General features: G+C 41.3%; 5 protein-coding genes across 15 annotated transcripts in view; 4 read left to right on the top strand and 1 right to left on the bottom strand.

Annotated features, from left to right (window-relative positions):
• The window catches only part of arhgef2a (Rho guanine nucleotide exchange factor (GEF) 2a), a 39041-nt gene extending 27612 nt beyond the window's left edge, over positions 1-11429 (top strand). For 2 of the 3 annotated variants that reach the window (XM_080787800.1, XM_080787798.1), the window contains 8 exons: positions 810-998; positions 1410-1508; positions 2066-2115; positions 2800-2841; positions 4218-4268; positions 5440-5775; positions 6479-6635; positions 8847-11429. In XM_080787800.1, the coding sequence (XP_080643926.1) occupies positions 810-998; positions 1410-1508; positions 2066-2115; positions 2800-2841; positions 4218-4268; positions 5440-5775; positions 6479-6635; positions 8847-8917 (995 nt within the window). In that variant the 3' untranslated portion in view covers positions 8918-11429. The remainder of the gene's footprint in view (positions 1-809; positions 999-1409; positions 1509-2065; positions 2116-2799; positions 2842-4217; positions 4269-5439; positions 5776-6478; positions 6636-8846) is intronic. The other variant, XM_080787799.1, reaches the window with a different exon arrangement.
• Positions 11430-18779: 7350 nt separating this feature from the next.
• Positions 18780-53195, top strand: LOC308332149 (tropomyosin alpha-1 chain-like). 5 transcript variants are annotated; one of them, XM_080787810.1, is made up of 10 exons: positions 18780-19058; positions 22751-22876; positions 35492-35625; positions 36345-36462; positions 38051-38121; positions 41592-41667; positions 45019-45081; positions 45806-45875; positions 46204-46282; positions 47346-47774. In XM_080787810.1, the coding sequence occupies exons 1-10, from the start codon at positions 18945-18947 to the stop codon at positions 47347-47349; spliced, it is 855 nt and encodes a 284-aa protein (XP_080643936.1). In that variant the 5' UTR covers positions 18780-18944; the 3' UTR covers positions 47350-47774. The 5 variants fall into 5 exon arrangements, with proteins under 5 accessions (XP_080643936.1, XP_080643938.1, XP_080643937.1 ...); XM_080787812.1 differs by lacking the exon at positions 41592-41667 and adding an exon at positions 39497-39572; XM_080787811.1 differs by lacking the exons at positions 46204-46282; positions 47346-47774 and adding an exon at positions 51501-53195.
• Positions 53196-54600: 1405 nt separating this feature from the next.
• Positions 54601-75532, top strand: syt11a (synaptotagmin XIa). Its single transcript, XM_080786755.1, has 8 exons — positions 54601-54755; positions 61488-61653; positions 62056-62168; positions 63361-63558; positions 63970-64235; positions 65384-65611; positions 67880-68000; positions 70077-75532. Exons 1-8 carry the CDS (start codon positions 54713-54715, stop codon positions 70385-70387), a joined length of 1446 nt encoding a protein of 481 aa, XP_080642881.1. The 5' UTR covers positions 54601-54712; the 3' UTR covers positions 70388-75532.
• Positions 75533-77761: 2229 nt separating this feature from the next.
• Positions 77762-93590, top strand: rit1 (Ras-like without CAAX 1). Of its 3 annotated transcripts, XR_013965636.1 has the most exons (7): positions 77762-77909; positions 85573-85663; positions 89463-89519; positions 90493-90566; positions 91418-91609; positions 91942-93186; positions 93230-93590. XR_013965636.1 is itself a non-coding variant. In XM_080787400.1 (6 exons), exons 2-6 carry the CDS (start codon positions 85582-85584, stop codon positions 92170-92172), a joined length of 636 nt encoding a protein of 211 aa, XP_080643526.1. In that variant the 5' UTR covers positions 77762-77909; positions 85573-85581; the 3' UTR covers positions 92173-93590. The 3 variants fall into 3 exon arrangements, 2 of the variants coding, with proteins under 2 accessions (XP_080643526.1, XP_080643527.1); XM_080787400.1 differs by having other exon boundaries at positions 91942-93590; XM_080787401.1 differs by lacking the exon at positions 85573-85663 and having other exon boundaries at positions 91942-93590.
• A 9133-nt stretch (positions 93591-102723) lies between these two features.
• LOC308332309 (death-associated protein kinase 2) lies at positions 102724-134389 on the bottom strand. Of its 3 annotated transcripts, none has more exons than XM_080788138.1 (12): positions 134255-134389; positions 125647-125812; positions 124240-124461; positions 122072-122210; positions 120677-120806; positions 117115-117163; positions 116179-116205; positions 115035-115187; positions 110021-110066; positions 109101-109190; positions 106562-106645; positions 102724-105963 (listed from the first exon to the last, which is right to left on the bottom strand). In XM_080788138.1, exons 2-12 carry the CDS (start codon positions 125706-125708, stop codon positions 105883-105885), a joined length of 1083 nt encoding a protein of 360 aa, XP_080644264.1. In that variant the 5' UTR covers positions 125709-125812; positions 134255-134389; the 3' UTR covers positions 102724-105882. The 3 variants fall into 3 exon arrangements, with proteins under 3 accessions (XP_080644264.1, XP_080644262.1, XP_080644263.1); XM_080788136.1 differs by lacking the exon at positions 134255-134389 and adding an exon at positions 133775-133879; XM_080788137.1 differs by lacking the exon at positions 134255-134389 and adding an exon at positions 133783-133850.
• Between the last annotated feature and the right edge of the window lie 6043 nt (positions 134390-140432).

The following is a 140432-nucleotide window of genomic DNA, read 5'->3' as shown; positions in this document are numbered from 1 at the left end:
AATTTTGAGGTATTTGTACTTTACTTGAGTATTTACTAAGTAAATACTTTTGTATCTACTCCACTACATCTCAGAGGTAAATATTGTACTTTAGTTACTTTGATTTGATATGGATTACAAAATATACATTAACCACTTCAGCCCTATACAGTACATTTGAAAATAGCCGATAATCCGCCCACTCTTTTATTTTTGTCCTCCTGAAATGTACAACCTGAAGTGATATTGCCTTGTCTGTCCCTGTTTGAGTGTGGACTTGATGTCATATGTAGAAAAAGGACTATACAGAGACATTGGAGATGGTGCCACATGGAGGGGGGATGAGGGAGGGAAGAGGGGTGGAGAAAAAAAAGAAGAAATCTTGGGAACTGCTCTTGTGTCATATGTAAAAATGCTATATGTATTGTATTGCACTTTCCAAATAAAACAAATATGTTTAAAAAAAAAGAAAATAGCCGATATACAAACTCACATTGTAACGCATTGTGAGCTTGTAGACCTATAAGAAAAAACCTTTTCAAATGTTTTTTATAGGTTTATATTTGAAAACTTCATATGGGACATTCTGCATAATGAGTGGTTTTACTTTTGGTACATTTTGATGCCCATATTTGTACTTTCACTCAAGCACATTTCGAATTCCGGACTTTTACTTGTACGGGACTCGAACCCGCAATGGGCGGGCACTAGGCGTCTATAGGTGCCCGGACCGCTAGGCCAGCCCGGGCCAGTACCTCTGTACCTTTTGCACATTGTTAAAGTATTCAATCAATCAATCAATCTATCCCCCCATCCCCCTCTCTCTCTAGGTGACATCCAGCAGAAGGACAGAGAGGTATTGGAGCTGCTACAGGAGAGGGTCAACCTCTTCTCGGACCTGGTGGAGGTCACGGGGGGTCACGAGGTCACGCTGCCGCCCAACACTCGCAACCTGTTCAGGGCCGACACCCCCCAGGCCCCCCGCGCCGAGAGACTCCTACTGGACGCCATCGCAGAGGGTACGCACGCACGAGCACAGAGAAATTAACCACTTGAAATACAAGCTCTAGTCTTCTACACATTGTGAGTTTGTAGACTGGCTGTTTTCGGCAGAGATTTGGAGCCTTGGAGTAACCTGGTTTTGTCCAAAAGACTACTTAAATGTATGTTATACTGTAATGACTTGAATGACATTCAGAAAAAATAAAGATCGTCACAGTGAGAGCATAACTTATACTTTGTTAACTGGGTTACCCCAGGGGCCTATTTTACATCCTTTACTTTTACTTTTTTTTTCTCTCAACACCAAATGCCTTCAGCTACATTTTAAGTAAACACAAACAATACAATACAGTCACAAAAATGTGCCGAGTCTGTAGAAGTATTCACTGAACTGTCTCATTCAAGTGTCTATCTGGTGGGTTGTTCAGTTGACAGGTTGAGTAATCTACTGCTAGGATCCAACCTGGAGATCCCTCTGCCCTGCACCGCCAACAGCAACCTCAACCACATGGGGGCGCTCGCGATCAGTGAGTTCACTTCCACTGTTTTTGGACCCCAGAATATTTCATGTGAAGCCTCCTTACAATTACAATTTAGGCATTTGATTTCATGGACCTCCAAAACTCTGAGAGTGTACAAAGTTGTACACTCAGAGTTTCACACCTGTAAGGGACCATTTGAAACGCCCTCAAGGGAACATGGGGGTCCCTGGACCACACTTTGAGACCCACTGGTGTAGCAGAGCTACTGGTGTTTCCAGTGAGCCAACATGCACAATATCAGCACCCTGATTCTGTTTGACCAGAATGGAACAGGGCATCAATTAGTATCATCATCAACACGTGTGTGTGTGTGTGTGTGTGTGTGTGTGTGTGTGTGTGTGTGTGTGTGTGTGTGTGTGTGTGTGTGTGTGTGTGTGTGTGTGTGTGTGTGTGTGTGTGTGTGTGTGTGTGTGTGTGTGTGTGTGTGTGTGTGTGTGTGTGTGTGTGTGTGTGTGTGTGTGTGTGTGTGTGTGTGTGTGTGTGTGTGTGTGTGTGTGTGTGTGTGTGTGTGTGTGTGTGTGTGTGTGCGCCTGTGCATACAGATGGTCAGGAGGTGTTGGTCAACGGAACACACGTGTCCCCGGCAGTGAAGGTGAGCCTTTTATACACATGACGTTTTCTGACATATATTAGTCATTATTTCATCACACCTCATACTGTTAACTACTTAAGATGTTGATATTCATTTTGTATTCATCCTTATGACCCCAAATCACACCTTGGAAAGCATGAGTGTCTATTTCAAAGTGTTTTTTGACTGGGGGGTCATATTTTAACAGGAGGAATTGCCTGTCATAATTTGACCCCCCTGTATTAGGATGTATTAGGATGTTGATATTCATTAATCAGCCAACACTCCCCACTGACAGGTAGTCCCCCCCCCCCCCCCCAGAGAGGATGATATAGGGCCATGTGTGTCTATTTCAAACAAAGTGTTTTTTGACTGGGGCGTCATATTTTGACAGGAGGAATTGCCTGTCATAATTAGTTGTCATTCATCAGCCAACACTCCCCACTGACAGGTAGTACCCCTCCCCACTGACAGGTAATTACCCCCCCAAGGGCATGTGAACTCAAACCCACAATTCAACATGTGTGTTGAAGTACTGCAGTGGGGTTTGGAGATAACTCACATCAGTGGTCAGAGGTGGGCCAGAAAAGTCTGTATTAGGGCGGTTCCTTCCCGACAGAAGAGATATTGTCATTCTAACAGTTCTGTACAAGCAGTATTCTCCCATAAGAAGTGCAGTCTTTCTGATGGTTATAAACATTGTTGTTGCAGGACCACAGCGGTAGTCGAGACAAGACCCCCAGTGAGGTACAGTGATTCATGCTTGTACACATATACACATTATGTAGCATGTACACATGTACATGCTGTCAACTCTTAACATATACCCATTGGAAAAGTGCACATTAGGCAAATACTGTATAATGGTAATGTAAAAATAATTATACCACACTGCATTACAGAGTAAAGAGCCTTTCACAGCAAGCACGATAACTATAAATATTTAATTGTAATGTGACTTGTGAATAATATCACTATAGTATGTTTACGAATTATAAGGAGGATACAGAATGGTGCAGTAGGTTACCTGAGCCATCTAGTCTACTATCTAGCGTTATACCATCTATTCTATCTTCTCTTCTCCGTAAACAATTTTAAAGGGTGAGTGAGTGAGACCAAGATGTCCTTCTATTGGCTTTCAGTGTTGATGTCATTCATGAAATCACTGACAGTGATCCAAACGATATCATTCGCCATTATCGTCGTCGATATAGTTGTGGTGTGGACGATTTTTAAAGATGGAGTGCCACCATTTTTTTCCACCCTAAAACATGATCATCAGGTATTATTACAATATAAGGGGGAAGAACTTTTTCCAAAAAGTGTACAGTATTTGTTAAAATCATGCTTTTATGTGGACACGCCCACCAGTTCATTAAGTATGCCTGGTTTGCCTGGTGGGTGGTGATCCACCTGAACTGAAGCCGCACCCACAGCTGTAGTTGTATGATAAAGGGGGAGGGGTTAGGGGAGGGGCTGATAGTGTGATGTCACTATATTACTGTTTATTTCATTGGCCCGTTTGACTGTCAAGGGTTCAGCCTCCAGGAAGAAACCCTAAATACAAAGATAATACACCATTGCACATAAAAACAACTCCAGGGTGTCTAATGAAGTACGGTCACCTCATAGACACATGAAAAACTGGAAAAATAAAAAAATTGTGGCACTCCATCTTTAAAGGGCCACAGTTGTTCTTTCCGTGAATGTCTCTTTAGACCTAGAAATACAGACACAATGTGGCTTGATGTATTATGGAGACTCCATAAATACAGACACAATGTGGCTTGATGTATTATGGAGACTCCATAAATACAGACACAATGTGGCTTGATGTATTATGGAGACTCCATAAATACAGACACAATGTGGCTTGATGTATTATGGAGACTCCATAAATACAGACACAATGTGGCTTGATGTATTATGGAGACTCCATAAATACAGACACAATGTGGCTTGATGTATTATGGAGACTCCATAAATACAGACACAATGTGGCTTGATGTATTATGGAGACTCCATATTTTAACAATTCGTTTTTAACAATTAAAGAAAGTATTTTAAAGCATGAGCAATTCATGCATTTTGAATAAACTAATATAAAATAATCTGTGTTGCAGGAGATCAGCCAGAGGCTGATGAATGTCAGCGCTCATCTCCATGCGCTCCAGGTTTGTGGCTTTCATCATCATCACATTTCATGACATATATACTGTACAGGAAGTATTGCTATTGACTAGACCTACAGCATACTGTACCTTCCAATGAAATCAATCATACCCCATACAGTACATATGACAGCGAGGTTTTATTACAATGGTCTGTTCAGTGATTTTGCGAACTGACTGTATTGTCGTGAACTGCTAATCTGACTGTGACTGTGATATGGTGTAACCTAGTGTCAAGCAAGGACCTCCCCCCTACACCCCTAGGTGGGGATGATTATGTGTACAGTATGTCTAAAAGAGGGACCTACTGTACACTACAGTACACAGTATCACTTTTTAATCTGCTCTGGGGAAGGCTGAGGCCAAAACGCGTAAGCGTTCTCAATAAATGAGGAATTGCATCTGAGCTAATCTTGCATAATTTATTATTGTGTGCCGCGCTCTCCATTTTGATGCGATTTGCTTTAAAGGACAATTCCGGATTAACAATTTCCGTACCTTAATCTGATGTTATTATATCCAATAACGAGTGTTAAAAAATGACATAATTCCAAACAGAGCCCACCTCGGTGCTGGGTCATGCGCTAAATCGCTTATTTTGATCGTTCTGAGAAAAAACTAAAACAAAACTACACTGTCTGTCTTTCATAATGTCCACATACGATGCACAGTGTTTTGTCCCAAAGGGGCTTCTGTAAACATGCAAACGAGCCTATGACTGGGCTCTGTTTGGAGCTGTGTCATTTTTCACCTGTTCCACTCGTTATTAATGTAAAACGATGGTTAATCCGGAATTGTCCTTTAATTAACCCATTTTGGTGGCGGGAACCCCTTTTGGTGTTTTAAGTGTAATGTTGTACTTTAGTTATTGAAAAATAGCAGATCTACAAGCTCGAGCTTGTAGGTCTGCTATTTTTGAAAAAGCGTGAAAATGTAGTGCAAATACTTGAATACCGGTATATATTCTTTCAACGCTTTTAACTCAAATCTTTCAGATGGGGGTCGGCGGCCAATTACATATAATCTTGGGGGTCCTTGACATGAAAATGTTTGAGAACCACTGACATAGAAACATGGTTTTTAAAAAAAAAAGACATTTGTAGAATCGTTCCCTGGTCTAAATGGGTTAAGGTTTTATTATTTCCCTCCTATCATCATCTCCTGTGTGCTCCAGGGTGTGGTCATCAAGCAGGACTCCATCGTAGAGTTGTGCCTGCACCCGGAGGCCTCGGCCCAACCGCCCCCCAACCGCCTGAGGCGTTCTCTATCCCGCGACGCCACAGGGCCCCAGGGTTCCGAGCAACAGGGGCCCGGGTCCCCCATGGGCGAGCTTAATCTGCTCCAGAGGCAGCACAGCCTGCTGCAGGAGGAGCTGATGAGGCTCCGGGGGTCCGATGGCCGCCTGAAGGACAGCGAGAGGGCCCGCGCCCACCTGGAGAGGCAGGTCCGAGACATGAGAGCCAGCAGTGGCGGCGGCTCGGCCACGACGGCGGGGGAGCACTCCTCTGAGGTCAGAATGGCTTTTTGTAAATGAGTATCTGTTGGAACCAAATGTCACCAATCACCATTATGACATTTTACAGGACGATTCATTGGTGACACTAACAATTATGATTAACGATTTAATCTGTACATTTCTGTTTGCCTTTTAGGTTTGAAGATGCACAGGGCAGATATGCCAAATAACTTTAATATTCAAAGAAATGACTGACATTTAATAACACTGTCTATTACATGTACTTCATTCATGTCTAAAAGACAATGACAATGATATTATACTGTATGTCATGTCATTGCCAAATCTGGATTCTGGATGAAATCAGGATACATTTTGTGTGATTATGAATAGCAAAAGAGTAGCCTCAGTACCACTACCCAGGCTTTCATTTTCTAAATTGAAAGCCTGTGGGAACGCATTGGCCGATCTGGTCTAGAAGTGGGAGTCAACCTTTCTGGGTGGGCGTCGCTCCAAATGATGTGACGTAGCGCTGCACTAGGGGGAGAGGAGGGGCCGGGGCTGACAGACAGATCTGTGAGATCCAATCAGGGCGTGTGCAAATCTCAGTCGCGACCCACCCCTCTAGACCAGAAACACTTCACTACTTCACTACAGCTCAGGCTAGCAAAGGAGTGAATTCGAAAATCTACAGTTCTGATGCAGATTTAATCGTTAAGAAAAACTGTCCTGTTTGTTTGTATGTTTGTCGTTGCAGAGAAATGAACTTGGCCATGGCACCGACTCGCAATTGGCCAGCCAGGATTCCATCGACCAATCAGAAGATGGCCTCCAGGACTGCAGCGACGGCGAGGTGGACATGACATCAGACGAGGACGACGGGAAAGAGTCCCCACGCTCTGAGAGTCCCAGAGGTATGCGCACACACACACACACACACACACACACACACACACACACACACACACACACTTGTACTTTCTACTTCACTTCTTACTGCACATCAAGATACCAAATCAGTACTGCTATATACAATAGGGATTATGATGCACTTCGTATCACCCCAACAATGGACGGTCCCCTCCTCCTCCTGAGACCCTCTCTGTCCAGCTAAACCCAGTCTGACCCATCCACACTTCTGTGATGGTTCTGTATATTATGGGATGTGTTGATGTGGGTTTCAGTGCAGTCCCGCCTCTCTCAACCAAAGGAAGAAAATAACAGTAAATAACATGAAGAATCTCAAACTCTTCTTAGTGAGGAATGAAAGACGTACCCCCCCCCCCCCCCCCCCCCACACACACACACACACACACACACCTGCTTATATAAGGCATTGACATTTGCCATGAGGCACACAATGTCTCGTGTGTGTGTGTGTGTGTGTGTGTGTGTGTGTGTGTGTGTGTGTGTGTGTGTGTGTGTGTGTGTGTGTGTGTGTGTGTGTGTGTGTGTGTGTGCGTGTGCGTGTGCGTGTGCGTGTGCGTGTGCGCGTGCGAGAGAGAGAGAGAGAGAATGAGTGCCCTCTATCAGATGTGTGGGTGGAAAAGTCTTTCCGTTTTTCCTGTGTTACACTCATCTATCTTGTTATCTCTATCTCTCTCTCTCTCTCCACTATGCAAATGGTTTCACAGAATCATTCTAGATGTAAACTATGTACAGTATATCAGGTTGAAGGGACAATACAGTATTGCAATTGAGACATTGTTCCTCATCCATCAAACAAAATAAGAAAAATGAAATGTGTTATTTCTTCATAAACAGTGTAATCCGGCCTAAAGGTTTAGAATAGATAGAGCCTCTAATACTGCCTCCCCCTGGCCAGCTGGGGCACCTGACGGAGGGGAAAGGAACTGGTTGGAACAACGTGTTCCTTCCACGCGTTACGTCCAACCGGGGAAACTCCCCCCTGTCATGTGTAAAGAAGCAGCTTGGACTCCTCATGCATTAAAGGAAGCATGAGATCATGCTCTCCCCAGGTTTGCAGAGAGAGTGTAGAGCCCAGAATTACATTAGACAATTGACACTTGGTGAAAACATTGGGTTACAAAAATTGTGGGATAAAGATTTAGGGGAAAAAAAGAAAAAAGATCCACACCTTAGATCTACAGATTTACACCAGCAATTCCCAGCCTGTGGGCTCATGTGTTGTGAGCTTGTAGGTCCGCTATTTCCAGCAATGGAATTTGAGTAGTTTGGTTACAAACTATGATAAATTGTTATGTCACTCCTTAGTTTTCATTGATTGATTGAATACTTTTATTTGTGTGTATGGCCCTTTCTGAAACCAGTCCCTTTACTTGAAGTGCTCTCCCACGTCAGGAAGTGCCCCTCCAGCTGAAACAAGTTCCCTTGATTAGGGTGCTGGGTATAAAAAACTGAAATACACTCGCCCTCCTTGTGCAGAAACAGGAAACAGACACCATTCGTTGCCATGGTTACCATCATGCAATTGTGTTACCTGTTATTTTGTTTGTACAGTTATATTGCATTGCATCGTGTATGTTTGTGTGACATGTGGATTTCATTAATATGGACATTTAAAAGGAAATACAGCGTGACTGTCAAAAAGGACATATGGTGTTTATAAATAATGTGTTAAAAGTTGCTTTGTTTGTGTGGTTTCATTTATAGTTTTTCACAGTGGGGTAATTAAAGAGCCCTTGTGAACATCAGTTGGAGAGTTGTCTATCCTGCATCAGATGATGATTGTTTAGGAGCAGTTTATTTATCATTTATTTGTGGTGGTACTTACATTTGTAGGTCGCGTTTTCCATTCGGACAGAGAGCAGGGCTGCACAAGGCAATCGAGTCTAGATCGGCACAGACTCGCTCTTGAGGGCTTTATAAGCCACTTCCACTCAAGGCTGCTTGGTTTCGGACGACACTTAATATGGCGCAGCCTCGCGTGAACGCGCATATCGAGGGCAAGTGTGTAGGGCGAGTGGCGAGGAGCTGATTTCAGAAAGGGGGTATGTGCGTGCATATGTGCGTGCATGTGTCCCCAAACCTTTTCTGTTTTTCACTGCCCAATCTAAATAAAGCATACCGGTACATATTTTAGAACGAGGTAAATTGAAGTTGCAGAAATGAATAACATTTTAATTACTGTCTCTTGTTTCCAGATCTTCAAGATATTCCAGAGGAGAGTGAAAACGGAGCTGAACAACGCCAGGCTACCGTGTCACACTGCTAGTATGTCCCTCCTCGAAACAAAGACTCCCCACAATGGTTCCTACAGAAGACAAAGAGCTGCAGCATACTTCAAATGATCTAGAATATGCTTTTGTCTTTGGCAGGTCAATAACAATAAAACGACATTGTTGAGTCTAACGAAACCCTGCCCCAAGCTGAGAAATGCCTTGGCTTTGTTTGTAGTATGCTGCAGTGTCAACTTCTACATTTCAAAGACCCTCCCATAACCCTGAGAGTGTACAAATGGAACCAAATTTGGTTCTATTTGCAACACTCTCAGAGTGTTACAAACTCTGAGGGTCCCTGGACCCCACTTTAAGAACCACTGAACTAGGCTTAACTGTTTGTTTTGAAACAATGACTTCGGAACTAGTACTTTTAACCTTTCTGCACGTATAGAATGATTATTTCTGTGGCTTATGGCAGTCTGAATGTTTTGACTCGTGGCGATGTGTGGCCTTAACTTCAGCTTCAGTGTGGATTATCTGGATTCATAGGACTTCCGTTTCGTCGTAATCGTTGCACCAATGAGCTGTCCCCCTGTCTGTGGGTGACAGGAAGGGGAGGAGTTATGCAAAAGAGAGGTAAAAACACAAAGAGCAGCCTGGTAGCGGAACCTTAGCTACCTGTGTCTTAATGACCTGCAAATGCATTTTGTACCAAGACTTGGACCAATGTGGAAGACTGGAGTTTGTAACAAAGGTTTTGGAAATGCTGCGTAAGTGCGTATATTTTGCAGCATGTGCACACACACACACACACACACACACACACACACACACACACACACACACACACACACACACATAATAGGTATTTAGATACTTGAACGTCTGATATTTCAGTAAATTAGGATTATCCAAACCTTTTTAATGTTCATTGTGTAAATGATTTATATTTATTTTGTATTTTATTTAAGCACATAGAAAAACATGTATTCTCTTCTCTATGTATGCTGAGCATTTATCTACGTAAACCGCAATCAAACATTATCAGCAATAGGTCAATATACAGTACACTTAGATCAAATATATGTGAGGACTTCAAATATTATTTGAGTTGTACATAGAATGAAAGACATTTTACTTAGTAGAAGACATTTTAGAAGAAACAATTCTTCAAAAATAAGGCAATTCTTGAATTGTATATTCTAGATGGGAACAAAATGGTGAAGTTCTAATTTCAAACACAGATGGCAGTATTTAAATCCATTTGTCTGAAATGTGTGCAACTCATAATTTATGCTGGTGTCAAGATATTATTTCAAACAAATGACCTGTGACGGCAGTTGAATGACAACTAGCATATAGAAACTTCATTTTGATGAAGTTGTGATATTAGTTTGAAGAGATTATTTAATCTCTTAGCTGTTCTTGATTTGTGATGCATTATCAATTCAGTTCAACTGAATTAATTTGAGACCAAGCTATATTATCAGTCCAATGTATGCAAGTAAACACTGAACCTTGAACCAAACAAATGTTTTACTTGGTGACATGATGCAGTATGTTGCAAACTTGTTTACATTAGCTAAATGCTAACAATGACATTGAAAACATGTAGACAATGAAACAAGATAACAATTCAGCTGCATGGCAATAATGCATTAGTATAATAAAGTTAAAAAAAGCATTCAATAATGTGTTGTTCAAAGAGACCAAAGAGAAGGATTTGTTACAATCATGTCCTCTTTGCTACTAAAATATGTCACATCACTGGAAACACTGCCATGATTTCAGGGACCTTGAATATACTTAGGATTTTTTATTGTTTAATACATCCTAAAATGTTGGATCGTGGATTATTCAGATCTGGAAGGCCTGAAACATGACTAAATACTAAATTACTCGTACACAGTAAAATACTCAATTTAGTTGTGTACACTTTGTCAATGTGACCGAGTGTAAATAGAACCAAATGGACCCATACACTCTTGGAGTTAAATTAACACTACGGTTTAACTGTGTATGAGGCTGGCACGCATAACACATACAAGGTCAATAATTCACTTTACAGTTTATTCATGTTTTTGATCTTGAAAGGATACTTTTTAGTTTGTTTTGGAGCTTTAGAAATCACAAGATGCCATTTTGTATTTCCCAAATATATAAATGATGTGTCTTCTAATGATATGCATTTCTTCCTGCCGGTATTTTGTACTTTATTTTTCATTGTTTGTTGAATATGTACGTAAGTATGTACTGTATGTATAGTATACCAATCACTAAGGAGATCAAAGGTAACTGTCTGGAACTGGTTAGCGCCCTCTGGAGGTGATACTAGAAAGTAAATGTTTATAAAGTATCTTCTAGTCTTCAACTGCTATGAAGTCAAGTATTAAGTTCTTAGTCCGAAATGACTATTACTGAATTTACAAAGTATGTTTTCTTTTGTTTTTAAGGTGTTACTGTTTTATAACAAGACAGTATGGGACAAATAAGAGTGGTATGTGGCTCCCCCTAGTGAGACACAAAGGTATTGCTGGCAGGGGGGGAGGGGAGTGAAATAGAAAATTACCCTAAATAAATAATCTTTTCAATACTGTGCCATGTTATTTTATTTTATTCCTCAATATAGAATTGCCTTATTTCTTACAATATAACTGTATTTGGATGCAACTAACCTTATTTCTTACATCCATCCATCCAATTTCAACCGCTTATTCAGAATCGGGTTCCAACAGTTCCAACAGAGAGCCCAACTTAGCCACTTCCTCCTGAGGGATTCCGAGGCATTCCAAGGCCAGTGTGGAGATATACAACCCCCCCCATCCCCCATCGGATCCTCAAGGTCAGGTCGGGGGGCATCCTTATACTATAGATGCCCGAACCGCCTAAGTTTGTGTACCAGCATTGCTTGGCTTGGACCTGCTTCAACATCTGTATATAGGCAGCATTGAAAAGCTAGTCAAAGCTGGACTGTCATCCCTTCTCTCTCTCTCTCTGTCTGTCTGTCTGCCCCAGTCTATATTTCTCTTCGTAGTGTACATTAAATCAGTGTTTCTCCACACCTACAGGCTCCAGAACCATACTGAGCTCGGTATGACAACTGACAGAATTCTCACCTACTGAGACATCTTGTGTGGTAAAGGACACTTACAGACAAGACTGTTCCCCTGACCGAGGCGAGGATGTTGACATATAGACATAACGTCAGCTGTCTGATAGAAGAGAGTACTGAGACATGAAACCAAGGGCAGAGAGACGAGGGAAGACCAGGGAGTCGGATTTTAACTCGGGCCGACAAGGAGATCACTGGCTGAGCCGCCAGGCCTGGATGGACTTAACTGTCTCCTTCTGATGTCCTGTTGACAGACAGACAGACAGGACCTGAGGAATGCGCTGATACCAGCACAGCCATCAAGTCTTGGATCAATGCCAGGCTAAAGTCGGTGAGGAATTAACCACTGTGCCCTGTTTAATTTGTTGTACGACGAACAAGCTCATAACGTGTCACCATGTGATGGGTTTTCACTATATTCAAACATTTGTTTGAAGGAGTTTATTTTTTATAGCATTTAGACACCTGACCAGGTTGGAAGTGTTTAACAGGACAATTATATAACAGATCATTACACAGAATTAGAAAACAACAACGCAAGGCCGTCGTTTAAAGTGATTCTAGACTAGAACAGGTTGTAGGCACTCCACTTTGCATCATGTCTATAAACCACATGTATGGTTTTATCCTTTGTTAGGTCACTCCTGCCCAGTGCCCACACACTGTCTGATTAAGTGTTGTGTTGTATTTCATTTACCACATGATTAAATGCTAAAGAATGTCGGCCAAGGTGAGTGTGACGGACCCTCCAATGTCCACCCCTACGGTACCGTATCTCTAGACACACTGCATGACAATGGTGTCTCACTGCGTTCCCTGGTAACGGCCTTTTGGTCAGTCGGTCACACATGACATCTGTGGCAGAAGTATTCCCCTAATATCAAAGGTTTACACAGGTATAAAGAAGAGGGTACAAATACATTTTTGCACAAGTTCCCAACATTTGCAGGACTACCTTTCAGGAAAGGAAGAAGAATAGTGGTGGTTATGTGGATACTGTAAGATATTAAGATATGTGGATACTGGATAATTATACATACATAGAATGCATGGCTAGAAGCCAGACAATGGCGACTCATAACAGATAGATGAAGTTAAAATAACACTGTAGCCAACACATGGGGGGGGGGGAGGAACCTGAAAGGCTGCAGTTTGTTTGATTTATGTTGGAGTGGCTGGCTCGCTGTAACTACAAGCGAAAGTGTTGAAAGCGAACCTCCACCCCCTTGCTCGTGAATGGAACACAATCATGTCATTCACACAATCATCCCCAAATTGGAATCACATGTTGATGAGCCTTAGCTGGGCCTCTATTGACCAATGACCAACAGTATTATTTATGAACTCTGAGTAAATAAATAAATAATTCGCCCACTGCCAGCGATTTCTTTCTGTTTTCCATACATTTTAAATAGTATACTAGTTTATCTCCAGTACAATCCTCCAATCATTGCTACAGGGATGTTTTCTCGCATTGTGAGCTTGTCGATCTGCTATTTTCAAATAGCTGAAATGTATATAGGGTTGAAGTGTTAAGGTTCGTGTATATTTTCTAAGTAACTAGATACTAAAGTTTTCAAATAATTGTAGTGGAGTAAAAGTAAAAGTATTGGAAATTGGAAATACTCAAGTAAAGTACAAATACCTCAAATTACTCAAGTAAATGTACTTAGTTAATTTACACCACTGCATGTGGGCTTTGTATAATTGGATGCAACGGTCGTCAATGAGTTAACCTCATGTCTGGAAGAACAAGACACTTGACACTTGAAGTTGTATGACTATTAGAAATATATTGTTAAGCTCTTTTTATTTTTCTAGATATAGCTACTGTATATGGGCACTTTATTTTATATTTTGCGAAAACGTCCATAGACTTTCTAACCAGCGTTCGTTTACAAACATTCAAACATTCTGATCTGGTCTATAGAGCCCCGCAGCTTCTATACTTCTATACTTTTTGCTTACTTTACTCTTCTTGGACGTACTGTGCTTTCTTTCCGGAATTCTACGGCCTAATGCTGAGGCCGTCCCCTATTCTAATCCGGAGGACAATGTCAGCCAAGAGAGGTGTATTAATATCACTGGTGGGGCGGTGTGGGGTACATAACTGGCATAGTGACTTACAGTGTGTGGACCTGGGGGCTCCACTGTCCCCCGGCCTCTGTCACTAGGCCACCAGGCCCATTATGGACAGCTAGGTCACCGTTGGCAGGGCCAGGTGACGAGGCTTGTGAAAGGAAGGCCAGGCCTTGGGTTACACAGATCAACATTCCTCCCTTCTTTGTGTGTGTGTGTGCGTGTGTGTGTTTCTCTCTCCATTGCTATGGCTGTTTATGAAAAGCAATTGCCTGAGGTAGGCTTTAGCTATCAAATACTGGCTCAAGCCCAGTGAAATATCATTCTTATGACAAAGAAAAAGACTAAGATAATCCTTTATTTGCTATCCCAGACTACAATCACTTTGTGCTGATTTATTTCCATTGCATGGACATTTACCTGATTATGGCAATGGTTCTCAAAGTGGGGGTCCCCAGCAAAATAATTGGTAGATAGGAACCAAATGGACTCATACTGAAGATTGTACGTGTAGTTTAGTATCCCAGAGATACAAATGGTATGAAAATGAATCACACCTGTGTGAAGTGAGGGGCGCTCTATGATCATGCATCATACATCACATTCCGTGCTCAACCACTCAAATCACAAATGTCATTCCGGCCAATCACTTTTGGCGTCTTCACTTTTCTGCCCCCACTTTTATCTTCAATATGTACTTTGCCCAGCCAATCAAATCATCGCTATGGGGTGATCAGCCAATCACAAGCCAATGTTTGTGTTTACAAACCCGGAAAGCTGAGCATAGGAGCTTAGAGCATAGCGCCCCTCAAAAAAAAGGTTCACAATCATTGGTCTAAGGCACATAATAAATGTACACATGACTACCTTTGCTTGAAATCTCACAACTAACTCTTTGTTTGACCTCTGCAGCTTGGTGTTGACGCACTTGACCTTCGACCTAACGTTAACAGCTATGCTGCTATGCTAACCTTTCCAGGTGTCAGTGTTTTAACACAGTCTTCCGAGTCTCCAGCTATCAACTTTACAGTGAAATGGAAGCGTGTGTGAAGATCTCAACAGCCACACCCACCCCTTCCCCGAACGGACAGCTGTCGTTGAATTGCATAGTCAACTGTTCATGTAATTATGCCTGTCAATTTACAACAAATTATTTATAACACAATATTCACCTCGGTGTAATGTACTCAGGTTATGTCCTCAGTGGGTTGGTCAAATGGACTCAAAATATTTTACTATAAGTATAACTCCATTCTAATTGGATTGCGTCGCAAGAACACATTTAGAGGGTCTTTTGTTTCCTCTGTTAGTTAAAAAAATACCTCTCTGTTCAACCTTCAACTAACGCTCAGTTCACAAAAACATCTTCTCCCCTGTATACCTCTGAAGTCTGCTTCTAAATTTACTACATGGAGGGGTGATATAGGGCAGATATATGGCCCCTACTCCTCGACGTGCAACATAAACGGGACACCCTAGCCTTTTTCAAGGATTTCCATTTGCATAGGTGTTAGGCCACACAGACCCAGATTTGATACCTCTGGGAACCCAACCAACCTACTCTGTAAAATCCAGAGTTCTCTCAGCTTTGAGAGTGTACAAATGGCCCCTTTTTAGAACTCTCTCAGACAGACTCACACTCATACACCAGCTCAGGTATTTGACTATAGAGAAGGAAACACTGGCACTTCTGTTTGAATTACAACATGTTGAGTTGTATGTGCATTGTTTTTCTATCCAGGAAGTGTAGAATTCTAATCTTATCATGAATGGTTCTGAGAATCAGAATGTGTTCCCTCTCTGACGTTTTGTTGTTGTTGATTTACTGCACAATAGAACATGTATATATATGCATAATATGATAGTTCTCTTCCACGGGAAAGTTTACAGAGCTGTGCACGGTGAGGTAAGAAATCCTCACCCTTTATATTACATGTAATTTGAGTTTTTAACGTGTTTTTAATTTATTTGTTGTGTAGCCATGTGGGGCATGATGTGGGGCATGTGTTCTACATGTCTGTTCTTTTTTCCTCCCCTCTGTTTTTGCCTTCTGTCTGTCTCTCACCTACAGGTCTAGCTCATTCAATCAGTTAATAAACAGTCAACTCCGCCTCTCTCCACTGGTTGGTCCTCCAGTCATTGGTCCACCAATCCTCTCCAGCCTTTCCCTTATATTTAAATCAACTGTGTACCACTACCTGCCCCTTCTTTTTCTTCTGCCATGTTTACACCATGCAGACAGTTCCCCAAGACAGTTTTGTGATTTATTTGGTTGACTCATCATAGTCTTATACAGTACAGTTTAGTTTTGTTTGATAAGCCATCTGTTATTACAGGAAAGGGTAGATTTGTTCTAGGGAACCCTTCACCAGTTGTGTTTGTGAATGAAGCCACACAAACCATAACATGCAAAAAATATACACTGACTGCTCACTACTTGTGTTCAACTACTGTACAGTCTGTGCCTTATTTGATCAAATGTAAGAACACTAGGCCATCGTAGGAACAATGTTCGTAACTCAAGAAATCATGTCAATTTTCAGCAACAACCCAACTTTTATATTTCTTCTCAAGTGTCACTTTTCATTTCTACTTCACCAGAGATGTCATGCTTTCATGTTTTGTGTCACTGCCAACATGAGCAACATGAGCAGGTGTGATGATGAGCCACCCCGTCAATCCATCTCCCAGCGGTCTAAAGAGGTATGTCCTTGCTGATAGAGAAAATGTGCCACTACAAACTACCTACTTACTTCAAATGCTTGCCATGCTGTACCGTACGATACTGTAATTGTAATATACTGTACTGCCATACTGTTACAATACCTGCTGGCCACCATAGCTGAATGGTTAGAGCGGCTGCCTGGGAAGGAAAACAAGGTCATAGGTTTGATTCCACGCCTCAGAAATGTGTCAAGTATCAAACTGGGGACCTAACTGTAATTATTATTATTACTGGACTGTACAATGCTGTACCACAGTGGTGCCCAAACTGGGGGTCCCCAAATGATTTTCAGGGGTTCCCCAGATGATTAGCTTAATGTGCAACATTGTTTTCTCACTCAACACAACAGTACCAGTCCAACATACAATATGTTATAGGGTATACTATACACATTTCTAAAGATACAATTTAATGACTTTAAGATCTTTTTAATAGCAAATCTGCCAAATTGTCAAGTATTACAGTACATGAGAGAAAAACAAAACATTGTAGGTCCCCAGTTCAAATATGATCATTTTGGGGGGTCGCGGCCTGAAAGGTTTGAGAACCATTGCTGTACCATACAGTACTGTACCATACAATAGCACACAGTACAGAGTACAGTATTGTGTATAGGTACAGTATTAAGTCTACTGTGTCATTTGAGTCCAGTGTGTCAAGACAGGAATAGAAACGGCCGGCGTATTTTATGATGGCTTTAATTGTCATTGTCTCTGTACTTCCTGTCACCTGCCTCTCTTTTGTCTCTGCCCTCTCTTGTTCGGCTCGGCCAATCGGGCTGCCCGCTGCAGAGAACAAGACACTCACGACAGGAAGCAGAGAGAACTGACATTACATTACATTAAAGGACCTTCTAGCCATTAGCAGAGATATTGCCCTTTTTGAGCGGTGCCTCAGCTCCATTACGCAGCTATGTGTGTCCCTACGGTATGTGTACAGTACGTGTCTGTCCAAGCATGGAAAGCTGCAACAAGTTAACAATGTCATTTCTCGACCGTTTCGGACGCGGGAAGGCTCGCCGGAACTGGGCCGCCCCCCTGGGTGCGTTCCTGGGGGTCTGGATGTTCCGGGGACCCCCCCACATGGTAACTCTGTCATTTCTCTACCGTTTCAGACGTGGGAAGGCTCGTCGGAACCTGGCCGGCCCCCTGGGCACGTTCCTGGGGGTCTGGATGTTCAGAGGACCCCCGACACGGTAACGGTCGAAGATATTTTCCAAACATAATCAAAGTACAGTACAGAGCACAATACAGTAACTATAAAATAAATGTATAGTTGCACCGCTCAGTTCACACAGGTGTGAAGTGTTGGATACATGAGTGTATGCAGTGCGTGTACCTTATAGTTGGTGTGGTGTGGAAATACACTGTATATAAGACATCAAATTGCATTGTATTACTCGAATACAGCCATTCAAGTTAATGCATCGACGTGTCATTGCGCCTGGAAAAAATAATACCTTATAAGAGATGCATTCATAATTAGCATTTTTACTTTCATGACTGAGTTTTAATTAACACCGACTGAAATTCTGTACCATTGTCAAGATTGTGGCCAATGTTGACAATTGTTTCTTCCTGCTGTTATGACCCTGTTGGTCATATGTGCACCTGCACACTGCATTCACTTATGATGACTTAAGTGCAGGACTCTACTCAATTTATAAACAATTTTCAAAGATTGAAACAAAATTGTGAAAATATAAATTTTCAATCGGGCTAATCGGGCTAATTAATTCAAAATGCAAGATTTGTAAGTTTGGCTCCCGTGGGTCCGTTCCAAGAATATTGTAAAAATATTAAATAAATAAAATAATACAAATTGTCAAAACATTTAAATACGTACAGTAGCCTGAATGTACTTAGTTACTGTCCACCACTGATGGTCACTGGCCAGGGGGGGATAGAAGACGAGGGGCTTTAGAGTGGGAGTGTCCCTGCCCCCTCCCTCCTCTGTCATATAAATGCTCTCCCTCTGTCATTGTTGGAGTTTGGTCTCTCCTCTGCTCCCCTTTCACTCTCCTCCTCTCCCTCTCCAAGGTCCTGGGGGTCGCCAGTGCTCTCCTCATCTCTCCTGCCTCTTTCGCTCGCTTCTCTACCTCTTACTTTGGTTTTTCTCGGTTTACGCTTTTTGACTCAGCCGAAGACCCCCCAAAACATCAACCATGGAGGCCATCAAGAAGAAGATGCTTATGCTGAAGCTGGACAAGGAGAACGCTCTGGACCAGGCGGAGCAGGCCGAAACGGACAAGAAAGGGGCCGAGGAGAGGAGCAAGCAGGTGGGCCTGGGTGTCTGGGATCAGGGTCTCCTTCTACCTCAATCTGAGTTTGCCTTACAAAGCTCTTTAAGAATGCATAGGTTCTGGTTCTGGTCAACAGGTACCTGGACATGGATCCACACAGCAGTATCTCTGAGAGTACACGCAGAGTCTTCAGTTCAATGATCTGTAGAGGCTCTCGGTTTATTAGGACTTAAAGTTAAACGACCGCCATCGAGCTGTGGATTGCCTTAAAGGAGCACTTTGCCCATTTTCAAGCTCACCTTTGTATAATTGGTTCTCACTAATGAGCATTATAAGTTGACACCATATCTCCAGTGGTTAGCAGTGCGGGGTGACAAAGCTGTCGTGCTGACTTTGGATTTTTTAATACTGGTACTCAATCAAATTCATTTTTTTAATGACCACCCATGGGTAGGCACATATTAAAACAGAGAACACAGAGCATCTAGACAAAAATGGTGCCATCCTAGTGAGCATTTCTGAAGTCCTGTATATGGAAATGAAGTTGAAAAAGGTCAAATGTTCTTTAACTAACGCAATTTACAAGTATAATTTGTAAACTTATCCTGCTACCGGTATACTGAATTTGTTTCAAAACATGAAACAAAAGAAAGTATATGCATTTCTTTCAGTCTCTCTAAATTGTCGAAGGTCCTGTGCAATACCATTTAAATCAATGGAGGACCAATATTAACCTTTTGGCATTTAAAAGGCACCCTTTCACACTTTCAATTGTTTCAGTGCGAAGAAGACACATAAAAGTGTTCAATTGTCAAGGGCTAGGCTGCACCTGTCTCTCCCAATTCAGTCCAGGACATTTCAGAAACCTATTATAGTGTCACTGACAATGGTCTGGATGAATGCTAGTTTCAAGAATAGGACCGTCTGCGCCAACTGCCCGTCCCAAAGGTCTCGAGGTCAAACGAACCGCATACCCATGGCTGTGTGGTTGATGAGACTATAGTAGCAGCTAGTGTCTTACTGCTATTTGCATTCCAAAGCCAGGACAGTCTAGCATTCAAGGCTACGGCCAAGTTCATACTTTCTGTCGCTTGCCAAAAATAGCCAGTCCACACGCTGTGTTGGACATTATTTTAAACGTTTTTCCTGTAATATTGTTACTTTCCCAAGTAACTACCGTAATAGAGTAACTTAATGCCAAAAACAGGCATTATATTACAGTTTTAATCTAAGTATAACTTTGAGTTACTAAGTTACGATGAATCTTGTTTGTTTTTGACAGAGGCTATATTTAGCCTGTAATGTATACTCCATAGTAGGAGATTACCATGCATTATCACATGCATGAAAAGAACAGCTCAGATGGCAACATTCGTTTAAATGTTAGCTTGTAGCTCTCCGAAAATGAAGACATACAGTGTACATTACTGTCATTACATGACTGGTAGCAAAAGTAATATATATTGTACTTGTACCGGTAGTTACTCTTACTCTTGATATTAAGTAATACATAATGTAAATATCATTACTTCTTAAAGGTGTAATAACATCTTACTCATGCTGAGTAACTTGCCCATCACTGTCTTCTGCTCACAACGCGTCATATTGTGAATGTGGCTGTGAATAGCTGTGGCTATTTTGGCACAACAGACTTCCGTCTTAAACGGAATATAAAATTGGTAGAAGGTCTGTTGGGGTGATGTATCGCTGATCTCCCTTGAGACAGGAGATTGTCCACACATGGTATATTATTTATAAAATCTGGGCCATTATTCCAAGCATGACTGCCCTGTAAGCGTTGATTGACAGAAGCATTCACACATATTGCATTAACCTTCAAGTAAACCATTATACTATAAATTTAGAACCGCTGTTTCCTTCCTGTTTGTTTTGGGCAGGGGCCATGTTCACACTTGTCAGTCACTCTGGATGAGAGCTTCTGCTATGCCTAAATTGTAAATGTGTATTGTAAATCGTGCTGACCAGCTAATACATGAGGTGTCGAGATTCTAAATGTACATAATGATACGGTACACACGTGTTAACATGTGTGGTGAAATGTTGAATCTGGCCTTGGCCCAACTGAAAATTAGATACAACGCGTAACTCACGATTCAAACTACAAACTAGATGCTCAATCCTTATCAAATTTCAAAGTTCTGTCCTTGCCTTCTTCATTCCAATCCATACCGAACCAGCAGCAGTAACAGGAACTGACGATAGGCTACAATGACTTTTCCGGCTAATAGTCAAGTAGACACGCTGTACACAGATTGCTGTGATGGAAGTACTTGAGCTCTGGCCACTGCGATGCTAGTTGAGCTCACTAAGTAATCAAAGGCTTATCAAAAGTCACAGTATGTTAGCATGGGCGCTGTGTATAACCGCAGTCCCAGGTTTCCAGAAGGTGGTATACTTGTTTCCTTACCCGTTTCATTTCCCCATACAATTATACACAGCCTATAGCCCTATACTATAGCATACTACTTGGAGGAACACTACAAATCAAGTAGACAAAATTAAAATAATTATGGGATTAGATGAAAATGACATGGTTTCAAGATAGATGAAGCAATAAAGGCCTGAAGTCATAATTTATAGAGCAGACCGTGTAATTAGAAAACTAAATTAAATCATATTAAAAACAACGAGTAACGTGTAGCAGCATCAGAGACTTGCTATTAATTGATTTTGGCTTTAAGGTTTGAATGACCCGGAATACAAAAGCATTATAGTAATGACCTGACGAAGATGTTATAGTTACAAAAATGTTGTCTCTTTTACTTGCACCCTGCCAAATTAAGGCTTTAACTGTCCGAGTCTGCCTTCCTTTTGACCATATACCAAGTCCTGTTCCTGAGATGCAGCGGACCAGCTTCAAATTGGCTTGAGGCGCATTGGAACCCCCTAGTGCATATAGTAATCTTCACGAGGTATTTCTATCATGGTGGTGTCTAACAGGATGACAAGGCCAGAAGGCCTCCCTGAAGCTAGACTTGGAAATGGGTAAAAAAGCTCACCTTTTTGCACATAAGAAACAAAGAAATTCCAGCCCGGACGCCAGAGAAATCATTGGCATTGCATTGTATTCTTCTGGCAAGTCAGCTGCTGACAGCGCTCCTGTCTGAATGTGAGAGTACATTTGAAGAAGCATAGGCTACAATTAAAATGCCATTTCACTTGGGGATTGGCTTGCAAGTTAGGTTAAAGGTTAAAATGTTAAAGTCCTACATACATCACTCATTGTCACATACAGTACATTGCTGTATGTGAGATTTGTTATCCACATTTGACCCATCTCTTGGAGCGGTGAGCCGCAGCCGTGCCGCGCGCCGGAATCATTTGTAGTTGATCTAACCCCCGAATCCAACCCTTGATGCTGAGTGCCAAGCAGGGAGACATTGGGTTCCATTTTTACAGTCTTTGGTATGACCCTGCCGGGCATCGAACCCCAACCTCCCAGTTTCAGGGCAGACACTCTAACTTCAAGGCCACTGAGCTGGTTTCGTTTCATAAGAAACTATAGCGAATTAACTCAGACAGTTCACACACACAAAGTTGTGTTTCCAAGTTGTTATACGAGAGACCACTTCCATTATGATGAACCTCGACCTTTTGAAATGGATTCTAAAACAACCTGGTTACAAATTAAAACCAAACCAACTCCCTCGTCAAACAGATGTATAGTGCACGGTCTCTGATATGTTGTGACCTTCCTCTCTGTCTAGCATGAAGATGAGCTGCTGCAGATGCAGAAGAAGCTAAAGGGCACAGAGGATGAGCTGGACAAATACTCTGAGGCCCTGAAGGACGCTCAGGAGAAGCTGGAGGTGGCCGACAAGAAAGCCGCTGACGTGAGTCCTACATCCTACCGAGAAATTTATTTCAGTCATTTGTACGGCCTGCATGGCTCTAGCCTTCTAGTTCGTATGACTGTGTGTCGGAAGAGGTTTGGTGCTGTTCAGTCGATCAGTGGCAAATTTCTTGTGCACACTGCCATGGCTATGTTCTAAATATCTAACTTTCATTTCATATTGGGAGATCAAAGGGGACACTTGGTCTCACTGAGATGTTTTATCAATGAATAAGTATAATGTACAGTCTATGACTAGTGAAATGAGTGAATATGTGCTTGAATCTGAATCTGTATCCTATGAATGGACATACAGGTATACGAGTGATTGGACAGTGTAGTGTCACCCAGCCCTGAAGAAGGGGGTATTAATATGAATTTGCATTTGCAGTCTATCAGTAAATTATGATGTATTTACCTTAATGTTGTTACATAATGTATGTTACATAATGCAGCACTTGGGGCTGAAGAGAATTCTGCCAGGAGCACTTTTTTGTGGTGATGTGGAAAAAACGTCTAACATTGTAACCATGACAACTGACTACAGCTCAGCTGGTGCTAATTTTGGATCCCTTCTGGTTACCTAGTGACACATATGTATGGGATGAAATCCTTATTTATTTATTTTTGCTCATTTTTCCCCTTTGCAGTTTAGAAAATCTCCATGAGATACAGCATGGTAGAGATTACATTCTCATCCCCATTAGATACAGCATGGTAGAGATTACATTCTCATCAGTCATTGGAAGTTGAGTGAATTATTCTTAGGTCTAAGTTCAAAAGGTTTGGAACTCTGTCCCATTTACATGAAACTTGCTATAGACAGAACTTTTTGAAAATCACATCTCCTCTTAAACTGTAGGTTGAATCACTAGAAAATTAAATATAGAGAGATACAAGGTTGCTAATGCTGACTGACAGCAATGATATCAAATTGTAGACCTTGAAATAAAATAAAGTTGAGAATAGAAACATATTAGAGGGGAAAGCCACCCTTGTCAACATATATAAACTTAACGTAAACTCAGTATGCAGGCACTCATGTTATGAGACACACTTATCATAACAGGCCTCTGCAACAACAGCATCAAAAACTCCATTCTGATTCCATAGATGTCTGTGCGTTTAGTCTGCATGGACCAGCTGTCGAGGGGCTTCACAGCCCCTATTTTAGTCCCGACGTCAGCCAGCCTGGCATTGAGCTCACCGTGGTCCCAGCCCATGTTAGGGACCAAGATCGCTCTCCTCTCATCATAGTGACAGCTTTGTCTCTCTATCGTCAGATGCTTGACTTGTAGCCTACTCATAGCTGTGATGTCGCACATATAAAACTAAATCAGGTTTTAATCCACCGTCTGCAGTGAGGAAAGGTAGAATCTGAACAAGCTTCATTGTCATATCACAGGTTTATATCGTTTGTAGTTTCCAGACCAGTATATGTGGACGCTGAATAGAGATGGAATGAAGAAAAGTTTTGAAACAGGATAGCAACAGGTCAGATATTACAAAGTTCCTAGGGTGAAGAAAAATGAATATAGGCTACAATCCAATACAGTATAATGTAGTTCTATTAAAAACATACTTCCAACACAAATACAAACGTTTCATTATCAGTATCGGGGTGATAAAGATGAGACATTATATTTTCTTCAAATATTCACAGGATGGCATTGTTTTTTCTTTTTGAATCCTGCAAGACTATCATAACTAAGTATAAATAAACTGTATAATAATACTTTATGTTAGCTGCTAAAGCAATGACTGAGTAGACCAGTCATTTTACTGTGCTGCTATTTCCTTTGGGTAATTGGAAATCTTCCCAAGTCAATACAAAATAATTCATGCCAGCCTCTCCATATAGGAGACACACCTGTTGCCATAATTGTGGCTGTGTATAAGTATCATGTACAGGACATATTGATAACGGGACGCCGTTACAGTATTACAATTGTTGTTACTTTACAAAAAAAGTAATAATGTTGCAATATCATTACCTTTAAAGCAATAATGTGACTTGTCATGAGATAGGTAGATGTGGCATTTTAGACCATTTTGGAAGATGTTTGAACATGCCCAAAATAGGGGAAAAAGTTGAAAGTGGTTCAAAATCAGGACACATGCTGCACACACACACACACACAGCGGTGTCATAGTGGCTCACACGCGGATAAACATTCCGAGGGTTGAATCCCACTTACAGTATGTCCTGAGCTGCCATTCCTCTCTTAACTGAAAATTATCACTTCCAAATGTTGCTGTGTAGACCACATACATGTAGGCTACTTTAAGGACGGACAGACAGACAGAGTTCATGACCCAAAAGAGAGCAATTGGAATATAAATAATTTCTGTTTTTCATGTAGGAAACGAAAAAAGAGAATATCTACACACGACCCATAAAAATTGGTCCGCGACCCAAACATTGGTCCGACCCGCTGTTTTAGGAAACCCTAATCCTAACATTATCTGGGTGTCTGTCAAATGCAAGGGTCCAGGGCCACTCAAGGTTTTTAGAAGGGGTACAAGGCCTGTCTCCTAAAAAACCTAAACTACACAGTTACGGGGGTAAACAAACACTCAGCGTTATGTGGGTCCTTGAGAGTAAAACGTCTGAGATCCACTGATCTAATTTATCTAAATCAGACATTTTGTTTTCCCACTGGAAAGCCCCGGGGGTCTTGTCAATCCCCAGCACTGAGACGGGAATAGTATAATTTGTACTGGGCTGGTCTTTCTAAGCCTGGAGTCTCCAATTCAACACAGAGTTCCAAGAGAATGACTCTTGGAAATGGATACAGACTCATTCATTATCATGGATCAGAAACTCTAGCTAATCTTACATGTTCTCCTCTCAAGTCTCCCTCACTTGATATCCTTCTCTGTAAGTGTCCAAGCAGCTATTTAGCATCATTAGTCACCATCAGTGGACCCCCTTTTAGAACTAGTTGAGATACAAGAGGGGGAAAGAGTACTGTCTTTCTGAGAGGCACCCCTCAAATTCATGGCTTTCTGAAATTACGTCATAGGCCAGCCAAGTCTATGAACTTTTAATGTTTGTCAGAGCCTAATTATAAATTTCCCGTCCCAGCAAAAGTCTACAGAATTTAATGTTTGTTGAGGGTAAATTATGATGTAATTTGTGCTAGCCAAGTCTATGGACTTTAATGTTTGTTTAGGGTGATGAGTGACAACGTAAGACGTCATCTGCCTGATATACTGTAAATAATGCCCACGCTGCGCCACATGTGTGATTTTTATCCAAGTAAAAGTAGCAATACTTAATTTTACTTGCATAAAAGTATCAATATATAACTATACTTACAGTACTACATTGAAGTATTCAAATATTTCAAAATTGCTTATAGATCAGCTATCATTGAATAGAATTTCAAGAATGTCAAGAAATTGCTCCCAACCTGTCACATCGCAACTTGTTGGAAGCTTGTAGATCTCCTATTTTTGAATAGCTAAAATTTGTTTTTAAACTGTTCCTAATTTTGCTAGGACCAAGGACCCCACTTTGAGAACCAGCTGGTCTGTGAAACTGTTAGAAGTTGCAGAATGGAGATATTGAACACTGAACGCCAATGTGTTTTAAAATCAAAAGGAAGAGTATACAGTCTTTTAATAAGACTAATAATAAAACGAATTACTAATTATCCTAAATTACTCTTTAAATAAACATGTTAAAATAGGCCTGTTTTTCAAAATGTTATCATTGGATTCAAAATTCATTTCCTAAACTGTCAAATGAAAAAGGATTGTTCGTAGCTCAGAGACGTGTCAGCTGTTGCTCTGCTGCCACCTGCTGTCAGCAGCCTGCCACTGCAGCCTGCAGTAGCCTTGATGTGTTTTAAGAAGCTTATTTGATATTTAGAATAATAATAAAACTATATATAAAATAAAGCCCCAGACCATTAGAATACTGTACCCCAAATATCTTACATTAAAATAAATATATAAACAATTAGATAATCTTCCTATTTTGCTGTGAGCCTTTTTGTTATTAGGCCTACAACAGGAATATTATTGTTACCTCAATGTAGACCGGTAACTATAGCCTATGGGCTATGACTGTATTGGTAGTAGGCTACATACTCTTCACAAAACGTTCGGAAACTTAACTTTGGTCGGGTATTAGGCCTATAGTTTTTATCGTTCGTTAGTCACCTTTGCAGTTTGCACTCGCCCACAGTAATAAAGAAAAGACTACACATATTGGTAATTTTTACACTTTATTAATAATTTTACACTCAGTGTTAGAGATCCATACGCAGCCACAACAGCTGGGCACCTCCTCCTCATACTGGTCACCAACCTAGACACATTTTGCTGCGGGATCCCATTCCTCAACCAGGATTTGTTAACATAAGCCATTATGTGCAACATGCTTTATGTTATGCTGGTCACTCTAGTCTAGCACGTACCCATTAACCCCATTATGTGGTCGTGTTGTGTCTCCAGTGGACTGTCTTCACCACTAGATGTCACCCTAAGACCATAAGAGAGTTGTACTGTACTGTATCCACGGGTTTCTGCTAGTACAAGCGGCACACAAAGTAGCCTAATTAAAATCAGCTGCAAGTAACATTAAAGTAATGAACACATTACCCGATCGACTATTGTCGACTGTTTTACTGTCGTACGACGACATACATAGGTCATATATGACAGCCATGACTTATTATCGATGGCAGCAGGAGGATTGCTCAATCCTTAGTAGGCCTACTATGGTCATTCTCCCTACCAACAACAACCCACATGAAGCCGGCTGCATCGTCATCATCATAATCATCATCATAAACTTGTTGGTTCTGTGGCGAGAACAATGAATCCAAAAGCATGGGTGTTAACTCCAGAGGAAATTCATGCAAAATAATAAATAAATAGGTCTACATTCATAATAATAATTTGTACAGTCTCGCAGAGTTACAGACCTGTAGGTTACTAAATCGTATAGAGATGATGAACGAAGTAATGCTACAGGGAAGATCCTAGATCAGCGCATTCCAATGCGTTGTCTCTGCCAACACTGGGTGGAGAGAGAGAGACAGAGAGAGAGAGAGAGAGAGAGAGAGAGAGAGGGAGAGAGACACACAGAGAGAGAGAGAGAGAGAGAGAGAGAGAGAGAGAGAGTCACAGAGATTAATTAATTCTGTTTCACTCGAATCATCCGGACACTCGCAGAGGAAACTGAACTGTTCTGTCGGAAGTCTCGGAACTGAACTTGCAGCTTTTGTTGCCACTTTTCGTTACATTTGTTACAGCTTCAACAAGCCGGCTACCGGCTGTGAAAACTTCACTTTATTCATTCTTCCGAACAACATTTTCCTCATCTTTTGCTTTGACAACCCGAAGAATCTATTCAATTTTTCTTCTTCTTCATCCTTTTGATCTGGGACAGAGACTCTCCTTCACACCCTCCTCCCCCGCTGTTCGCTGCTTGGGGCGTCGCTGCTTGAAACGTTATCGTCTACTTACTACTACAACTCCTCACACACACGCAAGCACGGGCCACGGCACGTACGCACGCACAGCTAGAAAACATGATGTCAGGAATCAACAGCATCGACTCCGTGAAGAGGAAGATTAAGGTTCTCCAGGAGCAGGCGGACGCGGCAGAGGACAGGGCTCAGGACCTCACCAGACTGCTGGAAGAGGAGAAGTCACACAGGGAACAGGTAGGACCCGTTCCCCATAACCCTGGTGGTTCTAAACATGTGTGGGTCGGGACTCCCATGGCCATGGGGCCGTCCCTAGCCCAAACATTTAGACTCTCCTCTACGAGAGTCTAAATGTTTGGTCTAGGGCCGTCCCCACCCCACATGCTATCAGATGACAGTTAAGTCAAGTGACAATGACTTTCCTAAAAAAAAAAAACGGTTTACTGAATCAAAAGTAATCAACAAACTATAAAACTGCATGGTCAATCACAGAGCCAGATATAGGCAATTATGGGCCCCCTAAATGCCCTGACTGCCCCATCAAACATGATGCAAAAATCCTGAATTTCAAGCACCACCAAAACCAACACGATTTAATCACCCAAAAAATACAATAAAAAGACTCTGATTACTCTGCACCTAGCCGACCAACTTGAATAATGCTCTGACCTGATTTGCCCGTCCCTCCTTCAAAGTAGTTAGGCCTACTGATATAGTTTTCTATGCATTTAACACACCCCAAAACTTTGGGTGATATGAAGCCAAGTCACCCCCCACAATTTCCTCCTGCCCCCTCTCATTGGGAGTGGTTAAATCTGGCCCTGGTCAAATATTGGCCAAATTGTCAAATAATAATAGAAATAAACATACATGATGCATCTATGGCCCTGACAGCTGCAGCTGGTAATGTAATGCCACTGTCTTGACACTTTTTCATGTCACTTCCATCCTCCTTCCATATCCTTCCATTGTAGGTCACATAGCATTGGACAGGATGTTTGCTCAGCATTTCTTTTCCTCTTTTTTTCCCGCCTCTGTATTCTTTTGACTTCCCAGATTTGGTTTTGTCCAAACAAAATTCACCTTTTTCCCAACACAGTTCAATTCAAGATTTGAGAGCTCACACATTGCATCATGAATTCATGATGTGACGTGAGCTTGAATATCAGCTATTTTATGATTGCCTATAAACCCTATAACCCGAGTGGAATAGTAAGAGAGTGGCGGAACTAGCGTTGACTCCCATTGTAACAATGGAATGCGGACATTCTATCTCAATGGGATAGTTACAATGTTTGGAACTATAGCCCATAGGCACCCGCTTTGTGGCGAGATCAAAGCGTGTCGCCACTCTCTTACTATTCCACTTGGCCCCTTAAACTCTGTTGACCGGCGTATAGCCGCCCTCCTCCAATTTTCCCTCTCCAGCGTCCAAATCTCTTCTATTAAAATAGCCAATCCAAGAGCTTGTAGATCGGCTATGTTGCGGGAGCTAGGTGGTCTAAGAAGTAGTTAAACAGTCCATATAGTTTAGAAACCCGTGTGTGTGTGTGTGTGTGTGTGTGTGTGTGTGTATAAATTACAAGCAGTCATGCATCCTCTCATTATGCAGCCTTGCATGACAATACAGATGTATCCAAGCGAGGGAGTTCCTGTGTAGAATTTAATCTTTTGGTATCGGAAGTTTGTCATCGTAACTCATTATTCATGCGTAATGTATTTGCACTCATGACTCAAGCAGCTGACAATACTGTACGAAGGGAAGCATAGAGCCCCGCCCTGAGTGCACGCACGCACAGGTCGCACGCAGGCACGCGCACGCACGCACCAAAGGTGTGTGCCTAAACCAAAATTATAGGAAACGCTGATGATGGTGAATTGGTCAGTGTCACCTCAACAAGATTTATGCTGTAGACTAGATTTTAAGAGGTCACATGAAGTAACATTTGATAGATGACATCTGGGGTGCTTGGTCACATACCCTTGTCATCCAGGACTTGGGGTGCTGAGCGAAAAGTAATGTGTTTGAGTTCACAATCATATATGTTTCAAAGTCGTATTGAAAGGTATTGATGCCTTCCATGTCTGCCGTACGGATGTCTGTCGTAGCAACAGGGTTGCGAAACCAGTCTTTTTTACTGACTTTACAGAATCTCCCTTTCAAAAACACTGACAATGTGATCTTCCTTGTTGCCTAGACACTGTTCAGACAGTGCTTCAGGTGTGAAATTCTGCACAGGCGGGCAAACCAATCATAGACTAGTTGGTGTCTGTGACGGACTGACTGACTGACTGACTGACTGACTGACTGACTGACTGACTTTAATTGTCTAAACACTAATATAACTCTCATCCTGCCGTGTTATTTCCAGACAATCTCACCACAGAAACATAATGCATCTCAATCACACACTGTATCCATGCAGCAGTGTGCAGATGTTATGAGTTCATTCAAATCAAAATGCACTATGATGTAACGGGACAGAACAATGCCAAACTTTCATAACTGAAAACAGATAGAATGGGCGCCGCTCATTTGGTCAGAGTTGAGATTTCCTTTCCAAAGAAATGTTGAATTCGTCCCATTTAACTTTAATAATCTATATGAATAAACTAACATTACATACTCTCATTCGAAACACGACCGCAATTACTTTTTTTCCTGTCATCTTTTTAGACAAAGTATTTGACTATACTCGTACTGTTTAGCATTCTCTGTTCTTATTACAAACATAACAGAACATTAGACTATCCACTTAAACCCTAGGCTACTTCGTTGACCGGAATCCCCCAGGGCTCTGTACTTGTACAATTAGCTGATCTACAAGCAATGCAATGTGACGCTTTGTGAGCTTGTATGTAGATCAGATAATTTCACCATATCTTCACCCCCTTTCATGTGGTTAATAACGTTTTAATTTCAGTTTGACACAGTGGCTTCAGCCTGGATGTTTTTGTTGCATTCCTTCCTGATGACAGAAAAATCCAAAAACGAAGCGATTACTTGATGAGTTGAAGAACGTATACTGTGGTCCAAGATTAACAACAGCAGAACTATATCAAAAATCACTGTATATCCAGTCGCATGCAACTTGTTTTTGTTGGCACCGGGCTCTGACTCTGGTGTGTTGTCCTCATAAAATAAAACAAACAATGACAAGCGAAGGGTCACGAGTGCATCAGTGCACACGCGTGCGTGTGTGCGTGCGTGCACTCAACTTGTGTTGAACCCCTCACACTTTTAAATGAATTCTGGGGATAGATAGATGGATGTATTTTTTCTCTCTCATTTCCCGAAAAGTAACGGTTTTGGACATACAAGCTTTCCACCCGACAGCCATGACATGCATTCTGTACATGAGCATGGTGACGTGAAAGACCTTGGGCCGCAAACATTTCAATCACCAGAAGTGATTTCATTTCCTGTCTGCAAAACCCCATCCCAGGTGTTTCTTCCTGTCGTTTATGAATCATTTAGTGATTCAGAGAGCCCTCAAATACAGTGGGAGTGGAAGAAGTACTCAGATTTATTTTAACTAATTACCGCAATATACTGTGAGAGAAATACTCTCTAAAAGTTCAAACTTGAGTCACAAAATATTTTGAAAATAGCAGACCTGCAAGCTCACAGGTTGTGACCATGTGACCATGTGCAGATCTGCTATTCAAACAGATGGAAGTGTAAAATAGGGCGTAATTGGTTTTGTAATAACAATAAACACTACAATCATTTGTAGTTACTGGTTACTTTCTAGATTAAAAAAGCACACTATTCACAGTATGTACTGGGTACAGATGTACCAAGTAGGCTTATTGAGAAATGGAAACACTCAGGTAAAGTACCTCAAAATTGTACTCGAGTAACAGCCCTTGAGTTAATGTACTTAGTTCCTTTCCACCCTGCCATGTACAGTGTAAAATGTTTCAGAGAGCCTTCATACAGTAGAGGCACAGTGACTTTACAAGCAGTGTCACAGTTTCCATCACACTGATCACAGTACAGTTCAGTGGTTCTCGCTCCACATCCATGTATGGCTGTGTACGGCTGCACTTCACTCTGCTGCTGGATAGCACTAGCTCGGCGGTAGGCAACCTTTACTATCAAAGGATAGTCAACAAATTAATAAAATGGTGCTGCAAAACCAAATTGAACCTAATATGGAGGTACTGTAAAACATCAGCTTTAGTAATGGGTCTACAAGAGTGTGCATGAATATGTGTAATAGGCTTCATTTAGTAATTTGTATTTTTTTAATACATTGCTCTGATACATTAATTATAATCTATTCACTCACTTTACGTGAAAAGCTCTCCACATTTGTTATATCCTGCATCCATTTGGAGGTGTACTCCACTTCATAAAGCACATCTAGAAGTTCAGAAAGTTCTCTACTCTACCCTGCCTATAATGTTTAACAATGACAACGTTCTGTTGACATCTTTCTGACAGCAGTCAGTTTGAGTAACATAGTTTTACTCTTGTGTACCTGTACACAAGATGTACTCTAACAACACAACCTTGAACATTGAACCAGGTCAGTCTAGTTTATAGCACTTCATGCTTTTCTCTGCATCCTCCTGGGTATCTAATTTAACAATTCTTAAGTTGGTCACGTGCCAAAAGCGGTGGACAGAAACTGGTCGACACGACATGCCCCAACACGGGCAGAAACAAGGCCTTTTAACCAGGCTACTTACACACACTACAACTCGCTTACAATTCGCAAACCTGGCAACACTGCCCTGTGTTCATGCTGTTGTCAGAGGCCCGCCCCCGGCTCACACGTCACTACTCTCTGTCTCTCCGCTCGCAATCGGCAGCCATCTTGCTTTTTATTTATATGGGCGAGTGGCAATTTAATGCAAATAAATTAATTATAGGTCCAGCAAGCAAATCATGATGGTCTGTAGGTCACAATCACATTCCGATTTTAGGTGTTGTGTTTTGTATGACATTTTGGCCAGTAGTTTTATATCTATCTCAGCTTTTGCCTGATAGCACACATGCTAACAGTGCTGATCACAACGTTAGCAGCATTTGATGACAGGTTGCCATAGCGATAGATAGCAACGTACAGTGTGCGCAGACCTAACGTGAGCTTCTGGGACAGAAACTTGCGTTTTCATGACAGCAGCAGCTGTTGCAGCCTCTGATAGCTACTGTGCTAAAGATGCTAAAGCAACACAAAAAAACATCCACTGTCCACACGCAAACCAAAACAAACCAGGGACCAGGGTTGCCACATATCGTGGATGTGAGAGTGAAACAAGCAACCAGGTCTATAAAAATGTTAATAGTCCAGTTCAAAGTAGGTAAATCAGAAATGGTCCGGAAATTAGTCTTAAAATAATCAATTATAGTGTTGACTGTCACACTTTGTTGTCTAATGTTGTTTCAGAGCAGTGGAACTCAAACATTTCCATGTCAAGGACTACCAATAGATAAACAAGTCCAAAGTAGCTTATAATGATCAGACTTGGCAACACTGTCTCTAGGTTGAACGTTCTACTTCACAAGCTCACACATATGAAATATGTTTTTTTGAATCTTCAAACTGAGACATATTTTATGATAATACTGTTAGCACAGTCATCATACTCCAAGAGCATACAAATGGAACCAAATGGACCCTGATTTTCCCAGAGAGCAAATGGTATCAAATGGGGGTCTGTGGCCTAATGCATTTCAAACTGGGGCTTCTTGGTATTATATTCTCTGCATATCTTATCAACTTGGGGTGAATATTTCACCACAATACTTTACTGAATATTTCACAAGAATATAACACAAGAGTCAAATGTACGGTCAAATGTAATCACAATATAGGCTACAGATGTAAATATTTATGACACAGTAAAATGTCGAAAATTAGTGCTATCCCCCCCACACACACACACACACACACGACAGGCAAGGCTGTTGTTTGCATCGTTAGCAGGCAGCAGCTACCTTGGCACTGCTCTCTGTGACTGTAGTTGTTTCACCATGTTTGCGTATTTATGAGAAATAAAAAACACTTTCTGTTATTATAATAATTTATAACCCATCCGTTACTACATGTGCAGGGCACACTACTGAGTTTAAAAACACAGCTGAAACATGAAGTGGAGTCTGTCAACTCTGTCAACGCCATTTCCTTCTTTCCATATTGCGCTGCAATGTAACTAGGATTCGCCGGCCAAAGGCCGGCGAAATTCTAGTTTCACACAAGGATAAACAGACTGAGGATCCAAGGTAATAGAATCTGATCTGAACCCGGACCCTTACGCATCTCTGGAGAGGGATAAGTGTCCAAAAATGTTGTTACATGCACTTTGCCTTCATGATTTCGAGGGATAAAACATTACCTCATAGATAGATATACACTTATAATGACAGTAACTGTCTTGGTGGACATTGGCAGTCATGACTATCAAATGGACCCTTACAGGGACATTTATACACTCTCAGAGTTATGGTGGTCTGTGGACTAATGGATAGTAAACTGGGGGTCCTTAAAATTGTGAGTCACTGGGGGAGGGGTGGGGGGGTTTCTGCATATATTAGAGAGAGAGAGAGAGAGAGAGAGAGATGGGGGTGGCACGCAACAAAGGTCATCGGGTTCAGGAATCAAACGCACAACTCACTGTCATTGCATTAGAGGATATGTGGCATGCACCTTAGCCACTAGGCCATCAGCGCTCAAAGTGACTGAGGAGAATTCCATGCTAGAAGGCTTTTGTGCTAATTTGCTTATTTCCATCGAAATAAGTAGTAAAGTGTGCCGCTTGGGATACTATTTACATTATGAAGATGATTTTTGAGCGATGGAAATAAGCGAATTAGCACAACACCCCATTGCCCCATTCAATTCAATGCAATTCATTGAGGGCTTATGGTAGGGGAAATAGGCAATAATCTGCTTTTGTCCAAAATAACACCTGGAACTCTTTGGTGGTGACGTAACGACTACAAATAAAGGTAAAAAAAAAGCCTTCTAGTATGGAATTCTCCTTGTTTAATGTCAATGTTGACATTTAAGTAACTGTTGATGGGCCTTGTAGCACAGTCCATGGTAGTCAAGGGCCCCTGGGGACTGTACATACTGTACTCTGAACAGACATCCAGTTGGTAGAGGAGCGTGTTTATTGAGTTTCTGTTCATTGTGTTTATGTTGTTGCTTACCGTATAGGCTGAGGCGGAGGTAGCGTCACTGAACAGACGTATCCAGCTGGTAGAGGAGGAGTTGGACAGAGCCCAGGAGAGACTGGCCACGGCCCTGCAGAAGCTGGAGGAGGCTGAGAAGGCTGCCGACGAGAGCGAGAGGTCTGTTCTCCTTCTGACAACGTACTCTGACTGTCCATTGTAAAATGTCACCCGTTCAAAAGGTGTTGGTATGCACATCCATCATTCCGACTCTCGCTGATGACAAAGTGAATCTATCAAAAGAAAGAAAAAAGTCCTTCGTTGAGGAAGACCAGTATTGATCGAAACTTTTGAGATTGGTCTAAACTTTTCCAAGCATTAAACTGTTTGTGCAGACCTTTTCTTTCTATCTTTCTAAATGTAGTTTGGACACTGCATGAGAGACGAGTCATGGACGTATTGAACCAACTTCAAATGTAGTAAATGTAGTCGATTTGGTCAGTTTTAGCCAAGACTTTTAGTTGAGTAGTATTCCATCATTTCTATAATTTCGAAATCCAGTCAAGTAATTAGTAAATATGCAGCATACACAATTTTATAGATGTGTCGGTCAATGAATCAATTATTTGTCAAGTTCCTATGACTACCGTACAAGTAGTCAAAGTAGTAGTTTAGATGAGGACAGCCCTAGGCCACGTGCAGCATAGTTACTTTCAAGACATCTCACACTGTACATGGACCAAACACTAGAGGATTTAGTGGCGCTTAAAGTCAATGTCAGGTCTTCATGACCGTGTGTGTGTGTGTGTGTGTGTGTGTGTGTGTGTGTGTGTGTGTGTGTGTGTGTGTGTGTGTGTGTGTGTGTGTGTGTGTGCGTGTGCGTGTGCGCATGTTTCCAGGGGGATGAAGGTGATTGAGAACAGGGCCCTGAAAGATGAGGAGAAGATGGAGCTCCAGGAGATCCAGCTAAAGGAGGCCAAACACATCGCTGAGGAGGCCGACCGCAAATATGAGGAGGTGAAGTTTTAAACCCTCTGCATATTATATTATAGCCTAACATCTCAACTTCCTGATTGATTCCACAGTTTGAAAATCCGGATCCGCAAATCGAGCCCAAAAAGCCATAGTGGGTTTTGAGATGTTATACTGTACGTACATTGATAGAATCTAATTTGTTAGTGTTTGCTAAAAGAGTGACTTTGAGAGCTGCTTCACTGGGCAATGAGGGGAAAGGGAGCAAAGGAGAATTATATATATGACCAAATGGACTAGTTTCATCACAACACACCAACACCAACCTCTACCAAAGAAAGACACCCCACCTGTCCAGACCATCACATATATTCCTCTTCTTACTGCCTTTCATTGAGGGACGCACAACATACTGTATGTTTAAATAAATTCTAGGTTCTAGTTTGGGAACCAGTGCAGTATAGCATAACCCAGACATTCGTTGTTGCCTGAGGTTATGGATGAACGTTTGGGTGATCTTTCATCCATGCCGTGATGCCGTGTTCATTGTCTTATTTAGTCAACAGAAACTCAGTGTTTGAACAGTGTGTATTTGACATGAATGGTTCCTTCCGCAATGCGGTCGCTCACCATGACAGTTCATCACATGGTACTACTTTAGCTTGCACGTGGTCAGCTACTGCCTGGTCAGTGCCAGGGGCCGATATCAGTTATCAACCCCTCCTTCCCTCGCCAAGAGCAAATAAAGCCTCCATACAGTATGTGTGCATTATTTGATCGAACACACCCTGGCTGTTGGATGAAGTTAGTAGATGATTACAGTTACAAAATAAAGAAATCATCGTCAATTAATACTTAAAAGTTGCGATTTGACCAAAATCACCCAGCCATAAACATTAATTTACTTTCACTTTAAACGCTGAATTAAAGTTCTGTTGCAACAGCAATTTAGGCATTTAGCAGACTCACTTATGTGGGGCGGCAGTGGCTTCAATGCACCGCTTATCCATAGTCGAGTCGTGGGGGCAACAGCTCCACCAGAGAGCTCTAGACTTCCCTCTCCAGAGCAACATTAGTAACTTCCTCCTGGGGGATCCTGAGGCGTTCCAAGGCCAATGAGTCGATGTAATCCCTCCAACTGTGCCTTGGTCTGCCCCCGGGGTCTGGGCTATTAGTTTTTAAATCTTTAAACGGGCTAGCTCCGCTGTACCTATACCTCTCTGAGCTCCTGGAACCATACACCCCAGGCAGGGCTCTGAGGTCTGCCAATAAGTTGATACTGGTCGTTCTGAAGACTAGCAAAAAGACAAGATGTGGCCTCGCCTTTGCGACTGCTGCTTCCAGGCTCTGGAACGACCTGTTTCTCCCCATCCGATCTACCCGAGGTTTTCAAATCCTTACTTAAAACCCACCTACAGTATATTCTCTTTGGCTGTTATTTGCACTCATAATGTGTTTTAACTATGTATACGTGTCTGATGGGCGCTTGTTTGTTTTGACCTTGTACAGCACTTTGGTTAGCTTCTGTTGTTTTAAATGAGCTCTAAAAATGTTTGATTTCATGCAATTATTGCAATATTCATGGAAATGTCACATTATTCGGTTTTGAGTGGTATGTTTTGTTCATGTGCAGGTGGCACGTAAACTGGTTATTGTTGAGGGTGAGCTGGAACGCACAGAAGAGAGAGCGGAGGTGTCGGAGGCGTAAGTTCAACTTCTTACAACAATTCACAATGCATACATACGGAGTACAACAATACCACTGCACACAACATCATAATTATACACATATAGCTACTGCAAGTACAATACAACAACCTATAAAAAGCCTTTCAAATTGTACCAGAAAGGATAAGATGTGGAATATAATTATATTAACAACTTCAGGGCTATACATTGATTATTAGTGTCATGAATTGGAAAATGTACCGCTATGACAATGTGCCAGAAATGTAAATGCGTGTGCTCCGTCGACGCTCTGTGCAGAGCCGTACCGGAGAGGTCGTGACCTATGGGACCACCTCTACTGAACACACAGCTTGCAAATGAATTATCACAATTTAATGAATAATGGAACACATGAGCAGTCCATAACACATGAACACATGAGCAGTCCATAACACATGAGCAGTCCATAACACATGAACACATGAGCAGTCCATAACACATGAACACATGAGCAGTCCATAACACATGAACACATGAGCAGTCCATAACACATGAGCAGTCCATAACACATGAACACATGAGCAGTCCATATTCAATACATTTTGTATTGGTTGAAAAGTGTATTGTTTTAAACACATCCACACGCTCCTTCATTGGCTGGTTTTTAGATGGACCGTAATGTTTACTAACAGCAGTCTCCATTGCAGTTTCTTGTTTGTCTTTTACATTTTTTTTATGAAGAAATGAAAGGTGTTTTTGGGAAGTTGACTATGGTCTAAAACAGTGGTTCTCAAAGTGGAGTCCAGGGACCTCCATGGGTCCTTGAGGGGCTTTAGTGTCCCCTTCAACCCTAGTTTATACTTCGGCTATTTGAAATTAGCTAATGGCTAATCTACACTCATCACATTGTGACATGTTGTGAGCTTGTAGATCTGATATTTTGGAAAGATTTAGAAAACGTTTTACACACATCATCAATGGGGGTCCCTGGCCAAAAAAAGGAGAAAAAAACATTTCAGATGGCCACCCGTGGCCAAATACATGAATTTGTTGGTCTTTGACATAAAAATGATTGAGAACCACTGCTCCACTACACACACAGTGGATCCTCACATCATGTGAACTCTGCCTGCCCCTCCCAGCCCCTGGCGGTTCCCACGGTCAACCACAATACTATAGCATGTTGGGTTATCATGTAATTTGCATAACAATATGGTTGTGTATCCCGTAACCAAAACAACAAAAAGAAAAAAATCATTTCCATGTGTGTGTGTGTGTGTGCATTTTTGTGCCCGCCCTGGGGTCTGTCCTGGGGGTCCGTTCCTGCATTCCAACGCATGACACAACCCCCATACAATACCCCCCCCCCCCTTCCTCGTGGCATGATGTGGCCCCGTCCCCCCACTAACAGCAAAGCCAGGACGTTGGAGGAGGAGCAGAGAGGCTATGACCAATCACTGAAGACCCTGCAAGCGTCTGAGGACAAGGTAGAAGTCTGTCTGTCTGTCTGTCTGTCTGTCTGTCTGTCTGTCTGTCTGTCTGTCTGTCTGTCTGTCTGTCTGTCTGTCTGTCTGTCTGTCTGTCTGTCTGTAACAGTTGATCAACATTTGTGGCAGTTACTGAAGTAGTAAGAATGGTTGATGTTGTTGAGGTTCGGATAATAGGGGATCGTCACTGCTATTTCCGTGGATTTGTCCCACACCGCTGACAGCCTGTGATTTATTCTATTTTGAAGTTTCCATGTGACTGCCGGGAAATGTTCGTATTGTGAAATGAAGTTATTTGGTTGTGAAACATGGCCCACATGTCCAGGTCGCCCCTTTTGCCAGCTGACGATTATTTGAGATAATCGCTTAAATTTGCATAATCGTCAACTTAAAAAGGAAGCAGAAATATCAGATTTACAATCTTACAATGCATCACTTCGTGGTGCGTTGTAAGCTTGTAAATCAGATATATCCGCTATTTAAAATGCAAGGGGGTTCCAGGCAAAACCAGTTAATCACAATAATTTTAAACCATCTATCCATTTATGTGTCGGCTATTCAAAAATAGCAAATATACAAGCTCACAGAGCTCTGCGAGCTTGTACGAACTTTCTTTGAGAATTATGCTTTTTCTTTTTTTTTATAATTTAGATTTTTTTTTACAAAACATAAATCTTCTCTTCTGGGGGTCCCTGGCATGACACCTTTTCAGAAGAGGGTCAAGACTCCCAGGCCATATACAGTACATTTGCAAGGTCCTTGACTTGAAAGAGAACCAGTGCTTTACGAGACAGATCAACATGCATGTGTGTCAGATAGGACAGTGTATGACTGGAAAACACATGTGGAAATCAGCAAAAAATGCTTACCGGAGAAAAGTCTGACATTGCGGGTAAGATCCCTTCCCCCCATCACCTCCCCCCATCACCCCCTTTCCACCTACTGGGCATCGACCCCAGCCTCATCCTGCATGTCTCTGAACTCTGCATGGTTTACTTCCTGCCTCTGCATGACTACCGTTTTATCCACACGTCCAACAACACTGTGTTTAAAGGACTGCACTTCTTAACTTCTTCTGTACGACCAGTGCCACAGTCATTTTTGTAGAGCTTGTTACAACACTGTCGTATGAATTAGGGTCATGCCTGCTTATCTTGGACGCATCTTGAGTTGTTCGTTTGGGATTTGTTTGCATACGGCATACAGAATACGGCATACTTCAGCGTTTTACATAACATTTGGGTTCCCGTGGTTATTTGTCATTTGTTTGAATTGGTGCTGTACAGGACTGTTCAAACTAAATCACTTAAAACTTAAATGGGGTCGGCTAGATGGTGGCTAACCTTAGCATTGCTACACAATACTAACGGGATGAAAATGTCCTGTGGAAGCCTAACGTTAGCCTAACCAGCCCGATCTCACCCAAACACGGTGAAATAACACGGATTGGCAATTCCGTACAAACACTACTAGAAAACTCAAAAATCGGTACATATTACACTACTACGTTTTTGACCGCGACGGAGGCATGGTTTTCACTAGTAGTGTATGTATGGAATTGCCAATCCATGTTTGGGTGAGATCAGGTTGACATTATTTACAGTTCTGTGCTATTGGGCTGAGTCGGCTCAATCTAACTTCACAACGTTCGCCACGGCAACTCGGTGGCCCTCGTGGCTCAAGTTCGTTAAATATCAGCAAGCTAGCTGCTTATTTGTGTTATGATGAATAGATAGGCACTGCTGGCTGAAATCTGCTTTCACCAATCACTGGAAACATTAATGTGATTTAATTTCTTCCTGCAACTCATATCGCTGTTTTCCAATTCACGACTCAAACTCTCAGCCCTGTGAAGATATGTGAATATAAATATCCCACATTTCCCTCACACACTTTCTCTCACTTTTATCTCATAAGAATTCTCTTGTTTCTCTTGGTCTGTCCTGCCGGTCTTGTTGTTCCATCATATGCTGTCTACCTTCCTCTTCCTCTGTCCCAAACACCCTCACCCAACTCCAGTAAATGTGCTGAACTGGAGGAAGAGTTGAAAAACGTCACCAATAACCTTAAGTCTCTGGAAGCCCAGGCTGAGAAGGTAGGGGGTCTTTGCGTGGCTGAGTGACATAGACAGGGGTTGCACGTGAGCATGTCTTATTCATAGGCATGTAACGATTTATCGTAAATCGATTCAAATCGATTCAATAAATCTATTTAATACAACATATTATCGCGACACAAACAACAGAGGGCATGAAAAAAAAGAGAAGAAACTACAGGATCTTTGTAAGGGAATTGATGAAAAAATAGTTTCCAGTCATTTGCTACTGTATTGAAAACAGGATAAGAGAAAACACAGTATTAGTAAAAAATAGTTACACAATCGATCACAATTAGTATTGTGATCGAATCATATAGTGAGTTGAGTGAATTAATGAATTACATGCCTACTTATTCATTTTGCTCTGTACAATGTACAAATAATATAACATCCATGAGATCTTTCTTTAAGGTTGTTCGGAGATGATTGCACTGTACAGTATGTATGATGAGTCTACTTGGGAGGTTGTTACATCCTGATGTTTGTGTGTGAATACACAGCCAAATCCTCAGTATTCCTTTAACTCTGGCAGGGTCAAAATTGGTCCTCGGGGGTCTGTTTTTGACACACTCTGGGTGCAATCCGTCCCCCTAGGGGTGGGCAATATGGAAAAATATCATATATTTCTCAAGCAGTATCACAGATCCACAATATTATCACAATTATTTTTCATTTTGGTTTTTATGGTTATTTTTCAACTTTAGTACAGTACAGTACAGCCACCTACAGAGTAACAAAAACTAAAAGAACAAAGTGTAACAGACCATTTAGAGTAGACCAAAATACATATTATCTTTGGCAAACCAAACCATTCTACAGAAATATAAATTAACCTTATAGAACATGAATACAGAATATGGATTCACGATTCTTATCACCATATATAGGCTACGATATCTCTGAAAAGGCATATTGTGGAGATATCTATATGTAGATATATGTAGATATATATTATTAGATTATCACCATATTGTCCACTGTGATTCAAACCGGAGTCTCCCTCACAGGAGACCAAACGTGTATACTGTATACTGTACATACATTAGTGCTCTTTCAAGCCATTATCCCTGCTCGGCCGGGGGAGGTTTTGAACTCATGAGCTTCAGGCTGTACTACGTGTCAACCTAGGAGAAAGTGCTCAAATGTTTTACTTTAAAAGTGTGAATACTGCAATGTAGAAATACTCTAGTAAAAGTCCAGAATTCAAAATGTACTTGCGTAAAAGTACAAAAGTATTGACATCAGAATGTACTTAAAATACCAAAAGTACCAAAAGTGCGCATTATGCAAAATGTCCCATTTAAAGTTTTCAAATCAATATAAAAATAAATAAAAAATCTTTTGAAAATAGATGAATGAATAGGGCTGTAGTGGTTATAATGTATGTTTTGTAATGTTTAATAAATGTAGTGGAGTAAAATTACAATATTTGGATCCGAGATGTAGTGGTGTAGAAGTAAAAGTACTGACAATTGGAAATATTCCAGTAAAGTAAAAGATACCTAAAAATTTTAACTGTAAAAGTACAGTATTTGAGTAAATGTACATTCCACCACTGTGAACCTTTAACCGGACACAAGGGTCTAAGTGATAATAAGCCACGGCAGATGTTGTTGTATTGTATTAACATGCTCTACCATTATACGAGTTGGTTAAAATAACATTTCAGATTGTTGTTTTAAACATGAGGATGTAGCTGTGTACCAGAGGAGATGTGGTGTCTACTCTACTGTCTAGGTTTGCTTTCATTCCAGTGGAGTTGATTGCAATCGTGGTTATTTACTCAATGGGTTAACCATTAAGGCATTAGTCTAGCCATGCATGCCCTTTGTAACATGATTCTAAAAAGGTCAAACTGTTTCATGACGGATGCAGATGCCAGCTGTGTCTGTGATGGAGATACTTTTACGATGGATTAAGGGCATGGGCGATTTCAGCCATTGCCTTGGCTTGGGTGAGCAGAGCTGCTTTGATTCCCTTTGACATGGACAAGTACATGTCTGGTTCACATTCCGTTACTTACTGAGCCTCCAGTAAAATTTAATTAAATAAAGCACGTTAGTATTCCCACATATCGTCGCTGTCAGGTGGAAACCTTGCGTGTCCAAAACTGTTACTTTACAGGAAATTGAAAGAAATAACCTGTGTTCCAATGGATCATGTGTTATTATTTTAGTTACAAGCTCTTGTTAATACTTGGTTATTTGGTTCAATATTTATAAAACTCACAGACAGACTTAACCATTTGAACTTGGTGACCCGATTTTGGACATTTGGGTTTTATATTAAAATTTTAAATAATTGCAAAATCTTTCAAAATGTTTTCCAAAATAGCGGAAATAAAAGCTTGTAGATTGGCTACGTTTCAGCAACACTATCATGCGACTAAGTGTAACATACAGTAGGGCATATTGAAATAAACTATTACAAAATAATAATAAAATAAATTGAGATACGCTTCTGCCCAACAGTGACTATGTCTGGGTCATTTGCCAGTCTGTTATTCACCTGATCTCCAGTAGACAATATGAAAACATGATGTATTATGATCATATTAAGCAAACATTCCTGCCTATTATGCTGGTCCAAATCTGTTCTGTTCATAAACAAAGCTCTACAGTTGTTTGGGTATATTCTGAGAGCACGGTGGCTCTGCTTCACACATTGCTGGTGGGTGAATATTTAATTAGTTAATACCGTCAGTAGACACTGTAGAGGTGCAATCTAAAGGACAGTAGCACGTCTATTCTACGGAACAGAGTTACTAGGGCACTATAGCCTCTGTACCCAGGCTTTTATTTTCGTTCGCATTTGGCTCAAAAAGAAAAGCCTGCTGAAACGAGACACATTTCCTGGGAGTGAAGTGAACTACAGTGCAGATGGGCGTCGCTCCAAATTTGGAGATGTCAATGTTGTCTGCTGTTTTCTACCAGGGAGGGGAGGGGCATGATTCAAACATTTAAATGTATAAATAAATATCTACATGTATAAATAAAACAAACAAAAAATGTATACCACAATTTTAGATCATTTTGATAATCTTTCGTGTGGTGTAGCTCATGAGGTCTGTGCCATGCGTTGCTCATTTGACAGACTTTGTGTTGATCAGTTCAGCATGAGGTGTTAAGGAATGTGTGAAACAACAACGTTGACTGATGTCGAGTGTCTTATTGTGTCTGTCTGGGAGAGATTATCTGGAGACTGATCTCTCTCGTATCTCTCAACCACAGGCAGAAACTCTCTCTCTCTCACAGGACACTTGTCTCTCTCACAGGACACTTGTCTCTAGAGGGAGAATGATCTCTCTCTGGTAGGAGACTGATTGCTCTTGCATCTCTCTCCCCACAGTACTCCCAGAAGGAAGACAAGTATGAGGAGGAGATTAAGATCTTGACAGACAAACTGAAGGAGGTGAGTGGGCCACTTAAGCAGCTCCACATTCTGGGCATGTTATAATATAATAGGCGGACATTCGGCGAAAATAGCCACAGCGCTATAGTGTGAAGTCAGCTTGCTGATCAGCTATGTTTGGTGAAAAGATTTGGTAGGAGGGGGAAAAAGGAGGGGCACATGTACACTACAGTATAGACCCCTGTGGGGCCCCCGGTTTCTAAAGTATTTAGGGCGTTTAAATGTGGCGTGGGAACTATTAAAAGCCATGGTGTCATGAAAGATTAGATTTGTGAAATGAAGATTGTAGAGAGAATAGAAAAGTGCACCCCAGATGGTGCAGATCTGTGCGTTGCCAGATATTTCTGACCTCTAAATGCAATGGGTAGAGAACCCGCCTAGGAAGCAGAAGGTCCCAGGTTCGATTCCCGGCCCCAGTAATGTCTCAAGGTATCATCTCTGAGCAAGACACTTAACCCCTATGTGCTCGTCCCCCTGACGCTGACCACTTTAGCATGAAGCAATCAGCTGGGTGAAGCTGAAAACTGAATTTCCCATGCGAGTTCAAATGGGTCTAATTAATATGATTACGGTACTGTAGTTGCTAGAACAGCCACATAAAAAACTAACAAAAGAAACTTGGTGCCTACTGCTTAGGAAACCAGTTATGTCACCTCCCCAGTATGAAAATACAATGTAAACAAATAGTTGTCTGTTGAACTCATTCGTTTATTTTCTGCTTTAGGCTGAAACCCGCGCTGAGTTTGCTGAGAGGTCTGTGGCCAAGCTGGAGAAGACCATTGACGATCTGGAAGGTAGAATTTTTACCTTTTTTCCCCCTCACAGATTCATGATGAGACCTTCCAACCACCTTTTCAGAGTGTTATCCTCATCACCCATTCCACTGTTTAATGCAATTATACAGTTTTAAGAGATTATTAACCACTGTGTAGTGTATTATGTACACTGAAGTAGACAGGTGGCTGATAAAACAAGTAGATGAAGGTTATACGCCAACAATGACAAGTAGATTTTAAGCCAATGGAATTTATTATTTATTTTATTGCTTTTCTTTTAATACCTATATTTTAATATTATTTCTTTGCAACACTGTCTTCTCTCCTCCTTGGGGTTGTGCCACAGATGAGCTTTATGCACAGAAACTCAAGTACAAAGCCATTAGTGAGGAGTTGGACCATGCCCTCAATGATATGACCTCCATGTAAATACCGTCTGTGTGTGTGTGTGTGTGTGTGTGTGTGTGTGTGTGTGTGTGTGTGTGTGTGTGTGTGTGTGTGTGCGTGCATGCTATACTGTACACTGGAAGATGCACACTTTTCAAACTTTACTAAACAGTTTGCAGTGCAGTGAAACATCCAGTATTAATTTCACTTTTCCACTTTGTTTCAACTAATCCACTTTTAGATCTGATTTGAGTGGAATGCTTCAGCTCACATGTTTGTGTTTCTTTAATACCTTGTGAGCAACTATACATATTAGTGTAATTGTTTGTTTTTGGCCTCAACAGCTGCATCTTTTTTGTTGTGTTGACTAATGACAACATTAATCTCTCTCTGTCTCTGTCTCTGTCTCTCTCTCTCTCTCTCTCTCTCTCTCTCTCTCTCTCTCTCTCTCTCTCATACTGGTGTGATTTTGATGCACTTAAAACTCTCACAAATTAAACAAATTGCAGAAGATCACAATAGTAGATAATAGTTGTAGATAGCTTATTGTCTACTGTAGAAACAGTGGCCTTCATTAAGACTTGTGTAGTGGTATGTCAACTGTGTACAATCACGATACACCAATCATGATGCTAGGTTTGATTCCCAGTAGGAACAACGTATATTTATATGGAAATGTTTATGTTTAAACATTCAGTTAGAGGTGGTTAAGTGTGAGTATAAAGTTCAAAATGGTTGTGTTTACACATTAGTTTAGAGATGGTTAAGATTAGAAAATGGTTTTGTTTAGATGGTTTAATTTAGTTGAATTAATTTTTAAAGTTAATTTTGCTATCAGACTAACCTAATGGTCTATTTTGGACTCCTAATGGTCCTCAGATCCAATGTTGAGAACCAGCGATCTACTTTCTACATCAACAACAGCTATTTAGATTTCTGACTGGTTACTGAGTTCATGTAGCCTAATGTCACAGAGATCAAACTGACTAATTTTAAAACTTTAACGCACCGTCATTGCATGGCTGTGTGCCAGATATCATAGACCCTAACCGCGCTAAAACCGTAAACCGATTTAGTTACTTTACCCTCCTGTACTTCCAGATAAAAGCCAGGAAGCCGTGTCACTCTCTCAAGATATGGTTTCAAGACTCGCAGCTCTGCTACTGAACTCATCCTCCATCTTGGTTTCATTTCTGTTCTCCGTTTGTCTCTTCCCCCAATTCTGCCTTTTTTCCCTTTAATTTGCTCTGTCTTTCTTTGCTCATTCCTTTAATGTTTGTAAAGCCTTTCTCCTTTAAAGGCCATCCTTGTAATTTTTTAGTTGCACATTTCTTTTCTTTTTTTCACCCTTTTTTGTCATAGCCCCATGTTTTTGTCAACCGATACTTGCCTAAGCGAGTACAAATCATCAAGGATTGTGAATCCTGTTCTGTCTCCCTTATCTAGGCTCTCTTGCTTTGTAACTCTTCTTCTTCTTCTTCTTCTTCTTCTTCTTCTTCTTCTTCTCTATAAATGTTAAATCTGTCTTCACTTGCTTTTCTGTCTGACTTCATTCTTTCTGCTGATTAGCTAAAGACTTGATAATACCAGATTGCCTCAATCGATTTTTACAACGCAACTGAAAGCAAAAACACATTTTAATGTTGGCTCACACAGTTCCATATAATCAAAATATAATATAGTAATAAATACACTATAACTATTACACTCTGTGCTTTCTCTGTAGAGAGGTTTATCTGTCTCCGTAATGGTCATCACATAAGTTCACATAAGATATCCAGAATACTGAATCTGTTACAATCTTCACACTGGATGCCTTTTATAAAGAAACAGAGCTGTATATTGCTTTTTTGAAGAAAGAAAGAAAGTCAGAACTATATTTGAATTTTCTGCAATGCACACTTATCCTAAAATCATCAAATAAATACAACAATCTGTCTCACAGTCATAGTAAATATGTTGAAATGTGTAAACATGGACGTTAAGATAAAACGTGACATTATGTCATTTCAGACAGGATATCGGAAATATTGTGATATCACAAACTAGCTCCAGTGGTGGAAAGTATTTAACTACAAGTACTCCAGTGGTGGAAAGTAACTAAGTGCATTTACTTAAGTACTGTACTTTAGTACAAGTTTAAGTTATTTGTACTTTACTTGAGTATTTCCCTTTTCCAATACTTTTACTTCTTTATTATTTGATACTTTGAAGATTTTGATTATTATTACAAAACATACCGGTACATTAACCACTTCAGGCTATTTGTAGGTGCACACAGGATACAGGTCATCAGAACACAGTCTAAAAACTGTTTGCCTCTGCTACTGGCAACACCTGCGCCTGATTAGGGCCAGTATTAAATACCCTTCCTGTAACCATGGAAACCTGAACTTGATTGACAAATGACAATGAAAACATAAACAATATGGTGGCTCAAATGGCTCTTACAATAGCTAATCTACAAGCTCACAATTCGTTGCATCGTGAGTCGTGACACATTGTGAACTCGTAGATCTGCTATTTTCAAAACATTGTTATTTGAAAACTTTAAATGGGACTTACTTTTGGTACTTTAAGTACATATTGGTGTCACTGCCGATGGTTTGTGTACTTTTACTCAAGTACATTTTGAATTCTGGACTTTTACTTGTATTTACATTGCAGTATTGATACTGTACTTTGACCTAAGAAAATAAATGTAATGCCCTTTCCACCACTGAAGTACTCTTAATAGTTTTTCCATGCATTTAGTATATTTTATAATCAAGTTTTCATTTGATGACAGTTGGTGACCTACAGTTATGCTGTTATGTCAGGAGTAGCCTAGCTAGCTACATTTGGTTTGAAGCTCTGCTCTTTCATAAAGACTTCTGATTAAGAAGATATGCCCCACACTTTGGAGAGAATTGCTGGGTAGGGATTAGTTGACCATGTTTCTTCATGCTGAAATGGTTACACTCAGGATGTGACCATATGTATACAATTTACTCTTTAGCAGATGTTAGAGGGTTGGGAGAACATGCAGACAGACCTGTATTAAGCATGGAGCATGACTGAGGCCTGTATAAGACTCTGGGCTGTAGGGCTGGGGTGATATGTCTTCAAATCAATGTCGCAATAAGGACAAACTCATGCCTTGATTAAGATTAATGAAACAATTTCATTTGCTGCCTTCATAGTTATCTGACAAGGTCTGTATTGTGAATATTACATGTGAAAAATAATGATCAATTTTAATACAATAATTGATTTCCATAAATGGCTGATCTACAAGCTCACAACCCATCCCGATTCAATGTGTTGATATTGCAGATTGGCTATTTTCACAGACTGTTGGTCTGTGTCATTAGTTTTAGGACATAGAGAGAGAGAGGAGAGAAGGAGAACCGTCATGATTATTTATGTTGGGGGATCACATTGGATTAGTTAGACACTGGGATTGGTAGGGAAATGAGAGCGTCAACCTTCTTATTAAAGTTTTGTTTTACCAGGGTTTTTTCGTTTATTAAGGCCCTACGGCCTACACTGTTCTCTCTGCATTGTGCATTCTATGTACAGTATGTAATTCCCTCGCTTATTGAGTTGCTCTGGAAAGGCTAAATGCCTAAACTGTAATTGTAAGTAGGTGACAAAGCTTCAATCAGCACAGAGGCAAAGCGCTTCATTAGGTTAGAGGCAGAGGACTGAATAGCACAGTAGAAAGAGAACATAGCAGTTGATAATGAGAGAAAGAAGGCAGGGAGGAGTGTGCATAGTTTAGAGCCATATGAGAAATGGAGAAGGCTCAGAAAATCACCGCCTACTCATTGCTCACCAAGCGCATACTCCCCCAGGCCAGAAGTGTGTTTCTCCTGAGTCCTTCTAGAAGTGGACCTGGCTATAGAGCATACACAAACATACATGGTGGCAGCGGTGGCCGAACGGTTTGCGGAGCGGTCTTGATATCGGAAGGTCGCGAGTTCGTATCCCCAGACCGGCACGTTAAAATTACCACCGCTGAAGTGCCCTTGGAAATGTTCTATGAGCATGCAGGGCCTGGCTGTAAACAAGTTCTTGAGCTTAGTCCAGTTACCCTGGGTAAACATAGTACCTTTCCTTTACATTAGTGTCCCTTATGTGTCCTATGACTACCTCCAGTATAGCGAGCCCACGTATCAGGCACTTTGGGCGACCCATGAACTTTCTTCCAGGCTGTGGGCCCAAAATTGCAATACCGGATACAAATTATACAATACCAATTTGCTTTTACCGATCGCATCCGTTTAGATTTTAACCACTTTATCCATTATTTTATACTTTGGCTATTCAAAAAGAATAAAGTGACCCGCAACAGCATGATGTTACGTTGTGAGCTTGTAGATCGGCTATTGTTGAAAAATCTACTCTTATGGGGGTCCCTGGCACAAAATGGGGGGGGGGGGGGGGGGGGGATGAAATGAACAGCTGTGTTTGCTGTGTTTTATTTGAGTTGCTTTGAACTTAACTTAATCTTACTTATACCTGAGTAATATCTAAGTCAGATAATTTTGCTTATATTTGAGTAGGATATTCTGCCCCCTGCTCAGCTGTAAGCATATCAGGTATCATACATGTAGCAGCCTGAAAGCAACAGAAACTAGCAAACATCATGAAACATGACATGCTGTGATGCAACACATTAATGTTGTGGTTGCTACAGGTAGCTGGCAAGTCCCCCAGTAAATGCAAAGGCTCGCACGCACGCTCACACATGCACGCATGCAAGAACACGCAAGCGTACACACGCAAAAGTACACATGCACACTTCACTCATGCTTTGAGTTGCTCTGCCGTCTTGTGGTGACTTTGTCAACCGATATTTTATATGTTCACTTTTATCTCAGGACCTCATCATCTCCCAGAGTTGTTTAGTGGAAGCTGCCATTTTGTGTGGGCACAATCTGAGAAAATACAATAAAGAACAAAAAGAAACATCACGGTTCAATTCCCCAGATAAGTAGTAGGACAAATCTGGATGGGGAAGTGAGTGACCAACAATCAGACCTCCCTTGGGCAAGGCAGTGAACCACCGAATTGTGGGGAGTATAGGAGTATTTGAGATAGCTGAAGACTTTTGATTCAAACTTTCAGCCTACGAGACTGTTACACTTTCCATCTCTATTGCATGTCACATGATGAGCCTGGGCAAATGTGCGGTTTTATTTGCACTGTGTGGGATATTTGAGACGACTGAAGATGACCGTTTGTCTCCATGCACCACTCCGTCTCTTCCAGACATGCTGGAAGGCGCCAAGGTCGAGAACTTGAAGCTGAGTGAAGACCTCAACCAGACCATGGCCGAACTCAACAGCTTCTGATGATATGCATGGATGATGTTGGAGACAACCCCACCCCTCACTAACCCCACCCTCCTGAATTCCCCCCAATGACCCACCCGTCCTTTATGTCCTGTTGACTGTCTTGTTTTTTAATGTTGTCGGTCAGTGGGTCGGTGTAATTCACCACGATTATACTGTATGATAGATGAGAGTTGCATAAAGAAAAACACTACACTAATAGGGGCTGTGTCCACACTCCACAGTACGTTTTTGAGCACTTTGGATATCATGTCCACAGTGCTTCTTAACACAACTTTCGCCGCCATTAATTAATAGCGTATTGCCACGGTTTTATCGCGCGTAACACTTACTTTCAAGAGCCAAATATCCGTAATCGCATGTTACAGTGACAAAATACTGTGTGTGGTGTCATGACCGGACCGAATCTACACGAACGCAAAGACGAGACGGAAGCGCGACGGGGAGAGGTCAGGAGAGGGGCATCCATTTTACCGTGCTTCAATTAGCGATTCCGTGCTTCAATCTCTGTCACGGAAACGTTTGAAAATTGTGAGAGGCAGTCTGAGTCATGTGACTAGGTTGTAGTAAATTTAATGACCAGCAGGCTCAAATGTGACATTAATGAGCGGTGCTCGATCCTCAATGTCAAACATGCTGAAATGTGACAATGCTGAAATGTGAGGCACTGCTGGTAAGAAGAGTGCCCCACTGAGTCTTTACCATGAAAATGCATGACAGCAATGTGCTGGCAGCTTGAAGAAATCTGCGAACACAGCCCCCCTTATGTTTCTACAGGATGTTTGGAAGAGTTGAGGTCATTTGAACGCATTAGTAAAGCATTGATAGTGGTGACTATATCAGGCCTGGGTTTCTTCAGTTTAACCCTGAGTGTACCTTGTGCCCAAAGGTCGCTGCACACCGGGGCATGACAAGTTCCTATATCTGTTGCAAATACTTGTTAGTTGTTACATCAAAACTCATTCACATATATTCACATAGGTAATGCGTCATTCAGGTTGATGCCTTTATTCGTGATGAAAAATCATCCTTGTCCTGAATAAAATCAGTTATCACTGCCTAATATCTGCATTCTTTGTGGATGTACTAATGAAACGTGAATTCATTGCACAAAATAACACCTCCAGTCTGTACGGACCTTAGAAGGTTAATTGACAGACGATCGCACAATAGTGTTGCTGACACAAACTGAGCTTGGAAATCAATTTGCATCAGCAAGCAATACCGTCTTTCTACAGAGTATTAATTTGGCTTAATACTACAAGGATAATGTTAGGAGGCATGTTATACTTGCGATTAAGTTATCCAACTCAATGAATGTTCACCATGTCAACATGTCGCAGTTTAAAAATGCATTCGTTTAATCTATCTTGAGGACTGGCAATGTTTATATTTTTCCTTGATGGTATATTCACTATATTGGTTTGAAGTGGCTACCAGTGACCATAATCACACAGCAGCCCTTTTGCTTTATATGTCTCATTCGGTTGACATGGGCTCTCTCTCCTCTGCATGCTGCTCTGTTCATCTTTAACACTTCAGATCAACTCATTGTTTTCTGTTCTTGGTGGTTCATTAACCTCAAATGGAAAATAAATGAATACTTCTTTGACATTGTCTTTTGAAACATAAATAGACTATATGGTGTAATGGTGCACATTCTTCTGTTCTATATGTTAACATATTTTATATAGCTCAGTGTCAGTCAGTCAAAAGTAACACGGAAGCGCATCGATTCATGTTTGTAGCGTTTGAACTGAAAAATACATGCTTTGTCACTATCCTTTTTTTACACAGTGAATATTTTTACTATTGTACAACTATGTCCTCTCTCTTTGTTTAATAATTTGTGTCATGATGGTTAATGAAGATATTGTGACAGAAACATTGACCTTTTTTATATATAATTTTTCACCCATGATTTTGAAAACCATTTTTTTTTCCAGTTTCCCCGGCCGGACGTAGTGTGTGAACACGTTATTCACGTAGTGTGTGAACACGAACTGAACACGAACTGAACACGTTATTCCAACCAGTTCCCCTTCATCAGGCGACCCGGCTGGCCAGGGGGAGGTAGTTTAGAGACCACTCAGACCAGGGGTGCGTTTGTGTGAACCTCTGCCCCAAACTATTGCCTATTCCATGTTATGTAGCAGTGGCGCCATCTAGTGAATTTCAATAGGACTTACAACAATTGGATATAAATGTAGGTCACTCCCCGTGTAGTGGAAATTACTTCATTGTTTCGATCTTTTCTTGACTTAACGTCTGAAAGATTCATCATTATCACTTGAATATCAGCGTCCCTGTGGCTGAAAATCTTCTGGTTAGATGCTGTATTTATATAAAACTTTCGTAACATGTAAATTATTTACTTTCATGGGTAACCGTTTAAGAGGCCAAGGCTGGCCTGCCTGGCCAGGTGTTTAAATTAGGTGTCATGTGACTGTCAATCTAGCGCCGCAGGTGTAGTTGATTCGGCGGCCAGGAAGAGTATTTTTGACTTTATTTATTTGCGTATGCTGAAACTAAGCGACGGACAATTGGGAGAACATCTAGAAAGCCAAAAGGCAGAAAGATCTATTTGGACAGTCAGTGACTTGGGGGGTCGGTCACCGTCGGTGCCATTTTCATTTAAATGTCAAAATACCTCAAATGTATTTGGTGGTGGAGGTGGACCTCCATCTGAAAATTCGTTGTAGTCCGACTCGTACCGCATCACCGCATGCAACGTTTCAACGTTTGTGGTGTTTGTTTCCAAAATAATCTATGGAACCAATACAATGCCCTAAACAAGAAAGAGGGACGGCCCCGGCCCAAAAACAATCTCACCCACACACACACACACACACGCACACGCACGCGCGCGCGCACACACACACGACACGCACACACGCTGTCACACAGACGCATTCCAGCATCGTCAGTGGACCTGCGCTCCTCTCCGGACTACAGGGGCGCCACAGCGCTCATTTCTCCGCTAGGATGTCAGTGCATGATGATGATGATGCCGTCCATGAACCACACCCAGCAGCATCCATGGACATAAAATAACCCCCGCGCTGTCTTCTTTCATTCACTCACATGTTTTAATTATTGACACGACACCGCAGGCAAATAAGCATCAACATGGCTGACCAGGCTGAGATAACCAACTTGAAGCCGGCATATGGTGAGTAGGCTGTATTTCTAAAATGACCTAATAATAATAGCCCGACCGTGTAGCCATATATTTTATGATGCTCATCCACTGTGATTGTGTCTAATATGCTTCTAGATTGAGTAGCCTATTGTTTAGATATATGAGCCATGTGATTATGAGGTGTAGCCTATGTATTGCCATTAATGTATAGCCTCTGTGTTGTCATGCTACAATTTGTCTCGCAATTTGTGCCATAGCCTATATGATATCATGGTCATGGTCATCCATGTGATAAGCTATATCCACATCGCTTGGTGGTATAGGGCAGGCGGAAGGCGGTAGCCTACATATGGATATTAGAATCCAATACAAAACAATACGTTTTAAACACTTATTATTAACTTATTATAGCATTAGTCCTGGCGATAAACATTAAATTATACTATACCCATATCTGGTTAATCATATTATATGCATAAAGAAATGAATTGGGCTATAAAATAAAATAAAAAAACTAGAATAGACTGCAGAAGAAATAAAATGCGCATCGCAGCCTAGGATATAAAGTAGGATAAATGTTGGACCTATATCATCATCCATTATTGGCCTATAGATTATGATTATGAATAAGTAATTTATTGTGTGGTCATGTAATGTTATGTTGCGTGCTGCTGTGTCAGCCTGCTGCCTGCAGGGCCATAACAACGCTTCCATTCTGGAGACGACACTGTACAGTACGTAGGCCTACAACGCTTTCTGTTACGTAATGCCCTTAGTGCCTGTCTGAGGTTTAACTCCGTAGCAATAAAGGACAGATCTACAAGCTGTCAAGGCGTCGCCGCCGCGTCTGGTCGGCGAGCGACGCAGTTGCGTGATTGATTGTGTTGCCTACTGATCTGTGTGGTAGGCTAGCCTATATAGTAAGCCTGCCTACATCCCTCTGAGGCTAATTTGGTTATGATTATGAGGTGTGTGTGTGTGTGTGTGTGTGTGTGTGTGTGTGTGTGTGTTCATCCCACCCACAGTCCATTGTTGTGGAGTTTTTGTCAGGGTGCCAGAACAGAACACAGAACCGGTCCTACACTGACGCTGCAAACATGATCTGAATGAGTGAATGTCCTTTTTATGTATAGGCCTATAGAGGGTATGCGCATGCATAAAGTGAATGGCAAATCGAGTGGCAAAATGAGTGTCAAAGTGAGTTTAATGTCGTTTGACATCGTTTAATGCAATCATATTGGACTTTTCTGTTTGGATGTATGAGTTGTCAATGCCAGAAAGTATTTTTTTTGGCACTCAGTATGCGTTCCCACATAACTTCCTGGTTTGATGGTGATGTCACACGCATACTCTATTATCATCATGTCTTCATCATTAGATTAGATCCAGTAAGTAATATAGGCCTATATGGAAATTAGCCCACATGTCAGGCAGGCTATAGCCTGCAGTAACATAGTTAGAATGTTAGAATTGACAGCCATCAATAAGTCATGTCATTTATCGCTGGTACGGCCCAGTCTAAGAATGTTTTATTTGGTCTGATATGGTCTGTAATTTGGTCTAACGGAATATATCTATCTATCTATCTATCTATCTATCGATACAGAGATTACAGAGTGGAACTCAAAAAATACATTTTTGTACATTCTCTTGTATGTGTATTACTGGTGAAGATGAACTATTATACAATTAATTTAGCTGGGGACCCCCTGGAACACACTCAAGGACCACTGGGGGTCTGGACCATAGTCTGGACACAGACTTGAGAGCCTTTGATACAGAAAAATCAGTCTACTTAGGGATCATTAATAGTTGGATTGATCCCCTGCAGCAGAAAACATTTGGTTGAGCTAATGGTTTTGTAAGGTCAGTACATTGGACTTAATGCACAGTCTATCCAAACTCATACTGTTTCATTATTGCGTGGATTACAGAAGCACTGCATTGCAACAGCTACACTGCAGCTAAATCTGGCATTAACGTCTATATATGATCATAAGAAAGAAAGAAAAAAATAGACATTCAATATAATAAATAAGTACCGGTATGTCAAAGAGAACATACAAAGATCAAGCTATATCTATGCAGATACACCTAGCATTAGACCAGCAGATACAGTATGTGTGTTGAGGTTAAACACTACAAGGTCAGCTTGGCTTGTAAGCATATAGGGAATCTCTTTTGGTGCTAGTATACAGTGAAGTAGCCTACACAGCATCTTTGTCAAATGGTGCTTTATAGAAACATTAATATGTGCCTGAACCAAGCTGCAGCAGAACCAGTAGAGAATCAAACCTATGTGTATGACGTTTAGCACATATGGTACAAACACATTGGTAGGTCCATATTGTGTGTGTGTGTGTGTGTGTGTGTGTGTGTGTGTGTGTGTGTGTTGGGGGGGGGGGGGGGTGTTGGGGTCCATGCCAATTTCTATCACAAATTGTATTTGTTTATTTAACAGGAGTGCACAATAGAAGTGTTACTTGGGCCAGAGAGAGCTGTGTAGTCAATTTGCATATGCAAATCTCTGGGCAGAGTTCAAACCAATACAACATCAAAATGCATGGTTCCGTTTGTACAGTACGCTCTCAGAGTTATGGGTGTCCTTGAAAATGTTAAAGGTTTAAGAACCTGCGATTTACATCAATGATCACATTGTCTTGAGCCACTGATTCAAGTGTTCTTTTGAATACTTTCTCTGATATGAGTGGGAATTGAGTTCCACTGGTTTTCTGCTCTATAACTGCAGCAAACGAACCAAAAGCATGCCGTTTTCCTAAATTTAGCCCTGCAGTTACCTCTGCTATAGCTGTGACTTTGACTGCTGTACCACCTGAAAAATACTGCATGTCATGAATGGAATGAGAGAAAGAACAGACACAGGCAGGTGACTGGTGTGTGCAGATAAATTACCACTTTTAGTGCTATTTTCGCACCATTTTGTTTAATGAACCAGAGCCACTACACTAGTACACACAATGTCGTTAAATAGCACTAAAAGCGGTCAGGTGTCTCCAAATAATAAAGGGAACCTATAGCAACTATCATAAAGGTGCTATACCACAGCACCTTTGTCAAAATGATGCTTTATTGAACCATTAACAGTGCCTGAAACTAACTGAAGAACTAAAGAGAGAATAAGAACTGGTTCTCAAATCAAATGGAACCAATTGGACCCATTCCATTTGTACACTAGACGAGTTACGTCACACACTCACAGGCTGGTCACATGAGGTTTGAGATCCACATTGGAGCCACATCGTTCCCATGGGGATGCTGAGATCCACAGGATTCCTTTTGTGTGTACAGTATTGTCGTTTCTGTCTGGCAGAAACCTCCTATCTCCATATTTTAACTTTTTGTGTTTTGTCTTAAATTAACGCCCTACTTGATCATACTACAGTGTCACACAAAAGCGTCATCACAAGTAATGCAGTGTGCACTTTTGCTATTTTTGAGGCAGGCGGGCGTGTGAGTCGGGTTGGGGTGGGGAGGGGGTCCCTGAGCTGTCATAGGTAAATCCAGTGTCCCATGAGACAGCTGTTCCTTTGTCTCACAGCACAGAGGTGGTAGTTTACTCCGAATGACTAGTAGGCCTACCTGATTTGAACACGTTAGCATCTGAGCATTTGAACATTCACCATGGTGATTGGTGACTGTGATTATTTGTATAGGATGAGCGTGTCTGATATTCTTCCAAATAGGCCAGTAAGCCATTGGGCCTGCTGGTGTTATTATTATTCTTTAGGCCACCCCAACTGGCACAACAGGACAGAACAACCAGACAGATTTCTAGGCCCCAGGAGGACGAATTCTCTCAATAACGCCACAAGCACTGCACATCCACTGTGTAGCATTGGGTAGAAAGCTTGTATCTCCATATTTCAACTTTTATGTCCTATGGTGTTACAAATAGTGTAGTTCAAAAGTAGCAAAAATGACAAACTCACAATGCGTCTCATCTCGATGCGTCATGAGTTTGTAGGTTGGCAATGTTTTAACATTTTTAAATAATTGAAGTAAACATGGTTGTTAAAGTCCAAGTAATCAGGTATTTCAGTCAGGTCGTTCGCCAAACATGATACAAGAAAGTGCTTGCTTGCACACCAGCATCAATAAATGCAATGTCCACACATGTTTTTCAGATGCAAGAAATGTGTAATTGTACTAGTGGGGAAAAATGTGCTACCAAAAATGTGCCATCATTTTCCACATTGGTCATTCCAATTATTGAGTATTCCTTTTTACCGACATTTCTTAAGAACTAGATAATCATCATGACATCACCACATATTTTATTATGTATTTTTGGGTAGATAACACCTGCAGCATCGCACTGGAGCAAGTACAAGACAGTTCTGATATTGTTATTAACTATTATATATTATGTTGTTATTAATATCCACTGTACGAAGATAATAGGTAATGTGCCTGACCACTTTAGTTTATATTGTGAAAATATCCAGAGGCACTCTACCCGTAAATACCAGCTTGTTTACAAACATTCAAACATTCCGATCTGGTGTATAGGATTAGATTAGGATTAGGATGAGATTAAGTCGTTTTCCAGTTTTCTGATCTAGAGAGGATAATAACTTTGTGTTGTCAGGCGGACTGAAATCATGGTGAAAAGTGAAACCAAAAGTGCTACTCCCAAAGTATTCCTTTCTGTTAGAGGCGTCATCATTTTGTTTGTTTGGTATAATCGTTTCTTTTCATTTGGTATATCCATGTTTTATTCCAATGCGTAATGCGACTACAATACTCGATTTCGGCATGCATGTTGGTTGGAGGAAACAAAAACAAAGCTGCGCCAACCGGAAACCACTTCATAGAATTGTGGCGTAGGCCTAGACGGGATCACACACTGGTCAGTTTGGAATGAAAACAAGGCTTTGCTCTGCATGGAAAGCCTTAAATGTATTTATAAAAATGAATAAGGGATATAATGGGGTCATAGTTTTAACCACTGGTGTGTGTGAGCGCTGACCGTCACCAAGAGGCAGAGACAGAGCGGCTGTGTTCAAACAATAGACTCTCTTTAAGTAAGGATTTTTATTTAAACAAAGGTATAGGGAGGGGGAATAAATGCACCAACATAAACCTTCCAGACTAAAGTATTTAAGTAGTACACCCCAGAGGTTGCAGCCTAAAGGAAAAGAAAACAGTCCATTAAAATCTGTTCAATTCAATCCATAGTATATCCACTAATAGTGGAGTGTGTATAGCTGAGGAGAGTTACAGCCTCTGACTGTGAGCAGGTCAGCTTCAGTTTCTTTATAGACCAGGATGATCAGGAAACACATAAATAGCCTATTATGAATGTAGATGGATACCTCATTGGCCGTGGCGGTTCATTGGCACCTTCATTGGAGCGATGCGTCATGGAGGCATCCATATTTTGTTTGCTAGATGACTGAGTTTGTCTTAGCTTGTTTGTGTTTAGTGATTGTTACTGTTCTTTGTCCCATTCGGTTCAATTATCATTTTCATCATTTCATCCTTCTTTTTTGAGTTTTAATGAACCACTATGTGAACGGACCCAAACGTATTACATTACTAACCTATTTCAAATAGACCTGTAGTGAAAATAGCAGGTCTACAATCTCACATGTTGCAATGTGACACGTTGTGACATTGATTTCCATTATAAAACCAATGTTAAATATATTTTAGTGTAAGTAAGTATAAAACATGAAAAAGTGAGGTACTTCTACACACGCTGGTAGTGTGTTCACAAAATGTGACTCTCATTGGTGCAGCGATTTACGAGATTAGCTACACAGGCACACACACACACACACACACACACACACACACACACACACACACACACACACACACACACACACACACACACTTCCGCTTCTATAGCAACTGCTTCTATGGCAACGTACACAAAGCCAGAGAGCAGTGGTGTTATTTCTGTTGAGCCACAGAATGCCAATGAACCAAACCGTGTCATGTCCGTTCTACATCATCCTGTCCAAGTTAACTTTCCAACAGTGACGCCACACTGTATATTATCTCTCTTATTTCATGGCCATCGCCTGAGTTACATAGTCTAGTGGTTCTCAAACTGGTGGTTGGGACCACCAGGGGGTCCCCAAATACGTTTTGGGGGTCTGCAGATGATTAGCTTAACCCATTCTGACCTGAGATCAGATTCATACGAGGTTTCCACTGGACACACACTGGTCTGATGAACCCATTCTGACCTGAGATCAGATTCTAAAAAATGTCAGTCGACTCTTCGATTTTTCAAAAATAGCAGATCTACAAGCTCACCGAGTGGCGCGCTACGAGCTTGTAGATCTGCTATTTTTCAATAGCTAAAGCATAACATGATGCTAACACCAAAACGGGTTCCCGTTCAGAATGGGTTGAATGTGCAACATTGTTTTCTCAGTAAACAGTACACAAACTAACATATATAGTGTATACAGATTATCTGCACATTTTCAAAGTTAGAGACCTTTTTAGACCTTTTTAATATCAAATTGGCCAACTTGTCAAATATTATGTAAGTAAAAGAAAGAGACAAACATTATGAAAAACGTTTAGAGCTTGAGAATCTGCTACTTTTGACACTTTTATGCTATACGATCAAGTAGGGCGTTAATAGCCTATCTACATACGTAAGCATGAGGCTAGATATAAAGGAGCGAGGAAAAGCATTCAGCAAGCCGTGTAATAATCATATTTAATGTGCGTCTCTCTAACGAATCCTCTTCTCTGTCCTCCGACAAACCCACACAACAGCGGTGTCACCGGTGCTGGCCGGCTTTCTGGGCGCCGGGGTCCTGGTCGTCACGGTGACCGTGGCGGTCTTCCTGTGGACATGCTGCCAGCGCCGCTACCGCCAGCTGACGGGCGGCTACAAGCTCCAGTCGGGACCGTGCGACTCGCCCGTGGACCCGCCTTACAGGTAGGCCTGTCCCACAATATTACATGGCAATTATCGTCATAATCGTTTCCATGTTGAAATATTTTCATTCAAACAATTTTCAAAATAGCAGAAATAACTACTAATCTACAAGCTTACAACACTGTGTCATCACTGTGACATGTTGTAAGCTTGTATCTAGATCTATTTCTGCTATTTTTATATATATTTTAGTATACAGAATTATTCTGTGTCTATAATTCCTTTGAATATTTAAGTTATCTCTCATATCCACCCTGTGCAATCTGTGCTCATGAAGTCTAAAAAAACAAACAAGTTCAAGTTGTATTCATATGTCCCTATGTTCAAGTGACAAAAACACAATTAATTCGAAACAGTTAATGGTCAACTTAGATGTTGTAATGGTGACTGCCCACCCTACAGGTTCATCCACATGCTGAAGGGCATCAGCATCTACCCGGAGACGCTTAGCAACAAGAAGATTGTGCGTGTCGGCCGGCGAGCCGGGAAGTCCCGGAACAATGGAGGAGGCCACGGTAGGAATGCTAACATTTCTGAGAGACCCATCGCCCCCTTCAATACATAGGTTTATGTCTTGATTCAGAACACTCACTCGTGCCTTCATATCTATTCGGATCTTTTATGCCTAGAAAGGTTTCTTTGTTTTTGTGAAACCCTACAGTGTACTACCATCAGCTATAGCCTACATACTACTACTACTATACTACTACACCATATGCCCCCTTGCCACATTTAAAACCACAATCAAAACCCACCTTTTGAGAGTAGCATTCACTACCTAATCCAAATCCCCCCCTTTTAAGATTTGAGTATTTACAAAAGTGCTATGTCAATTCTATGTATAGGTTATTATCATTATCAAATTAATGATCATTTATTACAATAGATAATATCACAGAGAATTCACCATAATTTGTGAAATTCGCGATTCCCTCCATCCTACACTAGGATCAATTAGCTTTTGCCAAGTTGCGGTCTGGAGAGATAAACAGCGGATATGGAAACAGTCTGACTGTCCATGTGTGTATGTGTGAAAATGACTGGATACAGTTCTGTAGTAGGCGGGCTGCACTCTGGCTGCCAAAATTGTGTCCTTTGAGGCAATACAAATATTAGTTTCTCAACCAAATACATGTATATTTTTAGTTGCATTCTCAGAGTTTTAAGCTTATTGATTATCGCAATAATGTTGTTAATCACAATCATTATTAATCACAATCATTATTTGGCCCAATTATCTTGAATTTCCATATCATCCCATCCCTAGGTTGGGCGACTTCAAATCATAATTTCTTTCAAACGTTTTGTCTCAATTACAATTACAATGAACATATAGTGAAAATGCTAGATCTACAAGCTTACAATGTGACGTGTTTTGCGATGTGTGTAGATCTTGGCAGAAAAATGAATTAGAAGGCTTTCACGTTGATATGCCAATATACACAAAAAAAACAATTATCAAAAAAACACCTTGCTTCTCAATAACCACAGCATCCGTATTGTGGGGAAATCTATTGCAGAAAATAGCAGATTGATGCATTGTGACTCGTAACGAAGTGAACGTTTTCCCCAGACAAAACAGAAAAGTCAGTATCATATAGCCGAGAGGGACTCCGGTCAACCCGGTTTAAGTGGTTAAAGACGAAGTCGGTTCTTGGCTCTAAATGTCAGCTCTTGATATATTTTGGGTTATTTGCCCGTCCCTAGGCCACGGCGGCGAGTGGGGTCGCGGCGGGGAGCGGGGAGGCAGAGGAAGGACCGTGCCAGTGGACGTGGAAGCTGGGGCGGCCCCGCTGCAGATGAGCCGGCTGCACGTGCCCCCTGCTGGCCAGCCGCTGATAGAGCGGGCGCTGCCCATCAGGGCCGACTACTGCTGCCTGGAGAGCAGCTCTGGAGGCGCCAGCGGTAAGCCTGGCAGAACCATTGATTGATTGATTGATTGAATACTTTATTAGTCAGAAATGTAAACAGCACGAGGTACAGTCGGACATTAAGGCTAAATGGATAACACAAAAAAGTCCTGAGGACTTGTTTGTTGTTTCCTTGTTTCCATTGGCTATTTTCTCTGTATGTATTAACTGAAAGTGGAAATGGTTAAGTGTGTCTGTGTTTTTCTTATGTATAAATATTGGACCAGTTATCAACAAGAGCTTGTGACTAAATTTAAGGATTTATTTTCCATTTCCTGAAAAGTAACAATTTTGGACATACAAGGTTTCCACTGGACAGTGACGATAATTGTTATTTGAACTATACCGGTAATGGCTATTATTTTTTAATTAATCGTCAACTAAAGCGTGGTGATTTTGGTGACAGCCCTGAGCAGCGGCAGCAGCAGCTGCAGCGCCAGTAAGACGGCGTCGCCCTTCACCCCTGGGGGTCCGGACGACAGCTCGGCCTCCGGCACGCCGCCTGCGTCCCTGGGGACCCTCAGCCTGGCGGTGGACTACACCTTCCCCAAGAAGGCCCTGGTGGTGACCGTCATCGGAGCCCAGGGGCTGCCGGCCGTGGACGAGCAGGCGGGCACCTCGGACCCCTACGTGAAGATGACAATCCTGCCCGAGAAGAAACACCGCGTGAAGGTGAGCGTTCACGTTTATTATACGCCAGGCTAATTTCTCATCCTCTCCGAAGTCCAGACTGATGCCGTGGAGCAACGTGTGGGTGAATCCACGTTATCAGTCTGGCTAATGCCAGGCTACCCTTCAATGGCTTTATTAGAAATGTCACATGCACAGGAGTGATATTTCGAGCACACTGAGGTGTCTGAAGAAGCCAAGACGGAGTGAGAAGACAGACATTTTTTATTTAGGCACACCCAATTCTATGAAGATAAGGTTGAAAATGGGTGCAGTGCTCCTTAAGACTTAAGACCACTTAAGCCCTATTTAAAAAAAATAGCCGATTTACAAGCTCAGAAGGCGTTGCTATTTTCATGATTTCTTAAAATGTGTCATTAATGATTAATTAATTCATTCAATCGTTCATTCATTCATCCTACTGTATATTAAAGTTGCCTAATGGGTGGGTGAGTTTTCACCTACAACCCTTGGGGCTGCTATCAAATGCACATATATGCACTGATGTCAGACACAACATAAATCTCAAGCTTTAGAATGCAAGATCCAAGAGCCAGTAAAGCCGCTGAGAACAGGCAAGACCGGGCTTTGACTTTGATCTCTTTAATAAACATTATCAAACGGATAAAACGCAAAAAAAAAATATGTGAAAAGCAAATGACACTGAGGGAATAACCTAGCAGCGACATGCCCAAAGTAGAGGTGTGCATTGACGCTGCCCTCAGGTAACGATTCGATTCGATTCGATTCACACTTTTCTATATTTGCACAACATGGCAAAAGTTTCATCAGTCAATACAAGCAGTCAGATACTGAACAACATATTTTATTTATAATTATATTATATATAATTAAGGCTGTCCCCGAACATTCATGTTCATGTTGTGTTTACATGTTACATGTTTAGATGTTATTAATAATCAGGGGGGCATTTCAGTTGTAAACAAGCTACTTTCCTGCCGAAGTTCGAGTCCTAAAAACAGGGATAGGGTACAGCCTTATATATAATATTATTATAATTATATATTATATTTAGGCTTTGATTATTGATTATGTGACGTTGCTGGATGGATGCAGAACCGCGCATGGCCGCATCGCGATACATTGCTGAATGGATTCTTTTTGACTAACTCATGTGTGTCCATCTTCAGACCCGCGTGCTGAGGAAGACGCTGGAGCCGGTGTTCGACGAGACGTTCACCTTCTACGGTGTGGCGTACAGCTCGCTGCCCGAGCTCACGCTGCACTTCCTGGTGCTCAGCTTCGACCGCTTCGCCCGCGACGACGTCATCGGCGAGGTGGCCGTGCCGCTGGCCGGCGTGGACCCCAGCACGGGGCGCGTCCACATCAGCCAGCAGATCACCAAGAGACACATCCAGGTACAACAACACACACACACTCACGTCTGTCACAGCGTGGGCCAAGGACATGAATCACTTATAGGAGTGGTTCACCCCAGAAGATCAATTATCAATTACACACCCAATGAAGCCTTGAATTCATGGAGATTTTTCAGTTTTTGTCACATTCCAAAGCCAATAATTTGATGCTTGGCGGAGTCTCCTGCTGACCGATGACCCCGCTTAGGATGAGGTGACAAGAACCCCAACTTCATGGGGTGTGTAATTGACAGAAAATACTACTACTACTCAAACCCCTTATGGTTGACCATAGTCCCTCAGGGCTCTATAGAGCGTCGCAGTCCCACCCTCTTTCAGAACGACGAGTGGCCCAGGAAATGAATCCCAATGCATTTTGCCCATAGGCTTTTCTTAAAGTATTTATTTAAAGACGGTTACGCCGCGGACAAAGCCAACTCGGATCGTGACAAATCATGACAATGAACACTATGTTTTGGGCCGATCAAATAATTTATAAGAAGAAAAACCAAAACAAATAGTGTTGTCTCCTGCCTTTATTTTCTTCTTTCTAATCAGACAGACAGACAGTTTTTATGACCCTTTTTTTGCTGGGGTTTTTTCATCACTTTTCAAATGGATTTGGATATGAGTCACATACAGCATTTGTATGTGTGCGGACTGCGGAGTGCAGACATATACATGGCACGCACATGCACTCACGCATGCACTCACGCATGCACTCACGCATGCACGCACGCACGCACAGTCACACACACACAGACACACACACACACACACACACACACACACACACACACACACACATTTCTCGCCTGCATTGTGAGGTTCAGTGAGAGCTCTGCTTCAAAGTGTTTCTATGGAGACAACAGGGAGCTGAGGAGGAATGACAGCTCTTTAAGGATGACAGACAGACAGACAGACAGACAGACAGACAGACAGACAGACAGACAGACAGACAGACAGACAGACAGACAGACAGACAGACAGACAGAGAGGAGGGGGAGAGGAGGGGGAGAGGAGGGGGAGAGAGGGACGAGAACAGTAACATGGAAACAGCTCAGGATCCTGCTTGTTTCTTATCATTATTTACACTTGAGAATGTACAGGAGACTGTCTTCAATTTAACTCATTATTAAAGCATCTGAGATGGCAGTCTGCTGCCAAATATAATTGCCTATAATTGTGGGGGTCCTTGACATGAAAAGGTTTGAGCAGCACTGATATGGCAACATACGTTTTTCAGAAAAGCCTCAGGTCTTAATTGGTTAAAGAACAACTTGACGCTTAATCCACCTGTGGTAGACTTGGTGCTCAACAGCACGACACACTTTGTTTCGTAGTTTGTAAATGACTGTGGTTCCCATGCATGCACCACTTAATACACATAACAAATGTATATAGAATGGTGGACATTTGTTATGATTAGCTATATGATTTTGTGCAACGTGTCTAAAATTCCTCGCTACATCAACACACACCAAGCATCACACTCCCCACCCTGTGATATTTGGAAACCCATAAAGCATCATTTATACTCTGTGTGTACCATCCTCTGTGAGCCAGGACTTTTTGTTTTTTGCTCACTGACATTATTTGGATTGTCTTCCTGGCGGTGAGACACTTGGCTCATACCTACTGACATTTATAGCACCTCATACCGACCCACCATTGTCTACACGGTCTGTGTCTCCTAGGAGGCCTGTGGAAACCGGCCTACACATGGGCTTTTTAGGGGTAAAAATGTAAAAAAACATTACCATATTATAATGAGCATTAGTGAGGACCAAGTATATGAAGATAGGTTGACACTGGGAGAAAAATATTGAAATAACCACTTTGTGTGTATTGGGGGATTACTCGCACGTGCACAAGCCAGCTTGTCTATCACAGTAAGTTACGTAGGCTTAAGTGGAGCATGGAAGAACCGATGTAGCCTATTATTGGACCATTTTATAATGATAAGAAATTATTCAGGACCATCTCCAGTATAGATATCCTTTGTAATAGCAGTCATCCTGCCCTCTATATGGTAGGTTGTAAATATTACACTGTTACTGTTTTGTTTGAATAGTGAAGCTCATCAAAACACATCGCATCACTTTTCAATACTAGTTTCGCGTTTTTTGTTTGTATTGTATTGTTTGTGTGTGTGTGTGTGTGTGTGTGTGTGTGTGTGTGTGTGTGTGTGTGTGTGTGTGTGTGTGTGTGTGTGTGTGTGTGTGTGTGTGTGTGTGTGTGTGTGTGTGTGTGTGCGTGCGCGCGCAGTGTGTCAGTCGAGGGGAGCTGCTGGTGTCGGTGTCCTACCAGCCTGTCACTCAGAGGCTCAATGTGATGGTGATGAAGGCCAAACACCTGCCCAACATGGACATCTCTGGACTCTGTGGGAGTGAGTCACACACACACACACACACACACACACACGTCCAGGGCTGTTCAATAATTCATTGATGATGATTTACAAATAACCTGCGACAAGTTGTGAGCTTGTGGATTGTCTGTTTTTTCGGTGTGTGACACATCTAAGTAGAAATCTGGTGTAGCTCAGGTCGTAACCCCTACAAGTACAACCTGACCTCTGAACTACTAATCCTAATGTTAACCCCAATCTGAATCTTTTCCTAATTTAAACCTCTCTAAGAATCATGTTTAACCATAAAATAATAGCCTACTTCACCACAGTGCATCCAGGTAGGCCGTCTATATGAACACAAATATCCTTGTTCGGGGAAGGACGGAAAGTAGCCTAGAGCGGAGGCACAGTATGTCCTCACTGGCAGTTGAGCCAGTATAGAGGGTATGCGCATGCTTAAAGTGAATGGCACATCGAGTGGCACATTGAGTGGCAAAGCAACATGCAAAGTGAGTTTAACATTGTTTAAAGTCGTTTAATGCAATCAGATAGGACTTTTCTGTTTGGATGTATGGGCTGTCAAGGCCAGAAAGTAGTTTTTGCCACTCAGTAGGCATTCCTGCATAACTTCCGGGTTTGGTGATGATGTCACGCGCATACCCTCTATAGAGAGCATTGGCAACACAGAAATGTGTGGGGAGGAATTAATTGGCATAATAAGTCAATTTGGAGAAGAAATTAGTAAATGTATTTAGCTACTCTAAGTTAAACATTTCATGGTCAACGTCCTAGTCATGATTTCAAGATTTTCATGAATATACCATGAAACTCTAGAACAGAGAGCAGTTTGGTTTCCTGCAGAGGGTTGTATAGTTAAAGCTATAACCTAGCTACACGTTATCTGCAGGTTTTACAGTCTTTGTCTCCCTCTCCTGAAGAAGAGAAGTCATTGCAATAATGTCCAAGCTACAATATAGATCACAGCATCTATGTGCCATGATCTGCTCAACTTAACTGACATTAGCAACAACATTAGCAAATCATTTTGTTTTATACTTGTAATGAATAAAAGGTTATTTTAAGCAATCTGTATGGTAAAGTATGTTGATGCAATGTAACTAGTACATGTGCAGTGGTTGGAGGTGGTCTGTCTACTCTTCCATTGAGACATTTAGGTTAAGGAATAAGACCTGGAACTTAAGACACGCAAAATACAGCCCTTAAGACTCCTGGTTGATTGACATTAGAGTCATGTCCAGGGGGTTGTACTTGTACATCATGGCAGGGGATTGTATCAAGCCGCTTCGCAGAAACAGGATATAGGCTCCTGCCCTATAATCATGGGCCACATATGGCTCGGGAAACAAGAAGGCTCTGAAAATGCATGCAGCATTGAGTCCAAATGACCGGAGGATTAGTTCACCCCAGAAATGACTTGTTTTCTATCAAGTACACACCCCTGCATGCAAGCCTTGAATTCATGAAGATTATTTTGTCTTTGTCGCATTCCAAAGCCAATAATTAGATGACCGGGTAGGAGACTCAAAGAGTGACCCGGTAGGAGACTCAAAGAGTGACCCGGTAGGAGACTCAAAGAGTGACCCGGTAGGAGACTCAAAGAGGAGACTTTGATAACCGGGTAGGAGACTCAAAGAGTGACCCGGTAGGAGACTCAAAGAGTGACCCGGTAGGAGACTCAAAGAGGAGACTTTGATAACCGGGTAGGAGACTCAAAGAGTGACCCGGTAGGAGACTCAAAGAGTGACCCGGTAGGAGACTCAAAGAGGAGACTTTGATAACCGGGTAGGAGACTCAAAGAGTGACCCGGTAGGAGACTCAAAGAGTGACCCGGTAGGAGACTCAAAGAGTGACGAGTGACCTGGTAGGAGACTGAAAGAGTGACCTGGTAGGAGACTCAAAGAGTGACCCGGTCATCAAATTATTGACTCAGGAATGCAACAAAGACAAAACAATCTCGATGAATTCAAGGCTTCATGGGGTGTGCAATTGATAGAAAATAAGTAATTTCTTGGGGTGAACTACTCAGATGGGTGGGCCGCAAACGCTTTGGAACCCCGCTGCTCTAACGCAGCTCTCCACCTCTCCCCGCAGACCCCTATGTGAAGGTGAACGTCTACTACGGCCGCAAGCGCATCGCCAAGAAGAAGACGCACGTGAAGAAGTGCACGCTCAACCCCGTGTTCAACGAGTCCTTCATCTACGAGGTGCCCGCCGAGCTGTTGGCTGACATCTCCGTGGAGTTCCTGGTGGTCGACTTCGACCGGACCACCAAGAACGAGGTCATGGGCCGCCTGGTGCTGGGCGGCCAGAGCCCCATGCCCTCGGGCGTCACCCACTGGCGGGAGGTGTGCGACAACCCGCGGCGGCAGATCGCCAAGTGGCACAACATGGACGAATATTGAGGAGGCCCGGCGGGGTTCAGAGAGGATACGCCACAAGCCTCAAAGTTGTCTAATCTGATTGAGTGTTTGTCTAACTCTGGGAGGGCGCAAACGGAACCAAACGGACCCTTGTGGCCAGGGGTGTCATTTGTGATCCCTCTGGATGGCAATTGTCACCCCCAAGTATTTGAATTTAACCTAAAATTCATTCATTTTGTGGACATTAATCAGAGTGCATCTCAATCCGCACCTGTCCATCTGCTGTATATGTGACATGTGATAATAGACATGTTTTCTTGTCTGCAACCATACATTCATGGACCACTATCAACCTGGGGAAAAAAACTTTTTAAAACATTTATTTTTTTCTAAAGTACTTTTTCCCTGAAATGACGCCTCTGCCACATGGGTCCATTTGGTTCTCTTTGCACCCTCTTGGAATTATACACCATACCATGTTGGAAGGAACCCCCATGCGGAATGCACAGATCAACCTTAGCATCAAAGTCCAGGAAATCATCCCAAATATACAAACCATTCCCAAACTCAAACAAACAAGACGAGACTTTCTGAAATTAATGACTAGCGACTACCAGTATAACCATTTAAAACATGAGTATTAACATGCAATTTAATATTACGTAATGTAGACACGGTATCCATGGGTAATTCCCCCTCTTTACAGTTGCACATTCACGGGCTGTTTAGACAAAGGCAACAATCCACACACCTGTAATATCATACATACTATATATTGCATGATTAAACCATTGAAGGATAAAAGAAAAGAAAAGAAGAAGAAGAAAAAAACACTTTGAGAACACTATGGTACCATAAAATATGACATGTGCTACTCTTATCTCTTTGTATTTTCGATTTTGAGGGAAACGGTAGACTTCAAAAATGGTTCACCCTCGTCCTATAGGGGGTGCTGCAGGCCGAGACCAAAGGGACATATTCACGCCAGTGTATGCTACACCCCGGACACATAAATGTGCACTCCAGGAGCATATACGCCCCAGGCACACATTTAGCTCCATAGGATCGGAGCTTAGCACACAGTGACACCAGAAGAATAAGCAGGGTCTATAAGTTCTCAATTTGACCTATGTAGTAAAAAAAGATAACATTTATATTGACATACATATATTGACATATTCCAAGGTGGGAATACTAATATATTTAGAAATTGAACATAATTTAGTACTTGACACTGTCATATGTTGTCGACAACGCTCACATCTAGTATTGTTGATAAGAAACATATTTCTGCCCCTGAATTTAATTAAGAAACCTTTGACTGCAATGTTGGAATGAAAAGCTGCTTTCTGTTTTCAATTCATTTCACATTGTATGAATCAATATTGAGCAACGGCGACGCCTATTTCTCATCTGAAATGTTATCGCAAACTCTTCTGATAACAACACAGACGTCATATAGGCAGTGTGAGGACTGGGGGTGAAACTGTGCGGTTGTGTAAGTGCCTGGAGGGTGCCATGTGCCTGTGTTCTCCAGGTTTGTATAGCCTCCTCCTTCCTGTCATCATGCGTTCAAGATGTTGGTTTGTTAGACAATTTGGGGGCGGCAGGCAGCGTGCCTGTTTTTGACAAGCGCTGTAAAGTTCAGCACGGGGTGCTTGTCAAAGCGATGCCAGCTTCCTGTGCCGAGTGGGTGTCCAGTCTAATTTTAGCAACTTTGTCTGTTGCCTCAAAGACTATAGTGCTATAAAGGAAACTACACTCTAAAGTTGAATTACATTTCAGATTTGTTGTCTGATTTGGTGGAATTTAAGCCTGCGTTAAGACTTGAGTCGTGTGCCGCCGTGCGCACCGGAGAATGATGTGGAGAACACAACATGCCACACGCTGTGACGCTTTGTGAGCTTGTAGGTCGGCTATTATAGTATACTATAGAGCGGGTTCCTTTGGGCACTGGCCTACTTGGAACGATGCAAGTTGGAAATGCATGCCCCACCCAGTTATTATGTCTGTGTCCCTATTATGCCCATATATGGAGTTCTTTGTCAGGCATGCACAAATATGGAGTCTATGCCGCTGTCAGAACACCATTGTGATGTCAGAACAGGCAAGCTCCATATATGGAGATCTAGGGGTGATCAGGTGTGGTCAATTGGCTAATTTGGGCCCTGTCCAGAGCCTGGGCAGGGGCCCAATTGTCCAGAGCCTGGGCAGAGGCTTCAGTGCTGGTTCTGGACAAAAGGCCAGGCCTGTGGTGGTGTGGAACGTGTGTGTCAAAGTCGGTGGGGCAAACGGTTCTCGAGTTACGTGGATTACAGACGTACACACATACTGTGCACACGTACAGAGATGGTGCATTTATAGATACTGTAGATAATATATAAACCAGGCTTTATGACTCGGAAGGAATAACATAGTATATGTTGAATTTCAGGATGATGGAATCGATCTGGGTCATGGAAAAAAAAGAACAACAAAGTATTGTGCTACTCAGGCTGACAGCAATCAGTCTCACTATCAATGGAGTTCAGAACTGGCTCTGGAACAATAGATTTGGTGTGTGGAGAACTAGAGATAGAGCTTTTTATTGTCTGGAGCTGAGCTGAAGCAAGCTCTCCCTCTCTAACATGGATTTTATTTGACACTGAACAAAGTGTTTATTTGTTTTAGCATTACATCTTATATACAATTTACATAAAAACAAAAATTAAATGGTAAGTAAGAATGGTTAGTGGTACATTTATAGGGTGCCTTTATCCCAGAAGGCTTTACGATGACTATTAGATTCACCCATTCTATTCACACATTGAAGGCATGCACCAACCTGCTCATTGGGAGCAGTTCAGTGTTGCTCAAGGACACTCCAGGGGAGCCACTGGTGATCAAACTGGCAACCTTCCGATTGAGCCACTGCTCCTCTTTGGCTTAGGTTCCTCAATAATAATAATAAATAACATTTTTACGATTTTTCAAAAATAGCAGACCTACAAGTTCATTGCGCGCCACTCGGTGGCACGCTATGAGCTTGTAGATCTGCTATTTTTCAATAGCTAAAGCATAACATGATGCTTAGTTAAAACACCAAAAGGGGTTCCCGCCCAAAATGGGTTAAATTGAGAATCCGGATTTTGCTCTGTAGGGACAAAGAGGATTATGGTAGTAGCACCTATATACGATCTGAACACATTATCTTACATCATCATCAAGAATGGTGGTCCCTTATTGGCCAAGGGTTCCCACCGACATACATATGCCTATTTGCTCAGACACATATGACGTAAATTCTCCGTTCATTGTCAATGGCATTTTTAATGTTTGTTCAGACAACACAAACATTAAAGCTGTATATAGAAGGGGCTAGAGCCCTTCAACAAAATAAAAAAGGGGGGGGGGGGTGTCTGATGGCCTAATCACCCTAATGCATATCAAACTGGGGGTCCTTGAAATTCTAACATTTGAGAATCACTGATCTCTGATGATGTCACCTCAATCAATTCCTTTCCCTGAATTGGTTTTGCTTACTGTTTTGACATTTCACCGGTCTAATATTTGCACCCGACTCAGTGTGTGGGTGTCAGGTTTTAGACAGTTATAGGAACCTGTGTCTGTTATGAGGACTCTGGTGCCCTTATTGCTTTGCCCAAAGCCCTTCACCTTCACCTTCAACTTGTCCTTGACCCCCGACTCTGGCTTGGTCAGCAGCGAAGGTAACCAATAAAACCAATTAAAAATAATAATAAAAAGGCTTAGTGGGCACACTGTTAGGTATTTTATTGTATTTTCTTTGCTGTAACTTACTGGTAACACTGTTAGTTTACGGTACCCTTACTGTTAGAAACAGCTTTACTCTGAATTTGACGGTAAAACAATCTTACCGTGAGTGTGCTTTGTTTCAGTATAGCTGCATTACTGTAAATGTGCTTTTATAACAAGTGGTTCTCAAAGTGAACCTCTGGTAACTCTGAGAGTGCACAAATGGAATGAAATAGACCAGTAAGGTTACATTTGGTTGCATTTATGCACTCTCGTGAGTTAGGATTTTACAGCATGGGGGCCCAAAATTAGAAAATCGTATGAAATGGGGTTGGGTCCATTTGGCCTGATACATATAAAACCGGGGGTCCTTGAAATGAAGAGGTTTGAGAACCAATGGTTTATTAGTATAATGCTGTAATTATGTTTCACGGTGCAGCCGCATGCACCATTTCACCTTCAGCCGTCACTCGTAACGCTGTCAAACTTGTTTTCACTTGCCAACAACAAGGCCATCAAAGTGACGTTTTGGTTTGGACTGTACACACTGTTAAGTCATTGAAGATCCACATCTCGCTTTGTCTGCGTATGAGCTGCCCAGCTTCATGGATGCATGCCTGTGTTTGAGGTACAAACAGACCCTTGACTCCACTTTTCAAGTGAAGTTAAAAAACAAAGACAAAAAAAAAAGGTTCTAGCTATAAACCACGCTAATAATCAGCCTCCTCACGCGTTCCGTGTCCGAGCTATCACAAAACAATCATGTCAGGTATGCATAATATGATGTGAATAAGAAGCTTTGGTGTGCATTTCATGTACTTGACTTCATGAACCTTATAGCGGCCCTCTTCTGGGGGGCCAACGTTCGACAAGAATAGCGGACCTGTAAGATAGTCCTTGGAATGAAAAAGGTTGAAAATTGCTGGTATAGAGGGAACAGGAGGGGCCTAGTATAGAGCTGAGGGGTTCTCTAGTCAACAAAGTATATGTACTATAGGGTTTAAGTGGTTAAGGGGTGAAGTGCATAAGTATTCTTTATCATTATAAATAACTGTGCTTCACGTTCATGTATGCTGCACTTAATAGGAGTGGCTTTATTTATGCAAAAAAAAAAAGAAGGAAAATGAAAGAAATTTCAGATCCTTTTGGTGAAGTCTGCTGCTGTTGATTTGTGCAATGTTTATTTTTATTTGGGCAAATATACACAGAATTTAGAGATGCATATTCCCATGAGCTGTTGAGAAGTTAATTTGACTTGTAGATGTAAAAAATGTTTTTCCAACTTTCTGCTGTCTTCAAATTTCAACTCAAATATTTAAATAGCCCAATGATCGTAGATGAGAACTTCATAACTTACTTTGGTATGGAGTTTCATTACGTCTGATGTTTTTGAACATGACAAAAACATCAGTCTTGCAATGGAATAAAGGCTAAGCGTTAACATTTATTACAACCTGTGCTGGTCTTTTGAGTCTTTCCTTTTTTCACCTTGAATGAATTAAAGTCTTAAGTCTGCCAGGTCAAGTATCAGAAGTCAATTAAAAGAAAAAAGGACCAACCAATGTTTTAGCATGTTTTACCCAAACTTATTAGAAATAATCAGAATCCGCTTTATTGTCTACTCTAGTAATGAAACGGGTGATTTTTTTTGTGGGTGTGCTCCACCAATTTGTAGTTTCTGTGAGAAGAGAGAGGCTAAAGATTAAGGTATGAGCAGGAGAGGAAAAATAATCATGTAATACTTTTTCTGCTGATCATTATCCAAAGCATACATTTCTTCATAATTTTTACTTCCTTGCCTTACTGTGCACAATAACTTTGCTGATAGGTAAAGTGGTTTGTTTGCATGAGGTGTAAACACCAGCAGAACTGGTTCTCCACCGCACCAAACCGCACCATGCTCAAAATCTTATGGTCATAGTGGAAAGGCCCTAATACAGACACATGCACAAACACACAGGGCTGAAAACACGTCTCCCAACCTCCTGCCTTGGGCCTGGTGGAGATGTAAGCAAAGACAGATGATTTGAAGTATTTTGGTGCAGGTCCAGGTCAAGTCCTGAGCCTGTCATAGCAAGACTCTGACAGACATGTGGACTCAAGTCCAAGAGTCTTGTCTATACAGCTCTGGCCTGCTGTCTGTCTACTGTCAGCACAGTGCATTTGGTTACTTTCACCATATTCATCAGTGGAACCGCGGTCATGGTCAAACTAAATGCAATGCTTTTACAATTGTGTGCTTGTGAGGGTATGGGAGGTCCAGTTCAAATACAAATCGTGGCCTGGAAAGTTTGGGAAACCTTGCTCTATAGGTCTAGGACTCTAGGTCATCCTCAAACACGCCCTAACAACTGGATTATTGTGAAAATGAATTGTGTCTTTAATCCACTGTATCAATTAGTTGTGTGGTAACAATGCTTTAACGAAACATGCAAAGCATTAAGGAACAATTATCTCAGCTTGTAGAGCTATTTCATCAGAGCATATGCTGCCTTTTGAAACAGCTTCATAGTTATTGTTGTTTGAATCAGACAGAGACACAAAGGTGGGGAGTGTCTGTCTGATTGAAACAACTCTGTCTGTCTGTCTGTCTGTCTGTCTGTCTGTCTGTCTGTCTGTCTGTCTGTCTGTCTGTCTGTCTGTCTGTCTGTCTGTCTGTCTGTCTGTAGCCTGCATAGGCTATAGTAATATAGGCTAAATTCATAGTGAATCAGCAAAATAAAATAAAGAATACATTTCACACTGCTTTACATTCCACTATACTAGGCTACTCTTATCTCTCCCCTCTCTAGGGCACACACACACACACACACACACACACACACACACACACACACACACACACACACACACACTCACTCAGCGTTTTGCAAGGGGAAAATATGCGCAGAGAAGTGAGCTGTCACAAGATCAGTAGCCCTGCACTCTGTTAAACTCTTCTGAGAGTGTACACATTATATGGTACCAGATGCATCCGTACGGGTGCAAATTGTGTACTGTGTCTGTGTAGCCTACATTCTCAGTGGTGGGCAGCTCTACTTACTGGTACAGTAACAGTATCAGCCTATAAGTAAATGTACTTAACTGCATTTACTTATTATACTTTACCAGTAAGTACTTTTGTTATATTTATTTTGTGCAAGCTTATATAGATTTCACGTATTCACTACATTTAAAATATTGTCTATATTTTGCCCTAGAATTCTATAAGGGACTCTTAACTGGGACATAAATGTAGTCTACAAAAGTCTTACAGCCTTATTTCAAGGAGTTGAAATGGCATATAGATCTACAAGTTCTGCTATTTTCACTATTTTTGAACATTTCTGAAAATGTCTGATTTATTATTATTAATTATATTTAAAAACAATGCAATACACCAAAACATTAATAAAGGAAAATGTACCTCATAATTTGCGTATTATTATTATTATTATTATTATTATTGAGTATCTAGTGCTTTCCCGGATCTATCTAATAGTACTTCTTTGTCCACCATTCCGACTTAGAGTATTTTTAGTTTTTGACAGTTGCCAAGAAGAGTAGCAGGAGCTTTAATATAACGGGCGGAGGGACCCTGCATGGGGCCTGCGGGGCTGGTCCCTCCTGTCCTGTGCATGCACATACTGCTGCTGTACTACTTGCACTGTCTGTGTGTGCGTGCGTGCGTGCGTGTGTGTACATGTTGTGTTTATAGTGTTTATGGATGTTTTTGTCTCGTAGAACAGACTCCATGCAGCGATCAGAGGCACAGAAAGGCCAGAGGACCGTGTACAGTGCAGATATGAGGCGATACATTTAGCGACCGGAGGTGAGTGAACGTGTTTATTCAGCAACTTTGTGTCGTTTTGTAGTGTCACTGTCTGACTGCAAGGCCATGCGTTTCTATTGCTATGGGAGCTATTTCGTGCTATCGAGCTAAAACATTATGAATGATCAGCTCTCCAGATGAAGCAGACATGAGCGTTATTGTTGAATTAACTGTAGCAGTGCTAAACCGCGATGGCGGGTCGGTTTTTTTTGCAGTGCCTCCACTGGTTTTACTGGGAGCTGTAATAAAGAAAGTGGGGGAAAGGTTGAGTTCATGTTCTCTTCAACTCTCTTTGACCGTCCGTGTCGAACAGTGTGGTGGCAGAAAGTAATCTGTTGTTGTTATTTTTTACTTGAGTAATATTTGCAATAGCCGCTACCACCATATCAAATACTTTGTCAAAGGTAAAAGGTCTTTATAGCTGTGTTCAAAATGTTGCTTGAGTGAAAAGTGCAACATATATTGCCATCAACATATACTTGAAGTACAAAAGTAAATAATACTCACATTTCTTTGAAGTATACTTCTACAGTAAGCCAATAACGATTTAAATGTCATGGACATCACCTTGGAGATTTAAATCTCCAAAGTGACTAACTAAAGTTGTCAAATAATCGCAGTGGAGTAGTAGCCTACTGAAAAATAAATATTTGAATCTGTGATGTAGTGGAGTAGAGTAAGTAGAAAGTACTGTATCATAAAATAGAAATACTCAAGGATTTTACTTCACTTAAGTACTTCACTTATGTACTGTGTTTAATGTACTGTATTGTTACTTATGACTATACACCACTTTTTCACAACTGAGATACATTTGGAATACAAATAAGTGTGATTATTCTTGGGTGCGTTTGTCTGCCAGGCAGCAAGAAGGGCTACTGTTTGTTGTGGTGGTTAATATCAAGTGTTTAAAAAGGGAAAATCTTACGAATAAATCCAAAGCAATTTTATCCCCCTATACCTCCCCCAAACAGCTGAAATTAAACTGCTTGGGTGAGGGTTGGGTTTATGTCCAAAAGTGTGAGTGTGTGAGAGAGAGAGAGAAAGAAAGAGAGACACTGCCGTATACTACTGTATGTACTCTGTAGTACTGTATTGTAAATTAATATGCATTTGGCTGCAAAGTGCAAACCCTCCATCTGGCGTATATTTATATGTTTGTAGATCTTGTAGATCTGCTTTTTTCCCCCTAATAGCTGATGCATATAGGGTTAAAGTGGTTCAACTGATTGTGATGCTGTATTGACTCATTTTGACTCCTGGCACCTTGAGAGCCATTGGCCTATATTATGATGCTGTAGTTGCTGTTTGAGGCTTGGATGGAGGTGGTGGGCATAGGGCCTAGTGTGGGCTTCAAGCACCCCCCTGCCCCACCAAAAAAACACCATCATACCAAGAAGGTATGTCTGATGGTAGGGTTGCTGGGTATGGGATATGGTTATTATGGACCTGTCACCATATGGCCATGTTTTCTATCTATGTCCTCTCATCACTAAAGCGGGATCCGCTTGGAATTTCCGACAACGTGGCTTTTTTGTAATGGGGCGAGTCGGAATACTAATCAGAGCTACTACCTTGATTTTCAATGCCTTGTACTTAATGATACTATGTTGATTCTTGATTGTGGAACAGAAACAAGAGTTTTATAGACACAATGATTTGGTTAATTATTTGTTTATGTTGTTGATTAAGTTTATCATACAAGTAGATAACTTAATCGATGTAGGCCTACTACAGTGTAAACAACCTCCATTTTGAATAGAGTGAATCACATTCTTTGAGTTTTCGCTGTAAGATAATTAGATGATGTTAGATGCTAGATTAGATGCTTAGATGTTAGTTTCTCCATTTGTAACTGAGCGTACGGATGGAACCAAACGGACGGGTCTCAGAGTTGAATTCAACCATCCAGTGGGGTTATGCTGTCTGTGTACTAGACTGTTGGCCACTGTGTTGCCCTATGAAATCACATGATTGCCTGTCAAGCCAATATGAGTCAGTTCCTCTTTTGTGTATGTCTGTGTGTGTGTGTGTGTGTGTGTGCACGCACGCACGTGCGCTCATTTGATAAGTCATTTGATGGTAGACCGATGTGACCAGGCACATACACGCACAGCAACTCATTACAGACTGGAAAAGGGACTTTTACTTAGTAACTAGTTACTAGGTAATAACATTACTGTGATATTATGACATTCCTCGGTAACTAGCCCATTTAGACCGGAACAGTTTTCTGCAAAACTTGTCACTGTTCACTAAGGGAATTATTTCACAGACTCATAGTAGATAAAACATGAAATGACACAGAATCTTTCCCTGATTCAAAGTATAAAGTAGGTCACAACAGGTTGTAAAACGGGCTAGTAGTGTAACTTATTACAATTGCCAAAACTGTAATATTACATTTATTAATCCAAGCAATTTACTGTCATGTTTGTTACAATGAATAGTCGTGTACTTAAGTGTATATATTAAGTACCGTAAGTATCTAATAATAATATAAGTACATTTACTTAAGTAGGCTACTGTAACTTAAGTACAATTGTGAGTTATTTGTACTTGAGTAATTCAAATTTCCAATACTTTTCCTTCTACTACACAACATCTCAGAGGGAAATATTGTACTCCCTGTATCTACAACCTGGCAACGTGTTGTGATGTGATGCATTGTTTGCTTGTAGATCTGTTCTTTTATAGCATGTGCCCTCTCTCAAAGCTGCTATTATTATTACCGGTATTATGATTATTATTAACTGGTAATGCAACCAGTTACTCTTGATCACAAGTAATGCAACAACTTTTTAAAGGACTAATAAGTAATTTAGTAACATTCCTGGTTAACTTGCCCAACAATGCACAGGAGACTTCAAAGGTTATTTTTCGCGACCCAACTCAACGTAGATGCAGATGAAATGAGTGTCCATTCTGTCTTCAAAGTCAGAGGTCAAGTGTCTTGCCCAGGGACACATTGCCGCAGAGGCCTGGAATCAAACCTGGGACCTTCTATTTCAATGCTATTGAGTTGAGTGAAAAAGATACATATTCTACATTAAAAATGTAAAAAATGTCCACATAGCTACCTTCTTAAAATAATAATCTGAAGTCCTATTTTTTGAGTGGTGCAACCACTCCCTTACAGAGCTATGTGTGTGGCTGGCTGGCTGGGTAGCTGGGTAGTTGTTTTTCACCACCTGTGCGCAACCTAACACACACAAACACAGACGCACATATTAACTGTATGTATGATGATTTCGGGTGTGCCAGTACAGTACAGTTACTGTACACTACAGTACAGTAGAGGGACCCCCACACGGTAACTCTGTCATTTCTCAACCGTTTCGGACGTGGGGCGGCTCGCCGTAATCGGCCCGGCCCCCTGGGCATGTTTATGGGGGTCTGGATGTTCCGGGGACCCCCCAGGGACTCCCCGGGGACCCCCAGAGACCCCCACATTTCTCTACGGTTTCGGACGTGGGGCGGCTCGCCAGAACCGGGCCGGCACCCTGGCGGTGGTCCTGTGGGTCTGGAACTTCCGGGTACCCCACATGAAGTTGCACCACTCACTTCACAGTGTGATTTTTCAAGTTCTTTCTAAAAGAATAAAAAGCATTATGAAAAAGACTCCAGCCATTGTTTTAAGAAGGTGCTGATTATGCGGTGGAGAACATGGCTGTTTGTAGAGTCCATTCTGCCGTGAGGTGCAAAAGCCCACTCAGCAGCAGTGTTGCCATGTCCGCTTATAAGAAGTGTTGCTCATTTGGGCTTGTTTCTAATCTTAAGTGTAGTTACTTTAATACTGTTTTTTCACACTTTGGGCTTGTTTCTAAAGTAACTTTGTTTATTTGGGCTTGTTATAATGTTGTTTAAACCAGTGGTCCTGAAACATTTTCATTTCAATGACCCACAAATTAATATGCAATTGTCCACAAACAGTTATGACAAGATTGTTTTTCAAAATAGCAGATATACAAGCTCACAAAGCGTGGCGATGCGACACATTGTAAGCTCATACTGTTATTTTCAAAAAGCCAATGTGTGTATATGGGTGTAAAGTGCTCATGTTTTCATAGACGTGGTTGCTTATTTCTCTCGCGGCACAGTGAGGCCTGCACGCATGAGGTCTTTGAGCCAAGAATGTAGGTTAGGCCGCCGTGTCGTGTCGTGTCATGGTTAAAGATTATGGCTCAGGAGGAATGAATGAATGCACTGAATGACTGAAGTGGACGTTACGCATGTGTTTTTCTGTGGACGGGATTTGAAGCAGCACAGCCCTAATGCATACGCATACAGTTATTACAGTAGTAATTCTCCACCTTTGGAATTTCAACGATATGGAATGCATCATCAGACCGTGGACTCTCATTTCCTTTTATCATCTCTGGGACGCCAATCTGTGGCTCTGTGCTGTAGATTAATTCTCAGTGTTAATTTAACTCTGAGAGCTTACGAATGGAACCAAATGGACCATTGTTTCCATTCATACACTCTCGGAGTTACAAATTAGATATTAACACCTAGGTTCTCTCTCGTAGCTAAAACTCCAATTATGACAAATAAACTAAGAACATAAGTTACATTGGACTAATAGAGGGTATGATAGATACTATGGGTATAATAGAGACTATTATAGAGAGGGTATAATGGAGACTATGCGCATGCATAAAGTGAGTGGCAAAGTGAGTTTAACGTTGTTTAGCGTCTTTTAATGCAATCGGATGTATGGGCTGTCCCTATTAACCTAACCCAGAGTTGGGCCCCTGTTGGCCCTTGTACCTGATGTGGACAACGCCTGGCATACAAGCTTCAAGCTTGCTTCCGTTCCAGAAATATGAATAGCACGTTTTTGTTTGTCATGCGAGTTGATGTCACACGGTGTGTGTGTGTGTGTGTGTGTGTGCGCACGCAATACAAGCCCTTTTAATGTGCGCTAACGCCTTCAGCCAACTTGCCTGCCACACCGCAAGCAGTTGGAACGACATCTTGTGATTGCATGACGTTTTGGCTGCAATTAAATTATTTCAGTCAAAAGATGTGTTGTTCCATGGAGATGAATATAGTTTATGAAACACTGGGAATTTGATTAGGCTACTGAAAGGGAATGCTTTTGCTGTTTTCTTTAAACTTAAATACTTCACCCCCCCCAATAAAAATATGTTTTGTCCTATCAATTACTCTACGTGAACTGAACTCATAAACCCTTGAATTCAGGGAGATTTGTTTTTTGTTAATGTTGCATTCCCGAGACAATAATACGATATTTGACAAATTGGAGACCGTTTTAACAATAGCAAAACCATATTTAAAACATTCTCTTTGAACCTGAGCCATCATCAGCAGGCTCAGTGAGAGTTGTTTTATATAGTTATATAGTTTTATGTTGTTTGTGAGCTTGTAGCTTGTAACTCTGGAATAATAGATTTAGATTTAATACAAAGTTTTAGGAACTACTGATTTAGAAGGCATTTGTAGAATCGTGTGTTATTTGGAATGATGTCTTTGTTTTGTAGACCAACCCTTACCACGTTCCTAGTTCGTCAGACTGGGAATTGACTGTCAGGCTTTAGCGCCCATGTGGTACAACCCATAACTAGGGCTGTCACAAATGATGACATACTTGTCGATTAATGTCTCAAATAATTGCAATTAAGGATTTTATTGTGTTTCTGACATTGAACATTATGAATAGAAAATACATTTCTCTTTGGCTTTTAGGCTTTGTAAACAAAACTTGCATGGGGCAGATAATGATAAATTACATATTACCGTAGTCAAGTGTATATTTCAATAAAAACATGAATAAATGAAATGGCTGATCTACAAGCTCAAAACAAGTCGCGGCACGCTTTGGGCTTGTAGATCTGCTATTTCCAGTATTTTTTAAACAAGGAAGTAATTATGATGATGCCCATGATATGTTTTTTATTCAAATAAGTGTAAATAGCTCTATGTTCTGATAACAATCATTGCTTATAGAGTGTTTATTCAGTAACAGGGATATCCCTGTCTCTCTAGTGCTCTAGTTCCAGGTCACCAATTTCATCCAATCAGGAGAGAGTACCATTCGTCAGCTTAATTTGTATAGTGCTCCACTTCCTATTTTGTCTTCTCATTTATTTATTTAATCACTTCCAATTTCACTTGTATGATACTTGTATCCTGTATGAGTTCTTCCTCTTGATTGGCATAAATTGATATCCTGACCTGAAATTGTATTTCCTGTTTACTGAAGGGACAGGGAGACTACCGTTACTGAACAAAGAGTCTTGCGTAGCCAGACAACTATTCAATCTCTGAAGTCTCTATAGAGTCTGGAACTACACCTCCCTAATAGAGTCTGGAACTACACCTCCTGAAGGCTCTATACTATAGAGCCTTCAGGAGGTGTAGTTCCAGACTCTATTAGGGAGGTGTAGTTCCAGACTCTATATATCTGGGGAGGTGTAGTTCCAGACTCTATATATCTGGGGAGGTGTAGTTCCAGACTCTATAGACTCTATAGAGTCTGGAACTACACCTCCTGAGAGCTCTATAGAGTCTGGAACTACACCTCCCCAGATATATAGAGTCTGGAACTACACCTCCCCAGATATATAGAGTCTGGAACTACACCTCCCTAATAGAGTCTGGAACTACACCTCCTGAAGGCTCTATAGTATAGAGCCTTCAGGAGGTGTAGTTCCAGACTCTATTAGAACTACACCTCCTGAAGGCTCTATAGAGTCTGGGGAGGTGTAGTTCCAGACTCTATAGACTCTATAGAGTCTGGAACTACACCTCCCCAGATATATAGAGTCTGGAACTACACCTCCTGAAGGCTCTATAGAGTCTGGAACTACACCTCCCCAGATATATAGAGTCTGGAACTACACCTCCCCAGATATATAGAGTCTGGAACTACACCTCCTGAAGGCTCTATAGAGTCTGGATCTACACCTACCCAAATATATAGAGTCTGGAACTACAACTCCCCAAATATATAGAGTCTGGAACTACAACTCCCCAAATATATAGAGTCTGGAACTACACCTCCCCAAATCTTTACCTTTTATTTTTTTAACCCATTTTGACCTGAGATCAGATTCTAAAAATGTCTTTCTACATCCTGACAGTTTTCATGTTTTTATGTCAGTCGTTCTTCGATTTTTCAAAAATAGCAGACCTACAAGCTCGTAGAACGCCACTCGGGTTCCCGCCCCAAAATGGGTTAATTTATATTTCTGCTAAGCAGACAAGCTATATATGTTTTGATGATTTCGATTTATATTAGGATGTATTTGTGCGACTGTAAAGACGGAAGACGGAAGGAGGCGTCACATCTGCTTTATATTTTACTCATTATGAGAGTTTCCGCGTCCCAGAATGTATGACCGGAAGCATTTGAAAAACAATTGTGGGAGGCAACACTCTGGCCTCGCGAGACTACTGCACATCTATAGCAATGATATCAGAATATAAAGCTCTAAACTATAAAACATAACATAACATTTAAAACATACAAAAAAATCTATATTTCACTTACTCCACCTCTAACAACTCAGGAATGGAACCAAATGCATCCGTAAGGGTCTGCACACATTTGTATCTGAGTTACAAATGGAGATATTGACGTGTGTGTGTGTGTGTGTGTGTGTGTGTGTGTGTGTGCGTGTGTTTCCTCCTCCAGGCTGAATGAATGGAGACTTCGGGGGGCTCTGGCGGGCTCTCCCGTGAATACAAGCTGGTCATGCTGGGTGAAGGAGGGGTGGGGAAGAGTGGTAAGTTTACCCATGATGAGCATCCCGTTCAATCACTAAACCTAACAACCCTAAGGGTAGGGATGGGCAATTAACCGGAACTATGGACCAAAAACCGACAGGTTTTGAAAATAGGTTAAAATGGTATCAAGTGGAGGTCCTCGAAATGAAAACTATTGAGAATCACTGATCCCATGCCTATGATCACAGCACGCTATCTCACTCCTTGTACTATAGATAGAGCACCGAAGTCTGACGTCACTTTCAGTAGAGGGCGTCAGTCCCCAGGTTCATGTATTTGTTTAGTTGCATTGAAATCGCCATAGGAGGATTTTTAGATTGCTTCATATAAGAACTGTGTTTGAAAAATAAACATGTCACCCCGGCCGCTTCACTCATATGGATATGAAGAATCAACTGACTGAGAGAAAACGCTAATGTTACTGCTGCTGAATGAGTTAGATTTTCGCTAGAAGCAGACTGTATCATATATGAGTGACTGACTGTTGCAAACGATACAGAGACACCTCCCTGACAATAACGCCGAGACAGCTTGTTTATTTTTGGACCACAACGCTTATAGTAGACGATATTAAGATCACCCCATGTTATTCTCTATAGAGAAATTACTTCCGCGAACCAGGGGAATCGAAGGGATTAGCGAGTTACGTCAGGACTTCGGTGCTCTATTCAGAGATGCTGAAAGGTCTGCGCCCGACGCATATTATGAAGAAAGTACACATTCAACTCACTCAACAGTACTGTATCCTATGCAGGCCCCCAGTAAGGCTATCCAACGTTGAAGCTGCCACCACCTACTGGCGAAAAGAGGAACTGCAGCACTTTCATGGAGATGGACTGACGTTCATTATGTCATGTATGACGTTTGAGGTCCGGGGGCTTAACTTCCACTCGCTCGAGCCATTGAGTTATAATTAATTGCGAACGCAGTGAGCACTTACTATGAGACCTAGCAGATCATGTCTGTGCGTGCGTCTGTGTGTCTGTCCCGCTATCCAAATATGGAGTGTGTTGCATCAGCAATCACTCAGCTCCATATATGGGCACAAAAGGGGCCAGGTCCACTCAGCTCCATATATGGGCACAAAAGGGGCCAGTGATTTGTTTGTTGTGGACCTGGCCCCTTTTGTGCCCATATATGGACACAATTTATTCTAATTGTTATTGCAATTTACGATCTGCGTTCGCTTCCCGCGTTCGCGCGTCTTACTCGTTATACTTCCGGCAGTCTTCTGGGGGCTTCAAAATGCCACTGAGCAACTTCATCGAAATGAATAGCTTGGGGGCGGGGCTAGCGCTCCGGTTCGGTCTCTATCCTTTATAGCTCTATGATCCTATGTTAACAACAAATTCCATGTTAAAAAAACATTCCACGGACACTGCCGTTTTGCATGGAATCTTACTTTATTCTACATTATGAACGAACATAAAAGTTTGAGTATAACACCCGGAGCTGAAACGTGTTTCTGTGAGTCTGTGACGTGACATGAGCTGACCTGATTGTGTGGGTCACACGTCTTAGTAGAACAATCGGCCCGCCGAAACGTCCACATCGACATTTCTTGTTTTGACGGCAACAGAAAATTGCAAGCACATTTTCTAAGTCAAAGTGTACTGTAGCTGCTGATGAGCACATCTCTACCTCAGCCTGTGCTCGGTCTACCACGACTACAGCGTCTGTCTCAATTTTACCCGTGCTACTACTTCATCCCAAGGTTGTTGCGAACGCAGTGAGCACTTACTATGAGACCTAGCAGATCATGTCTGTCTGTCTGTGTGTGTGTCGGTCTGTCTGTGTGTCTGTCCCGCTATCCAAATATGGAGTGTGTTGCATCAGCAATCACTCAGCTCCATATATGGGCACAAAAGGGGCCAGGTCCACTCAGCTCCATATATGGGCACAAAGGGGGCCAGGTCCACATATACAGTAACAGCGGGACAGACACACAGACAGACAGACAGACAGACAGACATGATCTGCAGGGTCTCAGCTGCGTTCGCTTCCCGCGTTTGCGCGTCTTACTGGTTATAGTTGAGACCGTGGGTCTTCAACCTTCAAGCCAAGGACCCAAGGCCACCGGTCTGAATGTCTATTGAGGGATGCCTGGTCTAATTTATTTTCCCCGACCGGCGCTGGTGCATGCCATGGTCTAAGCAGTTTCCATTTTGCTGTGTAATAGTCGTTGCTTATTGGCTGCATACTGTACGTGCAGTAACTTCAGATGCTCTTAGTCTCGACTCAATCAAGGTGTCAGATGGGCAACAATGACAAATAATGTCCCTGCACTGACCCCCACTACATTAACCCATTCTGACCTGAGATCAGATTCATGCGATGTTTCCACTGGACACACACTGGGTCTGATCAACCCATTCTGACCTGAGATCAGATTCTAAAAATGTCAGTCGTTCTTCGAATTTTTCAAAAATAGCAGACCTACAAGCTCGTAGCGCGCCACTCGGTGGCGCGCTATGAGCTTGTAGATCTGCTGTTTTTCAATAGCTAAAGCATGACATGATGCTAAACACCAAAACGGGTTCCCGGTCAGAATGGGTTAAAACTGTGTTGCAGATTAAACCTTTCCATAGATTTCATAGAGGGCTTCATAGACTTGTTTGACATGCATTATCTATTCTATTAATATGTTGGGATTTTTTTAAACACTCAATGCTTGGTCTGCTCTTTGTCCTACACCAACTCTCTCCGAAAATAACATTTGCGAGGCGTTGTGAGCTTGTAGATAGTCTATTTTTAGCTATTGTCAGACAGAGATTTGTAGTTACTCTTGAGGACCCCCTTGTGCACCCGGAGCCCCTGTTGAAGACCCCTGGTTAGATTGTTGAATTTGTTTTTATTTGCATGTATTGTGTGAAAAAAGACAATCTAAAGATTTATTAAAAGTTAAAACTGGTACAGCTAAAACAAATAATTGCAATATAGATTTTCATGTAACCAAACCTTTCATTTGTCAAAAAACTATGTTCAATTAATTCATCTAACAGATTTTATTGGGGCTTGTAAAATCTCCCTGGGACCCATCTAAAAGACCAGCCTTGGGCCATTACATTGAAAACCTATTATGTTTTTTGCTCAGGAGCATCCAACACATGTACAAGACGGGTACACCAAAAAGCAGTGGTTCTCAACCTGTTCTGGATCAGGGTCCCGTCCACTTGAAAATCTTGAAAACGTTCGCCGCCCAGCCATCTGACCACATGTTAAGCCATCTGACCTGTGTGTTCTGGGTTGGATCAATGGAATGAACCTAGTGCACTTTACAGGGATAGTTCACCCCACAAATTATATTGATTACCCACCCCATGGAGACTTGAATTCATGGATATTTTTTTGTTTTTGTCACATTCCTAGCCAATATGTTGATGGCCAGCAGTGGTCCCCTATGGAGACACAGAGTCTCCCTTGTGTCTCCACACGGAACCACTGCCGGAATTACAAAGAAGACTTAGGGCTATATCTTGCGCCCCCCCCTTAACCCTAAACTAATTTGCCATTTTTTACTATTTAAAAAAACCTTTTAAAATAGCCGATCTACAAGCAATCTACATGGCAAATACGTTTAGGTATAAGGGTGGCGTAAGATGGAGTCCTTGATGTTTTAAAGATGAGACACACACACATACACCTGCACACGCAGTCACGCACTATTTTGGTGCCCACTTACAATACCACCACCACAACCAGTGGTCCTGGCCTACAGGTTACTTGAGAAGCACTGTCAATGCCATAGAGAAATGTCCTCATCATGTCATGTCTTGTCATTCTGTGTCTGTCTCTCAGCGATCATCATGCAGTTCATCAGTCACCGGTTCCCAGAGGACCACGACCCCACCATAGGTGAGACAGAGACCTCCTTCTGATCCTTCTGTTTTTTTTATGTCCGGTGGGGGATATATGTTTTATCCCTGCTTCTGGTCAGAGGCATGCTTTTCCTTTTTTATATTGTTGCTGTTGGGTCTGACGTTTTGTGTTTGTAATGCCCTACTTCAGTGGTTCTCAAACCTTTTAGCCCGTGACCCAAAAGAGACACGTGTTGTTTGTCTCCCGGGGACCCAAACTAGTGGAAATGGCACATCTACAAGCTTCGCACCGCATTGTGAGCTAATTGTAGATGGCCTATTTTGACTACTTCTTAAACATTCATTTTCAAATGTATGGAATTTCTTAATTTTTTCTATCAACAAAATCATTGTATTTGTTTTTAATTCGTGCCAAACGTTGCTTTTTGGGGGGGAATGTTTTTTGAAAAAGTGCATCTTCAACACTACCACATCATTTATACCAGAATTTTGGCCCAGAATACAAGTTTTTATTTGTAAGTAAGTGTGAGTGGTAAGATTGAATCCTCCAGTCAGATATAGAAAGGTCTAATGTGAACTGGGATGAGTTGTTGGACGTGGATGACTGCAGACCAGATGTGGGATGGTTTGACACTTGGCTACAGTTTATTAAACAGAAATGTATTTCGTATTACCGCGGTCCATAAACACTACGAGACACAGTCAAGCTGTCACAGGCCAGCTCAGCTCTTTCTTTGACCACGTAAGCCCTATTTTAATATATAACCCATTAAGACCATAGGCTTTTTCTAAAAAATGTCTCAATCCTAACCCTTTTCTGAAAAACCCATGTTATACTGTATGACTGGTTCTCCAAACGTTAAAAATGTATTTGGCCGTGGACCATCCATCTCAAAATATTCAGTTCCAGGGACCCCCGGAAGCAAAGTGGTGCTTATTAAAAGTGTTATGTAGTATTTTAGGAATTGAAAATAACTTTAGAGAACATAATGTGGGTATGTTGTGTTCAGAGGATGCTTACAAGACCCAGATCCGCATCGATGACGAGCCTGCCAACTTGGACATTCTAGACACCGCAGGACAGGTAAACAATCCATGCATCCATTTCTGTTATCTCTTTTTAAACTTCGTGTGTTTGTTTAGAATCTACTGTCGAGTAGCAACCAGCTGCGGTCTGTTGCTGCTGTTTATAACATCCTGCAGTGCGCTCTGATTTAAAGTGTTACCCGCCCGCGTTACAGTTCAGTACCGTTCCGCCCGCGTTACAGTTCCGTACCGCCTGTCCCCGTACTCGTGAACTTATATAAGTATATTTTTCACTCGCCAAACTCGGGCACCCCACAGGGTATCCGCAGATACCCGGCCCGTAGCAGGACTCTGCCTCCACCATCTGTGTGTGAATCCAAAGCAAGCACTTTGGATATACTGTAGGTTCTCTATATCGGTGGTTCCCAAACGAGACCCAAAAGAGAGATTAGACCGGGGACCCAAACTATAAAAGAACGAAAATAGCCGATCAACAAGATTGCAATGTGGCGCGTTGTGCACTTGTAGATCTGCTATTTTCACTACTTCTTAAACACATTATTATTTTTCTTTTATTCCTTCTTGAAATTACCGAAACATTTTTATTGATGAATTTATTTTGTATTTTTTGTATTTTTTATTTTTTAAATAATAATAATACAAACTTGTGTGCGTGACCCACAAATGTCTCCCGACCCAGTGTTTGGGAACCAGTAAATAAGTATGCCTTGCCGAGCCATGAGGCCCACAGGGCAGGAGCCCATCTCCTGTTTCTGTAGCGTGAGGCAGCTTGATTTACAAGTACACCCCCTGGACATGACGCTAGTATGTATGTCGCAGGGAACCAGCAGCTCTATGTAAAATGTGCCATTTCCACGTATGGTTTCTTGGCGTGTGTGCGTCCACTAGGCGGAGTTCACCGCCATGAGGGACCAGTATATGCGAGCAGGCGAGGGCTTCATCATCTCCTACTCCATCACTGACCGGAGGAGCTTCCAGGAGGCGCGGCACTTCAAGCAGCTCATTGACCGCGTGCGGCGCACCGCCGACACCCCGGTCGTACTGGTGGGCAACAAGTCTGACCTGGCCCACCTGCGCCAGGTGAGGACCATGCTTGTGATTGTGAATACAGCTGGTATTAAAGCTGCAATCAACTTATCTGAGTGAAATAACAGTTAACACAATGTAACTATTATTGTCTTAGTGTTTCGTCGACTAAAACAACAAAAACTAAAAATGTTTGTCGACTACCTTTTTTCACTGAGGAAAAAAAACTAAAAAAGCTACGGTGACTAAAAGTAAAGCCCAAACCACACCAACTCAACTCCTTGCGTTGACCTTTTTTTATTCTGTGAATCAAACACAATTCCACTAAGACTTCCTGATCTCACAAGTTTTCTCCTGTGCTCGTCCCGCCTTGTGATCAAACCCAGGTGGCGGTGGAGGAGGGCCGCGAGCTGGCCCGCGAGTTCCAGTGTCCGTTCTTCGAGACGTCGGCGGCGTTCCGCTACTACATCGACGAGGTGTTCACAGCGCTGGTGCGGCAGATCCGCCAGCGTGAGGCCAAGTCGGTGCGCAGTGGCGACCGCAAGGCCCGGCGCAGCCGCTCATTCTGGGGACGCATCCGCCTCACCTTCCACAAGAAGCACGACACGCAGCACTGAGGGACGCTGTCCACACACACACACACACACACACACACACACACACACACACACACACACACACACGCACGCTACATGCGCACACAAGCACACAGGGGTGCACAACTTTTTGGAGCTGGCATGTCGGAGACGAGAGAGACAGACGGGCAATCATGAAAGACGGTGAGCCTATTCGTCTCACGCTATAGTGGAATGCAAGACACACTCCTTGTACACTGGGGAACCTGTTTTTTAGCTGAATAGAAACGGGTGTTAATTGCACTTATCAGAGCTGTTCTGATGTGTGCGAGTGACGTGTGGTGCACCTGACATCTTTAAAATACAGCTCTGCTAGCTCAAAAAATCCCTGCACACACACACACACACACACACACACACACACACACACACACACACACACACACACAGAACTCTACCATGGATATGCATCTGGTGTGGGAGGAACTGAAGAAATGTCCTGCCCACACGTGGTGATACCGACCTGTCGGTGGGCTCAGATCACAGCAGAGGGTATAGATATCATAACAATTGAACCCCAGCGTCAATATTCTTTGGGGAACATGACCAAACAAGCTTTGATCTCGTTGATCCGCTATTTTGGCGTGAAGAGATTTGGTGTAGAAGGAATTCAAGTCAAGTTCTCTAAGACTACATCCGTTTAAGTGGTTAAAATCCATTCAAAGTGACCCAAGTGACTCAAGCGATTGTAAACGTGACCAATCTGCTGACCTTTTGGGGGCTGGTGTCCGACCTAGGATTCCGTTCTTTGCTTAAACCCATCCCAACGGTCCCAAGTACTGCTGTTCCTTCCGACCACTGAGAAGGAGGTTCGTCGTGAGCCGTTTTTTTGGGCCAACATCACAGAGGTGGAAGAAGCTCACGGAGAGACCCCAACCACTGTCATCTCACTAGAGACAAACGAATACGGTCTGGTCTGCAATCCACACAAACTGCAACCTAAGCACGCTAGGTTTGCAAAGAATATACAGTACATGAATTTACACAAATATGGTAGTATTTTGAGCTGTAGCAGCAGCACCACCTTCTGGTGAAAGAGGAATTCTGAACGTCAAGGCTCTTCTGCGTGGTGCACTTGAGCCACGGTTCTCCTTTATTCCATTTCCCATGTTGGCATGCTGGGCTGTGGGCAGTGCCCACAGGAGTGCTGTTTTCTGGTTTGTAATTAATTTGACTTCCGTTGGCGAGAAAGAAAACTTCAAAGAAAATGGATGCCAACGGCGGTCGATGCACGGCGCTTATTTCCTATTATTGGTTGGCGCCCGGTCGATGTTCACCAGTGTTGAACTGAACACGTCACGAGCGTCCGCCACTTTTGGTTTGTCCGAGCCTTAATGGAAAATGTATGCGTTGTCAACAATAACATTTTGAACTGAACTTTTATTTTCTGTATTTAACGGGGGGGAAAGGTGTCAACGTGACTTTGACTTTGCGTTTGCAGGTGAAAACGCAGCATTGTTTGGGGGGGTGGGTGGGGGGGCTGACACGGCTTCTCAACGAAGTATGAGTTAGCCTCACATGAAAGAGAGCGACTCGTATAGAGAAATAGGGCTTGGGCCTGTCACATCGTTGCTGTTGGGTGGAAACCTTGTATGTTCAAAACGGTTCCTTTTTTTTGTTCTTTTTTTAAACGTTTTCAAATAGTGAAAAAGGCTGATGCGACACGGCACTCTTGAACGAGAAAAAAACCTGGAGATTACAGGGTTTCTGCCTGACGGCAACGGTAGACTGTATTCAAATTCGTCTTATTCAGCAGGGCAACGAGTGTGTGACGTGACACTCCGATGTTTCTAGATATTCACTTCCATTTCACAGTGCGACGCCTTATTAGCACTGTGTCGTTTTCATTTCTTTTTTTTGTTTGTTTTGTAAGACAAATGAACCTTGTTTATGACTTGTGTTGGATCGCGTACTGTCCAGTTGTGCCATCGCTGCACTGTAGACAATTAATTGTTAATGTGGATGTGTGGTTCACAGTGTTGGGCCGTAGATAAGCTACTAGCTGAACTACATTTCCCAGTGGCTTAGGGGGTAACCTCACTATTATTCAGAAGCTTCCATGGTTTCTTTACCATGTAGCCGGGTAGTTTTGGCAAAAGCTACATCACTACATTTTCAGTGACACATCAACGTAACAAAAAATTACCGGATGGGTTTTGAGTGCAGTTTTTTCTTCATATCAAAGATAATTCTCCATCCATCCAATTTAGCTTTTAAAGTTGTATGTTTTATTCAATAACTGTGTCATAACATGTCCTCAGCCACATGACCGACTACATTAGGTACAAAGTAGCTTCAATGTAGCCACATACTTTTACTAAGTAAACTGTATTGTAGATAGTTCATTGTACTAAGTATCCTGAATTGTAGTTACTGTATCTACTTATTTCTTCAAGAGATCTTGTCATGTAGCTCAGTTACTCTTCATGAAGAGTAACCAGTAGCTTAGCTGGCTACATTTTGAAAGTAGCTCACCCAACACTGGTGGTTTGGTCATATTTTCAAGGTAGCGCTCTTATTTGAAAACTTACAGCAAAAGTTGCCCGGCCGCCACTTTATTGGAAGTTGACACTGTCGTTCACACTGGAACTAAATTCATACACGCATAGATCAGAGTTATATGGGGCTCAAGCATGGATTCAATAAGACGGAATGCGGATGTGCCGAGATTATACATGTAGGCAAGTGTTTCACGAAGTATTTAATTTCAAGGACCCTCATTTTGATATGCATTAAGACCCCCTTAATTCTGAGTACAAATAACTCTAAGAGCGTACACTCTTGAGTTACAGATCTGTAACGGTCCATTTGATTCCTAACAAACAATGACAAGCGAGGGCTCACACTCTGAAATACAAGGTAATTTTTTTCTTTATTTCTCCATTACGCATTCACTTACAAACGTTTCGGCTATCCAGGCTTCATCAGTGGATCGGGATCTTTATATATATATATATATATATATATATATATATATATATATATATATAATTTTGATCCCACAATTTTGCAACCCATTTTTTTCACCCAGTGTCAATTATCTATGTAATCCTGGGCGCTACACTTCCTCTGCCAACTTGAGGTGGCAGTGGACTGACCTCATGCTCCCATCTATGCATGAGGAGTCCAAGCTGCTTCTTTTCACCTGGCGGGCGGAATTTCCCCGGCCGGACATAGCGCTTGGAAGGAACACGTTATTCCAGTTCCTTTCCCCTCCATCAGGCCGGCGGATCGGGATCTCACACGAATTTTGACCTGATGGGCTAGATTAAATTTATCCCCTGAGCAACAGGCAGGTTCTATAGAGGTTATGCGGGAATGCCTACTCATTGGCAAAAAACTACTTTCTAGCCTTGACAGCCCATACATCCAAACAGAAAAGTCCTATTTGATTGCATTAATTCCCAGGACGTCTGGAGATGTCTTGAGCACAAATTGAGTTTTTAAATGACTTTAAACAACATTAAATTCACTTTGCCACTAGATTTGCCATTCACTTTATGCATGCACATACCCTCTATTAGCTCAATGGTAAACATTTCAGCACTTGCACATGGGTTCAAATCTGGGGTAGAAGAGGTAAGTTACATAGTGCAGCTTTAAGGCATGGAGAATTAAAATAAAAATGATGTCATTGTTTGTTTTATGAGGACAACACCAGAAGTTGACAAGTTGTTCCTAACTATCAATAATTTCATCGGGGACCCCTTGGAACGTCCCTCGAGGACCCCCTGAGGGTCCCTAGGCCGTCGCAGTGGTTACATAAATGTCTAATTGCAATTATTTGAGATTATCACAATTATTTTTGCATTATCTGCAATTTTTTAAGCAGAAATAGCAGATCTGTAAACTTGTAGATCAGCTATTTCTGTTATGTTTTTTTATTTGAAAGTATAAAATTATTAAATGTCAGTAGGCTAATTTAAGTTATATCTGCCCTGTGCAATTTGTTTTTATTACAACGCCTAAAAGGCAAGTAGAAAAATCTATTCTGATTTATATGTTCAATGCCAGAAACACAATTAAATCATTAATGACAATTTATTTGTATGACAATTAATCATTGAGAACCACTGGTGTAGACTTAACACGTCCAACAGAATGTGGAGCATTGAAGGACACCGGGGAAAAAACAGGAAAGCAACTTGCAGAGAGCTGTGGCATGCTGTAATTAACTAGTTTTATACTTGATTCTGTGAGCTTATGGATCTGCCATTTCTATAGGCGTGTGACACCGGTGTGCTACTATTTTCTTGTTCAGACCCAAACAAGGACCTTGATTTCCTATCCGGATCAAAGTTGAGCTGGTTTTGAACAAGGTAAGGGAGGTGATTCATATTGTGATGATACAATTCCATGTGTTTTTTTCTGCTGTTCAGACTTGACAAAACCTGAAAAAATCTGATTCCAATCTGGATAGGCCAATTTGGGCCAATTTTTTTACTATTTTTAATAGTTGACAAGCAATAAGCTCACAATATGTTGATGTAGATCGGCTATTTTCACTATATTAAAAGGTTTTTTTTAATTGTAAAGATTTCCAAAATCATTTAAGCATGGTGTTTTACTTTAAAACATGCACTTCCGGGATCAGTTTTCCGTCTACTTAGGCTTTTATGTACATTGCATTGTAAATTTCTTTATTCAGTATATACAGTAGATATATATGATAATAGAAGATATTCAACTTCAAACTACATGTTAACCATGTTAGACTAGTTGAAAACACACGTCCCTGCTTCTGGTGACTGATATTGTCCTAATGAATGTTTCGATTATTTAATTAAGTTAATGTCTTCTGAAATGCCAATGTTGCATCAAGGAGCCCTGCACCTCCACGCATGTAATCCAGGAAGTCCATGCATGAAATGACAAATATAAATATTGAATCAAGCATGCCTAAGTAGACGAAAGACCACATTGACCCCAGAAGTGATTTAAAGTTCCCTTTTAAGGTCCTAGTTCAATGTAGCACAGCAGATTTGGGCTCCTCGGGTCCAAAAAGTCTACCGCCTTTTTAATTTTATTTAATTTCTGTTCATATTATTTTATATTGTTCTTGTGATCACAAAATACTGTCACGTTCAAAATAACAACATGAACTGGAACATAAAATAGTTGTTTTGATCCTGTGTATTTTGATATATTTGATATTTGGGAGAAAGCTGTACATTTAAGAGCCAAAATATGATCTGTGATCTTTGTATATTTTCAAATATGAAGGCAATGTCTCCCAAATTTAAATGTAATGTACTATGAAAAATGTTGGGCCAGGGACCCTGCATTGTCTTAAAATAGCTCTCATATACAATATACAGTATATATATATGTGTGTGTGTGTGTATGTTTTTTTTCCCTCTTCTGGGGGCCTCTGGCACAAAATCTTTTCAGATTGGGGTCACATCGATTGTGACATGGAAATGTTTGAGGACCAGTGTAATACTACCGGTAGTTCTATTGTATTAACATACAGATTGGTTCAAATAGCATTTAATTCGTTGAAACAAGTTCTGGATTGCAGCTTTGAAAGTTCCCATGTTTATTCGTTTTTTATTACTACCAGCATAATATGTTTTGACATTTCTGTTTGTAATGAAAGTTCCCTGTAGATGCTATTTCAATGTTAATTTGTTCTGTAGACATTTTCCTCCTCTGCAATCACCCTAATTTATTTTCTGTTAACACTCCTAAATAAAATGGATAACCCTCAAATGGTGAGAGATTCATCAATGTTGTTGAGTGTTTGTATAAGTATATATATATAGTAATGCAAATGCTGAATTAATACATAATGGACCTTCATATGAAAAAGGTTGAAAACCACTGGCCTACTACTAATAATGCATATCAAACTGTGTGTCCTTGAAATGATAAAAGATGATAATCACTGCATTACTAGTACTGATGTCCTGTTTGCTATCCCATTAAAAATGGCCATGCATATGTAATCAGTGTGACTGAGGATACCGGTACCTGGGTTTCGTTAGCACCACCCCCTCAGCTCAGCATATGACGTAGCTAGTCAGGCATAGGGTGAAGCTCCGTATTGCCCAGGATGCCCACTTCCGGCGTCAGTTCAAGTTGTCTGGCGCCGCTTCATGTTTGTGTCCACTCGTAGTGTCGAGCCTGGTAAGCCGTAGTTTTAATTAATATAGTGCTGTCTGCCTAGTTTCTAGGTTGACTTATGTAGACAACCTCCCAAGTAGACGTAGATGTAGATGTTAGACGTTGGTGGAGCTCTGACTTAGAGCGGACAGCCCTGTCAGTGAGTGTATACGTGTTGGTATACAGGCTGCTATAAACAAAGGTAGGCTTGCCTCGTACGGCGACAGCACAAACAATCCGTTGAATCTAAAGAAATGGTGTTCCAGTTATTTATGTCAATGCTCATCTCGTTGATAGACGCTGTGAACGAGAGCCCTGTGTATGTGTGTGCGCGTGGTACACACACGAGCTGGAACGAGAGGCTGCTAGTGTGTGTGTGTCTGTGTGACACATATATATAGAGAAGGCACCCAGAGGAAACCCTGAGGCGAAATGGACATAGTGGCCGAATTTGTCATTGCAGCTCGAGCCAGCGCTGCTCCGTTGACTATCATTGCGCACGTTCATGTGATTGAGGCCATGACACGTGAACGAATGTTTCATACGTGAACGCGCACAAACGGCACAATGATAGTCAACGGCAGCGCGTTCATGTGTTTGAGGCAAATCCATCCCAGAATGCACTCTGTTCCTACCAGGAAGGAGGAGTGAAATCGCCTCATGCGCTTTTGAGCAACTTAATGCAAGTGGATGGGAGGAGAACTCGGGTGTCTTCTCTATTCATAATATACTAGTCTAGAGGTAGGCTTAACGTCTGTATTGCGACAGCATTACGTCTTTTTATAATGTATAAAATGTGAGTTATCATGATGCATTTATATTACACAGATGGTGTTCTGAACGAGCAAACACTCAGTACAAACAACCTGGGATCATGCCCTGACACCTGTTAACAGGGTATGTGCTAGCCCCGCAAGCAGAACCCAAATGTAGTAAAGTTTCTGACACTTTGATTAAAGCGACAATCAAATTTCATAAAAGCTTTATGTAGGGTTCCGAGAGGGGCTAGGTATGTGCTAACCTGCATACTAAAGCATAAATACTTTGAATGCACTTCATAGTACTAGTGTAATGCTAATGCTGGCTATGCCCAAATTGTATTCTAAGTACAACTAGGACAAGCACTTTAGACCCAGGATAAATTGTGAGGCTAATTCAATGTTTGCTCTATTACAGGACTGTGTACTGTTGAACCGCTGTTCTTTTTTACCTTTTGTTTTGGTTTTTAAACTCTATGCTGCTACAGTTTTTATTCTTATATATATATATATATATATATATATAACTGAAATAGCCCAGGTGGCTTTTAACGAGTCCTTCATGCTGTCTTGACCAACTGCTGTAATCGGCTACCCTCAAAGACAGACGTATACTTGGTTAATGGTTATGCTGCAGACTGGCGCTTGATTACTGCCCCTTTTGCTGTGTTTATGGCCTTTTGATATTATTTTGCAGTGATCTTAGCTGTGTTTGAAGCGTTTATGCCAATTACATCTGGCTCAGAGTGGTTTCTATTTGCTGTGTTAACTGTGTGTTTGGAATTAATCAAAGTACATCTCAGTCAGTACAGTTATTTACCCAAGTTATGATCTGAGTACTAATTAAGCCTTTTGCAATCTATATTGGTGACGTTTGGAAATGTTTTATTAAATGCCAATACTGTGTACTTTTCTAAATAAAGTTCTATGTACATGAACAACCGACCATCATTGTTCACTCAACTGAACACTTACCTTTTCGGGTCTCCCACCCTGTAATTGGGAGTGGCGTATAGTGATACTAGCAGTACTGGGTGACTCCATCTTGTTACACATAGTAACAAAAATAATAAAACTACTAAACACAATGTATCTGTGCCCACAGGCCGATGATGAGATTGAGAAGATCCTTTTTCATAAATGCATGCGCTTCATGATGATGAGAGCAGAGAACGTCTTCATCCTAAGAAGGAAACCAGTGGAGGTAAATAAATTAAATAGTCACGGTTCGCACACTGTGTTAATGCTCTCAAAATAATAATATTAATTTATTTGGCAGCATTAAGATGGTGTGTAGACAGTCTATTTTTTACAGTTTATTTCACACAATTATTTTGATCCAGCACCCGTCGAAATGTTTCTCCGCCTGTCTCTCATTCACAAGTGGTCACAAATAGTCAACTAATAATAGTCAACCAATCATGTAATACTATGCAGCTAAAGACAATATATTTAATAATAGCTCTCTTAAATCATTCCATACATCCGTTTCATAATTTACAATTTAGGCAATTTTCAGACTCTCTTACCCCAGAGTGGGTGCATACTTACTTAGTTTAGAGTAGTCATTGGTTAGACATGGGTTAAGGTTAGGTTTAGGTGTGCTGCCCCGTGGGAGGTTTAGGGTGAGGGTTTGAGATAGGTTGTAGTTGTAGGACTAATGGCTGGTCTAACCAATGACTAGTCTAAACCAAAAACTGTCTAAACCATGTACCGCATGAATTTAAGTTGGCAAAAGACAGGATAAATGATAAAAGAAAAGAAACAATGTATTGCTACAAAGTAACTACAGCAGGATACCAGGTAAATGTCAAACCTAGAATCTGTCTAAACCAGTGGTTCTCAACCTTTTCAGGCTGTGATCCCCTAATCATTTCAACTGGGGACCCCCCCCCCCCCCCCACCCTGACAAACACCGAATTGTAGAAGTTGAGGCATTACATTTTAGTTTGACTCGATTCCACAGATAAATATTGTAAAAATAGCAGATCTACAACCTTGTAGATCAGCTATTTTCACAATTCTTGCCTCTTTCTTATAATATTTGACAATTTGCCCAATGTTTGACCAGTTTTGTAGTGGTGGATCATGCCCTGAACGTTATGGGGTGGCATGCCCTTGGTTTCCTTGTAGGTTATCATCACCAGTGTTTCTGTTACAGGGCTACGACATCAGCCTCCTGATCACAAACTTCCACAACGAGCAGATGTACAGTACAAGCACAAGTTGGTGGACTTCGTCATAAGAGTTCCTAAAGAATGTGAGTCTTTATTAAACATAAACATTTATTTTTAAATGCCATTCAGACCAAGCACGATAACTATACATAAGTTGTGTGTGTATATATATATATATATATATATATACCGGTGTGTGTGTGTATATGTTTAGGCCTGTTCTAAAGTTGAAAAATGATATACTATATATCTGATTGACATTTATACCACTTAAATGGTGTCAATTAAAATCGTTTTCTCCAGATAGGGTAAATTGACGATTCCGAATCGGTGGCCGATTATCGGAGCATTCCTAATTATTATTGCAATTCTGGCATCCGGGACAATTTCATAGTGAACTAGATAAAGTTTCCACAAGGGCAGGTCAGGTTCTGGCCTCCTGGTGGAGGCCACAACCTATAATAGGCCAATGTGAAAAGGGTGCCATTTCTTCTTATGCCTTGGATAGCAATTGGATGATTTCAGGTATTTTGTTAAAAATAAAAGTTTTGCAAAAATCCACCTGTTGGTGGTGCTATAACGGGCCAATGTGAAAAGGGTGGGATATATTCCTCAGCCTAGTAGGAAAGTCTGTGAAAGATTTCACGTAAATTGCACGCTGCGCTCGTGATTTGAGGCTTTTTGTTCAAAAAGGGCCAATCCTGCAAACTTTGAAAGCCAATGTTAGCCAATTGGGATTGAATATAATATATATCGGACAAATCCGTCTTGAACACATAGAGATAGTGTGTAACGATTTGCGTAATCTTTGGACAGAATCTGGAGGACGGCGCTATAACAGTCCGTTCTTGAAAGTTTGGGGCAGAGGTTCATCGTTGGAAAATTTGGCACCGACCGGGTTAACGGTGCCAGAGATTAGCTGTTAATAGATGGACACACACACACACACACACACACACTCACACTCGCACTCGCACTCGCACGGACGGAGTGCAAAACATATTGGTGTTTTGTCTGGACTCGGGACACCCAGCTTGAAACCGGGATAATTCCGGCCAAACTGGGAAGTCTGGTCACCCTAGTCTTTCAGCAGCACAGAGGTGTAGATCTCTCTCGCTCTCTCTCTCCATGTGGGCTCTGCCGCTGACACAGCTGGACTGTGCAGTGTGTGTTTCCACTGTTCACAGAAGTTGACTGTTCATCAGTGTGGACACTCACATCATGATCCTTAAGTTATAGTTATCGTGATCGTTGTGAACAGACCTTTTGTTTAGAAGACATTTTACTAGTGGTGGTAAGAATGGTTATAAGACATGAGCCCCATTCTACAAATGCCTCCTAAATCAGCAGTTCTCAAACTTTCTTTTGTGTAAAGGACCCCAACATTTTACGGCAGACCCCCCCATCTCAAAATGTTTTATTTGATATAACGACCGAAAGAAGAAGCAGAAAATATCCCTCCTTTCAAAACAAATTGATTCAGAAGCGTTCGGTTGCATATCAGAAATATATTTTAGTCACATTCCATACAGTGTGTACATCATGCCACTGTGACCTGGCTTACAATGCAGGTATTGCAATTTTGTGAAAACAAACATAATATAAACATTAATTCAATGCATCATTTAGCCATATACTGTAGAATAGATCATGCAGCAGATTACACAATACATGCGGGATGCAAGATTGCATATTGAGACCACATGCTCCAACAAACACCCACAAAACCTTCCTTATGCTGGGGCAAAAATAGCCGATCTACAAGCTCTCAACGCACTGAAGCATTGAGCTTGTAATCTGCTATTTCCGTCGGAGATTTTAGTGTAGAGTGAAATACAAGAAGACCCAGTCGGCCCCGGTCAACTAAGCAAAACCATTTTCGGCGACTATAACTAAGAGTAAATATATGAACAAGTTTGTCAACACAATAACACATTAGGGAGGGACTAGTGGAGAAGAGATCCAATTCGTACTAAAAGGCATGTCATTTTATGTTTGGTTGCGCTCTGAAAATAGTAGAACTACTTGTAAGTGATCGGCTATTTTCATGCAACCAAGCCATTTCAGCCATTTCAACGCCATCAAGGCCTGCCAAAGTAATATTCTTGTCAAAATCGACTGTAGTGATTCGGAATTCGACAAGTTTGTCATGAATTCAAAGCTTCACGGGGTGTGTAATTGATAGAAAATATGTCATTCTTTGGGTGAACTGCCCCTTTAAACCTAATTATATTTAGATGACCGAGGTCCCCCAGGGGTCTGTACTAGGCCCATTACCTTTGTCCACCTCTACAGCAGATCTCTTTGCCGAATATCTACTACAAGCGTGTAGATCAAGTTCGGCTGTTTTCCAAATGTTCGCCCCCAGAATAGGGATGCTAGGGTTCATGTGGTTAATTATACTGTGTACCCTGCCTTGTTCAATTTTAATAAATGAATCCTGGAAGCTACCACCCATCTCCTGGATAATTAGTTTTTACTGTTGTAATATACTTTAGCTATCTTTTGAATATAATGGAAGACTGAGGCAGTGAGTGAGTTTGACTTCTTTTCCAGTTGTGCTCTTGAGCTTTGGTCTACCTGTAGTGCACATCATCAACAACTAGAGTTGGCATCTGGAACCGGAGGAATCAGTTCCATCACATTTTGGAGACGTTTTCCACGAACCGTGTTTTATCCCACTGTCCGATAAGAGCCGGTGTGTGGACTTCACGTCTGCGATACAATTACAATTACCGGTGGTTCTCAAACCTTTTAATTTCAAGGACCACCATTACTCAGAGTGTACAAATGGAACCAAATGGACCCTTATGGGTCCATTTGTACACTTTCAAGGGTTACAGACCTGTAAGTGTCCATTATAGGAATCGTTAAAGGGAAGGGAAGGAATCAGACCGCTAAGAAACCATCCCAACCCTATCAACAACATGAATCACTCTAATGACCTCCACCTGGCCTGTTCAATCCGTCTAGCACTTATACTCTAAGGTCTAGCACCATAGAACACACTACTAACACCGTTTCATTCTTCTATTAGCTTCAATCCGTCTAGCACCATAGAACACACTACTAACACCGTTTCATTCTTCTATTAGCTTCAATCCGTCTAGCACCATAGAACACACTACTAACACTGTTTCATTCTTATAGCTGCATTATAAAGGACCATACCACTGTCCCTAAAATGTCCACTATCAATATCAAACTTTGAAATCCTTCCCAATTTCCCCTAAGGTTGCTTTAGATTTTTTTTAGATGCTTTTGGAGATGTCCTGTTTGTATGTCCATATTCAATAAGCAGAATGTAATTTTGTTTACAATTATTTTATTCAAACCCACACTGTATTGTTAAAAGCCTCTAAAATGTCAAATGTGTGTTTGAAATTAAGCATTTGTGTATTGATATCACTGTGCAACTTTTAAATAGTAATTTCATATAAAAATAAATGGCATAGTGGTTTTGTTTTACTCATGGAGTGTTTTCCCAACACCGTTTCAACATGAATGACATTTAAAAATGTGCTTTGAGATGTACACCTTTGCCTTTTTTGGTCTCTTTCTATTTTAAAACGGGGGAAATTATTTTGCTCTATTCTGATTAATCATTGTGTGTGTTCAGTATCAGGGGTCTCCCCAGCTGTTTTATACAATACGTTTTCAGGTGGGTTTCATCTAGTCCGGAGGACTAGATGAAATACTACTGTTGAAGGAAGAAATTTCAGTTTGATAGTGTTCCAGATACAAATTTCACTTGTTTATTCTGTATCCTGTATGATTGACTAAAGACCTGGAGAGACGGGGGAGACCTCTGTTACGCTACACGGCAATAATTACTATCACAATACAGAGCTATTTAACACATGGGAAAGAAATGTAATCAAAATTAGACCGGTATGGTCCTTTAAGGAATGTGCAATAATCACTCGTAACACCACCACCCCATTCTACTAGAAGTGCACCAAGCATGTAGTCAGACACTGACCAACAATACGCTGTAGTCCATTCCACTTCAACAGTTTAAAAGTCCCAAAATACTTAGGCTCAGAGTCCAGTCTTCATTACTGTGGAGCCCAACACCAGGTCTTGCACGACCTAACTGTGCATCACTGTCGGCCAGAAACCTCATATCTCCATGTTTCAACTTTTCATGTTTTGTTTTGTAAATTAGTGTCTTACTTAAAACTCGGCAATTTACAAGCTTTCGACGCGTTGCACTGTGACACATCATGAGCCTGGAGATCTGCTATTTTTGCTATATCTTTTTCTTTTTTAAACAAAAAATAATAGTGAAAGTGGGTTTGTAATTGAACCAATGAAAAGTATTAACAAGAGCTTGATCCATTGGAAAACTGTTTCCATTTCCTGAAATGTAACTGTTTTGGTCAAGCACGGCTTCCACTCGACGGCCGCGACTGCCCGTTAGAGAACTGGTGTAATAAATAATATACCGGTCCTCTTTTCTTCATCGTCTGCGACCCTTTGCCGGTCAGAACTTCTTGCTTTTCCGGCTTTTGGATCCCGACTCACCCAGTTCATAAACACCCTGGTAGTGATGCTGGTAAACAACCTGGCTATCCACCACTAATAAAAGGGCCACAGGTTCTCTCAGCACAGCCATGTGTGAGCTCTTCAGTGCCCCCTGCTGCTCACTTCTATGAGCTGCTGCTGAGTCTCCGTCGGATGAGAGAGGCGGGCTTGGTTTCACTGTCCTCCAGGTCACTCTCACATTGTCTCTGATACATTTTTTTTAAAAACAAGAAAACATGAGATCAGTCAGTGTATGAGTCAACTCCATGGGTCCCAGTCATTTCAAAGTTGTGGGGAAATGATCTTTGTACAGACTGCACACGCAAGGTGTGACATGGCAGGTGAATAGGGAACAAAAGTTAACTAATAGCTATCACAATGAAACTGCTCCAGTTGATTCTTTATATTAAAACTAAGATTTATTGTATTACAAGTTTTCTGAAATTATATGTTTCAATATGCAAATTAGGCATATGCACTAATTTGCATACATTTCGGGACGATAAATCTGAAGATCGGATAAAGCCAGGTTCAAAATTATTGATTTATTTTGTTGACATATTGGAGACAAAGAAAATTAGGGGATTTTTGTTATCTCTAATTATCACTAATTATCACAATTTTTGGCATGTTTTTAGGTATAAAGGTATAGGTGTAAATCAGGCTGTGAATGATATCTCAACAAACCCCTCTATAAATTCGCTTGGACAAACCAGTTCTTGTGCCGATTTGGCGTATGCTGCAGCCTTCATTTTATACATTTCAAACACAAGAATGTTTTATCAGTGAGAGAGATTGTCTTACCTCATCATCGGCATCTTCACAGCTTTTACCCAGCAACTTCAACCGACGCAGACGATTACACACCCACACCATGTTATAGGACATCTGTAATCATACAGAAATGCAGCATTATCATCATAAAATCCACACCATGATATAGGACAGCTGAAGTACAGCATTATTATTATTAAACCCACACCATTGTTATAAGACATATCATTTTCATCTCCATCTATTTTCTAAATTGTTAACCCACGATTTTGCAACCCATTTTTTCACCCAGTGTCAATTATCTAATGTAATCCTAGGCGCTACACTTCCTGCCAACCTAGGGGGGCAGCTCCTTTTCACCTGACAGAGGGTTAAACAGGCCGGACGTAGCGTGTCGAAGAAACACGTTATTCCGGCCAGTTCCTTCCACCTCCATCAGGCGCCCTGGCTGGCCTGATACCTCCCCCTGGCCAGCCAGGGGGAGGTATAGTTTAGAGACCAGGATAACTGCATGATTTTTGTGAGGGTACCTACCTACTACCTACCCTAGGGGACACGGGGAGAACATGCAAACTCCACACAGAAAGTCCCTTTCGCCAATACAATACTACTTTTGAAAACATTTTGTGAGGCTGCATGTGAGTTTGTAATTTTCACAATTATTGTTTGTGGATTTCTGAACTTTTCAACACAGCATTGCATCAATATCAAAAAAATTAATGTGCTTTAGAATTAGTACTTTGAATACTTGCCCAATTGGCCTGAATATAAAACGTTTTTTTTTTTTTCAATGGAAATATCCTATAATCCTAAAAATCGGGGTCGTATTCTAATCGGGGACTAGACTATTTGACATTCAATGTTATTTTTCCACAAATGAGTCTTGGAAAAAATGGGGCTTGTCTTCTAATCAGAGACGTCTGATTCGGGACAATACGGGTAAGTATTTTTAAAAGCTTGTACTTTAAAACAGACCCTTTTAACCCATTCTGACCGGGCACCCATTTTGGTGTTGGCATCATGTTATGCTTTAGCTATTGAAAAATAGCAGATCTACAAGCTCATATCGCGCCACCGAGTGGCGCGATACGAGCTTGTAGGTCTGCTATTTTTGAAAAATCGAAGAACGACTGCCATTTTTAGAATCTGATCTCAGGTCAGAATGGGTTAATCAGACCAGTGTGTGTCCAGTGGAAACCTCGTATGAATCTGATCTCAGGTCAGAATGGGTTAAAAGCGAGTAACACTTTAACCCAAGTAGCTACAAATTTGACAGAGCAACTAATGGAGTAATATTAGACCAGGAATATCTATACTTGGACTCAAATACTGGAGTTGAATACTTTGTCCACCACTGGTAGTTTTCGAGCAAGACACTATGAGGCACCCTCTTAGTTTACGGCAGTGGTTCTCAACCTGTGGGCCAGCCAAATTACAGTGAAATTACAATTTAAGGACTTTTAAGACCCTTTTAAGAAAAAAATAGTATTACTGCATCAAAGGTAATTAACAAACTATACAAATTGTCAAATATTGGCCAAATTGTCATAATATAAGAAAGAGGCAAAAATTACAAGCTCACAACACTCTATTTTCACATTGTATTTATTTATGGAACTTAGTCAGATAAAATGTAATGCCTCAACACCTACAATTCCAAGTGCTTATCAGGGTCGGGGAATCCCCAGTTCAAATATGATTATTTTGGAGGTTGGGGCCTGGCTAGGTTGAGAACCACTGGTTTAGGGGGCCCAGAAACCTTGGGCCAGCACTGTAAAACGATACTGTACATCTGCCCAGTGTGGAGGAAAAAAACATTTTTTTTTTTTTTTAAAACAAGTGCATTAGAAAGGCTGGACTTGGTGTAATGCTACATAAGGCCAGCAGGTGGCACCAGAGTAACAGTTAGTTTTCATAGTGAGTCGGTATTGTTTCATAATACAAGTCTGTACCCTGTAGTTTGAACTGAAGTGACTGACTTCAGAATTACTCAGCACTTTCTCTATGGTTGTCAAATTATTTAACATTACTCAGCACTTTCTCCATGTTTGTCGCATAAAACATTACTCGGCACGTTATCAATTCATCATATTAATTAATAATAATAATAATTTCCTACATGCTCCTTCTGCTCAATCGAGCTGATCGCTGCCCACAAGGGGTCTTGCTCAAAGACACTTCGACCAGTTATATAATGTACGTGAGACCAATGTATGACTAATCACAGTAGCCCAACCAGGGCAGTCACAACATCTCGGAGGGAACACAAACAGCCAACATGCATCCTTATCCCTCCCACTGGAATCTCTGAATGGCGTCATATTGTAGTTTTGGACTATCCTCATATTCAATTTCATGCTGGCGTTGAGCCGTTGACTGATTGCCGCTTCACCTCCCAAAGTATGAACACCAGCATCATCAATTTCATTTTTTATACAATTTCATTTTCATTCAATTGAATTCTGCGACAGGGAGGGTTTACCAGGCTAGTTTTGGACCAGCTGAACCGAAACGGTTCAAGATAATAAGACCTTGTTAGTTTGTTCTCAGGAGTACGACCGACACTCACCTTCCATTTGCGTCGGGCGTTGAACTTCTTGAAGCTCTTCATGTTGATGGAGGAGCGGTTTCTTTTGTCCGTTTGCTGCCGCGTGATTGGCTGAAAGAGAGCACCTCCTCGCGTCAGTATTCAAACACAGACACCGTTCGACATTATTGCTGCATTGTTTTAGTTAGACCTATGTGCAGTCAGAGGCTGACATAACAATTGGCAGTTGTGGTATATCCATTATTTTATTATGAATACTGTTATATTGTTACATCTCAGAGACAAAATGTTGTACTTTGTACTCCACTTGAATTTATTGACAGCTTTAGTTACTTTACATATTTAGATTATTAATACAAATCGTAGTGATACATGATGGTGTATGAGTTTGGTTGTGCTACACAGCAGCACATAAAGTCGTTAAAGTCAGTCCCACCTTGCAGATGCAACAATAAAGTGATTATACTAAATAGTAACTGCATAATGTTACTAGTACTGCATAATGAATACTTTTACTTTGGTATTGTAATTACAGTACATCTTGATGACAATACCTTTCCACTTTTACTCTAGTGAAGTTTTGAATACAGGATTTTTACTCGTAACGGAGTACTCTGTTGCAATGCTACTTTTAAGAGGGAAGAAAAATCTGAGTACATCTTCCACCACTGACAACTGGGAGGAAAATGCAATTTGAACAGAGTGTTACATTAGCATTTCACTGAGTCACAGCCCTGTGCAGCTCCTTGTAGGTGGAATGGAAAATATGTAAATAACGGTCTGCAAAATGTACTGGACCTGTGCTCATTTGCATGGTGGAGATGTTGTTGGTCATGGGGTGGGCAGTGTGTGTGTGTGCGTGTGCGTGCGCGCAACTAAAGTGAACGAAGAGCAACACATTGGACAATTGACGTCACTCCTGTATGTTATGCAAGACTCACCTTGATCCAGGGATGACTGAGACTTTCCTCTGCAGTCATTCTTTCACTGCGAGACAGACAGACAGACAGACAGACAGACACAATTAGATAGAATCTATTAGAATCTACTTTATTTATCTATGGAAAAATATATTTTTTGTTATTTACTTGTTTGATTGTGAATTAAATGTCTTTCAAATGTTGCAAATTCTTGTACTTAGGCTATTTTTGCGGTGCTACATACTTTGCTGTGCTACAACTTTAATCCATGTGAATGTCAACCCTCCTCCCAAAGGAGAGGACTCTGAATAACCCTATGGGGTTCTTTCTTTCTTTCCTTCCTTCCTTCCTTCCTCCACTTCGTAGACTTAGACTGTACTTTTCACATTTAATTGGGCAAATAAACAAAACAAAAGTTTGAGGCTGCATCTCCCTTTGTCGCTGTCAGCCAAACCACCAGACTGTGTGTGTGTGTGTGTGTGTCTGTCTGGATACAAATTCAACTCCCATGGGCCCCACACACAAGATGCTAATGAAGAGCTGATGCCTGCCACACACTGTATTCTGAGTGTCGCCCACTGTGTGCTTGATAACAGCTCACTGCTTTATCATCATCATCACAGTGACACAGTCATACCAGCCAGATTATTTGCATTAGGTTAAATATTTTATTCTAAAAGCCAGGGGACATTCAGCTGTCAGATCTATCCAGGATCAAAATGGAGCGGTACAGATAGCCTGGCAGCCCCTGAAAGGTGACGTGTCTATTTTAGAACAACGGCAGCTATGATTACTTCTAACGCGACAAACGACGGGACCGCGATGGGCCGTCAAAAACATAATTTGGTTAGAATTGGAAGCATTGATTTACTGTAGATCAAGAGTTATTCACGTTTTAATATTTTCGATCTCATCCACTATAATGGAGGTGGACCACTTTGGATGACATCCTAACCGGAAATGACATTGAATGTTGCCCAACAGGCACTCCCAGCCTGTAGGAGCAGTGTGCTCGGTTATGAAATGATTAATGTTCAGTTTTTTTATTAATCTCCGTCCTGGGTGCTGAGCGTAACGATTTGATAGGACGGAGACCTCAGTTTATGCCGTTCAGGGTGTTAACTAGGGGTTAAAGTGGTTTTAATTGATTTAGCTGGGAACCCCCTGGAACTCATTCAAGGACCCCCGGGGGTCCCCGGTCCCCACTTTGAGAACCATTGGCTTAGCAGCCAGTATATGTGTGTGTGTGGGGTGATGTTTGAACAAACAAAGGCCTGTTTTGAGATCCTTGACATTTCACAAGCCTTGAAGCCTTCATACTGTATCGTCCCGGGGTGTGTGCGCCAATTTGGCATGGGAAGAGCTCCCAGCATGCCTCGGGTGCACGCCCACACTCACTGTTTCACGGATGTGTTAGCCGTGGTTGTTATTGGAGTTAGAGAGTGGTTTGGGATGTTTGCTGTTGTAGCTGTCAGTCATTTTAATATTGCCGTTGCCGGGTGTAAACCTTGTATGTCCAAGACTGTTACTTTTCAGGAAATGAAAAAAAAGAGAACTCGTCCAATTGATCCGTTATTATTTAGTCACAAGCTCTTTTTAATACTTTGGTTCAACATTTCCAAAACCCACAGACACACTTAACCACTTCCACTTTCTTAATGTTTTTTTAGCAAAAGTAGCAGATCTACAAGCTCACAATGCATTGCATGGTGATGCGTTGTGAGCTAATCGATCCATGTGCTCTATAACCACTACACTAGGGCGGCCCTATTGCAGACAGTGAGCGGGAAAAGGCGATAAAAGTTTGAAATCTGGAGATACTAGGTTTCTGGCCCGACAACGGCGATATGTGTTTCATGTGGATGGGTTTGATTGTGAAACCATGGCGATAGGAGTGGTGGTTGTGGTTGTTATGGGATTGAGCTTAGTTGGAGCCGCTTTAACCCATTCTGAACGGGAACCCGTTTTGGTGTCAGCATCATGTTATGCTTTAGCTATTGAAAAATAGCAGACCTACAAGCTCGTAGCGCGCCACCGAGTGGCGCGCTACGAGCTTGTAGGTCTGCTATTTTTGAAAAATCGAAGAACGACTGACATTTTCAGAATCTGATCTCAGGTCAGAATGGGTTCATCAGACCAGTGTGTGTCCAGTGGAAACCTCGTATGAATCTGATCTCAGGTCAGAATGGGTTAATTAGGAAAGCTGCAATAAAGCAGTTGCAACATTAAAGTGATGAACACATTAATGTGTTACTAATTACAATCCAGTTGTGAAATGGACCATTATATTATAAATGAAGTATATTTTGATTAAAATGCTTTTGTACTTAAAGGGACACTTCACCCTTTTTGCAAAAAAATATATGTCAATGACGTTTAGAAGCTTTAGAACACTTTCCTGGGGGTCTTTATGTGTGTAATATGTGGTTTTAGATATTTTAGATTGTAGCAGTGAGCCTGTTGTCTCTGATGTCATGGACACTGGGCTCACTTCCTTCCTGGACTACATGTTGTCTCAGTAAGACAGCTCTCCCCCCTATCCACAAGGAGGAGCAGTGCACCAAATAATTATGGGAATTGTAGTCCAGGAAGGTAGTGAGACCAGTGTCCATGACATCAGAGACAACAGGCTCACTGCTACAATCTAAAATATCTAAAACTAGAGATGCACCGATCGATCGGCCTCCCGATCGATCGGGCCCGATCACGTCATTTTCAAAAGATCGGGATCGGGAAAAAAATATCGGGAAAAAATTATTTATTAAATATTTTTTTATTTTATTTTATTAAATCTTTTCTTAATTGTATTTAACGTTACAGAAGAAACGTGACCATCTATAAGTCTTAAAGTCATCCTCCCGAGTCTTTAGTTTTGTTTTTTAATACAGATTGGTTCATAATTAATAACAACAAAACATCCTCCTCTCGAAGCAGCCTCTTGCTGCTGCTCCTAGGAAAACTTAGCGCACGACAGTGACGTTGGCCCTAAACAGCAGATCTGCAAGCTCACAAAGAGTTGCTTTCGCAACGCGCTGTGATCTTGTAGATTTGCTACGAATGGCGACGTTCTTGCGTAACTTGCGTAACTTGTAACTTGCGTGGCTAGTAGGCTAATAGCAGAAAGCTAACGACAACAAGCGGCAGCGGCTGCACTGAAACAACCGACGCTTAAAGCGACTTTTAAAAAGAAGGAACCACAGAGAGAGAGAGATGATGAGGAGAATCCAGCCCTCGCAAAGACCACTCGGTGGAATAATTATTGATCGTCATACACAGAGACACACACAGCGGAGTAACCTCGAATCAACAGGCTTCTAAGCACCGTCTTGTTCAGATCTGCTTCTGCATCTGCACTCGCTGTTTGAGTGCTAAAAAGGGAGAGAGAGAGCAAAAACAACTCGTTGTTGTTGCTCTGTCCACCCGGAGCAGGAGAAAAATATTCCGTCTGAAAAGTCCCAACAAAATACTCTATGTCCAATCCATGACTGTAGATAGAAACCCTTCTTCTAATAATATAAGCATAATATCTCATGCAGAGATCTTTATTGTAAACTTTTGTAAATGTTTCTGTGCCACGGAATCCCTCCTCTCCCCAGGGAGCTCTCCTCTCCTCCCTGCATGTGCTGCGACTCTGCACCACGTGTGAGCGCATAGGTGCATTATTTTTCCCTTGAACATAATGATGAGGCACATTAAAATAGCAATATAAGGTTTTTTTCCCCCCTTTAAATAATGAAAAGGCAGAAATGTCTAATAAAATAATATATGCTAAAAAAAGAATAAAAGATAATGCTATAAATAAACTTTTTGAGTGGTGCAAGCCAGTCCCTTGGACTGGGTATGAGCATGAAAACAGCATGGTTGTTTTTCACCACCTGTGTGCAACCTAGCACACGCACACAAACACATGCCCATATTAACTGTATATGATGATTTCGTGTGTGCCAGTACAGTACAGTAGAGGGTACAGTAGAGGGACCGGCACACAGTAACTCTGTCATTTCTCAACCGTTTCGGACACGGGGCGGCAGTTCGGAACCGTTTTAGTCCCTTTTTTTTCTTACTGCATTGCCAAAATGTATCTGATTGGGAAGAATTATCGGAAATGATCGGAATTGTATCGGGAGCAAAAAAAAGTGATCGGATCGGGAAATATCGGGATCGGCAGATACTCAAACTCAAATGATCGGGATCGGATCGGGAGCAAAAAAACGTGATCGGTGCATCTCTGTCTAAAACCACATATTACACACATAAATACCCCCAGAAAAGTGATCTAAAGCTTCTAAACGTCATTAACATATATTTTGTGGGTGAAGTGTCCCTTTAAGTTCAAGCTGATTTTGAATACAGGACTTTTACTCGTTACAGTGGTGGTAAAGTGTCTGCCCACCATCGTGGGGGTTGTGGGTTCGAATTAGGGATGTCCCGATTTTTCGTTTTTCGTTCCCGAACCCGATACCACAATTTCTGTGTTAGCCGATACCGATACCGAGTACCGATACCAGTGTTGTGATGTCGTGTTGTGTTTATACAGTAGCTACCTCGCTATATATCTCGTGTTGTGCAAACTCCACATGCCCCAACATTTTATTTACCTGCCATAGTGTCAACCCCTTACCCCTGTGTCAGATCAGTGGTTAGACTGGCATATTCACCGATACCGATATGACCCGATATGACAAAAAAGGACCAATACAGCATCGGGACATCTCTAGTTGGAATCAAACGTGGTGCATCCGCCTTGTCGAGGGTCTATAGTCTATAGTATAGATGTTCGTATCGAGTCTATACAAACATACCCATGTTTGAGGGAGGGAAACCAGGGCGGGAAGGGTGATATTTGTCACTGCATGTACTCTTTTTGGCTGGAGCGGCACCTGTCAGCAGGGAGTGTTGAGCGGGAGGTGTGTAATGAATTGGCATAACAACTAAATTGGGGATAATTATGGGTAAAGAAAACAAAGCGCTGCTCAACAAAAATAACTTGCACTAAAAGAACACATCTCGCCATAAAATCTGGCTTCTGGCTCACCTCGGGTCTTTGACCAGCAGTTTCTGGATGAAATCTATGGCCATGTCGCTGGTCAGACCAAAGTAGTGTTTGGGAAACTCGTACTTCATGGCGATGATGTTTCTGAGCGTCTCCTCGTCTGTATCATCTTGGAACGGTGACAGTCCACTGAGACTGAGGACACACACACACACACACACACACCGAAGTACCCAGAACGTCATTATGATTGTGTTAATAACATACTGTAAGTGGTTGAGCTACAGCATCAGTGGCTGAATCATAAACACTTCCAGCCCGGCATCCCTATTTTGGTCATGACATGTGAAAACATTTAGACATTTTCAGAAACATTCACAACACCACCATGACACTGGGAGGTACAATTCTCACAGCCCTGGGCTCCTGTCTCCCTGTTTTCTTGCATTTCTTTAGTTATAGTTAGGGCTTAACGTTACAGTTGTGTGTTCCTTTCATTTGTAATGAGTGACATGCAGCCGTTTCATGTATTCCATAGTTTAAATACAGGCGCCTGCCGTGACCTACTAGTCCTGTCATTAGCAAATTTCCATTCAGTCCCCCAGCCTATCCCTGTGTTGATTGTCAGTAGTGTTCACCTGTGTCTGGTTATCCTGTGTGTGTATATAAACCCACAGTTCCTTGTGCTCCTTGACAGTTCTTAGATTATCACGGTGCTCTGTTTGTCTACTAGTTTACTACTGTAGTGCTCTAGTAGTATAGTATATACCAAGAGTTCTCTAACTCCTCGTGCTCCTTATGTTGGTCATTACATTCTTGAGCATTGCTCTGCCTCAGCCACTATGCCTCTGGGTCGACCATGTCCTGCCTTGCATAGTGACAAGATTTTATAGTTTGATACGTGGTAGCCTGGAAATGACTTATTTACAAGATCACAAGGCGTTACAATGAGCTTGTAGGCTGTTTTCGGAACATAAATCTGGTTTAAGTCTACCCTGAAACTACTACTAAATACTGCTGTTTAAACCCGAACCCTGGCATGCATACAGAGTATTATATATGAGGCTAAATCCACCCCAGGCACAACACATCTGTTGTGCGACTTGTGTACAAAATGTCAACCATTTTGTTTAAACAGGAAATATAAGGGGAACATTAAACGTTAAAGCAAACTTTGGCAACTTACAGTATGTATGTGATCACTCCAGTACTCCTGGAAAGATAAAACGTTATTTAACTTCAGAAGATATGAGACAATAAACTTGATTGATGACAAGCACACAATTCAACATAAAACATGCACACGCGTCACACGTGCATGCACGCATACCCAGAGGAGCAAATCCAAAATATAAAAAAAGGTACTTTTATTGGATACAAAGATGAATGATATTCTCCAGCATTAGCCAATTTGATAATAGATGGGAAGTCAAAATGAAGTAAAAAAAGTGAAATCTAGGTCAGTGTGTCTGTATTTGTTACTCTTTCACCAATTACAGATTATAATTCAGATGTATTGTGGTGTCTGTCACTGTCGGTAACATTACATCATTTGGGATTCACCCTGCAGTGTCTACTGAGCATAAAGCATGTGTTCAGACTCAGAGCAGAGCAGGTCCTCACATGTCAGGGAAACAGCCTGAAGCAACACTCTGTCCCAGTGGAATTGACATCTGTTGAGCATTTAGCAACAGGCCGTTTCCAACTGTTCCTCCCCTCTGGAATGCACACTGTAGTGCAGCGTAGTGATTCGCAAACATTTTCATGTGAAGGATCGCCACATTGATGTGTGGCCACAGACCCCCATGATATGAAAATATGGGGGTCCCATATGAAAATCTTTTGTGACATTTTTCTTAAAATGTTTCACAAATACTCTCAAACATTCTCAAATGTTGTCAATCTTCTTATTTTTTTAATTAGCCCATCTACAAGCTCACAAAGCATTGTGCGAGAGGTTAAAGTGATTATTAACCCCTTTTGTTGGGGGCCCCCTTGATCCCTCTTTAGTGTGGTGTAGTGTAGTCTATACTGTACTGTACTGTACAGTATAGTGTAGTGTACTAGTTAATGAAATTGCTGATATTGTGTACAGTTTGAGTATTGAGTGGAACACACTTACCACATGTCTACTGCTACACTAAGAGGTTCATAGTTGATCACCTCGGGAGCTGAGAGAGAGAGGGAGAGTGAGAGAGATTACTTTAAAAGCAACAGCACTATCTTTGAAAAGTCCCTTTACTGGGTTCACAACTTCACACTCCCTTTACTGGAGTGTTCATTAAGTACACTTTCAGAATTGAACTAACACGTGGGCATAGTTTGTGTTAGAACAGGTAGAGGTGAATGACAAGCCATCAGGCAGCCTAATTAAACTTCGCTAGGCTTTGCTTGGCTAGTACCATACACTGTACTTCTAGGCAACAGTCTTTGTGTTCTGTACCAGGCGGGATGATTGTGTAGGGTGCATACAGTGTGTCTGTATATACCTCTCTTAATATTTGTTTATCTGTAACTTTGACTGCTGTGCTCTCTGCCGCCTGAATTTCCCCCAAGGGATCAGTAATAAAGGCATCTGTATAACAAACCATTCCCCATCGCATCTATACAAGTTACAGGACAATAAGGTATTTGTTGGCTTCTAGTTTAGGGTGGCAAATGTTTACTTTTAGCTGAAGAGCAATGGGTTCAGAAGTTTAACACACAGCAGTGGAATCACTACAGCTGGTGTGGTTTTAAGTGATATTTCAGAATAAGTTGTTTTCTGTGAGAGCTGGGGAGACCTCGGTTACTGAAGAAACATCCTCCTATACCTATAGCAATGATTAATAGCACAACATGGAGCCAAAATATTTCCCTTAGGCCTACAACACTCTGGCGCCTGGCATTTTTCTTGACCATTTTGTTATCTGCATGTCCTTTCCAGTCTTATCCAAATAACAGGAAAGGGAGGTGTAACATTCATGTGTGCTGTTTAATCACGGCTGTCATCCAACTGGCACCTTGTCAGTGGACTCCATAGACTAGCGGCGCCGCCCCCTTTCATGACGACGCCAGGCCCAGGAAATTAATCCCAATGCATGTTTCCCATAGACATTTCATAAAGTAGTTATTTAAAGACCTTTTTAAGCGTCGTACGAAGCCAACTCGAGTCGTGACAAATCATTTTCATCTTTGTAAAATAATTACAAAGAAGAAAAACAACAAAAAAATTGTTGTAACCTGCCGTTTTTTTCTCATTTCCAAATATTTGTTTGGCCCAAAACATTGTGTTTATTGTCATGATTTGTCACGACAAGAGTTGGCTTTGTCCACGGCGTAAACGTCTTTAAATAAATACTTTCTGAAAAGTATATGAGGAAAATGAACGGGATTTATTCTCCGGGTCTCTCTCGAGGGGGCGGGACTGCGACACTCTATATTACGCCCCCTCCTATTTGCGCTATACCACCATCTAATGCGGCGTCGGAATTAGAGCGGATCACAAATGGCCGATCTAAGCTCATGACGTGTCACATCCAGGTTGAACATCTACTACTTTCGGCATGCATGCACGTCGTGTGACGGCATATTTATCAAGCATGCATTTGTGTTTAATAGACTTCAATAACCTTCTGATAAGGTTAATATTAGCACAATTATGATAAGGCATAACACAACATAACCCGCGTGGTAAGACAGGTTGATGAAGATTTATTTATAAGGCCTTGTGTGGCATTTATCTTTGCTTTTACATTCTACGGGCTCACAGACACACGCTTACCATTGTATTTATCTTTGCTTTTACATTCTACGGGCTCACAGACACACATTAGATCTATCATTCCTCGTCTCAATAGCAGTGATGGATGAAGTACTCACATGTTTTACTAAAACTACAGTGAAGTAAAAGTATCAATACTGTAATGTAGATATACCTACTCTGTTTACAAGTAGAAGTCCCATATTAAAAATGTACCATATTAAAAATGTATCGGCACACACACCGAGTACCAAAAGTACTCGGTGTGTTCAAAAATGTAGATCTGATATTTTCAAATGGCTGAAATATAGGGCTGAACTTAAGTGGTCTGTGTGTCTAGTAATTAATGTTTTCATATAATTGCCTAATAATTTGCCTTTGAGTTCTGGAGTAGAAGTAAAATGATTGAAAAATCTAAAGTAAAAAAAAATTCATATCTCAACATTGTACTTTACACCACTGCTCAATAGAAACATTTAGGGTGCTACTTAACCCATTCTGACCTGAGATCAGATTCATACGAGGTTTCCACTAGGACACACACTGGTCTGATTAACCCATTCTGACCTGAGATCAGATTCTAGAAATGTCTGTCGTTCTTCGATTTTTCAAAAATAGCAGATCTACAAGCTCGTAGCGCGCCACCGAGTGGCGCGCTACGAGCTTGTAGATCTGCTATTTTTCAATAGCTAAAGCATAACATGATGCTGACACCAAAACGGGTTCCCGTTCAGAATGGGTTAAAGGCTTGTTTTTCGTTACATGTGTTGCACTTTAAATTACGTACTTTTACATGATCCTTAAAAAGAGAGCATGCTCTCACCGGTCTTCCCTGAATATATAAAGGGCAATACATATGTAAGAAATGAATTGTCTAAGACTGTGCATTTTTACGTATGAATAGTTATAAAGTCTATTATTAGTATTATTATACAAATGTAAGCTAAAGGCATTGCCTGTGGCCAGCGCTGTTCCCACTATACTAAACAAAATGTCATGAGAGTTTGAGCACACGGCACACAACAACATACAGGCAGGGCGACTTTAAAAAAAGAAAATGCTGTATCAGGCTGAAATCTGTCAATGTGTTCCCAGCCTTACCACTGTTAAATTAAACTCTGAGAGGAAGAATGATCATTTCCAGTGGTTTTTTAACACTGAAAAGCCTGCAGATGGCATAGCTTGTGTTTGAGCTATATGCATAAATAGTTTTCCTTTAGTGAAATGAAATCGCCCCATTTCAGGGAGAACATTCTGCAAAAGATGTGGCTTAGAGATTTGGTATACTGTAGAGGGGAAAATGAGGGGGTCTAGTATAGAGCCCTGTGGTACTCCAATCAGTAACCAAGTATATACAGTCTAAGTCACTGGTTCTCAAACCTTTTCATGTCCCCCGAATTGATAGATTGGCTAGGTTTTGTAATAATAATCAAAATCTACAAAGTAACTGTTAACTAAAGTTTTCAAATAAATGTAGTAGAGAAAAAAGTACAATATTTGGATCCAATATGTAGTGGAATAGTACTTACAGTAAGTACAGTACTTATGTAAATGTGCTTAGTTACTTTAGACCACTGCTGTAACCCCACTTTGAGAAGCACTACAAGTAGGTGAGTTTCTGTTCTCCAGCCCTTCCAGACACAATGACACGTCATTCACTTTGCTCTGGTCTCCATGGAAACAGGCCTGAGGACCACTTACAGAGACTATAGCAGGTGCGTGAGCACAGAGACTTGCACACCTCGACGACCTGCACAAGTCAAGCTCTGCTACTGTATCGCTCACGCACGCACGCACGCACGCCCACACTCACGCACTCGCATACAGTCACGCACACACACACACACACACACACGCACACACATCTGTGCTTTTTTGCTTCGTTTTTCTCTCTGAAATCGGGGTCAGCATGGTCCAGAGCAGTATGGGTAATATTACGTACGGATGTACTGCGGTGTGCCGCCCATGCTCTTGTACTCTTCCCCCTGTTGGAAGTGGTGGGCCAGGCCGAAGTCTATGAGCTTGATGCTCGGATGAGGAGCCTCCTTCTCTGATAGCATGATGTTCTCTGGCTGCACAGAGAGAGAGAGAGAGAGAGAGAGAGAGAGAGAGAGAGAGAGAGAGAGAGAGAGAGAGAGAGAGAGAGAGAGAGAGAGAGAGAGAGAGAGAGAGATAGAGAGAGAGAGTTTAGCTCTAGTCAATAAACGGGTAACAATCACTACCATGTCAAAAATTAAGCTATCATCTGTCTAAATTATATTGTCTCTGTCAGGTGGAAGTCCAAAACTGTTACTTTTAAGGATTCAAATTCAAAAATAAAAAAGCAGCAGATCTCCAAGCTCAACATGTGTCGTTTCACACAGCGTTTCGAGCTTTTCATGATACTTTGAATACTTGTGTGTGACGCTAGTATGATCAAGTAGGATATTAATTCATGAATACCATAAATACAATATTTTTGCCCGACCACAAAGACATGATATACGGCAAAATAAAGTATCGTTTGCACAGTGTTTTCAGGGGTTGAAAACGCAGCAAAGTGAAAACACCTTCCAGAGTGGAAATCTTTGAAAACGCTCCGCCTCCTGTCTCCATATAAACGGGAAAAACGATGAATCCGCAAAATGTGTGACATCATGGCTGAGGCTAACGTTGCTTCTCTTTATTGCATTGGTGCAGAGCCGTAGGCGCTCATCCTACGAATACAAATGTAGCGAGCAGCGAAACCACGCTGCATTGGTGAATGTAAACCATAGATGTAAACAAACAGCCTTGTGAGGAAGTGGTTCTACTCATAGACATATAAACGTAGACGCCTCTTCCGGCTCTGGAGGCCGTGTCAATTTTCCTGAGATTCCGCATGCGCAACATAAATCCCGAAAAAGACGCGCTGTGATTGGCCAGTAGTCACTTGAGTGACAGCGAGAGACATGGAGGAGTCGCATGAGTACCGTCACTTAGGCAGAAACGCAGCATGCCTTCAGCGCTTCCCTATGGCACTTCCGCTTGACTTCCTGCCTTCATTGGAGACACGTCGCTCCAGTGAAAGCATCTATCTAATATGTATGGTTCTACTACAGTACATGTGTGCCTGATCTATCTGGCAGTGTGCCACCTGGCATGCACACTACAGCGTGTTCAATCAAGGTTGCGTCTCTGTGTAAATGCTGAATAAAAAGTTGAGACTTAGCCATTTTCTGTAGTAATTCTCGAACCGTTTTAATTTCAAGGATCCCCGGAAATTAGATATGCATTACCGTGGGTTGTGGGTGGACCTGCACATCCCCATGGCCCGGCATGTGGCCCTACGTGGGAGTGAGAAAGCGGGTGGGTTTACCTTGAGGTCGAAGTGAGCGATCTGCTTGCTGTGCATGAAGGCCACGGCCTCCAGGATCTGCTTGAGGAACTGGATGGCCTCGCTCTCTGTCACGTTCTCCTTCTCCGCGATGAAGTCAAACAGCTCCCCTCCGCTGATCCTGGCAACGCAGTGCAAAAGGGTGAAGTCAGCCTTCAGACAGGAATATGGGGAGGGAATTTCTTTCTTTTGACATGAGTCATCCTCTACTACGTACGTGGTGAAACCCCAACTTTCTGTCTCGTAGCGTAGCAGTCTAGTGACTCGACTTTCAATCAACACCTCCCAAGTTTGATATAATTAGTTGCTTGCACCACTATTTTTGTGTCAATCGCAAACAATCTTTTTCCCCGAATAAAGTAAAGTTTGGGTTGGGTTTGGTTCTGTCAGAAAGGCAGTTGCTATTTCTTTCAGAAATACATTTATCACAATGTATTTCTATCAGAAATGCATTAATCAGATGGTAATTCTGTCAGAAAGACACCTGTACAAGCACTCACAACGTCTCGTCGCGTGTAGCTTGTAGAACAACGTTATTTTCTCAAGTAAAGTAAAAGTACTGTACCTCAACATTGTAAAATAAGTACAGTAAATGTACTTACTGTACTTACAACACAGCACAATGCATGGATCACCACAGCACGTTGAATTACACACTGTCAAGGCAATAGTCCAACATTTCATTTTGTTGCATAACAGATTTGCATACACGTAGGCGCTTCGCTGTTTAGAATGCCATCTTGTTTATTTAATAACTGCCACTAACCTTGCTCAGGCAACAGAAGTTATGCATTTTGATGTTGTCTGGTAGAAACCTTGTATCTCCATATTTAAACTTATCTTTTTTGGATTTTATATTCTTTGCAAATCAATGCCCTACTTAAAGCGGCACTATGCAACTTTTTCTTTTATTCATAAAATGTAATTTTGTCCAACGTGTATACTTATACATTTGGGGTGGTTTGTTGTATTTTGTCTCCTTGCTCTTCTATTGAGACATTTAGATCATATCAAAGGTATATAATGATATTGACCAAATCCGGAGTGGAAGAGGAAAGTCAAGACTCAATGTATAACCTTCATAAGCAAGCAGGCCCTATTAGCTCAATAGTAAATAATAATAAAAATAATAATAATAACCTTCGTAAGCAGTGCAGGCCCTATTAGCTCAATAGTAAATAATAATAATAACCTTCGTAAGCAGTGCAGGCCCTATTAGCTCAATAGAGCGCCGCAGTCCCTCCCCCTTTCAGAAAAACGAGTGGCCCAGGAAATGAAAACCCAATGCATTCTCCCATCGGCACTTCTTATTTAATTTATTTAAAGACGGTTACGCCGCGGACAAAGCCAACTCGGATCGTGACAAATCATGACAATGAACACAATGTTTTGGGCCGATCAAATCATTTATAAGACGGAATGATTTGATCGGCCCAAAACATTGTGTTTATTGTCATGATTTGTCACGATCCGAGTTGGCTTTGTCCGCGGCGTAACAGTCTTTAAATAAATTAAATAAGAAGTGCCGATGGGAGAATGCATTGGGTTTTCATTTCCTGGGCCAGTCGTTTTTCTGAAAGGGGGAGGGACTGCGGCTCTCTATAGTAAATAATAATAATAATAACCTTCGTAAGCATGCAGGCCCTATTAGCTCAATAGTAACAATCTCAGCACCAACCGGCTTCAAATCCGGGGTAGAAGAGGAAAGTTACATACTGTATAGTGCAGCTTTAAGTAGTAGAATTTACATTTACTGAAGTAACACCTTTGGACATACTATGTTTTCAACCGGCCGGCAATTTTCTTTCTTTTTTTGTTGTTGTTAGACGTTTCGCCTACAAGGTGTCATCAATCAGCATGACAGCATGAATGGCGGAAGCCCAAATATATTGAGTGCCTATAGGAACACTGTCCACATTACTGAGTGACTAAACACCTGCCAATGACATCTTCATCTTGGTCGGGTGGAAACTGTTCAAAACTTTCTGGCCCGACAGCATGCATAATTATATAAAATACTACTCTCATCGTTGCTGTGAATTCCTGCACCAGATAAAACACAGGATTTAAATTAGGAAAGATAACAAATTATGATCTGAATGTCTGATCTCTCCCTCCACCCTTCTCTCTCTCTCTCTCAGTGTACTCACAGCTCCACGATGAGCACCACCTGGGCCCTGCTCTCGAACACGTCTCTGATGTGCATGACGTTGGGGTGCGTCAGCGCACTGAGGATCTCCACTTCTCGCTCCACGCTGCGGCGCTCCATCCCCAGGCGGCTGCACGAGCCTTTCCGGATCATCAGGAACTTCCCCGCCCAGCTGGTCCCCGTGGCACGCTCCTTCATCATCCTCACCTGGCCAAAGTGACCGCTGGAACGGGCGGAGGAACAGCAATTTAGCATTTCTTCGAGTATGATGGCCTCGACTCACCTAAAAGGTGAGTTGCTTATCGCCTAAAACTGGTGTATGAATGAGCCTTTACACAGTGCAACATGGGAATAAGCAGAGTAAGCATGAACTCTGGGCCAGTGGGACCCCCAAAATGATATACATTTGGCCAGGGACCCCATCTCAAAATGTTTTGTGCCGGGCTCCCCCGGAAGCAAAGATTTGCCAAAATGTCAAAAATAGCAGATTAAAATATTAATATTTGGTCTAACATTGCAGATATAATCAAGGATATGATTTTTCTATTGCACAGTGGTGGGAAACTTGGCACAGATGTGCATTTCGTGGCGCCGTTGGTCCTGGGAGGGAGGGGTGGGTGGGTTTGTTTGTTTTTGTGTTCCTTTGCTTTTGCTGTATGTATGCGGATTGCATGTGTCCTGTTTTTTAGTTTTGGTTTCTTTATTCATTCATGATGTCAGCATGTTTGGTTGTGCTGTTTTATATAATATGGTGACCCGGTCCCCGGACCCCATTTGAGTACGACTGTTCTAGGCAATATTCATAGTCATCTTGATTCTCCATACATCTTAGACACCTCATTTGTGCTTTTGGCACCAACATCTTTCTTTCCTTAGCACTTCCCCATTATAATAGGCAGCCGTGGCCCTGTGGGATTTCCTTTTGCTCGATAGTTCCCACAGTACAGGCTCGCTGGCAGGGAGTCCCCGGTTTCAACGCCAGTGACCGGCTCGTCTCATTCTCCTGATTGATATCTTCTCCCTTAAGGGGACGTGCACAGGATGCATGATGTCCTTGGTCTGATACCACACCCATTTCTGTCACTCAGGCGTCTTTGTAATCTTCCAAGTCTGATTGATAATTCCTTGTGGCAGTTTCGTTTTTTTATGATCAGCCAATGAAATTTGATGATTTAAAACTTAAACACAATTAAACTTTCTCTCTCTCTCTCTCTCTCTCTCTCTCTATCGCTCTCTCTCTCTCAAAGCTGTGTTCTCTAGATGAACCAGGAAATGATACGGAAAAATAACTTGACACACAAGTTCAGAGATACTGCACTGCAGTTGCCAAGTTCTTGTGTGATTTTGCACACTCTGAGAGTGCAATTAACACCCAAAGACATTACAGATTAGTATAGAAACCTGTTACCTTCCAAGGACATCTCCGATCTCATAAAGGTCTTCCACGTTGTCCAGCTTAAAGGCAGCCATGTTGGCTCTTCTCCCCCAGACCAGCGTCTCCCCGGTGGATCCACTCTGCTCGTGTGATCACTCCTCTGCTACCGGTGCATGGTGCTCCAGAACACCCCTCTAACCTGGAGCGCACATGAGGCAAGGAAGACAGGTCATAAATTAAAATTACACAACGCACGCACGCACAGGCAGGCAGCACAAGAGGGTTTTCGACTCCACTGTGCCAGTTCCCTGTGGCATGTACAGTACATTTCATCAATGCCATTTTAAATGCTTTTGCTTTGCTATCAGATCGTCTATTATCGGTGCACACCACCGCTGGCACGCAACTAAGTTTCTTTAATTCCGACATGTGTGGACCAGGACAAACTGTTCTCAGTGTTTAGTTTTTTCCTACTCCAACATACCAGTTCCTCGTAGTGTGTACATGCACACGGAACTGAAAAACAAGCAAACCAAAGAAAAGTGGCAAAAGCAAGTGACATGACACAATGGTGTCATAATTCCACAAAGGTTACAAAGGTAATTCCACAATCCAAACCTACCAAAGTGCCATTGTCCTATTTAAGGAGTGTCCACACCCAGCACTATAACTGTATAACTATAATGATAACTATAATTTAACTATGAAGACGTACGGTAGGTAAAGTAAGTGGAGCTTTAATTGCTGTAGTAGTCATACAGTCACACCATAAATTGAGGTGTAGAAAACAGCACTCAAAGGGCGACGCAAATATCAGCAATTGTAGGCATGTGTGCAACTGTTTTCCACAGTGACAACTAAAGTATCTGTAATGTTTATGTTGTACTATTACTATGCCTGAGTGCAGTGCATTCTACCAACTTGCGATACAGGACTTGTCACTCTTCGCCTAGCACTTCGCCAATAGAAGTCTATGTAGAAGAGCCGCCATTGAACTGGCCCCATGAAGTGAACGGAGTTCGCAGTTGTAACTCTATTGTATTTCAATGGCCCTGCCACTGTTGTACTATTTAACACCATACTAATTGGTTAAAATTATATTGTTTTATTCATTACATAAGTTCTAAATTGCAGCTTTAAGAACTTTTTTTTTAAAAGGCATTAAGCAGCTCCTGCCTCTATAACGTTGCCTGGCAGAGCGTTCCAAAACCTCAGGGCATTGGAGCTAAAAGTCGTCTCACCACTTCTCCTGTGATTTACTTTTGGCACAATCTAATAAAGCTACTGTAGGTACAGCTTTATAAGTGTTCTTCTGAATGCGCTCACCTCAGTATATTGCTGCAAAGCCTTTTACGGTTTTAAAAAGCTGAACAAGAACCGTCAAACCTATGTATACTAAAAAGGAAATGTTCTGACTGCATAAACACGCACTTAAGATGTTTTCTGTTTTTTAACACATACACATCACCCACGCTAATCATGTAAGTAACCGCCTAGAACGGAGACATTTGAAAACACTGTTGACCCCATTTTCCTTATTGAAACGGCATCACTGGACAGTGTGGACATCATTTTAAAACTAGTTTTTTTCAGTAAGAACGTGCAGCACCTTCAGGCCCCTTAAGCACTAGGACAATGGTCAAACTGCTTTCATCTTAATTATTCTGTTTTTAATCTTCTTGTTGTGTATACTGTATATATGTTTACCATTATTATTATTAAGGCTGTCCCAATCCGATCACATCGGGGCAGATCGTGTCATTTTCAAATGATCGGATGGTGAGCAAAAACAAACGTGATCGGGACATCCCTAGTATCAATATTATACTATCCATATCATTTATATTAGACTGGATATCGTCTGTGATTTTGGATATTGTACTATTGTGATAGGTTTTCTAATATCGGATCGGGACAAATCGGTATCAGCAGATACTCAAAATCAAAATAATGATCGGAAGGACATCCTTCATTATTATTACTACTACTACTAAATGCTTCTACAATATCTGAGAAACCAAACCAAAACTTTTTTTATTTGACTCTCAAGTAACTGTACACACAATGGAACGATAAAGACCACCTTGAAACATGTGCAATATACAGTAAATGCTCAGCGACAGGAAACCATGATGTAAGATTCTAAAACAGAAGCCATGTTTGAAGTGGTAGAGCGACTGCATCATGCAGTCCTGTCCTGGTATACTGCACGAGTACTTCCTCATTTTTATGACACTAGTATCATGTCCTGCACTTCTACACTCTTTAGTACTCGTCGCTATAAATTTACACACAGCAAGATTTTATAATAATGGGGCGGCCAGAGGATATTATAGGTGAAGCAATGCAGCAAACAAAGGAGCTGATTAAAATTGGCAATGGCACCAGACGAATGGTTCGGATAATGTCTAGGGACGAAACGTAATATAGAAGCCGCGTTCTTGCCACATATCAACCATGAACCAACATGTCCAACACGACCTGTTTGTTTTCACTGGTCGACAACATCCAGATCACTATCAAATCCTTGCTGTCTGGCAGAAACCTATCTCCATGTTTTAACTTCTTGTGTTTTTCATAAATTGTTGCCCTACTACTTGATCATACAGTGTCACACAAAATCTGTTACTTTTGCTACTTTTGAATTTGAGTCCTGTAAAGTAGGCCTATCCTTTTGGATATGAGGTTTCCACCCGACAGAGACCAAATATATTAGAAAATGATCGGGTGGCCCTGATCGTCTGTGAGCAATACGGGAGGATTAAGATCGCATCGTATCTTTAAACCCCTCACGGTACAGCTGGGTTTCTCAGCGGTCGGGTCTGGGGACCAGCAGGGGACAAATGGTCTGTAACTCTGAGAGCAAAATGAACTAAAATATAGCAGTGGTTCCCTTGAAGACACAAAGTCTCCTTTGTGTCTCCATAGGGAACCACTGCTGGTCATCAAATTATTGGTTTAGGAATATGACAAACTAAGAAATATTATCAATATAATTATCAATTTGGGGGATTTAAGCCCCATTTCAAATATAAGTGAATATAGCTGATCTACAAGCTCAGAATGTGTTGTGAGCTTGTAGATCGGCGATATACTGTACTTGTACTGTATTTTTTGTACTACATTTCTGACCATTTTGAAAATGTACTTCATGATACATGATTCAAGTACTTTTGAATACTTGAGTGTTTACTTGAGTATATACTTATGTGCACCACTGAACGCTGACTGAGGATTTCAGTGTAGATTCAAGACACAAGGATTAAGAAAGATCCTATCAAACGGTGGTGGCCTCTAATGCGTGTCAAACTGGGGGTTGTTGAAATGAAGAAAAAGAAAAGGTTGAGAATCAACGGCACAATACAGGATAATCTGGTCATATAATCACCCCCCCCGATCAGGCTCGGAACGTGAAAGCCCCTCCCTTCCTGACCCCAAGACGTCCCTGCTTTATCCTGTGTTGTTGTGAGCTGAGGTTGCTGGGTTTTAGTCCACGGTTGTTGGAGTGAACCAACCATCCAGCCTGCAGTGTGTGTGACAGACGGGGCAAATGAGGATGTTGATGTGAGTCAACACTTCTGTGGCCACAAGGCTGTCGACACCGCCGACCGTGACCATGCACTGTTGTGTTGTGTTGTGTTGTGTTGTGTTACATTAAATGAAATAGCATAAAGCATTAATAGTTTAAATAGTATGTCACAGCGTGACGCGTTGTGAGCTTGTAGATCTGCTATCACCGCTCTGTTTGAAAAGCCTGCCCCCCACCTCAAATGATAACAGAAAACTTCTCTGCATCATGTTCAGTTGACAAAAGGGGTGAAATGTTCACCTTTCTTGTGCATTTGGTTTATGTGGAAGGCTTAAAGTCCTGCATACTTGCACTTTCCCATGTGCTGTCAGTATCTATAAATGTCAACAAGTTTGTCCTAATATGAACCTTCTTGCCAACACCCCCCCCCCCACACACACACACACACACACACACATATACTGTAAATTCAATGACCACTGCCTCCACAATAACAAAGAAACCCCTCCCTTTCCCTCTCAAATAAAGTGCAGAGAACAGAACAAGCTAACCGCACCACTGTCAAACCACATAAGTCATTCTTGACGGAAGGAAATGAAGAAAACAGCGAGCGGGGTTTCTGCTACTGTCTTTATCTTGAAGAGATTGCTACCCATCTCATGTAAACAAAAACACATACACACAGCGTGGAGGCTGCCAAGCTGTATACTTCAAGTGTCGTGTCGACTCGTTTGGAAAGCATGCATGTCCAAAGCCATTACTTTTTCTTATCCATGTCCTGGTTCATGGCTCTGACAGTCACCGGGTAGAAGCTAGAAAAATAAATAAAAAACGTAATGGAAAAATCGCATTTCAGTCTACAGCTGAAAATTGGGTGTTTATTCCACACCATAAAAACTTTATGTATTGACCAAAGGTCAGTGAACCCCATTTCCAATTTGTGTTTCTATTTAGGCTTTATAATTTGTGCCCCTTGTTCCAGTGAACTTTACAACAAATTATTTGCGGAAGGTCTCATCCTTTTTCAGAATAACAATACAAACCCCGCCCCCCAACCCCCACCTGTGCTGTGCCATAAAGTTATGTTATAACCCGAGACCGGCAAGCTAACGAAGCACATGCACACGTTCAACTTCCTTCAACTGTGTGTGCATTGTGCAACTCATGCTGGTACATGTAGGCATCAACGTCTCCAACTCACATTCTCACACACAATGGATTTCATAAATGCATCAAATGTAAGAAATAGAAATGTTTTGAACATACTTTGTTGTGCACTCTGCAATACAAGGTCACAATGCATCTATTGGAAATAGAGTGTGGAAATAGGGTACAATGTTGTACAACTTATGCATGTACCCGGTACATGCATAAGTTCCGACAGCATCAGGTGTGTCCAACTCCAAAACTGTTACTTTTTAGGAAATAGAAAAACAAACCTGTGTTCCAATTGATCCAATGTAGTTATGAATTAGTCACAGGCTCTTGTTAATACTTTTCATTGTTTCAATATTTTTTAAACCGACACACACGATTAATGACTTTCACTTTCACTTCAAGAATAGAAAAAACATTGCCAATATACAGTCTCACAGTCACAACACATTGAGAACTTGTAGATCACTATAACTGACACTGTTGTATGATCGATATTGTAGATGTGTGAATATGTATTTGATGTACACCGCCCCCTTCCATGTACACCGCCCCCTTCCCCCACACACACATTGGATGGCAGGTACACTGGCACACATCCACTCAGAGACACATTAGCACATCATTGAACTCTATACATTGCATGCACTCAACAGCACCACACACTACATGACATCATACAGGGACCACAATGGAAACAAGCTAGGATTTCTTTTTTTTTAAGTCTGGAATTATGGAGAAATGTTTAGCTACAATGGCTCTGCCCGACAGCAACGATGGGCCTATTGTACACACTGTGTGTACAGTATAGTTGTTGGGTGGTGGGGTGGGGTGGACCCTAAGGATTGTTTGGAATATGACTGTGGTCCAGAGATTAAAAATTATTGAGAACCAATGGATTACGCCATGATAAATTGCAGGTCTCTCCACTGTAATGCTTGCCGTCCAGTTGGGACACTAAACCTATTTGTCATTTTGAAAAGTGCCCACAATCTCCCTGAGCCCAATGCCATTCTGTACGTCTATCATGCATCACACCGCATAAGCAGGCCGGCCTCCAGCGTAGTAGGCTCACCAGTGCTGGGAGTGGTACTCACATTTTGTACTCAAGTAAAAGTATCAATAAGTTATTGATACTTTTACTTGAGTACAAAATGTGAATATTGCGTTATTGACAATAACGTAATATAGAAATACTAAAAGTGAAATATTTACCTCTGAGATGTAATGGAGTAGAAGAATAACGTATGTCGTTTATTGTTTTTACATATGGGTTTGGGTATGTTTTTGGTTAATTGCCCAGCCCCAGGCCTGTCAGTCTATTCATCCCCTCTGTCACCCGCCACACCCTCAAGATAAGAGCTGATCCCCTGCTGACCTCCCCACCACCCCACCCTGCATGCCATAATGCAAAATCTTGGGCATACAGGGCCCTTTCTTGCACGGCACCTTACAGTATGCCTAAACTTATTGTTAGACTTTTTTTTTTACTTTACTATTTTGAAGAACATTTTAAAATATAGACGGAGGGAAGCCGGGTGGCCTCGCCGCTGACTTCCCTCCCCCAAACACTGGTCAATTGTGTTCGTATAGGACGCTCGACAAAGCAGCCGTGCATACGACAGGTTAGATTCTAACCTATTCCTACTGTTAGACAAAAGTGTTTCGAACAAGTTTGTTGAGATTGGATGAAAAGTACATTCCACTGCAGTCTTCCAGTGTCTTGTCTTTTGCTGGATTTGCATTTGTTTCTTAAAGCACACTCGCAGCCTGAGGTCAATGATTGTATTACACATTTACACTCAAAGGACCGCAATGGAAATAAGCTCTTGAGCTCTCTTGTGTTTTAATCTTATGATAGATATATACAAATAATATTTGTATATCTGGTCAATGTTATGGTCAATCTGTACTGGAGAAATGCCATAGCGTTCATCTGTATGGCTGAATGACTAATACAACTATTGAAATGCCTTAGTTTATGTCAACATTTCCTGGTTAATGTTATCCAGTGTGTATTCAGTTCGCCCAGGGCTCTATCCTTGCCCACCTGCTTTTGTCCCTTTGGTCATCACTCTACACAAATCTCTTTGGCAATATTTTTGTCTACAGAGGTGAAACTGCTCCCACCTCTTCTCTGACATGTTTTGTAAATATTATTTCAAGTAGGATGCTGATGTATTTAACTGCAAATGCATCATCTTTAATAAATGTTGAATTGATTTACGGTCAACAGTTCAACATGCTTTTGCGAAGCAACGGAAAGCACACTGTAGCAGACGTCTTGTTAGTTCATTGCAATGAACTAATGCACTGTTTATTTAAGAATGAAACCCTATACTTTGTTGACCTAGGTTCAGTACTATGACGGCCCCCCTCCTCAGTCCACACAATGAAACAAGTCCCCTCGGGACCGTTTTGTGTTATCCTGTTGTCTGACTGTAGGCCATGTGCTGTTTAGATTTTTTACTAATAAAGTATTCATCAATCAAGATTTGTGTCAGGGACAGGGACCCCCATATAAGATAATATTTTAGTTGTTAGATTAGATTTAGTACTACATAATTACAGTATATAGGCTACTGGTGCAGTGTGAACTGTGAAACCTATGATCTGATTATTCTCTCAGTAAGTGCACTTTTAGCTATTTAAATCATTTAACTGTCCTTCACATGGGACAAACCTGGAACCCCCTCCACAAGGTCAAGGACCCTTGGGGGTCCCCTCACCCCTTCACTGCTATAGACTCCTGTTTGTTAGTGACAGTGACATGTGAAGATTGTTGTTGGAACTTGGAACCCATATATACAAGTCTATAAACTCAATGTGTTAAAATGTTTCAAAAATAGTCCAATCAAAAAGCTTAGTGCAGTTCTACCTAAAAAATAAAACTTTGATGCTATTTTAACTAATTTAGATGGGGACCCCCTGGACACCGAACCCCACTTTGAGAACCACTACACGGTGCACCGTATACACCCGTACACACCAAATAATTTTACTCCATAGTAGACTACTGTCGTGTAATAATATAATAGGCCTAGGCTGTTTTATTAGCTCTATTAGCAAGGCTATAACTGAAAATGTGACAAACTGGAACTTCTATAGGCCTATAATATGATAAACTAGTAAACCTAATTTTATTTAAACGCCATGCATAGGCTACGTATGTCAAAATATTTCTCTAGGTCAGTGGTTCTCCATAATCTTCACCCAAACGAACGTAGGTCTAGAAAAAAAAAGAAAAGAAAAAAAGAGCGCAACTAATGACGCTTCTTCTCGTTTTATAATGCCCGTAGCTTATAGGCTTCTCCATAAATGTAGGCTACACATTCAAAATATAAAGCGCTTGTTGTCAGAGTGAGAGACACTGAAATAATGTCATGACATGAATCGAAAAAGACCTCTGACTGGCACACTATGCTACTATTTATTTTATATAGGTTATCACTTGCGGTATATGGATGACTACTGTACCTGTAGGCCTATCTTATGCAGTCTGCTCAGTCCGTCCGATGTATAAACTCCACGGTTGTAAACTGGTGTGTGACTGTGTGACGTGAGTGACTGAGTCAGTCTGAGTGTGAGTAAAGGATAGAGAGTGACGTTTTCAAACCGTCATCCCCAACCACAGCCACGAGGAATGCGGAACACGCGCACACTAAAGACCTCATCCACAGTTAAAGCCGCACTCCGCAGTATACGGCAAAGTGTGTCGCCTCGTCAAAAACAGATCAAGGCAGCTAACAACTGTTGCCGTTGGTCACGACACGAGTCACGACTATCTATCTGTTCTTTTTGATGCGCACTATGCATATATGAACTGATTGTTCGTAGCAATAACATAGGCCTACTCGTAGGCTACCCATTCATAATAATTTATGATTCATTCGTTTGTTAGTCCGTCCCTTCATCCATTCATTCATTAAAAAGATTACGACCATGCAATCCACTTACCCATTTCAACTGTCAGCAGAATATGCTACGTTTAATATGCTACTCGTGCGCACGCCAATGTGCCTGCCCTGCATGCACGCATATAATAATAATAATTGTAGCCTAATTAAGCAGTTGCAGTCTGGTGTAATGCGGTGCCAATTGCCATTAGCCTATAATACATCATCCATATGGCATAATCTGGCGAAGTTAGAAAGATGCACAGGCGTGCGTTGCAGAAGCTATAGCCTCATATAATAATCAGGAACGCGAACGCATGTGACACACGTGCCATAGCCTATCGCTTCGCTCATTTTACCTGATCGAGGCTGTGTTGGAAATGCAAATGATGCGCGGTAGATGACTGCGGTAACTGCGAGGGGAAAGCCACCATTCGATCGTGACACATGGTGACAAATGAAATGACAATCCATTCACACACAGCAGCACATGTCACCAGAGAACAATACACATGTAGCCTAACCTGCATGCAGTTAGGTGCAGACTAATACTGACTATGATGAATTGAACAAGGTGGACCCTCTTGTAAACAAGTGTAATGCTTTATGGGTTTTTATATTGAATTGTGCTTGAAATGTAGGCCTACTGTAATTCTGCAAACTGTTAATAAATACTTCAATCAATCAATCAATCAGGTCTACAAATAAAGCAGACCTTGTTCTAATGTGGTAGGCCTAAGCTTAATGCAGTATTGTTGCTATGTGTAGCCTATAAAGGCTATATGTTCAGTACAGGAATGAATGGTGAAGATACAGCACGACTCACGAGAGTTTTGTTTTATCCACAGGTTATAATCATGCTTCCATCCATGCCTGAGCTGGAAGCGGTCATCCAGCGGAACCTTCGTGCTCATTATGTTGTCCTGAGGCGCCATCTTGTGGTGTTATTGCGCGACTGCGGCTTAGATGTTGCAGGTCCATTCCAGGTAACTAAAATGTGACTAAAACTAAATGAAAGCCATTCAAGAGACTATGACTAAAACTAAAATAGAAATTTGCTGCAAAAAACAACACTGCAATAGGGTCCACCATTTTCAATTCATCAGAACATTTAGAGAAGTGTCAAATAATGGTTAGAAGCTGTTTTTCAACAGCCAAAAGTGTCAAATAATGTTTTAGGAGCTGTTTCTCAACAGCCAAAAGTGTCAAATAATGGTTAGAAGCTGTTTCTCAACCGTGGACCGTGGGCTATAGCCCATATCGTACGGCATACTATAGCACGCCGTTTTTCATCATTTTTGAGGATTTGAAAAAAATGAAAAAAACGATGGGTTATAGCCCATGTTTTTTGAAATTTTGAAAAAATAAGTTAGCCTCGTTTCTCATCATTTTGGACCGTGGGCTATAGCCCATATCGTACGGCATACTATAGCGCGCCGTTTTTCATCATTTTTGAAGATTTGAAAAAAATGACGAAATGACAAAAACGATGGGTTATAGCCCATGTTTTTTGAAATTTTGAAAAAATAATTTAGCCTCGTTTCTCATCATTTTGGACCGTGGGCTATAGCCCATATCGTACGGCATACTATAGCGCGCCGTTTTTCATCATTTTTGAAGATTTGAAAAAAATGACGAAATGACAAAAACGATGGGTTATAGCCCATGTTTTTTGAAATTTTGAAAAAATAATTTAGCCTCGTTTCTCATCATTTTGGACCGTGGGCTATAGCCCATATCGTACGGCATACTATAGCGCGCCGTTTTTCATAATTTTTGAAGATTTGAAAAAAATGACGAAATGACAAAAACGATGGGTTATAGCCCATGTTTTTTGAAATTTTGAAAAAATAATTTAGCCTCGTTTCTCATCATTTTGGACCGTGGGCTATAGCCCATATCGTCCGGCATACTATAGCGCGCCGTTTTTCATAATTTTTGAAGATTTGAAAAAAATGACGAAATGACAAAAACGATGGGTTATAGCCCATGTTTTTTGAAATTTTGAAAAAATAATTTAGCCTCGTTTCTCATCATTTTGGACCGTGGGCTATAGCGCATATCGTACGGCATACTATAGCGCGCCGTTTTTCATCATTTTTGAAGATTTGAAAAAAATGACGAAATGACAAAAACGATGGGTTATAGCCCATGTTTTTTGAAATTTTGAAAAAATAATTTAGCCTCGTTTCTCATCATTTTGGACCGTGGGCTATAGCCCATATCGTACGGCATACTATAGCGCGCCGTTTTTCATCATTTTTGAAGATTTGAAAAAAATGACGAAATGACAAAAACGATGGGTTATAGCCCATGTTTTTTGAAATTTTGAAAAAATAATTTAGCCTCGTTTCTCATCATTTTGGACCGTGGGCTATAGCCCATATCGTACGGCATACTATAGCGCGCCGTTTTTCATCATTTTTGAAGATTTGAAAAAAATGACGAAATGACAAAAACGATGGGTTATAGCCCATGTTTTTTGAAATTTTGAAAAAATAATTTAGCCTCGTTTCTCATCATTTTGGACCGTGGGCTATAGCCCATATCGTACGGCATACTATAGCGCGCCGTTTTTCATAATTTTTGAAGATTTGAAAAAAATGACGAAATGACAAAAACGATGGGTTATAGCCCATGTTTTTTGAAATGTTGAAAAAATAATTTAGCCTCGTTTCTCATCATTTTGGACCGTGGGCTATCGTACGGCATACTATAGCGCGCCGTTTTTCATAATTTTTGAAGATTTGAAAAAAATGACGAAATGACAAAAACGATGGGTTATAGCCCATGTTTTTTGAAATTTTGAAAAAATAATTTAGCCTCGTTTCTCATCATTTTGGACCGTGGGCTATAGCGCATATCGTACGGCATACTATAGCGCGCCGTTTTTCATCATTTTTGAAGATTTGAAAAAAATGACGAAATGACAAAAACGATGGGTTATATCCCATGTTTTTTGAAATTTTGAAAAAATAATTTAGCCTCGTTTCTCATCATTTTGGACCGTGGGCTATAGCCCATATCGTACGGCATACTATAGCGCGCCGTTTTTCATCATTTTTGAAGACTTGAAAAAAATGACGAAATGACAAAAACGATGGGTTATAGCCTATGTTTTTTGAAATTTAGAAAAAATAATTTAGCCTCGTTTCTCATCATTTTGGACCGTGGGCTATAGCCCATATCGTACGGCATACTATAGCACGCCGTTTTTCATCATTTTGGAGGATTTGAAAAAAATGAAAAAATAAAAAAACGATGGGTTATAGCCCATGTTTTTTGAAATTTTGAAAAAATAAGTTAGCCTCGTTTCTCATCATTTTGGACCGTGGGCTATAGCCCATATCGTACGGCATACTATAGCACGCCGTTTTTCATCATTTTGGAGGATTTGAAAAAAATGAAAAAATAAAAAAACGATGGGTTATAGCCCATGTTTTTTGAAATTTTGGAAAAAAAAATTAGCCTCGTTTCTCATCATTTTGGACCATGGGCTATAGCCCATATCGTACGGCATACTATAGCACGCCGTTTTTCATCATTTTGGAGGATTTGAAAAAAATAAATAAATAAAAAAACGATGGGTTATAGCCCATGTTTTTTGAAATTTTGAAAAAAAAGGTTAGCCTCGTTTCTCATCATTTTGGACCATGGGCTATAGCCCATATCATACGGCATACTATAGCACGCCGTTTTTCATCATTTTGGAGGATTTGAAAAAAATAAAAAAATTCAAAAACGATGGGTTATAGCCCATGTTTTTTGAAATTTTGAAAAAAAAAGTTAGCCTTGTTTCTCATCATTTTGGACCGTGGGCTATAGCCCATATCGTACGGCATACTATAGCGCGCCGTTTTTCATCATTTTTGAAGATTTGAAAAAAATGACGAAATGACAAAAACGATGGGTTATAGCCCATGTTTTTTGAAATTTTGAAAAAATAATTTAGCCTCGTTTCTCATCATTTTGGACCGTGGGCTATAGCCCATATCGTACGGCATACTATAGCGCGCCGTTTTTCATCATTTTTGAAGATTTGAAAAAAATGACGAAATGACAAAAACGATGGGTTATAGCCCATGTTTTTTGAAATTTTGAAAAAATAATTTAGCCTCGTTTCTCATCATTTTGGACCGTGGGCTATAGCGCATATCGTACGGCATACTATAGCGCGCCGTTTTTCATCATTTTTGAAGATTTGAAAAAAATGACGAAATGACAAAAACGATGGGTTATAGCCCATGTTTTTTGAAATTTTGAAAAAATAATTTTGCCTCGTTTCTCATCATTTTGGACCGTGGGCTATAGCCCATATCGTACGGCATACTATAGCGCGCCGTTTTTCATCATTTTTGAAGATTTGAAAAAAATGACGAAATGACAAAAACGATGGGTTATAGCCCATGTTTTTTGAAATTTTGAAAAAATAATTTAGCCTCGTTTCTCATCATTTTGGACCGTGGGCTATAGCCCATATCGTACGGCATACTATAGCGCGCCGTTTTTCATCATTTTTGAAGATTTGAAAAAAATGACGAAATGACAAAAACGATGGGTTATAGCCCATGTTTTTTGAAATTTTGAAAAAATAATTTAGCCTCGTTTCTCATCATTTTGGACCGTGAGCTATAGCCCATATCGTACGGCATACTATAGCGCGCCGTTTTTCATCATTTTTGAAGATTTGAAAAAAATGACGAAATGACAAAAACGATGGGTTATAGCCCATGTTTTTTGAAATTTTGAAAAAATAATTTAGCCTCGTTTCTCATCATTTTGGACCGTGGGCTATAGCCCATATCGTACGGCATACTATAGCGCACCGTTTTTCATCATTTTTGAAGATTTGAAAAAAATGACGAAATGACAAAAACGATGGGTTATAGCCCATGTTTTTTGAAATTTTGAAAAAATAATTTAGCCTCGTTTCTCATCATTTTGGACCGTGGGCTATAGCCCATATCGTACGGCATACTATAGCGCGCCGTTTTTCATCATTTTTGAAGATTTGAAAAAAATGACGAAATGACAAAAACGATGGGTTATAGCCCATGTTTTTTGAAATTTTGAAAAAATAATTTAGCCTCGTTTCTCATCATTTTGGACCGTGGGCTATAGCCCATATCGTACGGCATACTATAGCGCGCCGTTTTTCATCATTTTTGAAGATTTGAAAAAAATGACGAAATGACAAAAACGATGGGTTATAGCCCATGTTTTTTGAAATTTTGAAAAAATAATTTAGCCTCGTTTCTCATCATTTTGGACCGTGGGCTATAGCCCATATCGTACGGCATACTATAGCGCGCCGTTTTTCATCATTTTTGAAGATTTGAAAAAAATGACGAAATGACAAAAACGATGGGTTATAGCCCATGTTTTTTGAAATTTTGAAAAAATAATTTAGCCTCGTTTCTCATCATTTTGGACCGTGAGCTATAGCCCATATCGTACGGCATACTATAGCGCGCCGTTTTTCATCATTTTTGAAGATTTGAAAAAAATGACGAAATGACAAAAACGATGGGTTATAGCCCATGTTTTTTGAAATTTTGAAAAAATAATTTAGCCTCGTTTCTCATCATTTTGGACCGTGGGCTATAGCCCATATCGTACGGCATACTATAGCGCGCCGTTTTTCATAATTTTTGAAGATTTGAAAAAAATGACGAAATGACAAAAACGATGGGTTATAGCCCATGTTTTTTGAAATTTTGAAAAAATAATTTAGCCTCGTTTCTCATCATTTTGGACCGTGGGCTATAGCGCATATCGTACGGCATACTATAGCGCGCCGTTTTTCATCATTTTTGAAGATTTGAAAAAAATGACGAAATGACAAAAACGATGGGTTATAGCCCATGTTTTTTGAAATTTTGAAAAAATAATTTAGCCTCGTTTCTCATCATTTTGGACCGTGGGCTATAGCCCATATCGTACGGCATACTATAGCGCGCCGTTTTTCATCATTTTTGAAGATTTGAAAAAAATGACGAAATGACAAAAACGATGGGTTATAGCCCATGTTTTTTGAAATTTTGAAAAAATAATTTAGCCTCGTTTCTCATCATTTTGGACCGTGGGCTATAGCCCATATCGTACGGCATACTATAGCGCGCCGTTTTTCATCATTTTTGAAGATTTGAAAAAAATGACGAAATGACAAAAACGATGGGTTATAGCCCATGTTTTTTGAAATTTTGAAAAAATAATTTAGCCTCGTTTCTCATCATTTT

Source organism: Protomyctophum bolini, assembly GCF_963924005.1.
Source record: "Protomyctophum bolini genome assembly, chromosome: 17".
NCBI classification, from domain to species: domain Eukaryota; kingdom Metazoa; phylum Chordata; class Actinopteri; order Myctophiformes; family Myctophidae; genus Protomyctophum; species Protomyctophum bolini.
The sequence above is the reverse complement of the archived record's forward strand: the minus strand, read 5'-3'. Positions and strand labels throughout refer to the sequence as shown.

Bases quoted from the DNA above. Each gene is read 5' to 3' on its own strand.
- rit1 (XM_080787400.1), top strand. From the start codon at position 85,582: ATGGAGACTTCGGGGGGCTCTGGCGGGCTCTCCCGTGAATACAAGCTG. The intron at 85,664-89,462 runs GTAAGTTTACCC...TCTGTCTCTCAG, and splicing joins AGGAGGGGTGGGGAAGAGTG to CGATCATCATGCAGTTCATC. The intron at 90,567-91,417 runs GTAAACAATCCA...TGCGTCCACTAG, and splicing joins TTCTAGACACCGCAGGACAG to GCGGAGTTCACCGCCATGAG.
- LOC308332309 (XM_080788138.1), bottom strand. From the start codon at position 125,708: ATGGCTGCCTTTAAGCTGGACAACGTGGAAGACCTTTATGAGATCGGA. The intron at 110,067-115,034 runs GTGAGCCAGAAG...TCTGTCTCGCAG, and splicing joins CTGCTGGTCAAAGACCCGAG to TGAAAGAATGACTGCAGAGG. The intron at 106,646-109,100 runs GTGAGTGTCGGT...GTATGATTACAG, and splicing joins ACGCCCGACGCAAATGGAAG to ATGTCCTATAACATGGTGTG.
- LOC308332149 (XM_080787811.1), top strand. From the start codon at position 18,945: ATGGAGGCCATCAAGAAGAAGATGCTTATGCTGAAGCTGGACAAGGAG. The intron at 41,668-45,018 runs GTAGGGGGTCTT...CTCTCCCCACAG, and splicing joins TGGAAGCCCAGGCTGAGAAG to TACTCCCAGAAGGAAGACAA. The intron at 45,876-51,500 runs GTAGAATTTTTA...CGTCTCTTCCAG, and splicing joins GACCATTGACGATCTGGAAG to ACATGCTGGAAGGCGCCAAG.
- syt11a (XM_080786755.1), top strand. From the start codon at position 54,713: ATGGCTGACCAGGCTGAGATAACCAACTTGAAGCCGGCATATG. The intron at 54,756-61,487 runs GTGAGTAGGCTG...CCCACACAACAG, and splicing joins CAACTTGAAGCCGGCATATG to CGGTGTCACCGGTGCTGGCC. The intron at 62,169-63,360 runs GTAGGAATGCTA...GCCCGTCCCTAG, and splicing joins GAACAATGGAGGAGGCCACG to GCCACGGCGGCGAGTGGGGT.